The 109,651-nt window shown below is 39.9% G+C and overlaps 1 protein-coding gene across 6 annotated transcripts; it reads right to left on the bottom strand.

The window, feature by feature from the left end:
- Nucleotides 1–17,913: 17,913 nt before the first annotated feature.
- On the bottom strand, nt 17,914–104,315 carry CDK8 (cyclin dependent kinase 8). 6 transcript variants are annotated; one of them, XM_067290593.1, is made up of 13 exons: nt 104,156–104,315; nt 77,711–77,786; nt 65,494–65,604; nt 62,473–62,613; nt 44,348–44,405; nt 41,431–41,562; nt 38,864–39,007; nt 36,042–36,111; nt 34,890–34,962; nt 25,834–25,931; nt 24,356–24,434; nt 24,078–24,236; nt 17,914–19,201 (listed from the first exon to the last, which is right to left on the bottom strand). In XM_067290593.1, the coding sequence occupies exons 1-13, from the start codon at nt 104,281–104,283 to the stop codon at nt 19,076–19,078; spliced, it is 1,395 nt and encodes a 464-aa protein (XP_067146694.1). In that variant the 5' UTR covers nt 104,284–104,315; the 3' UTR covers nt 17,914–19,075. The 6 variants fall into 6 exon arrangements, 5 of the variants coding, with proteins under 5 accessions (XP_067146694.1, XP_067146701.1, XP_067146715.1 ...); XM_067290600.1 differs by having other exon boundaries at nt 24,078–24,233; XM_067290614.1 differs by having other exon boundaries at nt 104,206–104,288.
- Nucleotides 104,316–109,651: the final 5,336 nt, after the last annotated feature.

Raw genomic sequence — 109,651 nt, 5'->3', positions numbered from 1 at the left:
TGACTTTGTGGTCTTGAAGGGAAAGCAAGTCCTAGCGTTTCATTTTCTGATTTTTTTCCTCAGGGAGATGAAGCAGAAACTTCTCATGAACTGCAGGGAGTCCTGCAGGGAGATGACAAACATTTGGAGAGAAATCTGATGAACTGAACAGATTAATAATGCTGGCTGCAAGGGACATGACAGTGGTCTAGGTAAGCTTCTTCTGTTTGAAGCCTATTGAAGAATCCTGCCTAGAGACCTGTTTTTTTTTGACATAAAGCCAAAGAGTTTTTTTCTTGCCTTAAGAACTGATAGAGGTTCCCAGATCCTGCTGTGAAAGATTCTCCTTTAGAGGAGTTTCTTCTCTTGGAAGAAGGCCATGTCTAGCACAGTTCACAAGCATAAGCAGAATCCGGAACAACTGAACTATGTGAAGCAACATGTGTGCCTAAGTTTTTGGAAGTAGCCAGGAGAAGCAGGCCCATGATTTCTGCAGTGAGCAAGTCTTTCCTGAAGGAGAAGACTTCAGGCATTCAAGACTTATGCAGAGAGATGGATTAATCCTTCTTCTAAACAATTTGTTTTTGGATTACAGTTCTTATTGACTTTTCCTGCCTTAAGAGCCACGGGAAACTGCCAGATGCTCTTCTGCCACACCAGATGTCCCATCTGATGTCCTGTCTGGGGAGTGTTTGTTCCTGGACCTTCCTAGAGCTGCTCTGTTCCTTTTGCTTGCTCTCCCAGAAAGAAGGGAGAGGGCGCAATACCAGAGAACTGCAAATGGTGTGTAAGTAAGTCTCCCATGACTGACAAGTTAATGAATAGTGAGCTACTTACCTTTCCCAAGGGGTCAAAGTGGTGACAGCCAAAGAGCTTGAGGAATATTTATAACTGATGCATCTCTCAGGAAAGATTAGACTTGTCTCCATCTTGCCTCAGGGAAAGAAAGAGCTGAAGTCACGCAGCCCTTGCTGGTTAGTTCCCTCTGTCCTGCTGCCCCAGTCATCTTCTTGTTTACTGTTTTCCCTCATTGTTCTTTTTTAGGGTGTAACAGGTGAATTGCAAAGTGCTGTCAGTGGCGTCCTGGTGTCTCTGGCCCACTGTCACTTCATTACCTCATGAGTGAACTGCAGGGTCATCTGAAGCTCCTGGAAGAAATCTCTGAGTCTGTCTTCATTACCCTCAGCAAACTTGCTACCAGCTATGGTACAGCAGTCTCCACTTCTTGCAAACAAGTAGATCAACCCTGCTGGAGTACTACTCCACTCTTTTATTTCAGTCCTACGCAGAAGTGCTTCCCCACTCCCATCCCACTTTGTAAAGGCCAGCCAGCATGCTTTTACCCTGGCAGAAACCCCTTGCTTGCCCACTTGCTTTCTCTGGCAGCTCTTGATTCCCTCCTGCCCTTCTCAGACATCCCTGGAGGGCCTGGCAGCCCTGAACCACTTCCCAGCAGAGGTGCTACGTGGTTTACTCTGTAGCCTCTGTTAGCACATATCTTCCCTTCCTTCTGCCCTGTCCTTTCCTGGAGCATGCAGGTGTATCCCTTTTGTGGTCAGGACATGGGTTGCCATGCACACCACGCTGAGTCAAGTAGACAACAGCAAGATCAAAGAAGCTTTTGTGGCTCCAAGTGTAAGCCACTAGCACTAGGGCTCTGTCTCGGTGCAGGTGGAATAGGGGTTACTGAGCTGTATTTGACATTAAAGTCTATTCTTAGGGCTGTTACGGAAAGTTCTGAACTTGTACAAGCTCAGGTCCTTTACAGTTTCAAACAGTCTTGGCAAAAACAATGCCTGAAGCTCAGGAGATTGATGTGAACAGGAAGAAAAGGGATTTGATGTTATTCTGCTACTTAACCTCCTGAGAAAGATTTGGAGGGGAAAAAAAAAAAAGTGTGATGGGGAAGAGGAGGAGGTGAGAAATAGCTCAGCATTTCAATGAAAACTTTCCAAAACATCTCATGCCTTGTGCCTGAATCCAAATCTGTTCCAGAACTGAACACTGATGAATGAGACAGGCTTGAGTGATAATGCAAGATACCCTCACTGGTATGTATTTTTTGCATGATTTTTTTTTCCACTTCTTTTGATGTAGTTCTACAAACATGGTCAAAAGACATAATTATGTACTTCAGACACTGGAAAAAACGTTCCTTGCCAAAGGGAGAAGCTGAGTTTTGTGACAAAGTTTTTCATTCTTTCTTCTGTTGTGCTGTTAGAAACTGGCTTTACAGAGAATAGTATGTAAAATAATTTGATTGAAAGTGATTTGTAGCCCCTTTTGCATTAAAACATATTAGAATAGCTGAAATTCTCTTTCTGGTATATTAGCCTCTCTTAAACCTCATACCTATTGAAAACCTGCCTCCTGAGAGAAACACAACTTCAGGGAAGCATTAGATTTTATTTCAAGAGAGCCAAATCAGGACAGACAGACACTCATACACACAGCCATACAGAGTTCCTCTGATTCAGTAGCTGCTTGGCAGATCCCCTGTTTCCAGCTCCCTGGAGAGGCCTTTTCTCTGCCCTGGTCTGCCTGTGCTCTAGCAGCATTCTTAATAAGCGAGAAAGAAAGGAGCTGCACTAAGCAGACCCGAAGGCAAGGCAGGATTTCCCAGCTCCATACTTTTATCTAGTAGCTGTTGCTCTCCTATAGCTCCTTCTATTTTCTTGCAGAGCTACTTGTCCTCTCACCCGCAGAGAGGTCATTCGTGCTCTGACCATCCCAGGGCTTGTGCCTCTAGTCTGAAAATGAAATGATGCCATGTGAAGGGGAATAACAGGAATGCCTGAAAAAAATAAACATAAGATGTTTCTTATAATACAAAACATACTTGTAGATGTCAAAAAGTAACAGCCTGAAAAAATGCTCTCCACAGATGTGTTTCCAGTGGAAGCTTCGTCCACTCCAAGAACGTCACTATCCATGAGGACACATTCCCAAACTTTGTCCCCTTCCTGGTTTCCTGCTAGACCCCAAAGCCCTCTATGGCCCGTCTTTTCCACCTTAGCACTGACGCCCACTGGTCAGGACAGGGCTATAGGTTCCCCAGAAAATCCGCAGGGAATCATCTCCCTCTTATGGTGTGATTCTGTACTACACTTGCAGTGCTTATTTCCAAGCTCTCCATTTACTGCACAGGTACTTGGAAATGTCAAGCAGAGAGGTGATCTGGGAGCTCTTGTTAATGCATCAGGGAGTAAGCAAGGGGACAGGTAAAAAACATGTGAGCTAAACTGATGCAGGAATGAAGGGATATAAAACAGGCGTGGATACGTATGGGCTGGAAATCAGACAATGTAAAGTCACTAGCAGGAGAAAGCTCTGAACAATTTTCTCAAGGGAGTATTGAGGACAAGAAGCTGATGTCAAGGTTGTTCAGTTTATGAGTGAAATTAGAGGAGGCGGTTGCCCATGACGTTGAGGAATGGCATCAATCAGTCAGGCAAAGTATCCAGGCTCTCCCTGTTGTGATCACCAAAGTAGCTCTTGTAGCTCTCCACCTGATGTCCGCTCAGAGGGCAACAGGTTGTCAACCAAACTTGCCAAAATAATCCTTAGAGCTGTAGGAAGGCTAGGTCAGCATTGACCCGCTGAGGCGTGCTGGTGAGCCCATGGCCATGGTTGCCCAGCCACCTGGTTAGGAAGGTGCTGCAGCTCCCACTGGCCTGGGAAGGCAGCTTTCCTACTGCAGCACCCAAACCATTTGGGAGGCTTGTGTGCACCCATGGCCTGCCTGGCGCTACTTACCCAAAAGGCAGGGCTCTCCACATGCTTCCTCTGACACACTGCGCACACTGAGCCTCCACCATGGCAATCCCAGACCAGTCTTGTGTAGAGGGCCAAATCTGTTCATGGTTTTCTTTATCGATCTGATAAATGTGGAGCAATTTCTGTCATGTCAGTGTATCCATCTTAAAAATGGAATGCAAGAGCTTTCCTATGTGCCAGTGACTGCGTTGTTTGCAGAGCTCTGGGCAATTGGGAGAGGCCATGGTTCCTGATGAATATTCAGACTACAAAAGAGAACAGCCACCCTAGGTTAACAAGAATTCACAGTCAAAGTGGCCACATTGATTTAGGTGAAAAAGGGGATAACCTTTTCACTCTTCACAGTTCATGATTTTCATAAACCTCACAAGGGCTTGCCTAATCACTTTTAAGCTAGACTATTTGTATTCAGGTGAGAGTACCGTGCTCAAAACCAGTCTGGAGGCGTGCTCAGGAGCAGAGCCTCTTGCTCTGCAGTGCACATCTCCTGCCCGGCATGTGGCAGACCTACTCCCCCTGCCACAGAGCTGTTCTCCATTTCCCATCTCCCAGGTACCCTCTAGACCACATCGCCCTGCAGCTCAGCTAATAGGACAGCTAATTAAAATACATTATTAGCAGTCATGTGCTCTTTCTTTGCAATGGGTCCTGGGGGTGATCCGGGGATTGTTTCTGCTTCGGGCCAACACAGCTGGCTGCTTGCCAGGGTTTCCCAGACTGCCCTTTTGCCAATTCCTCCTCCAGTGAGCGAGGCAGCCGTGGCTGGCCCTTCCCTGCAGTACCTACCACGCATGTGGGCAGTGCTCCCTCACTTTGTGATTAGTCAGAGTGACGGGGAAAGCCAAATGCACTTGAAGCTGGGTTTGTATTTTGGCGGTGTTCATCCCTTTGTTAAATGCCCCCCCTGAATAGTGGCTGAATACCCTAATGGATGTTTGTTGGGTTAAATCATGCCTTCCATGTTTCACAGGCATGAACAGGGTGTTAAAAACTGCCTGGGGGTTTCTGCCTGCCAGTCCCCTTGTGGCCTGCAAGGGGATGGGCTTTGGTGGAGGAAGGGACAAAATATAAGAATTTTCAAGTTTGTTCAAATTTGTGGTGGAGACCTTTGGCCTCACAGCTAATGTGAAGGCTCCTGACACTGCACAGTGAATCGGCAATAAAATTTAGGCGTTTCAAAGGGTGTACCAATAAATGTGAGGTCCCCAGTTTACAAGTTTTCCCTGAATATTTCCCTTTTTAAAAAAGTTAAAACTGTAATTCTTATATAATGACATGACTTTGCAGGCTAAAACTTCAAGAAAAGCAGACTAGTCCTTAACTTCCCACTGACACAGGGAAAGGTTTGGAAATAAATCACTTCAAAATTGTTCAAATATCTACCCTCTAGTGCTTCCAAAAGAAACTGCACATGATTAGCCAGGTTTGTTATGGCTGGTGTGTGAGCCTCGTACCATCTGTACAGCTTTTTATGTGAAATCCCTCATCTCAGGCACAATTCAATCACCACAAAAACGAGGCAGAAAGTGGAAGATAGCTATAGTTAATTCCTGAATCCTCATTTGCAAGGAAGTCTCAGGGCTGCCTCTTCTGATCAATAAAACAGGAGTGTTCATTGCAACGTGTTTTCTGTAGAGCTAAGGCCCCCTTTCCACCTACTATTTGTGGTACACCCTGTGGGTGAAATTTAAACAGGATTTCTCACGTCACCTCTCACATAATTGGTTTAATAAAATGCATCTCTGATCACGTTCAAATTAAAGTACAAATGAAAAACAACGGAACATGAGAATGAATTTACTACTCTAGAGTGACAGTCCCTGAATAATGCTATCTACAGATATGAAGGTTGAAAATGGAGATATTATGGAATTGGATAGATAGTTGGGGTACAACTCATAGGCTGCACTTTTCAAGCAGAGGTAGACATAACCCATGTCTTACTGAAGTTTTAATTTAATACGGAAAATACAAAAAAAAAAGTTTAAGAGAAAAGCGAGAAGGATGCCTACAGCTAAAGAAGAGAGAGATGGAAAGGGAGAGAGAGCAAAAATGTTTGTAAAGAGATTTGTGAAAATCACCAAATATTTTGTTCAAGCTCAATATGCTGTTCAAACTCTCAGTCTAAAGATATCACTGCAGATGCCTTTCTGATTTGGAGAGAACATTTGGACCTTTAAGATATCTTGGTGTGAATGACTCCTTCAAAGTGGGCTTTTAACTGAACTGCAATGATCAGAAAGCTGCTTACAATAAATTGTGAATTGTCTATTGAAAAGTCTCTTTCCAGCTCAGGTTGCTTTGGCTAGTTAAAGAAGACACGTGGAATTGTTTCTGAACACTGACTGGATGACATTTAATTTTATATAAATTACAAATGTTACCACTGAAGGAACAGTTTGAAATTCATAGACTCATGAATTTGTAGGCCAGAGGGGGCTGTTATGATCAGGTAGTCTGACCTCCTGTATAACACAGACCATAAAATTGCAGCCAGTAATTCCTGCATCAAACCCAATAACCTGTGGTTGAGCAGGAGTGAATCTTTGATGAAGACACTCTGTCTTGATTAAAATCTTAATGTGATAGAGGACTCATATATCCTGGCTCAGATCTTCTAAAGGCTAATTATCCTCTCAAAATTCATACCGGCTTCTCACTTTGGATTTGCTCATCTCCACACTGTTCCGTAGTTTCATTGCTCGCAGAGCTCCCATGCAAAAAGCAAACCAAATAATTCATTGTAACTATTGGAGTGTGACTGACTTAGAGACCATTAACTGTTTGTTGAATGGATCCACAAATAACATGGAGCAAATGGCAAGCAGGAGCACGGAATCACCTGCAGGATTTGGAAACAAGGAAATACTTCTGATATTCATCAAATACAATTTGATACGAATGATTTGCTGAGCCCCTACTCCCCAAAAAAGGGAACACAGGGAAAAGAGAGAAAAAGAGGCTGAATGAGAAAGAGGATTGGCCCTGGGCTTATTAAGGAGAAAATTGGAGGCAGTGGGCGATGACTCACCAGGAAATGAGGACTAAAAAAGCGAAAAAAGTCACATTTTAGAACGTGTGAATGCTCTGGGAGCTCTGACAGTAGCTTCGGAAGAGGTGAAAATGAGAGATTTGAAGCTGAGCTGCAAGGTGGAGGTAAGCCCATTCTGGGATGCGGGGTGGGGTGAAGAGAGAAGAAGCAGCCTTTAGCTTCAGTGTTTTGAGCAGCCTGGTAAAGTAGGCAGTTCACAGCCATCAAGGCATCAGAGAGCAACAGCACTAAAATATGGAGTTGTGAGACTGGCTAGTTTCTTCACATTCACGCCAGCGTAACAGCACAAAATTTGACCTCCCATTCCCATGGCAACCCTAACCCGGCTGCACTGCACAGAGATAGATGAAGGCGTAAATTTAATAGCACAGCCAGTAATCTCAGACCTTCCACATGTGCGATGCAGCGGAGTTCTGGTTGCTGGGGAACCATAACTTTTTAATCACGCTGCATTAACGGTTTTATTACTCTGAATATTTATAAGGGTTAGTTTATTCAGATCTGTTGGGAGAGAAACCTGCCATTTTTACTGGGTCTTTCATGTTATCTCAGGCTTTTTCCTCACTTTGTGTTGCACCTCAGGAGCAGCAGTTATTATGGCTGGTCAAGGCTTAGCTTTCAGGGCATCTCGGTAGGCAGCATCCTATTTTGGGCAATTCAGGTAGCCCTCAACGGAAACCCACTGTAAAACACGCTCCTTAGCTTCAGCTCAGCACCCCAGTCCGTCCCCAGCAAGCACGCTCATCCCCCCACGCAACCCAACACAGCATCAGCTCAGCAGCTGGAGAAAAACCTGCTGGAGAAACTGCTCTCATGTGTTGATGCCAAATAGCAGTGCCAATGGCCGCAGTTATTGCCCAGCAGCAGCGAAGGAGCAGCACGCGTGCGGAGCCGTGTCGCTCAGCCAGCAGCGAGCTGGGGCTGAGCAAGGAACTGGGGTAAACAAGGTACAAAATACTTACAGCATCTGTAAGCAAAATGGCAAACGTAAACGCAAAGTAAACAGAAGAGTGCAAAGTATCCAAAGGAGGGATTTCACAGAAGTGGTAGACCGGTGCTTGATACAATACACAATGTGCCTGTGGGTTTTGAGTGAAAAGCCAGCTGTGACAAACATTATGAGAGTGTTTTACATAAATCGGAGCTACAAACATTTCAACAAGCAAAAAGAATGACAACCAAAGGAAAAATATGTTCAATAAGCTTTTTTCTGTGAAGGCTGAGGAACAAATGCAATGTAGATGAGAAGCTTTCCGCCTTCGGGGGCCTTTGTGCACTCTTAATATTCCACTCGCGGTCCTATACAGCCCTGCTCCGAAACCCACTTGGAGGTTTTTGGAAAAACATTGATGCTATTCTTTGTTTGAATCACCTGAGAAAAAAAATAGTTATCCAAACATTTGGAAGGTCACAAAAATGACCTAAAGAAACGCTTGGAAGGTTATCCTGAGCTCAGGGCTCACACAGACTAGTTCCTCTGGACTGAGCTGTGGTGCTTTAACATGCCCCTCCAAACTGCATTTTTTCCCCACCAACTTGAAAATGTTTGGGCTTTTGCTTAGCCGCTCAGCTCTTTCAGTTGGCTGCCCTGGGAGCTGGGGGGATGCCAGGGCCAGGCATTGACCTTTTACGTTCTGGAAAGGATTAAGCCGGGTAGCTGCTGCTGGGAGGCTGAGTACAGCCCGTACAGGCTGGATGATTTGGCTGACCTTGCTGAATCTTACAAACACAGGAGGTCATTGCCTAGAAACTTCCCTTCCAAAAGCAGTAAGGAAAACAAAAGCTGTCAGCTTTGTGCCCCATGCTTTGGAAAACCACTTCCAATACTCCAGGCATGACAAGAGTTTGATCCCAAACAAGCTAAGCATCTGAGTGGGCCTTAGCAGAGGCTTTTGGGGCCATCCCCGTTTTTGACAGTGGTGCACCAGAATAGAAATAAATCTAGTATTTTCCTCATTACAACTTCTATTACTGGCTGTCAGGTCTTTGAGAAGGCTGTGGGCACCCAAAAACACTGGATCCTTGTCATAGGCTGAGAACAGCCTACTTGTTTATTCAAGGGAAATAAACACTAGGGAGAAAAGTAAGAAACAGCCTGTGTTGGAAAGTATCAAATGGCGGAGAGCTGTGAAGGCTGAGTCATGGCAGACAGTTTCTGGGACCATTCTTCAAGGGCCATGGCCCAGGAAAAGGACTGTTGCAGGGGGTGCAAGAGACAACCCGCAAAGCCCAAGCGTGGCCCCTGACCTGCACATCTTGAGGAAACCACCAATTTAGTTATGGGGCTTTTCCACAGCTTTCAGCCCCTCACATGCAGGAGAGCCAGTCGGAGCATTTTCTCCTTGAAGCATGAGTTTAGCCAGGTCTCAGCACCAGGGGACAGAGTCTCATCACACTACACCTTGCCTGCTTGTCTTGGCTTCCAGCCAAGAAGCGCAGTCATAGCAGTTGTACGAAGCTTAGGTGAAGAATGTCTTTAAGGTGCACCTCAACCCACAAGTAACAGAGGGTTCCTCTCTTACTGTACATAACATTCAGAAATGTCCTTCTTCCCCAGTTGCCCTTTTGTGCTTGTGGAGGCTGTACTGAAATACAGCAGGCAATATTCATACAGGCTGCATCACCATGAGAAACGCCCTGATTTTTCGATCGCTTCCCCTCTTGCCCAGGTCTCTGGGTTGTGTTCCAGTGGCTCTAATGGGTGACGCTGGGCAGCACCTTTCCTTTCACAGCAGGCAAATGCATCTCAACAAAAGGTTCTGTCTGGGGATATCATCCAGACAGAGCCACCAATCATCTCCTATACACTGCCAAGCATCCCTCTCCCCATAGCAAGTGCCCCATGAGCTGATCTGCTGTGCCACTGGATGGTCAATGACTGGCTGGCGAAAGGGAGAGGCAGTGAGCGGAAATGAGCACAAAGTGTTTCTTTACATGTTGGTCTTCCAGTCTGCAGCCCTAAGGTGACCTTCACACAGGGAGCAAGGACAGCAGCCTTTGGTCTCATGAGACTCCTTGTCATATAAGAGTGGTTGCCCTTGGTCAGACCAAATGTCCGTCTAGCCACATGGCTTGTGTCTACAAGCAGCGGGTGTCATGGGAAGAGGCTAAGGGCAGGGTGAACCTGTTGCAACACCTCCCCAACATATTCTCCCAGTCTCCAAGGACATGAGGGACCTCCTGAGCCAGAGTTAGTTTGTAGTCAATAGTTAAATGATATTTCTTTTGTTAGTTTTTCCTGCCACATTTTGAAGCTGTTGTTAACTTTTATCATTCGCAACCTCCTGTGGCAGAGCTCTAATTGTGTAACTGCACACTGTGTGAAGACACCTCTCCATTTTGAACCTGCTGCCTCCTGCTTTCACTTGATGCCTCCTAGGCTTGGAAGAGACAGTGAACAGTCATGCCCTATTTGCTGTCCCAGTCCAACTCTATCACATCTTCCCTCAGCCAGCACTTTTCTGGGCTGAAGAAACCTGTCTAATTGCTCCTCGTATTGCAGCCACTCTATATTTTTGACTGTTCTTGTACCCATCCCCGTCCCTTTTCCTCCTTTTGAGGGAGAGGGGGAGGAGAAGTGCACAGAGCAGTCAAGTCAGGCACGCCATGAGTTTCTAGAGGGGTATGATGATACTCTCCGTCCTGTTCACTATTTCTTCCCTGGCCATTCCTAGCACCTGGCTTGCTTGTCATTGAGCTGATACTTTCACAGAGAAGTTAAAAAAACACAGTCTCAGTCCTAGGGGCGACAGTCAGGTCAGAACTCATCAGGATATATGTGCAGTTAGGATAGGCTTTTCCACCCATGTGAATTACTTTGTGTTTATCTACACTGTGTTTCAATCTCTAGTTTTATAGCCCAGTCACTCAGAGCCGCAAGGTTACCCTGCAGTTCCTTGTATTTAACCCCCAGCTTTACTGCCTGGAAAACCTACTAGCATGAGCAAATGTTTCCACCCCACTGATGCTCCTGTCCCGGGGTCACCAATAGCTACCCACGCAGTGTGTCGGGGAGTAGCGCTGTCCCAGGGAGGTGCCCTGCAGACAGCATTTCTCTCCTGAGCCCTTCTCCTCCATCAGCTGTGTCGCTGGTGGACCCCAAGCCCTGCACAACTGAAGAGCCAAGTACACCCACCAGCATGTGCATCTTCTCTGTGCTCAGCCCTGGCTCCTGCTGCCGGCAGCTGGCAAGCAAAACGACTGAGCCTAGAGATGCCAGGAGATGGATGTCAGCAGCTCGCTCCTGTGCCCTCCCTCCCCAAGGTGCTTCCCCGGGTACTGCACAGCGCAGTGCAAAATGCCAGCGCTGAGCAGACAAGCTGGGACCTCCTGGTGTTTGCCCAAAGCACTGAGCAGGGAAACTGAAAATGTGGTGAGGCAGGGACAGGCTAGGAAAGCTCCTGGAGTTGGCTAACAGATAGATTATTATGGACATATTTCATTTTAACACCTCTGAACTGCTGAATGCCCCTAGCATGAGTAAACTAATGTAGCACAATATCCTGACACGTATAGCCGAAGGTAGGACATTATGAGTTTAAGCTGAGGAAATTCCACAAAGCTCCCTAGCTTTGTAAGTTGGGTTGTCGTTATTTGCCTGCTGGCACAGAGGCTAACAACCAACACCTAACCTAGACAGCACCTCTGCTGCCCGCGGGGTGACCTGCAAGTGCCAAATTGCAGTGTACCAATTTAGAGCACCTACGAACCCGTACGCACTTGCTCTCCCCCCAGAACGCCTGTGAACACCAGGCCAGAGGGCAGCAGTGACCCTTATCCCGAAGTCCTTTGCACAGCAACTGTCAGTACTGCGACAGGAGGTTTGGTGCACTTTTCTTCTCAATAGAGCAAGTAACTTACAAGCACACACCGTATTTTTAGACCTAACTTTGAAGTGCTGCATATCTGCAATTGGGTGACTCAGCTGTCAGTGCTATTTACTTTAGTTTTACGTTCAAATTGGGCAATTACAGCCCCAAATTGCTATTTAGCTACCATAGTCCCTTGTCATGCTGTTGCACGATTTGCATGCAGCTTTGTCTGTAAATAAGCACTTTGCACAGCCAGGTACATGTCTAAAGATTTTCCAGAGCAGGTCCCGAATAAAGCCATGGGCTGTCACACTTTTTTTTCTTCTAGCTGCTTGTACACCAGTCTTCCCGTGCCCTTCATAATACATCCTTATTTTATGATTATACAGTATGCTTCCAGGAATGCTCCCCAAGAAGACAGCTTGCAAAAGTATTACTGCAGGATTTGGGTCATGACTGGAGCATAACATGGTATTTTCTTTGTAATGAAAGTCTCCCTCACAGTTTTTTTTTTCCTTTCAGAGGAAGAAATCTATGCGTCTCACAGAGTAATTTGTGCTGGTTTAATGAAGCTCAAGACATTTATCACAGGAAAGGGCTCTCTCTGAGCTCCCTATGTACTTGAAGTCCACTTATTTATAATATTCTTTCCTCCAGTTCTGGAATCCTTCACCTGCATGAACATCTCCTCTAGATCATTTTTATTGAATATAGTTAAGTGTAGCTCATGGGATTATTGAATTACAGGCATGAACTTACCAAAACGAGATAAATCACTAACATATTAGCCTCTCTCTATTAAACACATTTCACCCTGAGGCATTTTTCCATATAACAGATGCTATATATCAAGTGTTTGAATACTCGAAGTAGCTGATGCAGGCTTCTTCCAGAGTGAAAGCACGCAATGGGAGTGCAGCAGCCGCTTCTGAAGGAAGCTTTGCTGTCTAACATATTTATTAGAAATAACATCCCCTATGTGAGGCTTGAAAGGTAAGAGCCTTAGATGGATTTTAAAATACGTTTGTTCATATTGGATTGTCTTTTGTGTGGTGCAGTATGCAACAGCCAAGCGCGCTTCCCGCGGAGCTGCGGCACGGCGTGACACTAGGGGTCCTGCTCCCACGCGGAATGAGCGTGCCGGGTCCAGCTGCTCCGCAGCAACAAGCCCAGCTGGGGCAAGGGAAAACCAGCAGATATTTCTGTTTTGTTCCAGACTTGCTGGGAAATCCACATTCCTGAATGCTGCAGGTTAACTTTGTGTTGCATGGTCTATTTACAGCCGCAAAGGCTGGGGGATTGGAGGTGTGTGCTGTCTAGCTCTCATGATACTGTTGCACGCCTACAGTCGAGACGCTGCGGATGCGAAGCGAAGCGCAGAGCCACGGCTTTCCTCACTGTGCAGAGTAAAACCAGCACCCTGGGGCCAGGGAGCTGCCCCTGCAGCAGTCGGACCAAAGTCCCTGCTGAGAAGCAGCAGCATCTCCCGGGACCGGCACTGGTCCAAAATCCAGAAGCATTCGGTCGTGCCTGCTCAGGGTCCCTTTTCTGCCTCTCTCCTGCCCTATCGCAAGGGTAGGATCCTCTTGGGAACGGCTGCGGGGGGGACTTCATCCTCGCTCCTCCCCAAGGGTGGATCTGAAAGAAACTGCATCCCACCGAAGTCCAGTGCTTGTGGTACACAGGGATGATAAGAAGTTAAAAACAGAAATTAAAGGAAGAGGAGCAAAAAAGGATAAAGGTGTGGGGACTCGGGAGTTTAAGGAGCAATGGGAACACTTGAAAATTTTGTAAGGAGCAGGGTCAGGCTCTGAAGAGAGTGGAGAGTGGTGGTAAGGGGAGGCGAAGTGTGAAGGCCAGGACCAAGAGCCCAGGAAAGCAGCTGGTTTTCCATCATGGTGGGAAGTGGCTGCAGACACATGCTGGGGAGGAGGGCCACAAACAAAAGGGAAGGGAAGGGAACGGAGAAAAGGCAAGAGAAAACAAAATGCATGAAAGGAAAGGAGAAAGAGAAGAAATAGGGAAAATGAGAAGGAGGACACGTAAAGCAAGAAGGAAATGTTTACATAAGCCGGGTTTGGGCAGCGCTGGGGAGCTGCTGCCCATCAGGGACGCGCAGGAGCCAGGTGCCACGTCCTCGGCCCGCTGTCACTGCACGGCTTGGCCCCTGCCTTTTACCTTCCCTGGTTATGGCTGCACCTTTGGTATTTCCATAATCCACATCATAGCAACATATTTCCTTCTCTGCCTCATGGTTTTACGGTTTTGTGTTTTGTGTTTGTTTTTGTTTTCCCTATTGCAGCATCCTATCCGAGTTCAAACCCTGAGGGCTTTTGGTGCTGCTTTATGTGGGGGATCCTGGCTCCAAGCAGCAGCCGTTGGCTCGAAATTGCCGATGCTGGAAGTTTGCAGTAATCACCTGCCTGAGCTTCAGCCAGAGATCTGTGAGCTGCAGGCGTAAAAACTCTCCCTGTGACTTTGTCTGAAGCGCGAAGAATCCCTCCTGTAGGTGTTAGTGTTTTGCAGAGGAAGCTACACAAAACCACAGTCCCTTTTGTGCGGTTCTGTTCAAGTATAGCACTTGATGGGAACTATCAGCTTCCTTTGACATTGCTCCTGTAATTATAAAACAAGTGGTGATGCTTTCAGTTTGTTGTTCAGCCTGCTGAAAAAGAGCCAAAAGCTCTGTAGAAATCCTCTTTTCCTTATTGTTTTCTATTATTTTTAGAAAAGCTGAGGTTTAGATTATTTTAGATGAAAAGATGAAATATGAAGATGGAAAGAAAAAGCAACTTAAGGTATACTGCAGTCTGCACTGATGCCTTACCATGAGGATTAGCAGCCTCACAGGAAAATGCACGTTCGCTGGAGAAAAGTTGGATCACTGCTCTTTGTCCACAAGGTTTTGTTCAGAGTACTTCTTGGAAGCAAATTACAATTTTCTAAACAATAAACCTAATAAATATTATAAATCCTGCCATTGTTAAAGATGCGTGTTTAGAACCTCAAGGGGCTGATATGCAATAATCAATAGATCCCACAGGCTCCATCCCACCCTAGTTATCCCACTCCCTGGCAGCAAAACAGGCTAATCATGCCCTTAAAATCATCATCAACAGCCACCATACCCGAGAGGCAGAGATCACAGCTTGCCTTTCAGTGAAGCCAAGAGGGGCTGGGGGGATTGAACAGAAGCTGCTCATTGGTGAAAGAGTCATTTTAAAAAGAAATTGATGGACACCGGCAAACAGCACCAGCAATTTCTCCGCATAAAGCCTTCTTTTGCAACAGACTCCAAGCCCTCATGCTCACTAACTGCCACTTACGCTTGGAGCTGAATTGGCAAGAGACATAAAACAGGGTGAAAACGATAGGAACATTTTCCAAGATCTTTTCTGACAGCAGCAAAGGCTGTTTAATACACTGTGGCTCACTCCTGCACACCTCACTCACACTTCACTGTCTTTTTCTCTTTTCATTTAGCAGGGAAGAGTTTAGTTTACATTGCTTTGTGTAAAATAACATTAGGAAGTCAATGAGCAGCAGAAGCTCACAGCAACATGCTGCTCCACAGCGCAGAAAAAGCTTTGTGCAAAGCTACCAGGACAAGGGGGCCGAGGAACCACACGGGACTGGGCTGCTAAGGGTCCTCGGCAATGAAGTAACAAGGAACCTGCTCCTTCTTACCTTTTAAAGCAGCACGTCTAGAACAAGCGAAACACCGCGGACTGCAATATGGCTTTAATAGACAATAGCACTTACCTGCTACCTGCATTAAGCACCTCCCCTGGGAAGGCATGGAAACACAAGCCAAATCAAAACTGTGCATTACACACAGCAAGAGCAGTTGCTCCTGCCTCTCCTGCTCAGGCCGGCTGCTGCCAGGCGCGAAGAGTTTCCCTTGCACAGAGGAATTATCCCAGGCCATGAGCAGACTCTGCCCCACAGGAACTCCAGAAGGAAGAAAAAATAAACTGAGAAATAACAAAGCTGAATGCCAGCCTACTGCACAGCCCGGCATTATCTGGGCGCTACCCTAGGCAATTCAATGAGTTTATTGAGATCAGTATTCTTCTATTTGTATATACACACAGGAAAGAGTGAAGGACAGAATCAGCCCTTTATTTCCTTCCTCAGACTGCTCCTCCCACCACCGTTAATGCCAAAACCTTCTTTAAAAGGGGTCACTGCAAAAGCGGGTCCTTATCAGGCACGGTAACCTCAGACCTACCGTGAGCTCTGCTGTAAGGAAGAGCGAGGCTTGCCATGAAGGTCAGGGTGAAAGTGCACAAGTATATTACGACCCAGTTAAGTTTGTAGCCCATTTTCAGCATAAGCCTATGCTAGAAAAGTCGTTTGTACTTTAATCAGAGTAGCACAGACAAGCTGCAGGACTCCAGCTCTTTGAAATATGCTCAGATTGGTCCAGATAATTCAGTGAAAAACGAAAAGCTTTGAAGTTCTTGAATCTGGTAACAAATGCTCTGCTATGTGAGGACAGAGATGTGGCTCCCATGCAGTCTGTCACCTGCCAAGCCAAACCTCCCTCCAAGGGCTTTGCAAGTGTCCCGTGAAATGATCTCAAAGATTTTCTTCTTCCTCCCCCTCCCATAATGCTCTCATAAAAAGCCTCCCAAAGTAAAACAAGGACAGGATTAATTTATCTGTTTTGATTTTTGTTTTTTAACAGAAAATAGTTCAGGAAAACAATTTAGAGCCTTGCCCTCAGTATTCCTAAAATCAATATAAAGAAACTTATTTCATGCAAAAGATCATTTACAATAGTCATGACAAAATTACGTTTACCCACAGTAGAAATATACCCAGTCTTGCCACGTATCAGAGGTTACACCAACCACTTGAAAATCCTTTCTTCTGGCAAGCAGTTCTAGAGAAAGAAACTTCAAATTCATCCTCCAAAACAACCAGCTGACTCAGAAATCAGAACAACTCAAATATTAAGATTTGATTTCCCTGTAGGATCTCAGTTTGTTGAAGTAATCTGCAATATATCTACTAATAATAGAACAAAATGAATGAAATTACTGCAAATGGAGTAGCAGGAATTTAGAACTAAATGTAGAGTATAATTTAGTTTTATTATAATCAGTTCATAAGCTACATCTTCATCTCAAATACCTTATTAATAAGAAAATTAAATTCAAGTGCAAACTAATGACAAGGGTTTTTTTTGTCAGTTGGAAGCACTTCCCTTTGGAAAAATGAAATTAGTCTATTACTTTTTTTAACAAAGCACAGGAAACACTACAATATACTGGTATCAAATAGCATTTGCATTAATATGACTATTATTATGCACTAATATGAATATGCATTAATAAGACAGCAAAAATCTAAGCCAGTAGTACTCTAGCCAAAGTAAAAATTTTATAAAAGTTACTCTTATCATGATTTGAGCCTCTAGTAAGGATCTAGAGATACTAAGTGTGAGATAAGTTCAAAGCCTATATATAAATGAAGGAAATGAAGAAAAATAGGCTTTCTTTTGAAAAAGAAATGAAAAAAAAGCTTAAGTCACTCCTACTTATATGGCATTTACTTTTATTCCAAAAACTAGGGAAAGCCAGATTTTACCTATACTAAGTCCCTTACGAAGAGGGCAGGATAAACAGTATCACAAAAGACACACTCCTTTTCTGAGCTGCATAAACTTTACACTGTGATTCTTTCTTTAAGTCTCCTGAACACTTAAACCTCCACTCCATTCGGATAATTCCATCCATTCCTCAAACCTACCTTGGTTTGTATTTTGGGTTGGCCACGCATTTGTTTTTTCTTTTGCCCCCTATCAGCACCTCAGTGCATTTTAAAGGGATGATCATACTACTGGGTATTCGCGCTACATGAAATACTCGTAGAAAAAAGCCTGCATATATTGCAGAAAATATCGACGCCATAAATCCACTCTGTGGAGTCAGATCTCAAGATAAGAATGAGTTAGAGAAACCTTAGGAGAACTGTTTAAACAAGAATGAGAATGTCTCTAGATTATGTAGATGAAAACCACTTCTATCATCTATGAAACGTAGCTAGTAACAAACCCCAGTTTCAGTGCATCTCCAGCTGATGTACACAAAGGGGGAATGACATTTTACAAAGGCACTGTATTTTTTCTGCTCTTTCAAAAATGTCTCGCAGCAGTTAATGGAAGCCTGCCCGCTTGCAATAGAAACTCCTGTTAGATTTGGTTCCTGAGAACACAGCCCAGTACAGATGTGTGATGGGGAGGGGGGTTGTTGTCGTGGATAAAAAGGAATACAGGCAAAGCTCATATGCAGATTTATGAAAAATAAATTTATTACATAACACCTTGTTTTTAACAATGTTTAATTTTTTTATTCAGAATACTTGCGTCATTCATGTAAAATAGTTTGATACAGTACATTGTATGTAATAGTTTTTCCTCATAAATTCTAAGGCTCTCCTAACACCTTGATCCTTTGCTGTAAGAATGGCACCCCTAAACAACATGTGAACATTTTAAAAAAATAATTAACTGAACAAAATTTAAAATCCACTACACCAAGCCGGTTCTCAAAAATCATGACGAAATATCTGAATGGATGCCGCACCTTTTTAGGAAATATCATTCATGCTTTTTTAATCCCAAAGCATGCTCACAAATCATTAACACCAACAGGAAAAAATAAAACACTGTCTATGACAATCATTTTAGTTTGTTTGCTGAACCAAACATGTTTATATCAATGACAACATACTTATTTTACTATCAAATAGCAGCTTTAATACCAGTCAAGTCATAGATTTAAAAACAAAAACAAACTTATGTTGGAAATTAATCTTTGGGAGGTTTGTAATTGCTGGAAAAAATGCAAATGTTTTCATGTTCTTAAAAAAATCTCATTGTAGCAATTGTGTTGGTCATAAAACATTGAACTATGTGGAAAATGAACCAACCCACAAAAGTCACTAAAAATAAACGTGTATCAAAATTATTTCAATTGGAGTCATGGTTATTTTTCTTTTTTGCCATGTTAACACATACTGTATGCTTCAAGTACCAGTTCAAAGATGTTGTGTACTATTGGTCAGATAAAGTTGTTACATCAAGAGAATTCACCACATACGACAACAAAAATGCTTGCCCCTAGCACATTTCACAGCTTCAACTGCTACAGACTGTCACTGAAAAAAACCGCATCGGTCAGTTTGAACCATGTCAGGTAAACTATGGAAGTAGCATATCCACAACACAAACTGTGCTAGCACTTTCTTTTCAAGTCTAACCCAAAAACAGGTACAATTTGGGAGCCACTGCTCCATGCTGTGAGAAGTGGTGCAACTTGGCGATGAGACGTTTTGACGGTGGGGTTGTACAGTACATTCGTGTGGCCCAAGCCAGGTTCCAGGCAGGCAGCGGCACAGCCAGTCCCGCAGCATTAGCAACAGTGCATTGACATTATTCAAGTGCAGCTCAGTACCGGTGCGTCTGGTGCGAGTACTGTGGAGGCTGCTGGGAGGTAGTTGAATATCCCATGCTGCTCTGTGGCTGTGATGTGCTTGGTCCAGGGTTGGGATAGGCAGCATGGGGATTGGAACGCTGCAAAGGGGCAAAGCAGAGGAAAATTAATCCTTTGTAACAGGTATGAGTGCAAGACAATTTGGTTTACCTGTTTATTTCTTCAAGAGATACTAAAAGCCCTCAGTCTCAAACCAGCTGCACTTGAAGCGTTCTTTTAACTTAACTTACACACAGTAGATGCAGATGTGAACATCAGCAATACCAGATTAGAAAGATGGACAGTTACTGCTGTACCGCTGACCATCTGAACATGAGAAAAAACTTCTTCACTGTGAGGGTGCCAGAGCACTGGAACAGGTTGCCCAGAGAGGTTGTGGAGTCTCCTTCTCTGGAGATATTCAAAACCTGCCTGGATGCGATCCTGGGCAACATGCTCTAGGTGACCCTGCTTGAGCAGGGGGGTTGGACTAGATGATCTCCAGAGGTCCCTTCCAACCTCAACCATTCTGTGATTCTGATTCTGTGTACAGTTACCCATCCTCAGTTACTTCCTGTGAAACAGCAGCCATCACAACCAAAACTCCAGTCAACCCTCCAGAGAGCTATGGCACACCAGCATGTTAAAAAAGGCTACCACCAGTAATATTAGCGGTCTTCTCCACTCGGTTCCTTCCCCCTACCACGAAGGCGTGTTGGGGCTGGAGTTCAGAACTGGGAAACTTGCTACTGATAAGCCACTCTGAATTATGTGGGAGACTTTTGTATAAAAGGGATAAGCTTACCACCCTTTTGCAGTGTCTAGGAGGAAAGGCTGAGAGAGCTGTGACCATTTGGCTAAAGCGTCACTAACAGCAGCCTTACAAGTACTTGAAGGATAGTTAAAGATGACAGCCAAACTCCTGTCAGTGGCACCAAATATTTCACTCAGTTCACTAACAGGCTAGCAGTATAGCACTGCAAGGACTTGTCCAGAACCGCTCTGAAGTCTTCCTCTGTGGAGGTTTTCAAGACTCAGCTAAACAAAGCCATGGCTGACCTGATCTAGCGACAGCAACGGTCATGCTTCAACTGGGAGGTTGGACTAGATGGTCTCCAGAGGTCCCTTTCAACCAACATTTCTGTGATTATTTACAGAGTAGAGCATTCACCACTGCAAGAAGCTTTGAGCAAACCAGCAACAGCCTACTTCAGTTTTATCCTAAGAGTTAGTTGTTTACACAACATGTATTATAAAGAAAAAAGGACTGTATGTGGGGCTTTCAATATAAACATGTGACCATTTAATAATACTTAACATACTACATAATTTCCTTAAGTTACTGTGCTGTTTGACATCTGTTACATGTTAGTTTACACACACACAAATTTTGCAGCTTTTAGAGACTGCAGAGGTAACTTCTGAACTCTTGATAACACCAGACGCATTAGAATTGTTAGCAGAGGCAGCTCCTAGTACAGGTCTGGGAAATTTCTCTGCGGTGAATATTCTAGGACTATGGCTTAGCTAACAAGACCTGAATATGTGAAAATACAGTGAACCAATATCTGAGAAAAGTAAAATATTAAAATAGCTTTAAAGATTTTATAAATTAGAACATAAAATAATAAATAATAGCTCTCATTAATTTTTTTCTGCCATCCTGCATTTAGAACAGAAATTAGATTCAGGATGTTGAGACAATGGCAAACATGGCAAAAAAGAATTCAAATTCTACTTAGGAACATATGCTCTTAGGACTGAGCTAATTCTCTAGGGGTGTACAGGGTAAAGGGGGAAGAAAGGGCTAGACTAACATTTACTGCCAGCAGGAACAAATCAGCACTGCTGAACTTCACTGCTAACACAGAGACTGAACTTTCGTGACATTTGACTTCAGTCTTGAGAGATGGACTAAGTCACTCATCAACAGAATTGCCAGAGGGTCACCCTCGAATACCTCTCTGTATGAAAAATATAGGATGTGTTTAATGGAGCAAGTCCCTGGATGTTCTTTTTGCCCAACTGTGGCTCCTGTACACAGAAAAATAAAAAATATCGCAAGTTTAACCTTCTAAAAACTGACCATTCATGTTGGTTTTAAACTTTCTGCATCCTGACTTCTAAAATAGATTTTATTTTATAAGATAGGGCCAATTAAAAAACGCAATATTCTTTCATGCAACTAGTGCAACAAACGGCTTTTGTTTAAGAACAGATGTAAATATCCAGTCCTCTCTGAATACCAATAAGCACCCAGAGGGTTATCACAAGCAAAAGCGGGATTGCTCCAATTTGTTCAGTCACATTGGCTTTGGGAGTGTCATGTTGCAAATTGAAAGGAGAAATCAAGGAAGTCTACATACCATGTTATCTACTATTTTTATGCATGACAGAAAAGGACATAAGGTCAACTTGCTCTACAGAGAGTAATTTGACTTCTGAGTGGATGGAGAAACTGTCTTAGTAAGTCTTGCCCAGGAGACGGCAATCCTTCTTCACAAGCTTTACATGGTGAATTTGAGAGAACTAAGGAATGAACAAAGGGACAGGTGTTTGATTAAAACAGAGAACTGTATTGTAGTATTTGTTTGCCGTCTCCTCAAGTTGCAGGATCAGAAGCAGAAAATTTGAGGATTTTTTTTCAGGGAGACCTGAAACCACCCACAGGCAGCTTTTAACTGCTTTTGTTCCAGTGACAGCAAGTTCATGTCTCACCATATTTCTGAGATGCCTTAATCAGAGAAAATCTACTCCTCGCCTTCTTGCAAGGCTGGCAGGGGGAGGGAGGGGGAGGCGGGAAAAGCCACATTTTTTGAAAGCCAGGTGTTATTATGCCTTCTAGAGGGACAGCAAAAAGATTAGTCAGGAGCAGTCAAATCATTAGTAAGAACAGCAGAAGAAGCAGTTATCACTGCTCCAAGGCAAAACTATTTTGAAATTAAGGTTGTTGAAAAGGGCTGCCCCAGTAATAACCCTTGGATGGGTATCAAAAAGTACAAAAGGGAACAGCGCCTACCTCAGTTTCGGAGAGTTGAAAACAATCTAATCCCAACTCCCACCAAGGCAATTGGAGTTTTTGATTTCTCAACTAGCAGACCTCAGTTCTCACTCACAAAAGTGGCAGCCTAAGTTGGCTCACACTGCCAAGCTCTCATGTCATCTGCAGCAGCAAAATGAGGCGAAGGACAAGCAAATAGAGCAAGTAAATGGGGCTCCCTGACCCAACGCATGCACCCTCTGCATCCATTTCTCTTAGATATATGAATCAATGCGAGTGCTTTCTTAAAAAGACATACATAGAACAGAAGTAATAGAAAGGAAAGATCCAGCTCAAAGGCCTGGAAAAGGATTGACTTTTCAGCTTGTCAAATTAAAATCTCCTGTAAGAGAGTGTTCTGTGATGCATAATCTAACTGAAAGAAAGATTATATTTATATTTAGAGGCACCCCACACTGCTGTACCACAGTTAAGGCTGAAGGCAGTTTTAAGCTTTTCTATCTGGCTCTAAAAAACTACATCATACAAGGAGAAAAACTTGAAAACTGATACGGTATTGATGTCCTGGGATAGATTTAGCAAAAGCACTTGGGGATTATCTCACAGTAAAGCTCCTGAAAATGATCCTAGTTTACATTTTTAGGTTCTTGCAAGTTTTGCACAGTGCTGGAAGTATATATAGATTTACATAAGGATGAGGGTCATGCCCCCAGGCAGCCTTTGAGGACATCTGGTACACTCAAGAACAAACTCTGAAACCCAGGATTTCAAAAGCCTTTGGTGTTTATGGAGAAGCAGTACATCAAACTGTAAAAAGCAAGTTGACAGCAGCAGTTTTACTGCCAGACTTTTCTAACTCTCCTAAGTTTTGCCAATGAATACAAGCATAGCTAAGTTGCTTCCAGATTTTTTTTAAGAAAAGGAATGGGAGAGACTATCCCTTTTTTATCTTTGAATTAACTGAAAACACTGTGAGCAACTTCTCACTTTCCCCTCTTTCAGTTATCCCCAAGACCCTCTTCCAATTGGCCTTCTGCAATGTGCACTCCACGTGAACCAGTCTTTAACAGCCCCTGCATGCTAACATTTCCTCCAGCGTGCCTCCTCTTGAGGCATTTTATTTCCTAGACTTCCAAAATCTGCCACCTCTTTAGCTGCACATCATTTGGAAAGTCTTCCTTTTCTGTAATTTCTTAGCTTGCATTAGGTTCTGTCCTTAACTTTCTTCGCCCTCCATGACCTGAGCGTGATATCATTCAAAACCACAAATTCAAGTATCATTACATGGGAAGATGCTCAGACATACTGCTCTGATTTCTTAGTGTTTAATCATAAGCTCAAATGCAGGCAGGCTAGAACACAGCTTTCAAGCTTTCTCAAGTCTTTTTTGTTTTTTTTCCCCTCTGCTCCCCTCCTTCCACACTCATTGATTGCCACCACCTCACCTCTTTCTTCAGACCTGCAACACTGGGCTTACGCAGCCTGAAATTTCCATTGGTCTTCAAATACAGATAACATCACGCTAATTCTCTGCCATCCAAGATATTGCTTTCCAATCCATTTGCCCAACGAAAACTCTTGCCCAGATTCTTACTTCATAATTTGTTTATAGCAACATCCTTTGCCTCATGACACTGCAGGCTTGTTCAAGTAAGGAGTGGTATTTTAAAGTCACGAAGGGCTCTGCACAATAGGATCCTGGTCCACCATTAGCCTTCTCTAATATGAAGGTAATAAATTAGTAACTGTAATAATCCTAGATATTGATTTCCTTAAAACTAACTTAAAAAGCATCAGTATATGAATGGACAGGCAAACAGACAACAAAACTCATTTGATATGAAAGATGCCAAAAAATACCAGCTAATACAGTGACACTTACAGAATTACTTTTTTAGGTTAAAAAAGTACTGTTGCAAACATGAATCTCAAAAACACAATATATGGAGAGAGAGAAAAAAAAAAGAAACAAATACCTGATAGTCTGAGGTCATAATAAGTCCACCTGAGGTAGTGGTAGGAGGAACAACTCTCACTTTTTTCAGTGGGGGTCCCTGTGTGTGACTGTTGTCTTGGTTCCCTGGATGACCAGTTCCATTAGTATGGTTATTGCCCTGCTGCTGCTGCTGGTTCTTCTCAATTGTTTAAACACAAAGAAAAACTTCAACTCAAAAGCAGTACACGAAGTAACATGAAAACAGGAAATAGTGTGAAAGCCAGAGAAGCATGAGTGTACTGTTCTTCTAATACTTACTTTGTCTCCTTTATCATCTGGTTCTTCTTCTGTTAAAAATTCTCGTTTTGGGTAAGGGATTTGACAACCTGCAAAAACACTGCCCCCCCCAAAAGTCTATTTATCACCATATTAAAACAGAATGGTTAGCCCTGTAAGATTTGTACTTCACCCATTCTAGTTTCAAATTGCCTCAGCCATAGCCTAATACCTATAACTAATGGAGAAGTTTCCCCTATCATACTTTCATCATATTCTAAACTTCAGAAAACCCATTCATATTTATTTTAAATCTTCAGTCACCTCTGAAACTATCATCTAAATTCTTGTTTTTCACAGTTTCTGGTGACAAGACTAGTGGCTGGAAAAGCAGACCACCTGTTACAAATCTGCAAGAGCATAAAGAGCTGTCTTAACCCAGTTATAGTTTAATTCATAATCTCAGGTCTAGAAGTACACCCTGGAAACTCCATTGACTATTAATAAAACCATCTGAAACAAAACTTCAGAATACCTAGAAATTTCATCTGTCAATTATATCTCATGGACCACATGAATTGTCACTGCTGGTGCAAATTCAGATTTATCTGCCCTTAATCAGTAGAATATATTTATAATAAAGTCTCTGTATACCTGTTAGCAAATTATTCATTGTAAGCTCATATTAAAATGACAACTTAAATTTGAGAAAAAAAAGCCAAATGCTAACCTAAAAGCAGTTTCCACAAAAGAAAATCATTCACATGACAACATTAAACTACACAGGTCAGGAGCTGTTATAAATAATTTGGTAGCTTTTAGTGAAATAATGTCATTTTTTAATTAATTGCTATAAATATACATACCATATTTTATAAATTCCTCCCTAGATAATGGTAGAGAACGATACCCGGGAGGTGCTAATAGCTTTTCTAAAAAGGTATACAATCATGCTCTCTGGCTAGCCTTTTCATTTTTTTTTTCTCATTAAAAATGAAATCATTCAATTTCCCTAAATTTTCTTCCTTCTGTAAATCTCCCTGCGCAAACAAACAAAAAAAGCGTCTAAAGAAAATGGATTTAAGCTGTGAAGGATGAAAGCACGGAGACACAGAGCTGACTCCCCTCACCCACTGAATTTACATAAAGGCTAGGACAGAAAAATGTCAACTAATTAGCCCATGTCATCTGGCACTCCAGAGCAGGGCAGCGGACCTGTGGGCACTGCGCACGTGTCTGCAAATATCTGCAGCGTGCATAATCAACCTGCCAGGGAGTAACAAGATTAGTGCTGGGACTAATAGGATCAACGTTCCATAAAGCAAGAGATTAATAAGAATGCTACTTAATTTTAAAAACCTCAAATGGCATTTTAGCAGCTATCGCTTTCTTTGGTTGTTAGACAGTGAGTGTTTAGCTCAATATTCACCAGCAGATATTTATAGCAGGGAGCAGACAAAAAGCACACGTTTCTAAGACATCTTTGAGTGTATTGATAGGTTAATAAACCGACCACTTACTCAGAGGTGGGAAGCGGATCTTCTAAGAAATAGGGGTCCTGCATAGCCTGTTCTGAGGTAATTCTCTTTATTGGATCCATAGTAAGCAATTTCTGAAGCTACACAAAATTAAACATAAAAAGCTCTGTGTTATCAGAACTGCTTACAAAAACTTCATTGCAGTATTCCTGAAAGATTAAGTGTTAGGATTTGTCTGAATTCAAAATCCTTACCACAAACGGCAACAGCCACATTCTCTCCTGTTAAATACTCAACTTCCCATTGAACAACAACCTATTTTTACATATAAAGCCTAGAACACTCAGTTCTGATCACAAATGTTCCAACAAAAACATTCAAGGAGTCTCCACAACATACCATCAGTTTTCACTTCCCACAAGAAGATCTAACATGCACATATTCAGCCTGGTTCCTTCAACTACATTGCCCTTAATAGGTAGTATCATCATAGCCATATACATTCAAATTTAATAACTCTTAGCAATTAATAAACAAACGTGATTCCATATTCATTATTGCTCGTTATTTAGTACTCTCATATCAGTACAACTCCACTGTCATCCACAGTATTATAAAACCATAATATAAAGTCCCTCCTTAGAAATCTTCATGCCATAAAAGAAAGTGCAATCAACACACATTAGAAAAACCCAGCTGGACAGAAAAATACATGCTAGAATAGGTGACAAAGTTATCTGTTCTGAAGCACGTGGACTCTCAGACACATCTGTTTGTTGAATGCTGCTTCAAAGAGGAGTTGTGCAAAATCTTGAATTTTAGGTGGTTTTTTTGCACAGCATGATGCAAAAGCACTATAGAAGTGTAGCAATGATAATGCCTCCATAAGCTCGTCAAGTTTGAGCTCTGCTGCAGTTTCTCTATCAGTTCAAGACCTCAGCCTTGATCTCTGTAACAACTGCTGAATCACATCAACTGAATGGAAAAAAATTCTTTCTAAAATGCGTGCATTTGCTTAAAGACAATGAAGACCACAGCAGCACAGCACAGAATCACAGCACGTTTGAGGTTGGAAGGGACCTCTGGAGATCATCTAGTCCAACCCCCCTGCTCAAGCAGGGTCACCTAGAGCACATTGCACAGGATTGTGTCCAGGCAGGTTTTGAATATCTCCAGAGAAGGAGACTCCACAACCTCTCTGGGCAAACTGTTCCAGTGCTCTGGCACCCTCACAGTGAAGAAGTTTTTCCTCATGTTCAGATGGAATTGTCTGTGTCTCAGTTTGTGCCCGTTGCCTCACGTCCTGTCACTGGGCACCACTGAAAAGAGTCTGGTCCCATCCTCTCGACACCCTCCCTTCAGATACTTGTACATGTTGATAAGATCTCCTCTCAGCCTTCTCTTCTCCAGGCTAAACAGGCCCAGCTCTCTCAGTCTTTCCTCACAAGAGAGATGCTCCAGTCCCCTAATCATCTTTGTAGCCCTTCGCTGGACTTGCTCCAGTAGTGCCACATCCCTCTTGTACTGGGGAGCCCAGAACTGGACGCAGTACTCCAGATGGGGCCTCACCAGGGCTGAGTAGAGGGGGAGAATCACCTCCCTCGACCTGCTGGCAACACTCTTCCTGATGCACCCCAGGATACCGTTGGCCTTCTTGGCCACATATTGCTGCCTCATGGTCAACTTGGTGTCCACCAGCACTCCCAGGTCCTTCTCCGCAGAGCTGCTTTCCAGCAGGTCAGCCCCCAACCTGTACTGGTGCATGGGGGTTATTCCTCCCTAGGTGCAGGACCCTGCCCTCGCCTTTGTTGAACTTCATGAGGTTCCTCTCCGCCCACCTCTCCAGCCTGTCCAGGTCTCTCTGAACGGCAGCACAGCCCTCTGGGGTATTGGCCACTCCTCCCAGTTTGGTATCGTCAGCAAACTTGCTGAGGGTGCACTCTGTCCCTTCATCCAGGTCACTGATGAAGAAGTTGAACAAGACCGAACCCAGTCCTGACCCCTGGGGGACACCGCTAGCTACAGGCCGCCAACTAGACTCTGTGCCGCTGATCACAACCCTCTGAGCTCTGCCATTCAGCCAGTTCTCAGTCCACCTCACTGTCCACTCATCTAACCCACACTTCCTGAGCTTCCCTATGAGGATGTTATGGGAGACAGTGTCAAAAGCCTTGCTGAAGTCAAGGTAGACATCATCCACTGCTCTCCCCTCATCTACCCAGGCAGTCATTCCATCAGAGAAGGCTATCAGATTGGTTAAGCATGATTTCCCCTTGGTGAAGCCATGCTGACAACTCCTGATCACCTTCTTGTCCTCCACGTGCTTGGAGATGGCCTCCAGGATGAGCTGCTCCATCACCTTTCCAGGGATGCAGGTGAGGCTGACTGGCCTGTAGTTCCCTGGGTCCTCCTCCTTGCCCTTTTTGAAGACTGGGGTGACACTGGCTTTCTTCCAGTCCTCAGGCACCTCTCCTGTTCTCCATGACCTTTCAAAGATGATGGAGAGTGGCTTAGCAATAACGTCCGCCAGCTCCCTCAGCACTCGTGGGTGCATCCCATCAGGGCCCATGGATTTGTGGATGTCAGGTTTGCCTAGATGATCTTTGACCCGATCCTCCTCGACCAAGGGAAAGTCTTCCTTTCTCCAGACTTTCTCTCTTGCCTGCAGGGTCTGGGGTTCCTGAGGGCTGGCCTGAGCAGTAAAGACTGAAGCAAAGAAGGCATTCAGTAACTCTGTCTTCTCTGCATCCTTCGTCACCAGGGCACCCACCCCATTCAGCAACGGGCCCACATTTTCCTTAGTCTTCCTTTTGCTACTGATGTATTTGAAGAAGCCTTTCTTGTTGTCCTTGACATCCCTTGCTGGATTTAATTCCAAATGGGACTTAGCCTTCCATGAAGTATGAATATGCAGAAGACAATGCAAAATAAAATATTTTACAAAATACCTAGTTGAACTCAGTTCAACTAAAAACCCAGCAAAACCTTATCCTTTGAGAAAGCACCTCTTACCCTGGTGGGAAGTGTTAACTGAGGGCTAAGAAGCACACTTGGTATTTGTCCCATACCCGACTTTTTTAAAAAGCATACAAAATGCTTCAGTAATAAGCAGCAGAGAAAAAAATCTTAAGGTAATACATGTAGGTGAGAATTTAAAAAAGCACACTGACCTAGCCAAAGTGAAATGAAAAATTTATATGAAAAGAGTAACAAATATTGCTACTTAGAAGTATGCACTATGAGGAATGAGTAGGATACATAGCCAGAAACTCATCCTGAGCAACTTCAAGTAACACCAGCAGACACGAAGTCTAAATTCAGCACAACATGAAAGATTAAGAGGCAATTCTAAAAACAATTATAGTACTGTTTTTACTGTTCTACTCTCATTTTGCACATACACGAACATATCAGAGGGTGGCTGAGCTTTATACATTTGTCACTGTGACATCTCAACAGTGATTTTCAGTAAAAACACATTAGAAATGTCACGCTCTCTCCAAACCTGTCAATATTTTTTCTCTGTTTTAAGAATAGCAGACCGGAGTGATTTTTTTTATTTAACTTGAGCACTGAAATAGCAGTGATGCATTCTAAAAGCCAAGTGCCTCTTATTCAAAAGATCTGGTGCACATGCACATATTTCTCCCTGTCCACCAACAGTTACTTTGTGAAAAGCAACATATACGGGCAGAATTAGATGATCTTCAGATACTCTGCAGAACACAATGATAAACAGTGAATCTTCATGTTTTGCCACAGAATACAGCATCCAATGTAAAACTAAACCATGACATATTGTCCTTGACATTGCTCTTTAAAAGGAATGCTAGGCTTTCAGTTTACTGCCTTTAAAAAAAAAAAAAAAAAAAAAAAAAAAAGCATGGATCTAACAAGAAGGGTGAAAACTACATGTGAAAACAGCATTCATTTCACATTTAGTCTTCATACTTTTTAGGGGATGAAATTCACCTTTCTATAAAGATCTACGATGTCATGGTCTATGTATGAGCTGGTCATCTCCTTCCACTAGCTATTAGGTGAGCATACACAACAAAGGTGCACACCTCTATGCTGCACACAGCTGGAGTTAGAAAGTACACTTCCTCTCCTCAGCCTTAATTTTAATCACAGGGTTAAGAGCATAATAAATATGTATTAACACCATCAATCCAGCTTTGCTTTTGCATCATCAGCAAGGACTCACAATAAGAATTTTCAGCTCTCTGAGTCTGCATGTGTTTTTTGTAGAGTATCAGCTTGAATAGAACAATTCTTGGTCTCTCAAACCGTTCAAAAGTAATCCCAGGAGCCAAAAAAGGGGAAAGAAAAAGGGAAAAAGATTGCCAATGTGCTGAATAACATAACAAAAGCAAAAAATAATAGCAAAATTTTGGCAGCTCTTCTGGCAATTAGGTTATAAAGCCATCCATCACATATTGACAATACGTGAATAAACTTGGTCACAGTCAGCAAGAGAAAACAGAAATCACGAGAAAAGATTAATGACTGTGCAACCATCACCACATGGGAGGGATCAAAACTCATACTTTGCTCCCATGTTCAGGGCACCTAAGAGCATAGAAGTGAATCTTTTACCTATTACTACAAATATTTTCTAGTAGAAACTGGAAGACTAGAAGATCACCTGGCTAAATGCAGTGTATTTTATACAACTTTGTGATGGCATACTGTCAGCAATGGGACCATCACTCTGCACTTGATATGGACCGCTGTAACCATGTAGAAGATGAAGCATCACTCAATTAAAAAGGAGCAGCAGCTGGGTGCTCATTTTATAAGGCATAAACACATAAATAGAAAAAAAAAATCAGAAGAGGAGAAAGAGTAGAAAAAAATGTAAGCAGGAAAAGCAGGAAGGAACCAAAGTTGTCCCATGTAGCATAAGCTCTGCATGTGAAAAGGGATCATGTGCATGAATGTCAGTAAAGAAGGAAAAATTCTGGTTAAATCGAGTTGGGAAATCAAAACATTTCATCATCAGCAATCACAACAATCTAGAGATTTACCAGTCCTGAAATTATTAGTTTTGGGATACTTCATAATTGAAGATGGATGCAAGAAAAAAAGTGTTTTATTTGTTTCTATCTAGAGCCTTATGGGGCAGTGAGACAGCTTCCGAAAGAGTAAGATCTCGGAGCACCTCTAGAGGAACTGGTAGCAAGAGATGCACTGAACCACTTCAGGCTCTGATGGAGGGATTTAACTAATTCCTCTACAGTTCAGCTCAGCCTCAAACCATGAGGCTACAAACCTAAGACACCTTACAATTTTAACAGCTTTTGAACAGAGTCCTGAGAAGATACTTAGGAAAGACCAAGCTTTTGTAATGCAACCTGATTTTCAGCAGAATGGTTCTGACAGCAGTAGAAACCTAAGAGGATCTAACTAGAATTAACCACAAACTTGACAGAACATCTCTCCCACTCCCATAGCCATGAAAGAACACGACTATGTCCATGCTATTAAATACTCTATTTTTTAGCTTGAGTGCCAATGATAGATTTGCATCCACACTTTTGCATGAGACTAGCTCCCTCAATATTGGTGTTGTTGAGGGGAGGTGGGCAGAGGTCCAAAGCAGACTCAGTGGGTGAGCTAACTGTGGTGGGCGCAGTGTGTTCAATCAGGGGTGTACATCCAGCTCCCATCATGGTCCTCCTCTTTGGTACCAACAGACATGGCCAAGGACAGAAGGGTAGCAGGCAAGGCCTGTTTCAATACGCCACTGTACTTCCACGTGCCCAGTGTCTGCCTAAGAGGAGCAGGTAGAGGGAGAGAAAGAGAGAGAGAATGACACTGTTTTTTTCAGATAGGAGCCAACTTGAAATCTGTTTTAAAAGAGGATAGCAAGTTTCAGTCCAACAACTATCCAACCTGTATCAAAAGCTCAATTCTAAAACAAAGCGGACCGATAGGGCTACACACTACGAAACACTGGACCCCACAATATCCAGCTGTACGGCAGCCACAGGCAGCCCTGTCACGGAGAACATCCCAGCTTCCGGCACCAAGCAGAAAAGGAGCAAAGAGGGAGGCTGTCATGGGAGCAATTCCTGAAGAGTTCAATTTTCAGTTATGAACTAAGTATGCAATGCCACTGATGTTCTCACTTGCAAGGTTTCCAGTAGGATTTTAGCCCCTGTCCTATGGAAAAGGGCAGCATTCCTTGATTTTGCATTTTAATGTGACCACTGCTTTTTGGTATAAATCCAAGCATATTGAATAAAAATACTGAAGACCTTCAAACAGTCATCCTGCTTTGATACCACAGGGAAAAAAAACCCTGTAATAAGCGTTTTAACCTATTTTTATGTAATTATTTTGTGTCCAACTTTGCTGTTTTACTAAAAAGGATTTCTAAACTTGCAAGATTGGGAAACCAGATGAGAAATTGCAGATCAGTTTGGCCAGAGCACTCACAGCTCTTAAAAGACATTAGTTGAGAGACAGACTTTTTTTATGGTCTGCCAAGATGCATAGCAAACCCAGTAAATTTTACCTAAGCTTGATGGCAAGAGGTTCACAGCAGACTGGAGAGTGGCATAGCCACTTCAGGAAGGTTTAAAATTGAGATTTTTAAATTAAATATTAAGATAAACAGAGGTATTACAGTATTTCCTGTGATGTTTAAACTTTTTTAAAGCTGCCTCGACATTTTTAATATTACATTCTCAACGTATTACTGAATTTTGTACAGAAAATACCTAACTGTACTACAGAAGCTGTCAGAGGGAGAACAGATGTCGGGAGCTACGCAGAAGAATTAAAAACGAACTCTGTTGCTTCCAGCAAAGTATGAGAAATAGTTGAGGAACGGGTAGAGGGGGAAGGAACTTAGTGACTGGCAATGTTAGGCAGATTTTTGCATAGATCAGATTTTTATCTCAGATTGCCCAACTATGATATAAAAATCTACTGCAACTGATTTTAATAGGCAGAACTGACTTAGATTTTTCTCAGCTATCCATTACTAGTAATAGTTAGCCACTTCCGGATTTTAGTACAGCCATGTAAGGTTAATTTTGAGAGATTTGGACTCTAAATATGTCAGAAGTCAGATCTGGAAGTGACAGGCAGCACGTTTGTTCTCAAAGAAGAAGGTGGAATTAGAAAGGTAAGTACTTATGCTTACATAAATATAATTTCAGAGAACATCTGCCTAGAGTGGTAGATGAGAAAGATTTGCAAATTCGCTCTGTTAATTTGCTTCACTGAAAGTCCAAGGATGAGTTTTTATATCCAAATTCCATTCTATTTGAAATACCATATTCAATAGATACTCCATGTCCACTGCTTTTGCTTACTGAATTACTTAATAATAATTTCCACAAATGTTATGTATATTTTGATAGGAATATTAGATATTATCTACCTGCTATACCCAATATATCTTAAAAAGCACATATTCTCATATGAAAATATTATATGAACATCTTGGTAAATACTAAAAATGCATTTATGAAGCTCTGTTATAAATAGCTGCATGGTAAAAACTGGATTGTATATGGGCAAAATGGGATGGGCTCTGTTTTGCCTTTGTATAAAGGCTCTTCAGTTCTTTTCATACCACCATAAGCTGATTAGTATTACACATAAATATACTGGCTGCCCAGCAACATATAAAAGTGAGCTTCCAATTCTGCTAGGGTTAAAAACAACAACCAACAACAACAACCACCCACAACAGTTCAATTCCTCCTCTGTCTACCAGAGGGGACTTGTTTCCCTGTTTCTGTTAACATATCTTTGGTATTTACACCAAATTTTATTTTAACTCTAGAGAGCGGATACGCTTCACAGTAAATGATGCATAATCATACAACCTTCAGGTAACTACCTGCAATGATTACTTGATTTGCCTGATGTTTTTTTGTTTGTTTTAAATCTAAATCTTGAATATACATTTACTGGGTGCAATATAACTCACTATCTGCTTGGAAACCCCCATTCAGAAAATGCTCATGGTGTACGCCTCAACAAGAACGTTGCCTCAGCGCTTCTTTGACTGACTGACTCAAAATTTATACAAAGGAAAAAGGACTAAACAGAATAAAGTAGGTTGTTTAAGAACCTTTGGGTCCAATCATCACACTGGATATATGTGCAGCTTCAAATGACTTGAACAAAAGCTGCGTATCCTCAGACAACCAGGCCTCTTAAACATTTTGCTTTTTCTCCAACTCATTTCTCTCATCTCCAAGATCAAAAAAACCTCCTGTTGTTCCTCTCTCACTCCAGCTCCAAAAATGAATATATTTATATTATAATTCTTGCCTCAAAACATATCATCTGAGTTGGAAACAACAACAAAAGGGAAACGTCCATGCAGAGAGAATTAAATTCTTTTTTCTCTATGAAGTTTATTTAAAAAAACTCAAGTGTTTTTTAAACACAGGCCCAATTCAGTAATTCCTAAAACAACATAACACAGGTACTTCCAGGGCTGAGCAAGTGTGTAATTTTAAAGGGAGTCTTATTAAAAAAAAAAAAAAAAAAAAAAAGGTGGGTGGGTGTGGGTGGGTGTGTATATACATACATACATACATATTTATTTATTTATTTATGCTACAGAGACTAATTGTATAAACTAGGAAGTTTTCACAAGAATGCTACTAAGGAATACAGCAACCAGGGAGACATACTAAAATGTTCAAATCTCAAATCACATTTTTGCAAAGTGCACGAAGTAAGCTTAATAATGAATATATAAAAATTATGCATTCAGGAATATTTTAAAAATAAAAATAGGCTTTTAAAAGTATGCAGCAAAGCAGCAAAATGCCTAAGAGATGCAGCAACACCTCAAATACAACTATGAACTTACCATGGCTATTAAAAACTGAAAACTTCTCAAGTACTGCATTCCAGAACTAATCCAGTGAATGACTCATAGAATCATTTTACTGATATGAGAAAATGAAGTGCTTTGCAGTTTTCAGTTTGCAAAGTATCAGTTATTTTGGGAGTACTGAAAATAAAATTAGTCACCGACTATCTGGCACCAGCTCAACACTCAATTTGAACAATTATAACTTATATGAAGGTTTTTGGTTTTTATAAATGCAGGAACTTACCAAGTGGAATGCCTTACTATCTGGCTTAACTTTATGTTTTTCCATATATTTGATAAGGCTGCAGTTGGTATAGCTGGAGAAAGAAAAAAAAAAAAGTAAAATTTCTGATATTCAAATCAGTGATACTGGAAAGCTTACTTAGTACTCAAGACACATTAATAAGAATAGATTAGTCTTCACTGCTAATACATTAAAGCAGGGAAAAAACACATCTACCCACACCAGAAGATTGCTTAAAAATCATTCAAACAATACAGAAAGGCATCTGTTTTCCTCACATGCTTTTAATTGTAAAGACAGATTATGTCCACACAAGAAAGCACACTTTTAAGTCACATACAGACATCAAACTATCACTTGGATTTAAACTGCCTTTCAGCAATTGCATTACTGTATCAGTCTGGACAGTTTTAGTCTGCATATTTCTAACACCAGTGAACATGGAGAGAAATACTAAGTCAATCTTAACATTGCACATGTTTTTTCAGTAACAACCATGAATTCAATTTTTTGAATAGAAGCTCAGAAATAAGGTTTTTAAATGGTTTGTTGCAATAGCATAGCAGATGCAAGAAAAGTATATAATAGTACAACCAAAAACATCTCAATTTGATCAGCACGGAAACAACAAGGCAACAGTGGCAAGGTCTTATGCGCGGGCATTCCACTCTGGCAATGTGACAGCAAAACTTTAAGGTAGTCTTCTTCTTTAGTCTTCATATACTACCCTAGGCCCCAAGGCTGACAATTATACCCATAGTTTTTTGGAAACAGTATCAGGCTGCCAGGTCTTTTTTATGCAGCTATCACACAAGAATAATTTCCACTACTATAGACGTGGAAACAGCTGTGAAAAGCCATGCTTAGCAATCTTCAGAGCTATCCAGGGTCTTACTGACACCAGTGATTACACATGCCACCTTGCCATTTACAGTCAGCATCTGACTATTTTGCTGTGAGTCACACCAATGCAATAGGCCAAGTTCACCATTAAAAAACAAATTTCTTTTTCTTTCTTCCCAATCTAAGCCATAACCATTGCATAGTCATCGTGTAGCATCTACACAGAAAGCCTCAACTAGAATAAATTAAGAGTGGGAGGGAGAGGAAAAATACACTTGCTCAAGAAAGCTCAGATAAACACAGACTTACGTGTTTCTCCGGAAATCTTTCATTAAAGTTGAATGTTCAGGCATCTTTTTTATGTCCTCCCAGTCTTTATCTGCAAAAATCAACACTTGTTAGTACTTTTTGTTTTCTTTTCCCTGAGTAAAACACAAAAGCTTTCAAAGTATTTCTGTAACCTTGATTTTTTTCATTGCACTTCTCTAATGTTGCAGCTACTTTATCTTTGTATTCCTTGACTCACATTCCTCCATAACCTTTTCATAATAAATCTAATGAACACCTAAAAGGTATTCCAATTATGTGCTGATTAACTCAAGGACTTTTAAAAACAACTGCCAGCTACACTGAAGATTGCTTTATGCATAAGGACAACACAGAAGAAAAATACGACAGCCATTTTACTTGTGTCCTTCATGCATCCTAATTTACTTAGGAACAATAATGATTTCTGTATAGGAGTACACACAATTCTAGTAAAGACTGTAATTTTTAAGAGATTTTTATTTTGACAGCACTGTGTTTAATAACAGAAAAAAATCACAGAGCTACTGTGTAAATCTATTAGTTCTAACCTAAAAGAGATACCAAAACTACTCAGAAAGGGTTTGTCAGCAAAAGGTTTAGACTAAGTAACATTAACACACTCAAAAAATATTAACCCCCTATGTGGATGCCATAGGAGAGAAAAATGTCTATAATCCACTGTTGCATAATGATAGGCTGCAAACTGAGAACTAAGGCCACTCTACTTCTGTAACAAAAAAGGCAGTTAACATGACTGACTGACTTACACTAACTTCTGTATAATAAATTCTCATATAGAAGTACTCAATCAAAAGCCAAGAAGCCTTAGTTCTCTATCTGACAGCCAAATAAGACCATCTACACAAATTAAGACCATTTACTCATGAATGAACGTATCAAAGCAGAGACCAACCATGCTTTAACTCATCTGCAGAGGCAAGTTATGAAATAAAGCTCAGACATTTTCAGAACATTAGCTTCTCCTCAGTGACAAGTTCACATACAGGCAGGAGTATGCACACAAGTGCATGCTGTGAGTTACTTGATAAACCCAGGTTCAAATTAGCAGCGTATCTAATAGTAATTTACTGCGTGCTTATACCTCCAGAATGGATTAACTAATGCATGCCAAATTCATAATCTATGACTTTGCATGCAGCAGTTACATAGACATTTATTTCTGGCCCTGAAAGCCCCTACACCACGAACTGCTGAGTCCTGGCGCAGTGTACTGAGCAAGGGCTTTGGCTTCTTGCTCTGTTCTTGCACTCTTCGCTAGGCACCCACCATGGATCACTGTCCCAGGCAAGGTCCTGGGCTGCACGAACCCTCATTCTGAACCACTACAGCTGTTCTTAAGCTCTGACATTTCACCTTAACTTCCCTGCGCAGACAAACCCTGAAATGGATTTAAATGTAAAACAAGAAATTCACCACCACCACGCCCTGGCCCCAAACATATGCTGCTCTGCAACTCCCAAGGAGAGTCTGAGGACAAGTAGCTTGTCTCAAGTCAAATCTTTACTATGACTTACCACAATTACAGAACTCTGGAAGCTCAAAAATACTAAATAAACAACAAACCAGTGGAGATTCTTTTTGTTTTCCACTTGCTCCAATTTTTCCCCATCCCTCACAAGGACAGGTGAAACTGCTTCAATTATGGAAAATGTCAAATAAAGAGCAAAAAAGACTTTACTACAATTAAATGAAAAATGATACTTTTTGGTAAGAACCAAAGACCTTCAAATCAAATGCAGACCATTAGACAGGACTACTTAAACCTACCACAAAACAATCAGTGTATCATCTGTTTAAGCTGTACAAAAACAATATAAGCCTCAAATGATAATACATTTAAGAAAAGGGTAAAAATCCAGGCAAAGAGCAAAAAAGGAAAGTACTTGATACATGAAGGCAACTCTTCCAGAACTCTTATACAGCAATACAGACACACTGAAGTGTACACAGTATTAAAAAAAAAAAAAAGACATGGGGAAAAATGAGAACAAATTTAGGAACAAATTTCTAGAACCACACAGGTGGAGATACAGAGCATAAACTTTATGTGATGAGAAGCAGAAAGTCCATCAGAACAGTAAGGAAAAAGATTACCAATACTGAATGGACAACTGTAAGGAACACAAACAGTGAGCAGAAAGAGGAGTAAAAAGTGAAAATAAGTCCCCTCTTATTCTGACATCTGCAATCATATAAACACCAGAAGACGGACCATTAACTGAAAAGATGCAAGAGAGTCTGTAGAAAAACAAGATATGACTAACACTGAGGGGAAAATGTAACAAAAGATTTCCACATTGTAATTTGTTTTGGTTCTTGCCTAGCTCTTTCTTCTGGTTTAGAATGAAGACTTTTTCTCCCTATCATAAACTTTCTACCAGGAAAAAAAATGAAATATCCTTCCCTGCTTCCAAATGCTTTGTTTAATTTAGCAAAAATTAAACATCTGTAGAATATTAACCAAATGTACAGATTTTTGTTTGGTTTCATACAATCATCAGTTGTTTTCCAAATCTAAAATCAGTACTGAAGAAAACCAGAAATATTCCTTCTTTTCTCATCCACCATTAAGTGCAATCCTTTTACATTATAAAACATTGATACATGTATACACAAAGATAACCTTATCAATGCGAAGAAAAAATATTTAATATGACCATTACATTCTAGATTTTATAACCGATGAAATAAAGATCATGTTTGAACAGCTTTGCTGCTTTGATCAGCTGCCGCCTTCATACGCTAAGAAAACAATACAGGTATCTTTCTTTGAACAGCAGTGATAAAAACATAATATGTACCTGCAGGAAATCCCATTACATTGAATATTCTGTCCAGCTGGTCATGGTGATAAGGATTACTAGTTTTGATATCTTCTTGTCGACAATGGAATATCGGCTCTGATGTTAGCAGCTCTGCAAATATACACCCTATGGCCCAAATATCTTTAAAAAAGGAGAACAGAAATAAAAATCAAATGAATACTTCCAAAAGCATTTTGGTGAGATAGAGTGTTAGCTCTTAACTTATGACAGATGAGGTCCCTGCATTGAAAACTTCAGGTTTCTACTATAAAAGTGCAACACTATCAATTTTTCCCTTAAACTAGTTACATATATACAATTCAGTAACTATACAAGAGTTGAAAAAACAGTATACAGTTGTTGGTGGTTTTTTTAAGTATTACCATTTATTGCTGTAGAAAGTGATTTTAAGAAAAATACTAAACAAAATGCATGGGGAACTGTCCACGCCCACAAAATATAAATGAAGAGCCAACCAACATCCTATCCAGTTCACTTCCATGCTGCCTTCCTCCCCCCCAAACATTTTATATCCCCAGTCAGCCACTGGCTTTACAAAATATTAAATGACCAAAAAAAACCCAAAGCTGAAGAGCAATTATATTGGAATAAACAGAATTCTACCTACACAACTTTGCAGAAAGAGATTAATTATAAAATTGCAATTGCTCCATGCCTAAGTACCTCACCCCCTTTTTGATACTATTCATTTTAAAAAAGCTACCAATAGGCTTTTCTTTCTGGACAACCTCCTGCCCTCACACTTTTATTTTTAAAACAAAAAATCATTTCAATTTTAATTTTTGTGTCCCAATGTGCAAAAATCAGACAGCCTGCATTTTCCCACATTGTTTTCCCATTTTTTCTAGTATGTACATACATAATTTCTAACTTACTAATGTAGTGTGCACAATGCAATTTCTGACTTAACAATGTAAAGCTACACTGAACCTTGAATGAACAAGAAAAGGTCATGAACGAGGACAAAAGCAAGTGATGCAGACAGCATAACCCCATCATTCAGTGTTTGTATACAGTCAGGTTTTGTCTACGTTGAAAAAAATTATGTGCTAGAGGTCACGACTGTCCGTGCAGTTTCACACGCTGCAAGCAGAAGAAAATGCCAGTAAAGAGAAGGAACATGCAAATATAATAAAAAAGCAGTTTAAATGAACAGACAAAGAAATACATGTCATCATTAAAGAAAATAAAGTATTAATAGAAAAGTTGCTGAAAATACATCTAAGTGAAAAACATTGAAATTTCTGACAAAAACGTTGACACAAGTTTAAGAAAATAATGGTGAAGCCTGACAAAAGAATTTCAGGTCCCACAAATAATAATACATATGCCAACGTACAGCCTCCATGGTTGTGCAAAACGGGGAAAGCTGTTTCCCCAGAAATGGTTGCTCGCCTTTAACAGGTCTTTTAAACTAGCAAGCAAAGGTAGTCCAGAGGGGAAAACTTTCCAGTCCTTTTCCCTACAGTCTCTCTCACCTGCATAGAAAACCTGTTCATGTCCACTAAAGGTGGTCCCCACTGCAGCCTGTTCCTGGATTACTCTCCCTGTACCGCAGCCGTAGCCCACAACGGCTCCTGCCTTCAGAGATTTGTTACCACTAAACTGGCAAGAATAGAGTCAAGCAGAGCAGAGTCAACCGTGTCACGCTGGAGCTGTTAAAATCATACTGGTAGAGACAGTGGTAAGGAGGAGGCAGCATTAAGCAGAGCAGCTCATGCAATCTAACAGTGTCTGCACCCAGCAGGGCTTCATTTCTTCTCGATACGCCTGAGGCAGATCACGGCTTAGCCCGTTGCGTGACGCTGATCAGGCCTCAGCTCTTCCGAAAGCAATCCTGTTCCCACTTCTGCTTTGAGAAAGACATGGGGAAAGGCTAAAATAGAGGCTTGAATGGAGCAGAATTTATCACCAGTAACTTTTATCCTGGGACAGCTTCCATTGAAGACTCACACCCCAAACAGCAAACTTAAAATTAGTAATTTCTCACAGCAAATTCAGTAGTTTTTCTTGGCAGAACAGCCAAGTAAATAGCAAGTTAAAAAAAAAGTGGCGTCAGGATGTGTTAGTCTTCACTAATACAGTTTAGTTTCAGCGCAGCCAACACATTCTCCGTTCTGTATATTCCTAAATTTAAGATTTATTTCATGTACTTGTTAAACTAAATAAAAAACCCTGCAATAAAACTAATGCACTGTGCCTTATCATCACCATATGGGTTTCACCAGTAGTTCTAAGATGCATCAATATTTTGTATTAGCTCTAACAGCATTTACGAAAATCCTGTGTGAAAGTTATATAAAATTATAGTGCCTCACAGGGCATTTGGAGGCAAAAAAATGAAATACTTCACTCCTATATCTAGCCAGAGACAATAGTAAACTAAACAATTTGTCAAAGCTTAGTGTTCCCTCAAGAAATCAGTACCATACCTTTACCTCAGCTGCTGCCCTCTGTCCCAGGAACCACGTAACAAAGCTTCAGTAACCTGCACGCGTTCGGCATAAAGGACACAACGGTAACTTGTCCTCCATTCTACTCACCAATAGCTTTGGTATAATGCCTTGCTCCGAGAAGCAACTCTGGAGCGCGATACCAGAACGTTACAACTACTGGATCCAAGTCTGCTAAAGGCTTCAGAGGTGAATTAAATAATCGGGCAAAGCCCATGTCAGCTGCAAAATTCAAAGAGAGATGTTTTAAAATTTCAGGAAAACTACAATTATTTTTTAAATGAACTGATTGTGTTTACTTGTTAGTGCTACCATCACTGTGCTAAAAAATAAACACACACTGTAGCAGATAGAAACTCTGTGAACATATGTCATTTTCTTAAAGTTTTTGTAGAAGTTACTGGATGTCATTACATATAAAGTATATCATTATAAATCATTGCTAACAGGAGCCACTGAGAACAAGGAATTAACCATTGTTCTGAAAAAGCGCATCAACTCACTTCTCTCAGGACACTGGTAAATCCTGACTCATTTTACCTGATACTGTCCAGTAAAATATTCCATTATTACAGCATGGTCTTTCAAGAAGCAGCATTTTAAATGTGAGCAAAATTCAAGTTCTGCAAAGGTTAGAATGATTTATAATACATACATGCATGTGTCACAAAAGCTACCTCCTCGTGAAGCTAGCTGTAGCAAGATTTCCTTCACATACTTTAAAAAAAAAAGGGGGGGAGGGGCAACTAAACCTATAGTATCTCCCTCCCTTTTATTTTCTGTCTAAAAGTATAACCAGTACCAAATACCATTTAGTCTATGATTTTAAAATTCTGTTTTGGGGATTATATCATTAAAAAATGCTTTTTAGAATTGGTAATATACACCTTCCTAGAAAGCTGTCTGAACTACCAGTACAAATGATACAGGACCAAATGGGCCAAGGCTAAAATATACAGCTTCTCCCACCAAATCTGTGTCCCCACCCCCCACTCCCCAAAACCCCAAAGCCAGGGAATCTGTGGTGCAGGATAAATGAGTGCAGAGAGAGACTCAAAGGAAACGTGATCAGTAATCATTTTGAGAGAAAAAGAACTACATGTTATAGCTCACTGGTTAAGGGAAACTTGCAGCGTAAATGTGGGTCTCTAACTTGACTCCACAATCTTAATTTTCTTTTTCCATAAGCATTCCTATTTAAGATTGTTTTATTGCATTTAAAAAATGAAACATTTTACAGTTTTCTACATTAAAATATCAAGATTACTCAAGATATGATCAAGTCACTAATATCTATGAAAAGGAAAATTGTCTGAAGAAGTGAATTTATATCTCAAAATGGCACAAAAGGCCTAAAAAACTATTTTAAGTTAAATACCAGTTATGTATTTTTTAGAAAAATTAGTTACACTGGAAAAGTGGAAGCCCTTGGTATGGGTATAACTTCTGCAATCTTTTCCTGCTGTGATAATATCTTAAGAAAAAAAACAAAGCCTACATTTTGATAACACACTTAGAAATACAGGGTCTCCCTCCCGCCTGGGAACGGATGGCTCAGAGGACTGGTGGTACGATACAGAATCTTTCACCTGTCCATTAACAGAGTCTGGTTAAATTTAGCTGTGCTCTAAGTTACTCCCAAATTAATTCAGAACTATCAGTTAAGAAATAAACGGGTGGTCTATGTGCAATGACTAACAGAGAGTTGTCTACAGCAAACGTCACCACCACAGCTGACATTGAACGTGCCCAGAGGCTGACCTATGGTCTCAGTTTTGGAAGCAGCCACTACATTATGAGTAAGGTAATAGGAAGAAATTTTCACTTCTGCTGTCCTTGTACCTGTTTTGTACATAGAAGACCACAATCTCTGCTGTCAACCTTAAACCGCAGAAGGGTATTAAAAGCTTTCAGGGTAGGATCTGCAAAAGTGTTCAGCCCTGATCTATCTATTCCTTGAATTTCAGAAGGGGAGGGAAGAGCTAGAGCAGCACTGAACACTCCACAAAAATCTTACCCCTAATCAGTGTACTAGTGATTAACAGTATAGTTCAGATAAACAAAACAGTAAGAATACAGAGCAACAATGCAGAAGAATAATCTTATAAAAGAAAGCCAGAGGGAAGTGAAAAAGATGATCTTTAAAAAAAACAAAACAAAACAAAACAAACAAAACTTCCAAACTTGGCTGCATTACCATAACAAATATAAGTAGGATGTGCATTAGCAGGCTGCTGGCAAAGCACTGCCACATTAATGCACATCCTGGTATAGCTTATCGTTGTTAGACTACAGTTAATTTCTATTTATTTATTTACTTTAATTTAAAGCAATTGAAGTTCTTCAAATTATCCTCTTGCTGTAAGCAGTATCTCCCACCAGAAAATGTTAGAATAGTGGGGAAAGTGTTGGGTCCTTCCTACCTTTCCACCCCATTTTGAACATTTAGCATTAGTTCCTACTAAATATTTTGTCTGAATTAATGTGTTTTCTGGACTTTAGGATCCCTTGTGCTTATCTCCAAGGAACCTGTCTAGCTTTTCAAGAACATTTTGTAGGCTAAATGCCACCTTTGATTCCATTATAAAATTTAAGTTTTGCAGCAATGAATAGTTCCCTATTTAGTTTTTATAAGCAGCAGCAAGAAAATGTCATGACTTTATAGGGGTAAATGGAGGAAATATTAAAATCCCATTTCTTTCTCCTCCTTTTCCCCTAGCTAGCTCTCATCTTTTCCCCTACATCAAAATCCCCCACCCCTCCACACCCCCATTTAAACAAAATATAAAGACATTTTCCACTTTTCATAGATGAGGCTACAGCATATTATCATCAGAACTGGTGCATGGGTCTAATATCAAGAAGCCAGTCACTCAGAAAACAGCTTTTAGACAATGTGTCCAGGCACATACTAATATTACAGTAACTACTTTACGTGGTATAACTGCACCTTCAGAACATTCTAACTTAAATGCTACACTGGGACTTATCAAAGATATAAACATACCAATTTTTACTCTTCCTCGCTCAGGACCTTCACCCATAACTAAAATATTAGCAGGTTTCTGTGGAAAAAAAAATAAATATACAATACATATACCAAGATAAACCTAAACATTAGTCTCTGAAAAGTTAGTTAAGCTTTGTTTTGCCAATTTTAAATCAAGTTTGCTTCGATAAAAATGACAAGTTTCTATGCAACAGTAAAGCTGTGCAAGCACCCAGACACAGGCTTTCCCTTACTACATCCTCTTCAACGCTTCTTTCCAGCACTTCTACGTTTCAGCGCTATGTTCCCTGACCATCTGCTGCTATGGTGTCTGTCCTTAACCTGCAAGAGCAGGCAATCACGAGCCTTCAAGACTTCTACCCAGCTTGACCTAGGTCCGCTCAGCAGGAGGCAGACCTGTTGCTTCTCACCGCTCCTTCCCACCTCTCTTAAGCACACCGCAGAGCACGGGTACAGGAAGCCATCTCACAGCATGTTTTGCCCACAGTCATTAGGTATGTTTGTGGACACATTTTACATTAAGAAAATTCTTGAGATACAGATTAAATATTACCACATAGTTTTATATTGGAGAGAAACATCAACTAAGTTATTCCTCTTTGCAAGAGTATACCAATTCAGATAGCTGCAAAACTTGAAAGCATCACTTTAACATTCCTGTCTCTATGCTTTTCTCTCCATTATTTTGATGGCAAAACGCTGAGAAATCTTGTTCTGCCCTTTCTTGCTTTTACTAAGGAGGTGAGTTAAAGAACTGAGCTGGAGTTCAACCAGTTATAGACATAACCATGCAATTCTTCTGCAGTTCCCCCCTCCTACTTTCTCTGCCATTCTCTCCAATTCAGTTCTCTGCCTCTGCAGTCAGAGGAACAGATTCCTCAAACTGTAGCACCACACAGTGAATCAAACCTGCATTACTTATTTTGAGGAAAAGAGTCAGGAAATTCACAACCAAAGCTGAAAGTTTACTAGTTTTTTTTTTTTTTTTTGTAATGTAGTGATTTAAATATACATTCGTACTATAATTCTTGGACAAAATAGGGGCAACTTAATAACTGAATTACAGCTCTAGCTTCGTTCTCCCAGTTTAAACTGATCTGAAGAAAAAAGTACTCTAGCAACACAGCTTAAGCTATCTGGAAGTTAACATAACAAATCCCAAATCGCTAAAGTACAAAGAGTAATTTACCAAACATGTATTCTGGGAAATTTTGAAGTACTGAGACTGCTGGATCTACTAGGTTGTGGTAAAAACATATTTAGAAAGACTTAAGATCACAATTTGAGACTGATCTTGTAGTAATGCTCATAATATAAAACCAAGTGCAAAAAACAAATCCAGCAAAAAATTGTCTTGAGAAACTTAATTACTCCTGCTTTATGAAAGGCTCCAACATGGATTTCTGAAAGTGAACAATCCACGTACAAAACACGTAAAAGGAATCTGAGATGTTGCATCTTTTCTCTGAGAGCAAATTAAAGACAGAAGAAAATGTTATCGCTTGACTGTATTCAAGGAGGTAAGATATATATACCCCATTATCTTTCCAACAGCAAAAACAACTCAACAGATCAGACTTGCACTGTATAAGATCAGTGATAACGCACAAGAATCTGTGCTTTCCCCCTCCCCTTTATTTTCTTTTTAATAAAGGCATACACACCACGCAAGTATCACTTCAACTAGGAAAACTGCAAGATGTGGGCACACAGCTCACAAAGCATCGAATTTTGACCATTTTTAGAATAGTCCTAGAAATAAACAAGCAGCGTAAACCTCCAAATTCAGAGTTAATGTTGAATTTAAAGCCATTCAAGCTGCTAGGTATGAAAATGCATGATTTCACCACATAAACCGGTCTATTGCTACACTGCGATGCAAAGAGAAAATATGCATATAGTTTATGAAAGCTGGTTCAATACATCGGGGATGTTAATAAGCTACATGCTTAATTAATACTTTTTACACGAGGTAGTAGAGGTTAACAATATGATACACAGGCTCTAAAATTATTCAGATAAATCCTGTATTGATTTAAAGTACAATTTTATACTTGCATTTTCCCAGGTTGATAATGTTCATTATAGAAATGCTTATAACATCCTCATTATGCTTTTACCTTAAAATATTTTACTATTTGGATTTTGATAGGGACAAGGAGCCATATTCACACAAAGACCCCCATTATGCCAGATGATTAATCAGCACAGCACTGGATAACAATTCCTGCCCCAAAGATCTTCTAACTAAAGTATGAGATAGGCACAGATGAGAAGAGAAAGCACAAAGAGATGAGACAGCACTGCTTGGCACAATAGTTAGCAACAGCTTGATTCATACTCAATGAATCTGAATTCTCTCCAAATATACAGAAAAGTTTTTAAAATACAGACAACTTAGAATTCCTTGCAGAGGTCTTCTAAAGCCGTAAGATGCAAAAATACAACAGTCAGTCTTGAATAATCATTCATAGAAGTTCACCTCCTTCTAGATTCAAAGGCCCTTTACTGAAAAAGCACTGTTTAAAATAAAAGATTCTTCTACTGACAACATTTATGCATCACAGGAATCACATCCCTGTAAAGAGGTACAACATCACAACTGAAGGTTATATTAAAAAAATTAAATTCGAAAGTTCCCATTCCTAAAACCATGACATTGGTAGCCTGAAAGAACATAATTAATTGAAAGAATTTTCCAAAACTTGACCATTAATCAATATTTAATCCCTAAAGGGGAATATCTACCAGAAAACAGTGCTAATGACAGTATCGGTGTTTCTAAAACATTTTGAGGACTCACTAAGAAAACATTCAATGTCAATTCAGAAGTCAAAATTTGGGTCAGGAGTTTTTGTTGTATACCTTTGTCTCAGTCCACTATCTGGAGGAAAAAAAAGCAACCGTCAAAATTTGTCTCTTTGGGCAACTGGGTACATTTTAGAAATTTATGCATTTATTTGCAAAGAAGAATGAAAAAACATTAGAAAGGAGAAATCTGGACAAACCTCAGTTTAAACTGTGTCATCCAGAGAAAATGAAAGTGTAAAAAGTTCTTATTCAAACTACTTGGATTAAGCAGTGAAACAAAACTCTTTTAGTAATTTTTATACTGTATTCTGAAAATAAAGAGTATTTTGAAACAGCAATCACTTTAAAATAACTGCTAACGCACAACTTTTTAAAGCACTTATTTTTGTTCTAGTAGAGGCATATTTACTGTTGCCTTCAAGTAAAACAATTTGCTCATGCCAGACAAATGCAAATGAGAAAGCTGTTAAGATCTATAACCCAAACTGAATGTGAACAAGCAGAGCCACGCAGCAATGCACAGCTGAGTACTCCACAAAGACTAACAAAACACCTTTGTGATACCTGCATAGAATTAAAAAAAAAAGGGCAACAAAATTCAAAAACCCCACCTCAGCCTTACAGAAATAATTTCTTCTCATAGAGAATGGCCTTGTAACCAGGGCACAGCACTAAACCATATCTTGTCCTAAATCTGGCTTTGTAAGACTTCCTGTCTCATTTCTAGATAAATCCCAATCTGGTGCATCAAATCCCTACTACTAAAAAAAAGAAAACAAAGATGCTCACTGAATTTTTTTATATACTTTTATTTAAATCATTATTTGCAAAGTGCTTAGAAAGCCTAAGAAACAGGCTAATTTTAAACAGAGGCTAAAAGAAACAGAGGGTGCACCGACAGATTCACAGACCTATGAAGAACTTCAGGCAGTCGTTATCTTCCATCTGCCTGTCCTAACACCTGATCTGCCCCATCTGTGTCACTTGTGACAGATGTCTGTTTACCCTGATCCTAAAGCCTCTGACAATGGAGGCTGCACAATCTTTCCAGGCAACCCACCTTGTTTCACTCTTTCATTGCAGCGTCCTTCCTTAGCTTCTAATGCAATGAATGAAGTTACACCCGTGGCCTCTTCTCTTATACGTCAGCAGAGAGACCAGGCAACAAATTCCTTCATTGCAACAACTTCTTGCATCTTTCAAGATCTACATCTCTCTTCAGTCCTACTATCTAGATTAAAAGCACGCTTTTCTGGTCAGTGTTTCCTAGCAGCAAAAACGTGCAGCAAAGACCTACTAGCTTTGAACCAGCCTTGCAAAATTCACACCCTATCTCGAGCTGTAACTCAAAAAATTTCTGGGCTTCCTCAGGTACATTTGTTTGTAAACAACTCTGTTAATCTTCAAGTAACCATAATACTTACCAAAACATTTTCTGATTAAAGCCAAACGCAATACATCAATGTGGGATGCTCCCTACTGCACTCTTAGCAATCAGAATTGATTCTTTGAGTGTTTTGTGGATAAAGACAATAATTCAATCACACTTCTACTTTGCACAAAACTGACTACTGCAATGCTAAATAGCACTGTAGCACAATGAAAATGCCAGTACTATCATACTCAGTTGACAGCATCAGCAATTCTATGAAGTCAGTTTCTTTCCTTTAATTAAAATTAGAGGATGTATATTCGCAATTAAAATCATTAATTTTACTCAGATCTGTTAATTGATTTGAGGCTTTAAAATAAATTATCAGCAAAGACAACCTCAAACACTAGTATTCAAGTGAGAAAAATGGCTCCACAGAACTTGTCTCCCACACCCCAACATGCACTAAATCTAAATACGAAAAGTTTTCTTCATAAAAAAACATACAAATTCTGAAAAGCATTAAAATATTAAAGTTATATATTTTAATCTAATACTTACTGTTAATTATCTTCTTATAAGAACACCTCATATCAGAGCTGTAGTCACACCATTCTTTTTAAACAGATTCAAGTGTCCAAATAAAATTCTCATTAAAACCAGAGCTGTTAAAATTACCAGTAACAGCTAACAACAACAAAATCCAAATGATCAAAGCATGCATGCCTAAAAAAGTACTGAAAGCATTTGGACAAGACAGAAGATGTAGGGATGCCATATCTATGCTAGGGAAGCCTTTTGCTAGTTACCATTTCCATATCTTATCTTAGTTTCAGCCTGATGAAAGCTGTTGGCTTCACTATTATTTTTATGCTTTGAACGCACTCCAAGAATTTCTTTCAGTCACTCTCACTCATTTACTGACAACTTAGGGCAACGTAATACATTAAAACCCATGCATAGACTAATATGCAGGATTTTCAATCACTTTGATCTTAACTGAATTAAAGTTGAAAGAAAATACATAATTAAACCTTTCAGGCCCACCTTCCCACTCCCCAAAACTACATCAGGACCAGCTGGAAGGTGTGGCTTTCGCTAAAGTCTCCAAGAAAGGAAATGTGGATATCGTAAAGAAAAACATTTTTATATCAACTTTGCAGGAAAAAATCTACTAACATGTCATATACCATTAAAAATCATTCAAAATGTAATAACAAACAATAAATAATAAAAGTTTTGCACAAATATATTTCATGTGTGTTTTGCTACTCTAGCCATAGGTCAAGACAACTCTGGTTGCTGGGGTCACATTAGAAGCAGGATAAAATGCAAGAGGAAATTGTGCAGCATAACTGGTCTTAGATATTAAGTGATTCAGGATGTAATCCCATCTCCTTTTTCAATTTAGAATTCTGCTTCACAAATGATGGTTTTGAATGGGTAACAAAAATGCTGAGTACCAGTGTTTTAAATTTATTTTGTTGAAGCAGCTACCACAAGTTGATAGGCATTCAGCAGTACTGTAGTCTCCTACTTTCTCATGCCTTCATACAATGCAAAAAAATTGCTTTGTTTACTCTTTGTTTTACAAGCAAAGCATGTGGTAACCCATGCCATTTTCCTTAATAGCCCTATTTTTTTTTGCACTTAAATAGTACTCTCAACACCTTCGTATTGCTCTACTTGTACTGATAATACATAATTTCTCCTGTTCTGGATGAGAATAACTAAAAAAAGCTGCAAAGTCTATTCAAGTTATTACTGCATGCTTTTCAGCGTTTTGTCTATGTGTTGTTCTTGCTTTCTTGTTAAAGTACCTTTGTGCACAGAACAAATGTATAATATTTACAATAATATGCCAGAGATTAAGTTCTGTGTCACTCATGTGGAGAGTGAATTAGATGAAGCTGTGCATTTGTACAGTGCAAGCCTAATTTATAAGGTGAATTTTTCAGGGGCTACTGTGAAATTGCTCAGATTTAGGGATAATCAAAACTGTCTTCTTGTCATTTTGTCACATTTTGCTCTAGATTATGAGTATAAACCATTCAGACATTCCACTTTCTTCCTTCAGCAGGATGCAGACAAAACACTTATTATGGCTATTTCCTGTATTTTAAACAATTTATGTTTCTTGACAGCATTTTACCCAGTAATAACTTTCCCTCAACTTTTAACAGGTTATTTACTATTAAAAAAAAAAATTAAACTGGAAACCAAAGAAAGAAATCTTTAGGCAGAATTTTTCACTTTTGGCTCTCATGATTCCATTACAAATCAGGGAGGAAACGACTTTCAACTTCCCATTCTTATTGATCATCTAAGATGGCCAAAATCATACTCTAGGGTTTTTATTGACCAAGCTTGCTTCACCAAAGGTACATTAGTGATCAAAGAACTTTCTGGTCCATTTTTTTTCTATTCATATCTGTCTCATAACAGAGCCAAAAGCTGTTTTAACAGTCTGGCTATTAAGGCTTATTACCTTTATCATAGAAGAGCTGTTCAAAATGACATCTGAAGTTTCTGGAGTGTCCTTCCGCTGTAGAAGTCATACTTCTGTTTGTATTTACTTGATACCTGGATATGAAAGTTATTTCAGCCAGTTCACCTACCACTATTCTGCAACAAAGCAGTAAGATCACTCAGCTATCTTTCAAAAAGTGTGTATATACCTATACACGTATTACTCCCCTTGATATATTCTGGAAGTGCTTAATAAAAAAGTCCAAAGCTTTGTTGCTTTATTCTTAAATTTCTCCTTTTCCAGCACGATAATCTGGTATCTAGACATCCTGCAAAGCCATGACGTTAAAGAACAGCCCTAGTAATAAAAGAAAAGGTTAAAGCTACAGAAGAGAAAGAAACCCAGGATAGTTTGCACATCAGTTTATGGCTTTGCATCCCAAGAGATCCTTGAATAGATTGAAGGAAAACAAGTAAAGCTTTGGGAAAATTTTTACCTAATTTAGGCAGGATTTTTGCTATTAAACAGGTAAATAAGATTTATACTAATTTTAAAAATCCTCATATCCCTCAGTATATTACCTATATTGTACCTATATAATTCTCAATACATCATTTTACTTCAGTTACAAATTTACCTACATGCCCTGGAAGTAAGAAAGGTCAAAATATTTCTAAGCTTGAAAAAAGCAGTAGTAAAAGTATTTTATCGAATCCAAATTTGACAAAATAGCATCGTAAGGAATGAGCCCTCTTTACATGAAGAATGTGTCTGCACATGTGTCATCCTGCAGAGATGGGGAAAGTACAGAAATCCAAACAGAATAATAGAGTAACTATTCTTGTTAGAAGAGCTTCCTTGCAAAGTTCAAACATCTTCACCTATTGAGACTAGAAGACAGTAGAATATTTTCTGACAGCAATTGCTTTAAATGCTTCAGAAAAAAAGTAGTTGTGAAATATACAACTTCCAAATCTTTTTTTTTGTTGTTATGATGACAGCATAGAATTAAATACTCAGAAAAACGGACTACAGCTGGAGAGAAAAAAAAAAAAAAAAAAAGAGTATGGCCACCTGACTGTCTTTCTGTACATCCTCCTCTTCCAAAGTTGCTACATCCTTCTTCTGCCTCTCCTCCCCCATTTGTTGCAATGCATCACAGAATGAACTAAGTACAAGTTTTAATGCACATTCCTTTTGGAAACAACTTATTTTCTCCTCTGAGGTGTTTGTGAAAACAGTTTAAATGGACTCTGAGATGGCTGCAATAATTGCTAAATGCATTCATGACTGACCGGTTAAAAACACCAAGTTTCACATGTATGAAGTGATGGGATCCCTTACCTATCTGACAATTTTGGGTAGCTGATTAAAGACTTTCAGCACACCACATTTTTAAACACTTTATTAAGCAATTTTCACTTGTGAAAGAACCTTTAATATGAACTTCAAGCTTTTCAGATAGTTAAAAAATGAAGGCAACTTTCACAAGAAGCTCCTATATCTTCCCATGTAACAAACTTGCATAAACCTTTCCAAATTTCTTAATAGTCCAATTTTCCTCTCATGTTTAGAAATAACAAGAATCAATATATACTTACATGGAATGTAAATGGTATTGCTTTTGTAAGCAATCATGTGAACCAAGAAAAGTCTCCCAAGACACTTTTCCCCTATTCAAAAAAAATATTCTTCATCCTACATATTCTTAGAAACAATCATTACAAAAATCTTTGACATTTTCTGTTTAATCATGATAATACTTGGGAAACATCTATTGATTTTTCCAAACTTTTTGCATTAGTTGCATATTTTTGCTACAAAAACTTTTCAGCGTATCCTACTTTCTGGTTTGCTACAAATCCCACCCAAATACCAACCCTCCCCCCTCCTTAAATCAGTCACCTATAGGCCACTCCATCCTTTCATTCAGAGATCCTGCTGAATGGATACATTATGCATCATTTTAAATGGGCTGGTGGCCCTTCTGAGCATTCGGTATAGTTTACAGGAGTTCTTAAATAAATTTGAACAGATTTAATCTGATCAGCCCTCAATCTGTTGGGAAGGAGTAAAGGATACTTGTGAGTCTTCAGTACTTCTGACAAAGAGCAAAGATATGATATACTTGTTAAAAGCCTACACTGAAAGAAAATAAATTGAAAGGAGATTTTTGTTTCTTTCACACACTTGGTCTCACCTGTTCTCTAAATAATCATGAAATCTTTCAGTATGGAGCACCTTAACAAGAGAAGGCGCTCTACGATGAGGACAGCTCCTGAAGCCTGCATCCTAAGAGTCTCAGTCCTAGATTCACCTCCTCCACTTCCCACTGCACATATTCCAGCTCCCTCCTATGCCTCCATTTCCCTCATCCAAAATCCTCAAGCTCCCTTCCCACCTGCCATTCATTCTGATGACCAACAGAGCCAGTAGAGAGGGGTGTGTGCTATAAATGGCCAGTTAATCGCTATGTTCAGAGTGAAGAGGAGCCAAACTGGCACCCCGGTACAGTTCTCAATGCATTTCTCTCAGAATGCATCTTCTCCTCCATTTGATCTCTACTTTTCACAAAGCTTGTGTGAACTTGACATCTTTGATACTTTATCCTTTTACCAAATGTATTTGAAATTTGCTAACTGATGCAAAGGTTATATGGGGGAACTGGAAGAAAATAGCACACCCACGTAAGCTTTATTTCCTTAAGAAACCAGGCTAAAAGCACACAATATTGAGACACCAACATAAAGACTTTTCATTACTGAACACACAACACATTTTGTATTTTTTCAGTTATTTTTATAGAGACTATAGCAGCAACATTGTCATCTCTCCTATATAAAGCTCTAAAGTACCATCTTGTTTTAATTTTAGAATTCAGCATGCAATAAGCACACGAGTGTGCTTCTAGTAATGTTACTAAATGTATGTTCCACTGAACAAAGAAAATTCTTTAAAGCCAGTACAGTGACATTTACTCTGAAGACACTGAAGAGCCTTCTTCCATTTCCTATCTTGTAAGGTAAATATGAAGTCCATAAGTGTTTATAAAGATCAGTCCTGAAACATTCCCTCTAGCACTTGAAGGGCTACAAGGGAAGGAGAAGGGAGAACACAAAAGCAGTAGTCTTCACAACAGCATTTATAACCATACGAAGAAAACTACAAGTTACTTTTGGCCTCAGGTTTGCAGTTCCCCTTTGCAACAGTAAGATCATTCATTACCTGTTAAATCATCTGGGATCACAGGTTACAAACTATTTGGTCTACAACAACGTAGTCTCAGGAAAAAAATACTCTAGCAGCTTTGCTTCTTGTGTATGACAGGTCTGCAGCAGATACAAGTGAAAAGTATCTCACTAAATAAACACTAAAGATCAAAGGGTAAATGACAGCAGGCTTGCGAATCTTAGCCACACCATTAATGAGTGCATAGTTTCATTTACATTTTACTTCCCTAAATACTCACTTGTGTTGTGTCTATAAGGTATCTGATGGTTACATAGCATACATTCTCCCTAGTCTTCCTTTTGTTACGGATGTATTTAAAGCAGCCCTTCTTGCTGTCCTTGATGTTCCTTGCCAGATTCAATTCCAAATGGGCCTTGGTCCTTCTAGTTACATCTCTGCATACTCGGACAATATTCCTATAATGCCTGTCCCTGCTTCCATCTTCTGTGCACTTCCTTCTTCTGGTTGAGTTTTGCCAGGAGCTCCTTGCTCATCCATGCAGGTCTCCTGCCACTTTGCTCGACTTCTTGCTCATTGGGATGCACTGCTCTTGAGCCTGGAGGAAGTGATCCTTGAATATTAACCAGCTCTCCTGACTCCCCTTCCTTCTAGGGCACTATCCCATGGGATTCTTCCAAGAAGGTCCCTGAAGAGGCCAAAGTTTGCTCTCCTGAAGTCCAGTGTTGTGATCATACTTTTTGCCCTGCTTCTTCCCCACAGGATTCTGAACTCCACCATCTCACAGTCACTGAAGCCAAGGCTGCCCCCAAACTTCACATCTCCAGCCAGCCCTTCCTTGTTTTTTAGTACAAGGTCCAGCAGCACACCTCTCCTTGTTGATTCCTCTATCTCCTGTGCCAGGAAGTTATCATCAATGCTCTCCAGGAACCTCCTGGATTGCTTGTGCTTTGCTGTGTTGTTCCTCCAGCAGATATCAGCATGGTTAAAGTCCCCCGCCGAGAACCAGGGCCTGTGATTGTGAGGCTACTTCCAGTTGTCTGTAGAAAGCCTCATCTACTTCCCCTTCCTGATCAGATGGCCTATAGCAACACCTACAACAGTGTCACCCATATTAGTCTGCCCTTTAATCCTTACCCATAAGCTGTCATCCTGCTCATTATCCACCCCTAGGCAGAGCTCCATACACTCAAGTTGCTCTCTCACATAAAGGGCAACTCCCCCCCCTCACCTACCTGGCCTGACCACCTGGAGGTGGTCTATGAATTAAAAATCTATTTGTTATCTGTAAAGATGGCCAATTTGCAAAATCACCAAAAAGTCACGTAATGAAAACCCAAATACACCTGGAGAAGTAGACTGAATATTATATTTTTATCTTTTCAGTGCAACATACCTTTAGCACAATGGGAAAAAGTACTCCAGCTAAGAATAAAAGAGATGTGGGGCTAATCCAACAGAGGCATAAAAATATGAATCTCATAACATTTTCATCTGCTTAGAATTGGCAATTTTTTCAATTTTTCGAAACTCAAATATCTCTTTCTAGAGACACTGTGATTATAGCAGTGTTTCATCTCCAAAGTAGGTCCAAATACAAAGATGAATAGCCTCCTCAGAAACACAAGATGTTTTTCCAGCAGGCAGCTGGAAAAGTCATTTAATATTAACATATCCTGATGTTTATCATATTTACTTAGTATCCTAAAGGAAATGACAGTGGATTCCAGGCCAAAGGCATCAAAGTTTAAAATGAAAAGTGGAACTTTTCCCAAGTACTAATTCCTATTTTGTTTGCCGTACAATCTGATAATCCAGTAGTAACGTAGTTTTCATTTCATGACTATACAGCTTCTGAAAAGACTATGGGAAATACACTATCTTTTTTGTTCAGGGAAAAAAAAATGGCACCATGACTCCCCTCTCTTCATGCTTAAGTCAAGAGAAGCAGCAAAAATTGCCACCTCCTCTGCAAAGGTTTTGTATGTCACAGCTTTCTTCACATTGTTCCTTATTCCGTATGTGCTATTTGATCTTTCTGTTTCTTCTTACTCATACCTGCTCCCACTTTTTCTTTTCATAGTTTCTCTTTTAATGATTTATCATGTGATGAAGTTTAGATTTTGAAAAAGTAATAAATTAATTTTTCAAAACAGATTAAACAGTGAAGATGTAACATTTTCACAGAATCATAAAACAGTTGAGGTTGGAAGGCACCTCTGGAGAACATCTGCAAACTTTCTGAGGGTGCGCTCTGTCCCATCATCCAGGTCATTAATGAAGATGTTAAACAGTACTGGCCCCAGTATCGACCCTTGCGACATCATTAGGGACTGGCCTCCAGATGGATTTCGTGCAGCTGACAACCCTTTGAGCCCAACAGTTCAGCTACTTTTAAATTACCTCACTGTCCACTTATCTAGCCCACATTTCATCAGTTTGTCTAAGAGGATGTTATAGGAGATGGTGTTAAAAGTCCTGCTAAAGTCAAGATAAACAACATCCACTGCTCTGCCCTCATCCATCAAGCTAGTCATTTCACCACAGGTTATCAGGTTGGTCAGGCATGATTTCCCCTTCATAAAGCCCTGCTGACTACTACTATTCACCTTCTCATCCTTCATGTGTTTGAAAACGGCTTCCAGGAGGATATGATCCATCACCTTTCCAGGGATCGAGGTGAGACTGACTGGACAGCAGTTCTTTGGATCCTCCTTCTTGAAGACAGGAGTGACATTTGCTTTCTTCAGAAACCTCCCTTGATCACCATGACCTTTCAAAAACAATCAGGAGTGGCCTTGCAATGATTTCCTGATATGAAGCCAATGATTTTATATATCTTTATAGGCTTTTCTATGGTGAATTCAAGGATCTCTAAGCAGTATGCCTTCTGCTTTCCTGATTGGAAAGCTGGTAATATTGCAGCAATGCACTGTACATTTATAGCTTCAAATTTACAGTTGTACAAAGTTGATGGACATTACTGAACCAAGAATTTGATCTAGCTGGCCATTATTAATGACAATGCCCAAGAAGAAAAAAAGCCAAATGGATCTAATTGGCAGAGCTGGTCTTTAAAAAAGGGAAGAACTCTGAGGTATTGTTTTTTGTTTTTTTTTTTTAAAGGAAAGCCACTGACATGAGCATGGAATACTTATTTTTACAGTCAATTTTGATCATTCCCATACTTTCACTTGTGACTGGTTTTGAAGTATAATCTAAGACATGAAGAAAACATCCATAAAAGCAGGCAAGGAAGCAGTCATGATCCCTGTAAAGAGCAACATTAAGAAACACTAGATAATGCTATTTTAACTACAGAATACTTAGAATTATAATAAATTATGACTAATAGAAGAGCATAAGTTATTATAACCTAAGGAAGAAAAAAGTTCTGCTGGACACAATGTTCTTGGATGATCTCATGAAAGCACACGCTTATATAATGAGAAACACCTTGAAATAAAAAATCTTGCAAAATAAGCTAACAACCAAAGCAGTGATCGAGTTGGGGATTTTTTGTTTTGAAAACAAATCACCAATAAGTCATAACAAAATAGTTTAGGAAGTAATGCCTATTATCTAGTTATATATTTAAACAGGGTCAAAGACTACTCGCTTGTAAAAGCTTTTGACTTCTTTCTAATAATGGGCATAACTTCTATCAGGTTCTTTCCTAACAGTGACCATGATTTTGTAAAGCACTAGAGAATGACTAAAGGGCATTCCTGCATTTCTGAAGTAATCTTTGAATATTGATGAGGGAGACCTCCTTGGACCCAAGAGCTCTTCTGTGGAAAATGGAAACTTTGACCATGCTAATTTACATGTACTTAAGTATGTGCCATAGGCATAGTTAAGTCATTCACAGCTAGAGCCTGGAAAGCAACTAAGATGTCTGCAAAGAACCCCCAGCAGTGGCTTCTCCTCATTTCACATTGAAAGAACATCCTTAATGTTCCTGCTGATCCCAAATCTGGCAGTAGGTTTTCTTGGGAAGAGTCCAGGTCTCAGAAAACTAGGTTCCAACCGATGCACATAGTATATATGAAAAGCTTGTCCACCTGAAAGCTTATTTAAAACAGAGCACATCCCACAGCAGCATTTTTGGTGACCTGCACACTAGGAACACATTAAATAGGCTGCAGTATCTATGCTGTCACTAGTTACTATTGGTCACATACACAGCAACATAATCTCAGATTGACTAGGACATAAATATTATTAACAAACGCTGACTGAGAGACTGTCACTCTTTTGGCAAGAGGTAGGAGGAGAGGAATGGCAAGCAGAAGCCCAGCACTGCATTACCCACTTCTACAGTTGGCTTGCCAAGTGGTAGTTCATCGGTTCAGCACCCACTTACTCCATGTACACACGAAGGAATAGGCCAGGGAATCAAGTCTGAAGATTTAGGAACAAAAAATGTTTCATCATAGTTTTTACATAGAGCACACGTAGCTGAGATACTATAAGATTCTCCCCCCCCCCTTTTTTTTATTAAGGCATTTGTGTTGCAGCACCAGATGAGTGCTTTTAGCAGTGTCATTGCAGAACCAAGCTCACTAGCTTAAATGGTAACCTAATCAGACTGTTATCACACAAAACTGATAGTGGGGTGCTCATCCCCACGTTCCTGACTGTGTGGACAGGCCTAGCATGCACTAATATTAAACACAGATGTACTTTTAACAAGCATAGCACAAAAGTTGCTTAACCATGCAAAAGGACCTCTAATTTGAGTTACTTTAAGGAATCCTCCAAGCATGCTGCAAAGTCCATCTTCTCTTTTCTCATGCTGTTGAGGATGCAGACTGTTGAATACAGATCTATGGCCAGTCTTCTGTTTATGCTTATTTTTAATGTGGAATAAGCTTTCTGTGTACAGGAGGGACTCTGATAGTTAAATACCATAAAGTAGAACAAATACTAGGAAACAAAATCAGCAAAATGCAGCATGTTTCAAGCATGCTTGATAACCAAATTCAAAATATTATTAAAACTAAAATTGATGCACTTTGTGGTAATTATATGAAGTGTTCTTATTTCCTTCCTGCTACAGACAGAGCATGAATAAACAATCTGCTTTCAATTGCTCTCAGCCATGAAACTTGTTTATTTGTTGAGAAATTTTACTGGTGTGTTACAAAGACTTACGAAAAAGCTAACTATTTAAGACTATCTCTTTTCAAAGACAACAAATATAATCAGTCTCCCTTGCTCTGATAGAAAGGGGGAATTGGCTTTCATACAATTAGCGAAAAATAAAACACACTGAAGAGAGTTAACTGTTTAAATATAGTTAAGTTATTGCTAAGTACTGTATCCATTTCCTTTTTAAAAGATAAACCAGGACTACAAAAAACAGTAGATAAAGTTTATTAGTCATTATTGTCTTTCTAGTTTTTACTGTTTCCTACAGAATGTACTCACTTCATATAAATCTTACATGACTTAAAATTCCTGGATTCCTCCATTATGAAGACAAATTTCACAGTCCAAGTTCATGTGTTTCTAATAATCATTAAATTCTGCTGTCTGGATTGTGGATGCTAGGCAAGAATTGTGTTATGCTATCCAATATTTTGTTTTTGATTATAAAAATCAGAAAGATCTCCAAAAACTCCAAAACATTACCTAACTAGAACTAACATCATTAAGACAACTTAAAAAATACCAGAAACTCAAACTTAGATGAAGGCTAATTACATTTCCAAGACATGAGCTTTCTTGCCCTTTAAAAAAATGCTTACCCTATGAGACATATGTAGCTAAGAAAAAATTTCTTTGCCGAAGTACTATTTTCATTAGCTCCCTACGACATCCAAAAAATATCACTTTTATATAGCTGGTATATGAAACAAAAGTAAGCATGCTACTTAAGCAACTGTGTATGTGTGTGTGTGTGTATATGTACATGTGTGTGTGTGTACAAATACATACTGAAATGCATAAAACATTTAGAAACTAAACCAACACCTATCATAATTTTAAGGCACAGTAGGAAAAAACATAATAAATCTATCCAGTCAACCAAATGTTAACAATGGTGATTTAACACAAAACACATATTACTGGTGATTACTACTATAGATACCCTGGAAATAGAAACACAAGTCTAAGATCAAGAGTTACCTTCCCATTATCTTGCTTTCTATAGCAATATACATGCTATTGAAGTCTCAACTTGCAAGCTAACTTTGCACCAATATGTCCCTGTCTTGCTAAAACCAAACAGTGGGCAGAATCTATTTTGTTTCTCAGGCTATTCCCAGGTACTCTAATAACACAAAGAAAACATCTAACAGGCATACAACTCTCTCTTCTCCTGCACGAAATAGGCACCTTTTAAATTCAGTAAATTTTCCACTAGAGAAATAGCTCAAACTGAATTGTTTCAAAATGACAATCTAGGACCTGAAGGTTTCCATGAACAAGGCAGCACAGGCAGCCCCTGTACAAATGGTTTAATTTAAGTCCCTTTAATATACTTTCTCACCAACGTGGCTTGACAAGATCCCAGTGGGACGACATCTCAGATAGCTCTGCCTCTGGCTCAAGCTTTTGGCCTCTTCCTCATATTCTCAAAAGAGAGCCAACAGCAAGGGTGGTTTTTATGCTGGAAACCCCCCTGCTTGCTGGACTGAGACCACCAACTCATTTCACATAGGTCAGACAATGAGATGGTAACAACTTCTGTCAGTTGCCAACTTTAACGGTTTGAGCTACAGACCTAGATGTGAAAGGCTCTGTAATAAATTACCAATCTCCTGAGCCATCCAGTTAACAACATGCATTGCTTTTTTCACTCAATTATATTTATACTTTTAATGCTTAAGTTCATAAATTTTCTGAAACTGTAGAAAGCAAAATACCAGAAAAATTCAGATTCTTGATGACAGGTCATTTGTTTTCTGTATGCCTCCTAGAAATATGCTGAAGAATACTGTTGCAGGCCTAAAGTTAGACTAAGACACTATATTTTGATTTTAAAAAGTGTGTCTAAGCTGTGACATGCATACTTCATATTTCTACATTATGTTTTGCTCCACTATTTCACAAGTCATGACAAAGCCACCACAAACTTTTTGGCTTTTTCCTTCTGAGTGCTGAAGCTTTTGTTCAATTTGTAAAACCAGGAGCAAATAAGAAGCAATATCCATACAATTATTTTAATAAAACAATGTTTCCTTGTATTTCAGTTCTGAAAATGTTATTATTCACTGAAGATAAGCCTTTCTCAATTGGTTTAAACAGAGACTGGCACTCTAAAAACATTTATTAGGCATGAAAATAGAAGACAAATAACTAGTCATTCACTACCATTCAAGGAACAATATTAAAGCTACTTCAAAGACAAAAGTAATTCTGAAAGAGTAATAAGGAAGCCAGATTTAATGCACCAAGTATAGAACAGCACTGGTAATATTGACTTACGGGAGTGGAAGGTCAGACTAACAATACTCTCATACTAATGAAATTTCAGTATTTAGAAGCATCATAAATAGCATCTGTCTCAAAAGTAAATAATAAAACACTATTAAAGAATAAGAGCTATAGACAATTGAGTCATGAAAATCACCTGAATTCAAAAAGAAAGACTGAACAGTATCCTATGCAAAAAAACTATGGGCATATTTCAGAGATAAATACATAACAATTTGAGAGATTTACCAATTTAAAACATTTAATACAATTTGCTCGTAAAGAAATACTATCTCAGGCACTGAAGGTTTCGCTTACACTGTAGTTAGGATAAACATAAGTTTATTTGCAGAAGTCTTCGAAAGTTGGCATGGTTATATTTCTGATAGATTATAAATATTATGAGAAGATAATGGCCTTCAAGAGTTACCTTCTTAAATGAAACTGATAAGTTTAGGGAATATTTTCTTTTATTTCAGCAGTTGCTTGTGACCAATCATTCTCTTTCCCACCTACACACATGCAATATTTAGTAATTTCTGAGGCCTGCAGTCATGCTACCAGAGGCATATTCTGTACCTCAATATGCCTCTTATTTAAATAATCACTTTTAAAAATAGTGTATCTAGAAAAATCAAAAAAGGAGAACAGCCATCTGATATACTTCACTCTCATAAACAGATGATAGCAGACTTAAAATTTGCTCCGATCTATTAATCAAGGCTGACTGCACTATAAAAATATATATTTATTAGTACATGCCCTTGGGTTTTTGTTTCACAAAGATTAGCATAAAAAAAAAAAATCCTTGCCCTCAGTCTTTCCAGTGCTAAAACCCATTGCAGATCGACTTACCAAATCCCTGTGTAACACCCAGTTAGCATGCAGGTAGTGAATACCATCTAGGATCTGATATAACAGCGACTTCACCATTCCCCGAGGTAACTGAACTGGTTTCTTGTTTGCTTTAGAAGCCCTGTGAAACTTGATTATATGCTGTAAAGGAGAAAAAGAAATCAAAATAAAAAAATGTAATGTTTGGTCTATAGCATTACACAAAAAGATTGCCAGTGACTCCTTACATGGAGTTCTTAGCAGTTTTTTCAACCTTTCATTCATTTTCAAAATTAGAAACATGCAGCTGAAGTACTAGAACATTAATAGTATATTAGGTAAAATGTTCACTGTCCCAGGAATTCTCTCAAAAATTAAATCAAAAGACAGGCTGATATTTTGTATGTCTCAACACAAAATTAAAAGTAAATTACCTAACTCCCACATCATTTTACTTTTAGCAAAGATCTCAGTAAAGATCTGTTGTCATGATACTGTAATATTCAGTGTCTAATGCCAGAAAGAGAAATTCTTGCATCAAACTACTGGGACTTTAGAACTTTCAAATTAAACAGGAAATAAATCTGGGCTGCAGCAACAGGCAACAACAAGGAATCCAAAAGAATTATATGTTGTCTTAAAACTTGAATCCTAGCTGCCACTAACTTCAACAGCATCAGGTGTGTCACAGTGACAGTAACTGTTTTCATGTTTCATGTAGAATAAACTTTTCAGGCATTCACTCTTCTTTTTCATACTCACTTGCACTTATGTGATCATCAAAATAGCCCTGATCTTGTCCAACCAAAACCCAGCACCAAACTTCTAGTACATGTTCCTCCTACCTCTACTCAGCTTCCTACATTCCTGAGTTTTCATATCCCAGGTGCCAATTAGGTACCTGACTACTCTGTAGTCTACTAAAGAGTACTACTACTTTAGGAAATTGCCTTTTCCTCTCCTGTTGAGCCCAACTCCATACAGCCTGCCCTTCTTTGCTTGAGGTGTTGAGCCTGGCTGTGAGAAGGAAGCACATCCCTGCTCTGCCAAAGGTAAAAATGCAGCTGCAAGGAGGAGAGAAATGTTGATGAAAAAAGGTGACAGCTCCTACCCACTCAGCCAGACACCACATGCACAAGCATTCCCCAGCCTGAACCACAAGTTTTGTCCCCCTTCACCTCCTCCTTCCACTGACTTCAAAGCAAACATTATTCTTCAGGTAGCAGCCAGAAAGAAGAGAGTCTTCAGAAGTAGGAAAAAGGAAAGCAGTACAGATAGAAAGATAGGTGGCTTTCCTGGACCTTTGTTTTCCTGCTCTAATATATTCTGTACCCTTTGCCCAGCCTAGTTTGAGAACCACTGCACTAGGTATGCCCACCACTGCAGGACTCCATCTGTAGCGGGATCTCTTAGGCACTGACATTGTACAAATAATCACTTGAGCTAGGTTACTTTCATCCAGATATAGTTAGCAACCAGGAACAGGTACAGCTGAGGGATACTGAAGTTTATACAGGTATGTGCATACAAACATAAAGATCGAAACTGAGTGTCATTCATAAGTTACTGATATATAAGCCAGTGTTTCATTAACAGAAGTGCTTCTGCAGTAACTTTGGATAAGTATGAAGTACTGTATAAAGTCATAAATGCAAACAAGGAAGGGTTGCTACTAGTCACAATCCTTCAGGCAAATACAAAACCTTACAGCATAGTTTGAAATGAAAACAACTACTCAGATGTTCTTAAACTTTGCTAGCTTGGCACGTCATAAATATGGGGGAAGCAATGAAAAGATGAATGTGTTTGTTTTCTCTCCACGTAAAGAACTTTATTTTCCTCAAGTTATTTCTTTTTAAATCAACCTTAAGAGTATCTTAAATTTCAGCTGTTTGATACCAAAATAAAATTTGAATGAAGAAGTTAATGAAGTCTCAGTACCATCTTTCAGAAGTTCCAAAACCTTGAAGAAAATATCTTCAATTCAGCTTAGCTGAAGGAAAATTTTCCTTACGCACTAGTTCTAGTGTGGCAAATACTACCGAATTATCCCCAACTGCAAATGACATGACTTTCAAAATGAATTAGTCTTAATATGGCTTATACTTCTTACCTCTCTGTCTAAAATACAGATGTAGGAAAAAAACAAGTCATGAAACATGCTGTTCAAGTCTTACATGAACATGTACATCAAAAATTTAATCTCATTCCAAATTGACACTTGTTGTACCCTTTGATTTGCATCTTAATATCTTCTAAAATTAATATTACAATGCTTTTTTCCATTTGAAAGCAATGCTCAAAATCTACATCAAATTTAATTCAGAGGAACATATACTTGCTTTACTGAACTCAAGCTTGGATGGAATTTTGGATTTTTAATGCTTTTTTTTTTTAAAAAAGAGTTTCAGATGGATGTTAAGATTACAAATATTGAATTAATAGAGGAAAAGGGTTCATCTCTTAAAACAATTTTACTTAGTTTGCAATGCATTTAAATTTAAAACTGTATTTTATAATAAGGAATAAATGGATTTCTTCCCCAATAAATGAAATTTCAAATGAACTGAGTAAAAAGCTCTCCCCACTGCAATATATGAATGACTTTCAATTATATACAGTGGCATTATTCTCACTTCATTTATTTATGGATGACATGAAATGAAACTAAAACTCCAAACTGTCCTACTTGGCCAAAAGCTTTGTCATTTTTTAAAGGAAATTCACCTGCAAAATCAATAACATTTTCCTGCATTCCTTATTTTAGCTGTAGTGAAGGGTTATATTTACATTTATTTAAATGTATCTTTAACTACTGAAAGCTGAATGCAGATCTTTATCTTCAGAAACAGGTCAGAGATCAACATGTAGCTTGCTTACCCAACACCTTCCATTGTGCTTTCCCTTTAATACCAAAAATGTGTTCAAACACACACTCATGGTAAGAAGCTATATTGTTTTTAATTGATGCACCTTCCTTGCCCTTGTCCCTTTCCTCCAACTGAAACGCAACGCCTGTTACCTACAAACAATTTGCCTTACCCAGAGATCATGCTCAGCGTAGTCAAAGAGAAGCCACACCTTCCTGTCAGCGTGAGAAAGAAACACCTTTTGCAGAGAAATGACATTTGGATGCTTGAGCTCCCGCAGCAACTGCAAAATAAAGAAAGTCCATCAGAATTATATTTGTGCATCCAGAGCTGTGAAAGGACTGGAGAGAGAAATTTTAAGTCTTTGCTACAGATTATACAAACAAAACTTGAAATCTGCAATTCAAAGAAAATAGCACATACTTTTTTCTTTTTTAATGAAAGAACTAGTCATTAGTTTGAAGCTAATGCTGAAAGTAGGTCATAACTCCCTTAGGGCATTCATTTCCTTTTAATTTCCTAAAAGTTAAAGTCTAAGTAAACCTCACTATTACACAGGGTCAAGAAGACTTCATAAAAAGCCAACTGTTGGCATCTGCCTTTTCCCAGAGGATCTGATCTCTGATAAAGCCATTTGGGGTAGCCAATTTTCTCCTGACTCCTAATTATCTGAAAACCCTCCATTTTGGTCGCAGTCATTCAAGGCTGAATGGGACTGACTCATTCAGAATCAGTCAATGCAGTCAGCTAAACGAAGATGTGGTTTATAAGATGCAGTCAACTGATCTTAAAAGGTCAACATTACCAAAAGAAGGTCCCAGTTCCCCCCACAATATATCCTGCACCAGTTATGGCACTTGCATCTATGAAACAGCTCAGCAGAAAATTAACTCAGACACAGACAGATACACATATATATAAAGGAGACAGGTTTTGGCTGAGTTGCTGATCTGAACTGACTCATGGCACTAACCAGACCCAGTACTAGAAGGGGACAGAATGTAATTAGGAACAAGAACTTCTTTCAGCAGAAATTGAGCCATTAAATCAGCTCAGCTGCTTTGGAAACTGTAGCTTTAGTCACCACCAAAAGGAAAACGTAACAGAGACATACCACAAGAACCGAATGCAGACAGAAAGAGTTCGAGTTCTACACAGAGTTCATAGAATCACTAAAAAAGAAACAAAACACTTGAAAAGAGTATGCTTAGGTACTTTTGAAGTGTGGATACCTAAGACTAGAAGAATTCTTTGCCAGCTCAGGGATAGCAATAAGAGTGATGGCTAGTCTTCTAAAAATGGGTAAGGACAATTTGAACTAGTATTTGAATATAAAAGTGAAAATCAACATATTTTATTTTTGAGACTGAATCTTATTTCTAATAAGATACAATTTTTCCACTATAGAATAGCGGGAACAAGATAATTAGTTCCTTTTCACTGATACCTTAGTCACATACAGTAACATTTTAGCTGCTACTGAGATAGTAAAGTGACAGTGGCTATTTGAATGTTTTTGCTTCCCTCTTTTCTATTTATTTTGAGAGCCCTTCCAATTCCCCAATCACTGACCAACATCTTAAGTGTGGCATTTCTTGAGCAAGTAAGAGGACCTAGTCCCACAGACCTTTTATCTCAAGTATAAGATGAAACAGAAAGACAGAGGACTGAGAAGACAATGAAGCATTATGAGTAAGTATAGAAAGGCATAGTTTCAGTTCCGGCATGTTAAACTTTCTAACCTTAAGATTTCTAAGAGCATCACTGTACATAGACGAATTTTAAGGAGGGATCTGAAAGAACAAGTGTGGAATTCTGTAAATGCCTGTAATTCCTACAAAACATAAGGATCAATATGGGGAAAACCAAGAATGCTTATCTGCAATTTTAATCGGTTAAAGTTGGAGGACATCAAAGACCAAAGGTAGAAGTCAACCTCTTAATGAATGAGGTTATGGTTTGAGGGTTTGACGATACACTGTGTCAGTCTTTACAGAAAGAATTTTTTGCTCTAATAAACTCACAGTGCAGGCTCAAATTTATGCAGAGCATTCTGAAGAATTAACTGTACCAGCAGACTGCATGATAGTTCAGAGCAACTGTGTGTCAGTACCAAAATTTTATTAGATTTCCTATGGTCTGATTACAGGTCTGTATGGGCATTCCAACTCCTTTATATCCAGACACAACAGACCATCCTTGGGTGAAAGAGGTAGATAAAATGCACAAGGCTCCAGAAAATAATGCAACCACCCCCTTCACTCCTTCCTGCCTCATTTTAGTCTTTTTTCCCATATTGCAGCTATCACCCACCTTCAAAACCTAACCACCTCACACTGAGGACATTGGTAACACAAGCAACAAATGCATATGCTGTCTGAGGGACAGCAAGAGCTCAGGCAGATGATAACACATCATGTGGGTTGTGGACAACACTTCCAGCAACCTCACCCTCCAGAAACCTCTCCAGCCATGTGCTACATGCCTTTCCTACCAGACTTGCCTTGTGTCCAGCAGCTGACAGAATTCACTGAAGAAAAAGTAGAGTGCAAGAAATGCAGTATGATGATCAGTAAGATGTCTGCTAGTGATAAAGGCCACTTCTTGGCCTAGCAACTTTGATATCTAATCCACTTCTCTCCACCCTAGTTCAGTATTGCAGAACACAGAAATATCAAATAAAAACTATCCATTTGGCTCCCAGTAAATCACTGTCTTTTTCATTTGCACATCACATGATGATTCAAGATCACTTCTGCAGCTAGAAAAGTTTTCCTTAAATTAGCTGGCCTGGAAGCCCATTATAGGAAATGAGACCCACTTCACCTTCAAAGAAATATGAATCAGTAACTGATGAAGATGCTGATACATCTGGTTTGACTTGAACATCATAATCCCACATTGCCCCGTCTGGTTCTCACCTTGCTTTCACAAATATTCTACAAGCCGAAGCAGGCAAACAGCACCCCTACGTGCAAGTCTCAAACCAACATGAGGGTTCCTCCATCTCCCTCATCAAACGAGGAAATACTCATTCCACAACCATGGGGCAGGTGAGGGGCAATAAATGAAAGTGTTCCAAAGGCATGTGGCCTCATGAATGAGGACAAACAGGGGCAGGACAGCACATTATCAAATATTAATAACAGCATTATGGCAACCTGGCAAATTACCACACGACTATGACAAGTCTTTCCTTGCTCAGGGATGCTCACATTATTTACCTCTCACATCAAATATGAGCTGAACTCATCACAAGTCTCCATGCACATGACCTCCTTCAACTAGTGATGTTCACACATTTCCACTAGAGCTCTCTACCACTACAGACACTTCTCACAAGCCAAGACATTATGCTGAATGAGTGCATTCAATACGCTGCATTCTCAGCATACCTGAGAATTTCTAGCATTACTGCAAATGTCAGTCCATCTCCACTCTTGATGCTTGCTATTATATGCTGTCCACAAGGAATGTAACTTGCTTAGTATTGCAGTACCACCACATTTACTCCTATAATCAGGTACATATGATCTTGGCCAGGCAACCTGTCCCAGGAGACGTATTAAGAAGCAATTTCTCTAATGTCCCTTCTCAAGATGTTAGCCATTTTCAGACAAGGCCGCTCCTGGCTCCCACTGCCTTTCTAGGAGAGCTCCCAAGAGATTTCCCCCAATGCAGACAATGATCAGAGAGCTGGCTAGACACAATACAGTGTGTAATATCAAGGAAAACGTTCACTTGAGCAAAAATCACTACTGTCATCTTGCCAATTTGATGGTATAAATTCAAAATCTAATTATCTTCTCATGCCTTGAAAGGGCTCACATCAGTTTCACCAAGTGATCCAGCCATGAGCAGACCATAATCAGTCTTTACTGCTAAGGCCAGCCCTGGAGGCAAGAGAGAAAGTCTGGAGAAAGGAAGGCTTTCCCTTGGTCGAGGAGGATCGGGTCAAAGATCACTTAAGCAAACTTGACACCCACAAATCCATGGGCCCTGATGCGATGCACCCACGAGTGCTGAGGGAGCTGGTGGATGTCATTGCTAAGCCACTCTCCATCATCTTTGAAAGGTCATGGAGAACAGGAGAGGTGCCTGAGGACTGGAAGAAAGCCAGTGTCACCCCAGTCTTCAAAAAGGGCAAGGAGGAGGGCGGCCCAGGGAACTACAGGCCAGTCAGCCTCACCTGCATCCCTGGAAAGGTGATGGAGCAGCTCATCCTGGAGGCCATCTCCAAGCATGTGGAGGACAAGAAGGTGATCAGGAGTGGTCAGCATGGCTTCACCAAGGGGAAATCATGCTTAACCAATCTGATAGCCTTCTCTGATGGAACGACTGGCTGGGTAGATGAGGGGAGAGCAGTGGATGATGTCTACCTTGACTTCAGCAAGGCTTTTGACACTGTCTCCCATAACATCCTCATAGGGAAGCTCAGGAAGTGTGGGTTAGATGAGTGGACAGTGAGGTGGACTGAGAACTGGCTGAATGGCAGAGCTCAGAGGGTTGTGATCAGCGGCGCAGAGTCTAGTTGGCGGCCTGTAGCTAGCGGTGTCCCCCAGGGGTCAGGACTGGGTTCGGTCTTGTTCAACTTCTTCATCAGTGACCTGGATGAAGGGACAGAGTGCACCCTCAGCAAGTTTGCCGACGATACAAAACTGGGAGGAGTGGCCAATACCCCAGAGGGCTGTGCTGCCGTTCAGAGAGACCTGGACAGGCTGGAGAGGTGGGCGGAGAGGAACCTCATGAAGTTCAACAAAGGCAAGTGCAGGGTCCTGCACCTGGGGAGGAATAACCCCAGGCACCAGGACAGGTTGGGGGTTGACCTGCTGGAGAGCAGCTCTGCTGAGAAGGACCTGGGAGTGCTGGTGGACACCAAGTTAAGTATGAGGCAGCAATGTGCCCTTGTGGCCAAGAAGGCCAATGGTATCCTGGGGTGCATCAGGAAGAGTGTTGCCAGCAGGTCGAGGGAGGTGATCCTCCCCCTCTACTCAGCCCTGGTGAGGCCACATCTGGAGTACTGCGTCCAGTTCTGGGCTCCCCAGTACAAGAGGGATGTGGCACTACTGGAGCAAGTCCAGCGAAGGGCTACAAAGATGATTAGGGGACTGGAGCATCTCTCTTATGAGGAGATGCTGAGAGAGCTGGACCTGTTTAGCCTGGAGAAGAGAAGGCTGAGAGGAGATCTTATCAACATGTACAAGTATCTGAAGGGAGGGTGTCGAGAGGATGGGACCAGACTCTTTTCAGTGGTGCCCAGTGACAGGACGTGAGGCAACGGGCACAAACTGAGACACAGACAATTCCATCTGAACATGAGGAAAAACTTCTTCACTGTGAGGGTGCCAGAGCACTGGAACAGTTTGCTCAGAGAGGTTGTGGAGTCTCCTTCTCTGGAGATATTCAAAACCTGCCTGGACACAATCCTGTGCAATGTGCTCTAGGTGACCCTGCTTGAGTGGGGGTGTTGGACTAGATGATCTCCAGAGGTCCCTTCCAACCTCAGCGATTCTGTGATTCTGTGATATAATAATAGTCAAGTCACAGCCTGAGAGTGAATAGGCAAAAAGGGACTCGGAACGGAAAGCAGACTGTGACAGTTGATGGTGAAAGAAAGGTCATTTTCAGAGCAGAAGAACACAAAGACTTAGTTATCATGTAACAAATTACAAAATACCAGTGGAACAACTGCTAAAATAGGTAAGCTGAGTTTAAGCATTAGTAAGGCACTACCCAAATACTCTGCACAGTTCTAGCTAATTCAAGGAAGATTAATTCTAGCTACAATAGGGCAAAGAGAGCCCAAGCTTGCAATGAGGGGAATGGAGAGTCTATCGCATAAAGCGAAACTAAAAAGCCCAGCGAAGATCTTTATAACCTGCCAAAACAAAGAAGGGGGAAAAAACCCACCTCTTTTTAAAACAAAAGGTTAAAAAAAAAAAAAGAGGGAGAAGAGAAGAGAAGAGCTATTTTAACTAACTGACAATATTACCACAAATACAAATGGGTATGAACTACTCATGATTAATTTTGGCTTAAAGGCCGGATAATGCTTAAGGTCATTATTAGAGTAAGATTCAGGAACTGCCTTCCAGGAGAATTTTTCTTTATATGATTAATTTGCAGTTTGCTACATTTTTGAAGATACTTTTTGCTTGCTTGCAAGAGCGGGAGCCAAATTTAATGACCCAAGGGGTACCATCCATTTCTATATTCCCATAATAAATTTCTTTAAAAAAAAAAAAAGTCTTAAATTTCCTATCTTGTAGTTGAGTAAAACTACGATTTGTTCTCCAAGTACTTTAAAGTTTCTATATTAACTAAAAACAACAAATATTTATTACACAAGTTCTTGAATCCCAGGTTGGCTTAGCTGCCATCCATTAGACTCAAGATCTCTTTCTGAATTTGCTTTAATGTTTTTACAGTTTTATATTCTCACAGGTCAGATACTCCACAGTATTAAAAAACAAGATACCTGCTGAAAATACATGCTGTTCTTCTTCCAAAAGTGTTCATAAGTGAAAGCATACAAACACAATGTAACAGAAAATGTTATAATAGTCCTCACTATGAATTTATTATGAAGCTGACAATACAATTTTGAAGCCCATTTCCTCAGACATACAACCTTTGTGAAATAGTAGCTTTACTGTTTTTTTTCCTTATGTATTTTAATTTAAAGTCTAAGATGTTGCAAAAAAGAAGCCTGAAAACAATGCCAAGAAAGAAAAAAAAAAAAGCACCTTTCTGGTTTTAACTTCTGTGGTTTCCAAAAGAAGCCAGTCTTACATGATCGCACATACAAGTTAATATTTATTGGCACTTCTTACACCCATACAAACAAATTCACAGTATTAAAGGTCTCTGAGATGTTAAGGTACTGTATGTTCTCTGAAATTAAGCAAGTGGATGTAAAATCCACATAAGAGGCGCTGGATGCTATGCTTTACAAATTCTACTGTTCACACAAAATATTATGACTTCTTGAGGTTTCAGTTTCTAAGATTTGATTGGTATCTTTATCCCACTTTCACAAAACTAGAAACAATACTATCCTCCTTTTGTACATAACCTTTCAAGAATACTGTGTGTAGCCCTGGGATGTCGCTTTAGAAAGTAATCATCACAGTCAGAAATTAAATTATATATACCATACTACTTTCAAGCTAAAGCATTTGAGAATCATTAGATTGGACAAAGGAGGTCAAATCAAGCATTTGTCTTCCTCAGTATCCTGCCTCTTCTCACAATATGAAGGGCTGCCAAGAAACACATTACTTGCCTTCTGAAAAGAGGACTGTACTCCTCTCAATGACTTCTGGATTCAGTCTTGTGGAAAAGTAACAGTGTTTTCACTGTTAATGTGGAAGGGCCATGACTCACAACCTGAGGAACCTGCACCCAAATATTGTGCCTTATGGCATATTACAAGATCACAGCAACTTGGGTCCCTGCTCAGAATATGATCCACTCAGAGCAGTTCTGTGCCACATGTTGTCCGCCCCAATCATCAGCACTCCTGACAACCTGTGTCTGGTATGTGATCTCCTCCATCAAGCATGCAGGGACAACTCATCACCTGCTCCTTCCCCAGGGGAAGGTGTTCCAGAGAATGGACCACAGCTTTTCAGGGGCATCCTGAGGTCATTCACTTTCAGCTTCTGCTTCATGGGGTCCCTCCAGTTGCTGTGTACTGCTCCAGAATTCTTGGTCAAGCTCAAACTGGCTCTGGAAGAGCCCTTCCTTTAAGTCCTTCTTCTGTCTTTCCTTTGGCAGGGAGGAAGAGAAGCCCGATAAGCATGCAAGAACACCAATATTCCTTGTCACCCAGGACATGGAAAGCCCAGGCATGTGAGGAGAACTTGCCAATTTGCCTGTGCAGCAGCCCTCTCCACTCACATCGACTCCGTCAGTAGCCTAATGGCAGGCAGGCTTCCTTCTCACCCACCCAGTGGGCACAGGCCTGCTGCCCTATCTCTGCCACCTTCCAGCCCAGCAGCTGGAAGGCAGGCACCTGAGCAGTTGCAGAGGCAAGCAGGACTGCTGCAGAGTCCTTCCTTTCAGATACAGGCAGCAGTCATCAACCAGCTGGTTCTGCAATGCTCTCACACTGCCTCAGTAGCCTGTGCCTGCTCCCTGCAAATCTGGCTGACCTCCAGGAGAAAGGATGGCTGTACTGGGCTCTGAGCCTCCTGTCTGGGAGACAGCAATCAACCCTCTTTTGTTTATGCTCAGAAGTGCAAACATAGGGTGCAAGTTCGCATTATACCAAAACCATCTCTACAGGTTTCCTACCATCTCCCATGAGTCACATTAAGCAGCCATGTGGCCAAAGGATGATTCAATTCAGCTTGCTTACACAATGGAAAACTAACAAAACTGTTAATCATCCACTGAATAAAGATGAACCTACTCATTCTACAGCCACACTGTCACTAGATCCAACACAGATTATCACCTTTTGTGATGACAGCCTGCATTTGTTATAATATGAAACCACAAAATCCTAAGAACACCCAAATGGCTCTAAGGCAGACCTAATGAGTGGAAAAGAACAGAGAAGCAACTGTTCAGACACCCTGCTAGTTACTGTGCTGCAATTTTCTGTCCCTGCTCTGATGCTGACTCAAGGCTGTACTAACTTGCAATGGCTGGCTACCATACCCTAAGGACAACACACACACAGGGGACACCCGAAGTACAGAGTCATCCACTTCAGCTCTGCTTTGTCCTGCTCAGCACTTCCACCACTGAGACCGTCTGCCTCCATATCTAACAATTCCTCTTCAGAGCCATGTGGCAGACAAAGTGGCACCATCATATAAAAATACTCTATGATGTTATCACAGGCAAACGAGCTTTTCCAGGCATATTTCTGGCAATGTGACCTGAACTGGTGGACAAAAAAGCAAAACTACACAGAAGTCCAGAAGAAGGTAAAAAACCATCTCACTAACCAAAGAAAACACAGGAGACTGAAATACTTATAAATGTTTAACAATCACCAACAAGTGAACTAAAGAATCAAATGCATGCACTGCAAAAATTGAATGGAAACTGCTAATCAACAAGGAATAAAAAGCAACTATCAGAGCTCTAAAATACACCGCACTGTGAGAGGTCATGTGCTTGGACAGTGCCTAAGGCATTGTAAAAGCCTTAGTAATGATCCTGTATCCCAATGTCGCATACAAAAAATGTCAAAACATAATTCAATTATTTTAAAATCCAAGACTCCTGCACAAGAAATTGCCCAAACCAAAACAGTGAAACTCTAATCCATTTGAAGACTGGTCACCTACTCCAGCTTCTTACAGCCTTTGAAGAAATGACACTTGTCATACTATTCCAGGTGGATACACTTTAAGGACTTTCTTGTGATTAAATCACAAGTCTCAGAATTGAGTTTGGGCTTATGTGTTATATATAATTTTTATACAAATCTTTCTCCTGTTCTATTCCTCTGTTCTCCCATCTAAAACAAGTCATCCCTTGATACTATGACTGTTCAGTTCTTAATGCCTCCTTGAATCCTCAAAGGTAAAAGTGCAGATCACAAAAAAGGATATTAGAAAGCCCAGACAGTATGCATTCCTGTAGAGGACAAGAGATGAGCAATGAGTTAATAGTTAAAGTTCTGTAAGAGGCAGGATTCACAAATGCTTACTGTGGTGAAAAATCTAACACTGCAATTACCTTTATATTAAAGACAGTTATTCAATTAGCATCATTAGAGCAATATCTGTTAATTATACTAATTAATCAATATACATAAATGTATTGAAAAAAACTCTTATTTTAATAGAGTAATAGATTAGGTTCTTGAACACTGGGTCTAAGCCTCAAGCTGCAGGAAGTAATGAATGCTAAAAGTCTTTCATATATATATACATTAGTTTGAACTCATCATGTAATTGACGCAGCTGTTTCAACTCAGGTCTGTCTTAGTTCACAGCTCTTTCCTATAATTGAGATAATTCAATTAGTATTTTATTTTTCTGAAGATTTGCAACTGTTTTTCAGCTCAGACATCTGCATCAAATAGATATCCTAGAAGAGTAGGCTATGGACATTTTTAAACAAAAATCAGTCAATAGTTCAAAACAGTAGTCAGTCTTCATAAGCAAGACAAAAGCCATTGTAGAGTTGTCAAAACAACAGACAGCTTCACTCAGATATTTACATCAAACTGTATTCTTCCCAAATATTCACGGGGTAAAATAGACGCACTTTAGCTCTCAAGAGAAACTGCAACGGCTATATCTCACATGCATACAAGTCATCCTACTTCCTCTGAAAACCTCCATGCTCATGAAATGCATTCAGTCAGAGATAACCTAGAAGACTTACTGTTATGAAGTCTGGCATTCAGCCCTGAAATTTTAACTGTGACAACAAATAGTTTTATTAATTAGATGTACAGATGACATTTTATAGTCAACACTGCTGATCAACTTACTGGCATTTTCATATATATCTTACACACACTCACATTATCAATATAAATAATATAGCTATTATCCTCAATTTGACCCTTCTCCCTATGAGATTCCTTTCTTTATGATATTAAATCAAAAGCATTTCTTTCATTTATGTGAATTAATGGAATTAAAAATCTAAGAACAATGTATTTTTTGGAAAAATTCTCCTGTTATCTCCAAAAGGCAACATCAGAAGAACATTAAGGAAAAAGATTCAAACACTAAAAGTCCATGCTGAATTATTAATTCAGCTGCAGGAAAATTCAGCCACATCAGCCTGGAAGAAAATCAACAACAAATAGCTCAAAACTCTTTCTAACTCTATGCCTGCTTTTGGGCTCCACTCCACACTTCGCTCTTGATGCCTGCTTTCTCAGTTCCTTTGGTGCTTTCAGCGCACTCCCCTCTTTCCTCCGCTAACTAACACTCTTCCACGCGGATTCTGCGTTGTGCTGCTCTGTCTTCTTCAACGGGTGGACACTGCAGCTGCAATAGCTCAGAGAAAGAGGAAAACCTCTCTGCTTGTTGCTACTCTTTTATCACTGCAGGGGACCCGGCTGCCCAAGAAGAACAATTACACAACAGTCCTCAAGCCATGCAATGAAGCCAAATCTTTCCTGACTGTCAGCCAAGTTAGCAATTAATTTTCTTTTCATAGATACAAATTGTTTAAGGATCATACCAAGGGCAGAAAAAGACACTTCCCTAATACCTCAGACAAGCTGCTCCTGCCAAACTCAAGCAGAACAGGCTCTTTAAAACTCTCCAGGGAAATGACTGCAAAAATAGGGACAAACCATTTTCTCAAATCCCTCTGAAATGGTAGTTGATACTTTCCAAAAACATTCAGCCTGAAGGAGTCACAGTATTTGCAAAATTTCAGCCCAAATGGTTGATATTTTCAAAGTTTAAGGCCCTCTGTTCTTAGCTCCTTCAGTTCAGAGTGTGGATGTCTAATAGGAGAGGGAGGCTTGATTTTCACAAATTGACAAGGATAGCTTGTCTTAAAGAATATTCTTTGCACTTCATTTTTTTTCCACCTCATTCATTTCAAGGACTAGCTTGTTTGAAGTTAAGAAGCCAATGGGAAGTTGACAAAGCAGGAAATTCTGTTATCTACTTCAATCAATAAAAATGAAATAGGGGGAGATCTAATAGTTTTAAACTCTTGAGAAGAATAGACTAAAAATACTCAGTTCACTTCCCCATACACAGGTTATATGCATTTCCTTTCAGTAATCAATTTCAGATGAAATATCTCAAGAAAAATAAACCCAAGCACCAGAACAATACAGGCACATACAACAGTTTTAACTAGTAAAATACTAGTTTTGCCCATTTAGTTCCGTTTTTTTGCAAGCTTGTCACAAACCACAACTAGTAGAATATGCATCATTCACTACTTTTTAACAATATGGAATATATAAATAGACCCCTGGCTAACCTACGAAATTTTTTGAACAATATTTATGGGTATATTACAGCTTCCCAGGCAATAACAATGCTAGTTGAGTTCAAAGTCTCCATTTAAATAGAAGCTAGCATGTTTTAATCATTATGAGCCAATAAAAATTAATGTCTTTAGGAAAATAACTGAAGTACTATAGCAAAAGTCAGATCAAATAAGTTTATTTAAACCACTGACTCTAACCGTGTGTTTAAACTATTGCAGTTAATCTACCCTGAGGCAGGCAGTAAATTGTAACTTGAAAACACTATCATTTTAGACAGCAAATTAAGCAGCTGCAAAATCTTCCATGACATTTGTATTTATTTTATACTTCCATATTAAAAATAGAGAGCCTATAAGTAGAAAAACACGATTCAGCAAACAAAAACAGCATGCACTCAAATCAATACTTTTAATAAATCTGTTTGCTAGTAAAAAGAACTAATGTTACTTACTGCTATTTCTCTGCATGCAGACATAGAAATTCCAGTACCTTCTATTTGCTTTAAAGCATAATCTTTATCATCTTTCCTGTGAAAGAAGAAAAGAAGTTTTTAAAAAAAAAAAGTACCATGAATTCAGAGTGAGCTCTTTACCACCATTCAAAGAACAGTTCCTAATTAATTCAGATTCTGCACCCTATTTGCCTTTGATTCGCTACTAATTTAATGCCTGGATACCTAAGAAACAGAGCTAAACCATTACCTAACCACACTACCTTGATAAAACTAAAATACAAATAAGCTGTCATTACATAAAAAGGAATTTTTAAGTTCTTTAAAATGTAATGGTTGGCATTTCTTTCCATTCCTTTCTTCCCTTATTAAGAAGAAACAAAACAAACATTTAGAACACAGTAGAAATCAGTTTCTCTAAGCCTGGGATTTCAACAACTTTTCAAATAATCAAGCTACAGGTACTCTCCCATAAACATATAACTCTGGGATACAGCAACACTTCATCATATTTTAACAAATTCTTGAATAGCCCAACAGCAGGATCTTTTTAATACCCAATCTTTTCTTTCTTCTAGGCCACAAAAAGCGTCCTAAAATTATGCTCCTACCAAACTAATAAAAGTACTAAGCTAATAAAAAAACCCCACAAGGCAAGCCTGCAATCTGAAGAATCCAGAGAAATGTTTGTTCCGCTTCAATAATATAAAACACTTGAAAGCAAAAACCTCCTGTACTTTAACCTGCATGTACCTTATATTAATTTATTTAAAACGCAAGCCTGTTAGTAATTCCAGCTACCAGAAGCAAAATCAAGAAGAGAGAGACTGACGCAAAACAAAGGCATTGAACTCTTCCATCCTCAGCTTGCAAAAGCTCAAACTTTTAAGAGACAGAATACTTGTCCTTCCCTTCTGTGGGTGGCATCCGCAGCACTCCTAAAGGACATGGCGCTTCATAATACTGACTTCAGTATTCGGTGCTTTCTTATAGCCCCAAATCTCTGGGTTACATAAGAATCCTTATCAATTTTTAATTAACTCAGCTTCCAGGTTTCACAGCTGTGAAGAAAAGACCTGAAAAAATGTGACTCAAACATCCTAAAGATAAACAAACCAAAACTATACTTAAGCATTTAAAACACATGTAATTGTTTACTCCAGCCCTCACTAAAGATTTCTGAAGGCTTTTAATAGCAGTATTGCAACCTGAAATGCACACTTTCCCCTGTTTATCTCTACATATTTAATCCCCCAAATTATCAGGTCCTGTCTAACAGATTTCGCATGGGGTTCAAAGACAACCCACTGTTGGCAGTAACTGTTCAAAACAGGGAAGGGAGAAGAAGTAGGAAATTAATGGACAAAAAGTGAACACAGCTAATGAGAAGGAAGACTGGAAGGAGACGGTGAGTGGGCGAAAGCAGATTTCACTAAGAGGGCAATCGCATGGAATCAGCAGGATAAGAGAGGGAAAAAAGAGAACTACAAGATCTGACACAAACAGGAGAAAAAAAAGTAGAGTACAATCCTTTGAAGGCCTCAAAAAGTTTCCACATAATAATAATAATCTAAAACTAAGACTTTCTGGTCTGGAAGAAAAAGAGAGGCAACTCCAACCAAAAGCTTATACACAGCAAAAAGAAGGTGTGAACAGGTAGCAACAACTCCCTATTTCCCACATTGGAGGGAAACTACGCGCATCAAGCCTAAAAACAAGCACTGTGTCATCAAGTCCATCAACTGTGGAACTAAGAATGACAATATGATAGGCATCAAAAGTATAAATGGACTTGAAATGGAATTAGACAAATTTATGGTGGATAAGGGATTTGCAGACCACTCCATGAGCAACTACTGCACATAAACTCAACCCACTCTCCAACACAGGACTGTTTCCCACATGGCTGATAGACAGCAAAACAATTATTAGCTGGTAAAAGTTCCCAGTACCTTTTCGTATCCCTTTTTGTATCTCCCTGGCCATTTCTGGGAGGCAAACATAAAGCAAAATGGATCAGACTAAAGGTTATTGTCATTGTCCTATTTGCTTATCTGCTTTGCGTTCAAGGTGTTTGGAGAGATCCACGGTACGTGAGGAGTGCTACCACACAAGTGCTACTACTGCAAGCATCATCAGAGACAGAATACAGAGCAAAACAGATCAGGCTAAGGGTTATTCTTACTGCCCTGTTTGCTTAGCTACTCAGATTTTAAGGTATTTGAAGGAGAGCTCCATGTAATGAGAAGTGCTAGCATACAACTAGTACTGTTACAAGCATTACTGGTAGTAATGTCTACAATTAAGGCTGCCAACATTTACAGTGGTAAAGCCTCATTGTTAATTGTTCAAATTCTTTGCCTAATTAAAAGTCTGGATTGATATTTTCCATACCAGATGGCAGATTTTCTCTGGAAATTTTTAGGAAAGAAAAATAGTTCAGTCGTTTCCTTGAATGATATAGGAAGAAAACACTTTCATTTACACATTAACTCTTTTACAACTATTAAAGGGGGAATCTTACATTTTTATGCTGAAATTTGTCAGGGGAGTTAAGAATGTCCCATTTGTTCCCCTCACAGAAACATGCGTCTATTTGGTGAAATAAAAAGTTGCTGAAGATTAATATTCTCACATTAAAAGGAGGTTAGTTAAAGAAGTGAGATCCAGAGGTTCTGTCCCCTGGTTTGCTCTGCCCTTAAAGCAAGCATGCCCTAACCCATGGCCACGGGGAATTAAGCACACAACTCACTGGCTTTCCCTAACTGCCCAGAGTCTGCGTGGTGGAACCGACAGCGAGCAGCCTCTGCCCTGTCCTCAATCTTTTCCAAGCATTTTAGAGGAAATACAACAATACGGATTAAAAGATAGAAACAACAACAAAAAAACAGTTTAGGTGTAAGGCACATTTTAAGCACTGCATTGAGCTCTCCTCCAGAACCTGGAAAAATAACTAAGGATTTCTTAAATTCTCTGAATTATCAACATCTAGCTGAGATACAAACTAATAAACTAATAGACTCATTCTTAATCCTCTCTAACATCTGTTTCACCCTGAGGCTAGTAACCTACCATGGTTACCAATTACACCATTAGTACCAGTTACTCCATTAACGAAAGCAGTAACATTCAAACTTTACTGCTGACCCCGAGTCAGAGTTTCTTCATAAAACTTAGTACAATTCCTTGGGAGCCCAGGCCGGGGGGAAAACACACACTACAAAATCACTTCCGGTGGACTTTAGTAAAAAGAACAAATAAATATACCTGCAAAACCACCATACAAGAGCATAACTATCCAGTTTTGTTCTTACAATTTGAATAAACAAAAAAGAAAAATGCCAGATTTCAGAGACTTAGGCTATTAATTATTATAAACCTGTTCCCAAATATTAACTGTTTTTAAACTTCTAATGGATTTGGAAGTACAACAGCACCAGATGAAACATTTACTCTATCTGAAGAAATCAAAAGGAGTAAACAGATGCCTGCTGAATGTGAAACATTTTGCAAAGCTTTAATATTAAAATGCCTGGTATTTTCACTGTTTATTTAAAAGGATACTTTGAGCATACATATGTTCAGCAATCCTACATATTTAGAAAAAGAAGGCTTATCAGCTAAAAGACAGCAGGGGAAAAAAAAGTTCTACTCTTAGCTGTTATTCCATCTCTCTCTCTCTTTTTTTTTTTTTTTTTTTTTTTTTTTTTTACATTTTGTGGAACTGTATGGGCACCAAATCACAATATAGCCTTTATTCAAATTGCTAAATCATTTTAAAATTGGAATAAGTAATAAAAATAGCAGAAGAGACACAAAGTGCTGAAACCTTAAAATACTCATTATTCCAAACCTAAATTACAGTTAAAAAAAAAATCTCAAATGTAAAATTAACTGGTCACAATTTAAGAACAGGTTTGTCTTTAAAAACAAGGAAACATATGTAATTGGATTGCAGTTATATCTCTGACAGAAACAGGTTCCACTATCTTAAAACTACCACAGGGAATCGTATATGCAGCATCTCTTCTCTAGAAAACTCCAAAGAAGCTTTTAATCGTTTATGGTTCTTATTCTTCTAAAGAATAAGAAGATTCTGAAAAAAAGATAAGCATACTAATAAAATTCAACTTTTAAAAAATTCTACCTTTAAGAATTCCATCAATATCAATAGCATTAAAATTAACACATCCCGAGTAAGCCCAATCGTTATAGTAGTGCTAGAGTGATTAAGCCTCAACAGCACTAACTTAAAATTCTCTAAATGCATTAGATACAGAATCTTTGATTTTACTAGCAGTAAATGAATTTGTGCTATAGAACATCTTAGCTGTGAATAACTCGCCTAGATGAATGCTGAGTAACACCCATCCCTAAATTGTACAGGCAGCAGGACATCCCCATTAACAACAGCAAATTTTAAAACTTGACAGAGGTTTTCACATATGCTAGGCAATATATATGAATATATATGCTAAGGCAAAAAATACTAAGTGTTCCACTACATACCAAAGAACTCAATTTCAAACAAGGCAATAGGGGAATTGGAGGCTTGATTAGAATTTATTTACTTTATGAGCATCAGAATAGTGTTCAGCACTAAAGATTAAATTAAAATTACACGTGAAGACAGAGATAACACAGAGTTAAATGGCAGCATTCAAGGTAGTTTCCTTCTTCCTTTCCCCCCAAGTGGAATACTGAAACTGAACAGTGCAAATGTATGGCTTTACCGCACACGGAGATTTGGGATCAAAAGAATAACCTAGCAAGAATACCGAGCTATAGATTAGACCATGAAAGCAAACCACTTAAGACTGAAAACTGTAACATTCAAGACACTTATTTGGCATTTTCACTTTGTGGCATTGTCCTCTTCCACCCTTTTTTAAGTCAGATTTTGAAATAAATGGAAAATCAGCCTACTATGTATATGACATCCAATTAAGTCTACAGGGAGAAAGAGTAAACCAGCTCTCTGGAAGAATATGATACACAGAAAATATTTGAAACTGAAAGGTTTTATACATTTAAAGTAAATGCCAAGATACCCTGCTGTATATGCAAATATTTAAATACACACCAAAACAAAACATGGCTTTCTAGGAAGCACAGAAAGACAACTGCAGATCAGTACCTATTTAAATGATTACTTGGAAGAAAGAATAGAATTTCCTCTTTTGCCCCCTTCCAACAACTCATTTATGGTACCAGACAGTCTTGCCAGAATAAGTAGTATAGCAGGAGTTCTGGGGTTTTTTTGCATTTTATACCTAAGATTTTAACTGTGAACCCAGAAGATGGGTGTGGTGGAGAATCTAGTGTCACAGGACACAACAGAGGCTGAGGTACTCAAAGTCTTCTTGGCCTTGGTCTTTACTATCAGTCTGCTCGCAGGAGTCCTAAGTTCCTAAGGCTAGTGGCAGAGTCCCAGGGATTGAAGCAATAACCACAGTAGGGGAAAAACAAGTTTTCCTGAAGTAGGGATGACTTCAGCAGGTGGGCTGCATGAGAGACTGCAGGCAAATGCCATTGCAGAGCCACTCTACCATCTGTGAAAGGTCATGGCAACCATGGGAGGTTCAGATGACTGGAAACAGGGCAAATGTGAGGTCCTTCTTCAAAAAGGACTAGAAGAAGGATCCATAGGACTATATGCCAGTCAGCCTAACCTCAGTCCTCAAAGAAGTTATGCAGCAAGTCCTCCCAGAAGCCACTTCCAGGCACATGAAGAAAGTGAAATGACTGGGAACTGCTAGCAAGGATTTTTCAAGGGCAAGTGTGCCTGACCAACCTGATTGCCATCTACAACGAGACAACTAACTCTGTGTACAACAGAAGAACAGTGGATGTAATATACCAGCAAAGCTGTTGACATGATCTCTCACAGTATCCTCAAATTGGAGAGATATTTTGGACAGGTGAACCATAAAGCAGGTGAAAAATCAGTTGGACTACCAGGCTCTACTTGTTACAATCAATGGTACAAATCCAACTCTCCGCCAGTTACTAATGCATCCCTCAGGATAGATACTGGGGTTGATACAAAATCTTTATTAACAACCTGGACAGTGGGATGGAAGGCAACCTCAGCAAGTTCACAGATGATACCAAATTGGAGAGAGCAACTGATATATTGAGGAACTGAGCTGCCATTCAGAGGGACTTCAACAGACTAGAAAAATGGGCTGACAAGAACCTCAGGAAGCTCAAAGACAAGTGCCCAGTGCCTCTGGGTTGGAGTAACCCCATACAACCAGACACATTGTCAGCTGGGTAGAAAGCAGTTTTACACAAGACTCAGTGTCCCAGAAAAACAATAGCCCACTAGAAAAATGTAAAAAAAAATCCAAATGCTTCCAAAGATAAAGAATAAAAGGAAGCCTTAAAAGCTAATTATTCTCACTTGCATTTTGAATAGACATCTTTGCCTATTTAAAACACATTCCAGATATATGAGGTTCGTTCTAGTTTTTCTTTCTATAATTTTACTGTTAATTTTCTGACAGTCACTTTCCCCCTTAAAGGGAATGAACTATAAATACTAATCCAATCTGAAAAAGGCCTGAATGAAAAAATAAAACTTAAAACAAAAGTTATCGCAAAAAATTATTCACTGCAGCATCTATAAAATACAAACTTCCACCCAGCAAATTAAGGGGTTGATCAGCACTATAATCAAATCTACCACACTGAAGAACCAATGTTGTCTTTCTTGGAAACCTTAACAAAAAAAAAAAATCTCAAACCAGAACCAATGGAAACATGGATGAGAGAAGTGCAAACTCGCACGAAAGTCCACCAACACACATTCATGCTGCAGACGGGGAAAGGAAGCCTGTAGTACAGACAATGAACCTTTATTCTTTAGAACCCCATAAAGGGCTATGAGTGGTAAAATACAACTTATTTTAAGCTCTAATTCTGTAACACTTGCTTCCCCTTTTATCAAAAATACAAAAACAAAAAAACCCCTCAAATCAGAAGCCTTTTGTCACTCAGGCATATAAGCAAAACCTGAAATATAACAAAAAGCTAAAAATGCATGTAAACTCAATTGAGGCTCAGCTAAAAAGCTATTTAAGCTATTTAAGGTCAAGTAGCAAAAGCCAAAAATCACACAGAAAACAGAAGTACCATTACCTTGGCCTACTTTGTCTCTAACCGTTGGTCTGCACTGTGCTTCTAGAGCCAGATGAAAGGCTTAGGAATTCTGGTAACTTAAAATTCCTGGACTAGGTCACAAAAAACTGTGCCCTTCAGTCACAACAAATAGATTACATTCTCTTTTCTTTATGGAAAAGCAACAGTTACTTAGATTATTTCAGCAGCTAGAGTCTGTTGCACACCTGAAGCATTCAAATCCGATAAAGCAGACTATGTGGGAAATACAATTTAGACTTTTTGTGAGAACACAACTTTGGATTTCCTCTCTTACTTGCAATAGTAATCTGCATTCAATATTTAGAATATGTTGTAGTATTTGCAGTAGTTGCAAAGGCAACTGTCTCTTAAAAGGAGAGGAAGTCATTCTATTTCTTCTTGTAGAATTAAAGCAATGCACAGATGTTGCTACTTGTAAATACGTATTAAAAACAAAATTACAATTTTGATTATAAAGATTACAATTTTGAAAAAATAATTCGTCTTTAGAATTACATCCTAATTTAATAGTATAAACATTGGCATCTGAACCTTCAGAGTCTAGTTTAGCCTGTAGATCATTTGTATGGATGCACCCAGCTCAAGAATAAATTCACTCTACCCACTGGAATTCAATGGCTTTGATTTAGATTTCCCATCATAAACTTACACACGTGCCTTGAGCTTACGCCCAGAGAACAACAGAGACATAACAAAACCGTGTTATCCCTAAAGGAAGTTGACTTATGCCCCCCAAAGATCACTGCATACTGGCAAGATCAGTGCCTTCTAGAAAAGCTGACTTACATCAAGCAAGATGTACAGCCTCGATAACTACAACACATATCAAAGTACCAAGCTCACTCATGTTTATAGCTACAGTGCAGCTGGCTGAAACTGAAAAAGCAGTTAATATATCTGTCCAGCTTTGTACCTGCTCATGTGCCAAACAAGTGTCTACTTTGGAATGGTGGCAGATGTAACAGTTCTGTAAGGATAGAGGATCTGTGTTATTATCAAATAACACAGATGCTAGACACCAGCAAAAATATATTGTATGAAAAAAAAATGGTACCAAGTGCTAACTTGAAAAATTACATTATAGGCCCCTGACTTCCCAGAGAGTGCATTTTAAGTCAACCACTTTTGTTAAAAAATAATAATAATAATAATACACAGAATAAGCTCAATCACTGACCTTTTTGGTCAGTGCAGAGAAAAGTAGTATTTTAAACTTTTTCAGTAGCCTAGTGGAAGAGCAAAATGCTGTAAATCTTCCTCTAAAAAAATCTCAGCTAAAGCAGTGCTGCAAAAATAACACCACCTCATCTGCCTGTAATTACATTTTTACAAAACATGCTAGGTTTCGTACATCTAAATGTTTGCAACTATGTTGATAAAAGCAAGTGAACAAACTGAAGTTTTTCACAACAGCTTGGTCTGAGTCAATGGCTTGCTGCTGAAAGGTTCCCACCTTCGCCCCCACACAAGCACTCCCATCCTTTGCACTAGAGCCCAGCGAGTTTTGCACTCATTTTCAGATGAAGCTGATTCTGCTTACTCAGAAAGTGGAAAACTATTTTTAATTTTTGCTGGGTATGTTTTCTGCCACGTTACTGAGTTGAAATGGCCTGCTGACAGATGAGCGCCAGAGCTGTCTGAAAGAAGGGGCAGAAGGAGCAGAGACACAGCTGGTTTTGTCCACACTGAGGATGAAGTTACAGTATCTTCTAACTAGTATTTCCTTTCCAAGTCAGCCTGAGCCATTATATTCAGCTTTGTTAAAAAGTTGCAGTTTATTTCTGCACTGGGCATAGTATTTAATTCAGTCAAATGCTCAATATCACAGAAGAAGCAAACTTCTTCAAAATATAGGAACAGTATAAACTAGGATTATGCCATTCACTTCTAACTGTTTGAGGGTTACTGTAAGGCTATTTTCCTATTACTGATGCCCCATGCATAACATATATCATTCCAAAATGAGAATATTCTAAAAATGCTTATTTTTCCAAAGGTCAGTGTTTTTTCCTGGTTTTGAAAGCAAACAAAAAACACATTTCAGTTATAATAGCTAAAACAAATTGGATGAAACAAGACCAGAATTTAAGCACTAGCTCAAATTCCTGGTTCTTCATTTGACTGAGCTCCAAATTTAAAAACATTTTGAGAAATGGAGCAGTCCTATAACATGCATTAAACTTAGAAGTTAGTGCTAACCTATTTTCTGTATTATAAACTTTCTGCTAAACAGCCAAAGCATGACTATTTTAAAAAGTTCAGATTTGTTCAAGCCTGGAGCAGTTAAATACCCTAAATATCTTTACAACCAGATTAAGGTTTATCCCATCACAGATTCTTGTTCTCTTCACAGAAGAAGTCTGTCAAAAATCAGATAAAAAACAGATTCCATCATGAAAGCCTCTTATGTATTAATAAAGGAGAAAGGATAATGAATAATGCCAACCAGGCAGAAAAGCTGGGGAGTCCAAGCTAATTTGTAAAGGACTGCAGCTCAAAAAGAGAGTAGCTCCTCACCACAACTTTTTTTTTTTTTTTTTTTTTTTTTAAGGAGTACAAGCAGCTTACACTGACACCACAACTCCTCCAAAAAGCTTCCGACTGCAGACTTTCTGGCAGCAGGTAAAGAGAATAGAGAACAGTTGGTACAAGTTAATCTGCAGGCAAGGATAAATACACTTTTTAGAATAGCATGATTTCATACTTACTTGTGCTTGCCACTAAAAGCAGTAGTTCATACTCATTCTGTTGTGGCTGCCAGCATCAGCACAAGCTACATGGTTTCACGACCTTGTAACACTGCTCATTCCAAAGGGGAAATTTTAGAGTGTTTCCCTATTCCCTCCTTTTCTACAGCAGTAAGTGTTGTCTAGTTTCCTCTCCCTGCCAACTTCTAGGGTGGGATATGCAAGAAAAATCTGAACCAAAAAAGCACAAAAGCATGTTAAAATTGTAGTGCACAACAGCCAAGAACAATGCAGAACTGGCTTGGCAGCCTGTAAGCCGTGCAGCACAAGTGCCACACCAGACCCACACCCAAGCAGGAGCAGAGCGGTGCCAGCGCAGCTTTCTGAATAATCCACACTGCTGCTGGACAGAGGGAGCAGAGCAGCACAGTCCACTGCCAACACTGCTAATCACCCTGGGATGCAGCTGCTGCTCCAGGCGTGCAAGAGAGCAGAACCACCCCTGAAGAGCCCTTATCTTCTACAGCATCCGCACTTCCAGGGGCACCGCTTCCTTTTCCCGTGCGCTGCTCACGTTCAGTGGCTCAGCTCATACTGGTATATATAACTAGTATCAGGGAGACTGGCCACATCTGGCCTGCTGTCGCAGAGATAATATGACAGACTAAAAGAGAATAAAACTAGTCTAAGGGGCAAAGAAAAAAAGAGGATGCAACTGTAACACACACTTTTTTTTTCCTGAAGTTGCTTTTTCTGTTTCTAAACAGTGGAAGAATAACTATAGTGAACAATATAGTGAAAATACAGGACTGCAAATTTTAATTTCAGCTTAAGATAGTAATTCTGGATAGCAGATGAAGCTGAGAGGTCCTACAAGGAAAGCACCACTATATGCTTGCCCTAGTTGTACGTTATGATCAAAAGATCTGCTAGGGTTAACTGCCAAAGACAGCTAGATGGACTTCTCATATGATGCAGTGCAACCGCTCTTATTAATCAATACGTAACTTAATTTTATAAAGACATGCCTTAAGTTACATGGATTATATTTACTCAAAGTTTCAATCCATGTGCTGTCTATCGCAGTATGTTTTGATGAGATTTAGAAGGCATTTGCACAGTCATATCAATAAATTTAAATTCTAAAATTCAGTCAGAGAAGTTATTGACAGAGTCTTCATATTTAGTGTTAATTGCCCTCTTCTCTCCTTTTCATCCAGAGGTGTAACAAAAACATATTGTTATCTTAATGGGAGGCAGTGATTATCTTTAAATTTGTCAAGCATTTCTAATTCAATTGAAATACAAAGAATGACTAAAGGAAAAGTTAGATTTAAATTTTAAAATACCCAGTTGAACAGAAAAATTAAAGATATATTTCAAAGGGACTGTTTTAACAAATTTTCAGGATTTTTTTTTTCTTTCTTTTTTTCCTCATGCATTAAAATGTATTCAAACAGCATATTCAAAGGTACCAAAAAATAAAGCCAATTTGGGCTCTTTTTTCTTTCTGCTATTAACCCTCTCCCCCCTCCCCGCAAAATACATTTCATCCTAAAAGAAAAGTAATGAATGCTCCAGTGTCACTAAGTTTTGCTAACACTTTAGTATGCAATTTTTGGATACAGCATGCTTTAAGAAACAGACAAAAAGCCCTTTCCAACAGGCTAGAAGAGTATGAGGAACATAGATATGGCTTTTTATTTTTACATGACATTTTGCAAATTTTTATTACCCCAAAATACTTATATTACAAGTAAACCTTGCAGGGGAACTTCCTCTGCCAGAACTGAATTAACTAACTAGAGGTCTAACTCATGCATTCGAGCTCTCTCCATCTCCAGAATACTTACAGAACACGGTAAGACTGATATGCTACAGCAGTATCATTATTCTTATCAAATAGCAAGGCTTATAGTAGGAATATTTTCTACTTCAAAACAAATTCTCCAGTAATCAGATCTTTTCTTGGGTAGAGAAAAGGTTAATTTCCACAGCTGGAGGAAAATCCATCAACACCAAGCCAACATACAATAAAAGCCAACGTACAACAGCACTTCTGAGGCAGCTAATACTTATGTGGTGAATTGCAATTACTTGTTCACTTTATTCCCTTTTTCTTTGATTAAAAAAAAATTAACACTTTTTGTCACAACATGTAGTTTGGCAAGAAGTTCAAGGTAAAAGAGTAAGTGCAGCGATGCACTTCACAGAGGCTGTGGTTTTTCTGATTTAAGAGCTTGCTACTGTCAAAAGAAGAGTCTTTTCTTGCCCTCTCTCCCTTCCTGCTGCTAGCCAGGAAATCCTTATGCCAGCTCTGATCTGTGCCACTCTTCCATGAGCTAACTCACCTCCTGCATCCAGCAGGAAAATGTTCACTTCTTTTTTTGCTGGGTTAATGAACTCTGTTAGTTCACAGTGGGGTTGATGAGTATCCAAACCAGCACAATGTGTGGTAAGAGCAAAGACAAGCAGCATGGGGGCAGGGGAGATGCAGCAACAGAGGAGAAAAGCAAGATTCCCCCCTCCACTCGTTCCTAGTGGTAGTGAAACCACAGCCGGCACGCTTAGCCATAACCCCCACAAGAAAGCACTTAGCCACATAATTATCTTCAACACAGAAGAAAGGGCAGCAGAGGGGCAAAAAAGGGATCTTAAGATACCTTATACCTAGTTATTCAGTATGTGGTTGGCATCCTTTGGATTCAATTAAGTATTTTCCCCTCTCTTCTCCCACAAAATTAAAACTCTAATGTGACAGCTAAGTCAACAAACTAAGTTTTAAAACTGCAAAATTATGAAGTTTGTTTCTATGAGAAACACTGCAGCACTTTATAAAATACTAAGCTGATACACAAGCAGCAATACCTCACTCCCGACGGAAAGTTCTGTGTTGCTTTATTAAGGCACGCAGCAGTTTTCACATTATTTTCATATAAATACACAAGGTGCTTACACAATTTTTTTAATGGAAAATATTGCTGTATTTCTTTTGCAATTTTGCTCTTCTCCCAGACTGCTCTTAAATCACCTCAGTATTTATATCACTTCAGAAACTAGAAGTTACATAAAAACAGCACAACATTACAAAGCACCTGTTCTGAAAAGCAAACAACAAATAGGACTAACACACTAGTCCAAACTTCAGAAAATCAAAATTTCATTGGTCACTTGTATTTTCACTACAAGTTTCTTCAGTAATTTCCAAGACCTATGAAAGTATTTGGTTTACACAGAGGAAAGTTCATCTATTTGCTGCTTTCAAAGGCTTCTCATCACAAAAGTTTTCTTTTAAATCGTAAATTTGCATAATAGCAATTGAAAACATGTTTAGTATTTTTCTAAAACAAACTGAATCCAATTCTTTGGCAGGATCCTCTCCCTCATTTAATTTAGAGCATTTGGAACATGTATAGCTGCATTCCTAGAAACACACAGATCTGATAATACTACAGTCCTTCTTGGAATTATATATTTACAGAGTAATTTTCCTCTGACTTATCCTTTCTTCTCCTTTCCCCTCTACACATAATATGCATCACCAAAAACATTTTCATTAACAGAGGAATGTATGCACCAGAACAGATTGTCTAGCCCGTTATCCAATCCCTTTGAGACATGCCAGTTACTTTCAGAGTTAAAAATAAAGTAAGCACATACTGATGATCCTCAGAATATTTTCCTTGCCATTAGCAATTTGCAGCTACAGGTTCACAGACAGTATTTTTGTATTTAATAGCCCCCAATGGATTTATCTTTTATAGATTTATCCAGTCACTTCTGAACCCACATAGACTTTTAACATCCAAAACAGAGCACTGCAAGTTTCAGAGCTTAGTTACACATTGTATGTAGAAGTATATGTAGAAGTATCTTTCTTGTATTCTGATCTGTCACCCTCCAGTTTTGTTCAATGCACCTTATTCGTGGATAAGAAGGGACACTAAGCAGTTGTTTCCTGTATTCTCCATGATACACAAGCTTTTAGAGAGTCTCCCTGACCCTGTCTTTTACAGATGCAGAAGAGTTCTTGTCTACTGCAACCACAAGAGTTTCACACAGACACTGCTCCTCATGGGTATCTTGTTGCTCTTCTTTAGCTCTGCTAATCCTTCCTGTAATAAGGGGATTCAAACTGTCTATGATATTGAAAATAGAATTACCAGTAACAATGACATTATATTTTGTTCTCCACTTCATTCCTAGCAAGTCCAAGAGTTCTCTCTACTTTTTAACAATTACTTGTGCTGGGCTGGCACTTTCACAAAACTACCACTGTAAATCCCAGGATCTTTCTCTTAAATAGTAGTAAACTCTGAGACCACTGTTGTGTGAGTAAAGAAAGGATCATTTTCACCATACGTGTCACTTTGCACCAATGAGTCTATACATTATTTGCCCTCAGTATCATAAAGTCCTTCCCCCAAGTCTTCACAATCAGTCCTTGCCTTTACTATCCCAAATAACTGGCCATCATCAGCAAAGCAGTTTCTTGACTATTTAAGACAAATGATTTCCAAACAATGTATGACTTCCGAGCAGCACAGTTTCCTGAGAGATAATACTAAAGACATGAATTAATGGAGGGAAATCATTAGTTTCTCTAACCAGAGAGGGACCTTTCCTCACAACAGTTAAGTCTTTGGTAAGAGACCTTATCAAATGTCTTTTGGAAATCCAGATAAGATTACATCAACTAAACTGCCTTAGCCTATATATTAACTCTTTTGAAGGATTTACATAGCTTTATGAGGTATAACTTCCTCTTATAAGAGCTGTTGTCTCTTCACCTCAATATCCTCCATGTGCCCACTAGCTCTGTTCCTCACCCAGCTAAAAGTCAGTAGGTCCAACTCTTTCAACAATTCCTTTTAAAAAACTGATGTCACAAGTGCCCCTTTCCAGTCTATTACTCAGGCAATTTTAAGCACTGGGTTATATTTTCTAGTTAGTAACTAATTTCATTCTTGAACTCCTTCAGATGTATGAACATGTCTCATCATGACAATTTATTGCTCTTCAGTTTGCTAAACATCCCCTTCTCCAAACACTGCAATTTGAGGCAGATCCTCTGATGCATTCCTTATAAAGACAGTTTCCAATTTTAAGTTCTTTCATAGTGCATAGACAAAAACAAAGCAATTGTTTCCCTGCTGCTATTTCATCTTCTCTAAACACTCCTTTCACAGCTCAGTTGTCCCCTGGTCCTATAGATAGTACTGTGCCAAGGACGTATCACTAAAAAAAAAAAAAAAAAAAAAAGGAATTAGTTTCCATGCCCTTTTCAGGTAGCTCCTCAAGGTTTGGGGGATTTTGGGAAGGTGGGGGAACCAGGGAGCTATCATGCTGCAAATTTACACTTAGCCTACCACAGCTTACATTCTTTTCTATATTCATCATTCATAGAAGATTTAACTTTTCGAAGAATATATTCTTACTCCCGTGGGCCCTGCCTTGTTCTACTATTTAGTCACTTTTTTTTTTTTTTTTTTTTTAACTGATGGCTTTATAGGGTGTCTCAATGAGTGATACACATTCACTGACAGCAAAGTGAAGCTTCAAAATGGTTCTGAGGCAGCTCACATACATTTTACCTTTCTGGCTATCTTTTAGCTTTAAGAAGTCATCCCTCCCTGCCCCCCCTCCTTTTTTTTTTTAACTGAAGTTAAGTAGTATTTTGGCGGATTTCTTACCCTTGTTCAAATTCAGTATCCCTCCAGGAGCAAAGTACAAGTCATGTTTGTCATGGACAGTCCTCTGGAGTAATAGTTTGAATCAGCTCCTTTATACTACTTCAGGCCAAGTGAAGAGTTCATTCTCCCACTATGAGCTACCTGACTAGCTATTTCATTAAGCAGCTACTCACCATGCAGAAATTTTGTCTTGGTGTGTCTCTCTTACAGAGCATTTACCTAAGCTAAATGAGGGTAAAAAGCCATTCATTATTGAATTTCCTGCTTTTGCAGCCTCTCTGATCTCACACAGCATAGGTAAGCCACAGTCAGGCAGATGAAAACACAGTCCTAATGCTAATTTTTTTTCCCTACATATGCGCAGAATTCTACCCATATAACTTCAGGAACACAAAGTGTTGCAAGAGGTATTGTGGTGTGCTTTTTGTTTGTTTTGTTTTTTTTAATGAGCCTTTGGTATCTGACACTCATCTGGCAGACTCATATATGCTTCCAGTCAGGCTTTTATAAAACTGAGTTAACATAAAATTGAAAGGTACAGTTCACACATTTACTTGTGAGAAGTTGTTTTGCTCAATCCTGCATGAACAGGACTGATGTTCACTCAAAAAAAAAAAGTTTGAACATTAAACAGTTTAAGTTTAGGTAAGATTCGAGTTACACTCAGGGACAAATTTGCAGTCTCACTGGCTTAAAGTCTGCACAGGCAGAATTAGCTATAGTTGCAACTTTTGTCATGTACCATAGCTTGCATAGTAGTTCCATGAGTAAAATAGTTCACAAAACTTGAATTTTCCAAGGCTCTTCGCTTCATTGTGGGATTACCCAGTGTCAAAATACAAGCTCTAATTGAAAGTAAACCTGAAGCTAGGGCTCCTTCTTATAGGATAAGGTAATGTCTCTCCCAGAAAACACATCTTGGCCAGAAACACAAGGTAGAATCAAGGGTTTTACTGCACTTCAGACTCTTTTGTATTCCAAGTTCTTAGATACACATATTATTCAAACAGACCATAATGAATTGAGCCTTTTTTTGTGAAACTCTCAAGTGTCCTTTATTTAAATGCCAACATCTTGTATGCAAGGTGTTACAAGTACACAGAATGGCATGTTCTCAGAAAAACAGGCAGATTGCTTCAGTGACCTTTAGCTGTGTTCTTCCATGTTCTCAGAACATGTGCTTTTTTTTCCAAGACCAATTTTAATTTTGGATATTAAGACTGTCATCTGCAGCTGAGAAAAGTCACTGTGTTCTCTTAATACATTATTTAAAGGACAACAGGTTTGACAGCTTTAATCCTGGTTTATAATTCTTTTCCTTGAAATTCTGCAGCTAATTGCACAACATGTGTTGCCGTACTACCACGTAGGACTCAAGGCGGTTACAAGACAGCCCTTAAGCATATGAAGTTTAGGATGTCTAAGTCAATCTCTCACCAGCATATGCAAAACACGTATGCAAGAGGGCAGAGCACATCAATAGAACTCTCGATAAAACAAAATATTAAATTGTCTATCCAGTACCTTTCCTATATAAGCTACTACAGAGTTCAAATGTGCTTCTATATAATATTCAATACATTTATGGAAATGGGCATTTCTTAATTAAGAAGCCTGTAATACACAGAGGTTAACGACTGGTTCATAAGTGGCCTTGTACCTAACAAAAAAATTGTAGCTACAAATAAAGCTATTCTGTAATCCCAAATGTGCCATTATGGGGGCCTGACAAGGTCTCTGAAGCCATTTGTTGAGCCTCTGAGGAGACAAGAGAGAGCAGCAGGCTAGCTAAGCAGAGCACAAAACCCTCCTGGATGGTTATTGGCCTGCAAGTAGCTGTAACGCACAGCGCTACTTGCCAAGCTCTCAGAGAAAAGATGGGGGGGAAGGGGTAAGGGGGAAGAATATGATGAGTTAGAGCATCAGTGGCATGAAGCCTGAAACCAAAGCCTTATGGTCCCTATCCATTCGCACAGGACGGACTTCTCCACTCTAAAGCAGCTTTGAGTATGGAGTGGAAGGAGACCAGGACAGGAAACCTTATAGAAGCAAAGTAAATAATGTAGATTGGTGCTCCTGACTCATTTTCATTATATTATTTGAATGCATTGCAATCTCAAAGGGCTTTTTCAAGACCTGAGCTTAAACTGCAGAGGAGGGTGAACCAATTACCACCAGCTACATAAAGTCAGTCAATGCAGAGTTTTAAATATTTTATAATGTTACAAAAGAAACTGCTCACTTTGTTAATACTTCAAACTAGCATAAAAAGAGCCAATTAAATATTGAATAAACATAATCTTTATAGGATTATTCCATTTTGAAATGAGGATAAGTTTGATATACAAGGATCCTTAGCAAGTCTTCTTTGGCAGATTTCAAATGTTTAAGATCTGTCAGTTCCTCCTCCTCCCCTCAACACATGCTCAAGAAGCACAACACTTCAAATAATTGAGCTGCTGATCAAACTTGTAAGCTTCTCCAGGGCAGCAAACTGGCAGAAGAGACCCAGACTAGAAATGTTGAGCAATAGGGGTTTTTTTAATTTGTATTTAATTATTTGCCTTGTCCTATCAGAGAGGGAGAGAGAAGGAACAAATGAGCTGCATGTATACTTTCAGTTAGAATTTGCATTTAGACACTGGATAATCCCACAATGAAGCAAAGAGCCTTAGGGAAAAAAAAAAAAAAAAGTTTCATCAATTCTGTTACTCCCGGAACTACTGCACAAACTTTGGTATATAAAAAAATTGCAACTGGAGCTTGTTCTGCCTGTTTGGACTTTAAGACAGCAAGGCTGCAAATCCACATACAGTCTTGCAGTATCTGCAGAACTCCTCTGGTCTCTTAACCCAAGGATCCTGCACAGACACAGAAGAATTTAACGGTTTCAGAAACAGAATGGCTTTCCGTATGTGTAGCTGTAAGTTCATCTCCTCTTAGTTTTTTTCTTGCGTTTAAGACGTTGTTAATGTTTCTGCAGAAATAGTTGAAGGCAGTACTTTCTACAAAACAGTTATCCCAGGCATCAACAGACACCACAAAGAATATGGTTTAAATCAGCAAAAGGTTAAGTAATACATGTGTATATGCATCCACTATAGGTCATTCTTTAAGAACTGGCACCAGCCAGCAAAGCTCCTGCAGGACCAGGAAAGGCGCTGGAGCCTCACTGTACACCCCCTTACACAGTAAGGGAGAGTTGGGGTTTTTGTTTTTGTTTGTTTGTTTTAACTTTACCAGACATCAGGAAATGCTTTCTCAAAATCTGCTTCCTACCTATTTAGCAGAGAACTGACACAGTACTGCAAGTTACTTGCACTATATACTTACCAGTTATTTGCTTGCCTGCCTCAGCTCTGTTCTGCTCATTCCAAATACTTTGCTTGGAATGTACAAAACTACAGAAATCAGATTAAATCTTTAATGCCACTATTCCATTCCTGTTCTCAGGCATATGAAGTTTCTTGCAGACCAGGCCTAGAGTTTTTCCAAAATTTCTATTAGGAGTCTCAAAGCCCAGCAGCTGGCACCACAGAGCTGCTGCCCAGAAGATTACTCCTCCTGTGGTCCAGGAGACCTTCAGGAACCCGTTTCCTGACTCACCTCTCCCACCCTGCGTGTTCCCTGAAAAAAACTCCTGATGCAGTTCTATGCAGATTAATGATTTCAGCCCCTCGAAACGTTTTCAACCCCACCATTTTTCTTAAGAGTATTTCTGAATGTGAACAAGAATCCACTGCCATAGCTCACACCCACAGCAGCTGCAAAAAAGGGGGCTTTCCTGCACAGCTATTATGCCAGAGCACCGAGTACCTCAACTCCTCAGATCCTTTCAGGGATCTCCCATCTTTTTTTTCACCTTCTCCTAGAAGGACAGACCAGCAGAAGAACAGTTGAGCTCCAGGTTCATCTGTTCCTTAACAAGGCACAGCCCATGGCCTCCACCACTTTTTTCAGTGCACCCCAAAACTGCACATACTCTGTACTGCTGTCCTAGAAGCAGAAAGTGATTTGCAGTAAACTGCTTCTAACACACCACTAGACATCTTGATATTCACGGACAGCGCAGGTTTGTCTTCTACCTGCGATGCTCATTACCAGTGCCTCATCACCCGAGTCATCTCTTTCAGGCACAGTCGAGGACTCTGCATGCTGCATTCTTCTTTCCCTGCTGGCCCACAAATGCAGCTTCCATGTCTGGAGGGGGCAAGGAAATGGAGCAGTCTCTTATGCCCTAACATTCCCTCTGATTTTTTCAGAAGTTTGTGAACATAAAAAAAGCATAAAGTCCACAGGAATTACTCTCCAATGAACCGTTGTTTCGCGTTTTTCAGTCATCCAACTTAATGCAGTAGTGCATCAAAAAAAGCTCTTCCTGACTGAAGATTAGGTGCATGAGAACCCATTTTTAGTCCAAGAGATGACAGTTAAGTCAAAACAAAAAACAAGTACCAACTCTTCAGTACGGCTTGCTTTCATTCTTGATATTTTACACTCATTCATATTTACCAGTCATTTGCATTTTCTTTGTTTCATTTTCAGTTACTCACAAACTAGTTTAATAGTATGGGTGCAAAAACTAGGACAGCATTAAGATTTACACTGGGAATGGGGAGTTCTATGCATGTAGGAGTCAAGATGGAAAAGACTATTTGGAAAGCTTAAATTGTCTGTTTGTAGGTAACATCACTTGTTCCAAAGAAAATTCTAATCATTTTTTTCACTTTCCAAATGGAAGCCACTATAACACTATACAGTTACTTTTGTCCTTCGACCCAGCTTCAATCAGCATACTGTATATGAGCTCCTCTGCATCAAATAACTGTCGTACTTTCACAGCTACATATGCTTCCAAGGCAGCCATGGAACAAAGCTACAGATGTCCACCTATCAGTAGTATTATACAGACTCCTGTAGGAAAATTAAGAGCATCACACTGAGATGAAAGGTTTGTTCCCAGAAAGGTAAAAGACACAGGCTACATGGAAAAATAGAACAAAATGCTTGCCTCTTCTATAAGACAAAAAACTATCACACAAAGCAAATGGTAGGGAATGAAGAGCCACAGCACTCATTTTGTTATATAAAGTCTATAAAACTTGGAGCCACCTGACAGGGTGAGAAGGGAAGGAAGCAGAACGGGAAATAATTATATAAGAGTGTTCTCCTGTAAAAAATGAAAGAGCACAAGACTTCATGCAATACAGTATGCATGCCTCATTATGTAGATATAGTTTAACTGGGGATTTTCTAACTATGGTAATGGACCCAGAAGAGACTCTGGGCATACATTTTAGCAAGATAATATGCACATATTACATATGCACTAAGTCTGTGGCATTTAGAAATTCCATGCTATCGTTCACAGGAGTTAGAAGTCAAACGCTTGCCTTTGCAACACTCATGGCATACATATAATCTGCACCACACCCACTGCTTCAGTCCAAGGGAGTTACAGGCAACATACAGGAATATTCAGCTGAAATAGAAAAAAATTCTCATATCCATTAAACTGATAGAAGACAAGAGACATTGTGTAGTTTATACTGCAGGCTAACAGTATTAACATCATGATACAATTCCTGCAAAGTATCACTGCAGAATTCATCAAGAAGCTCTATGTGCAGACCCATTATTTCACTTCTTGCCAAGTTTCTCACTGGACTGATTACCTCTATCTGTGGCACTCCCATACTCACAAACTTACCTCTCCGCAAAATCAGCTTGCTACAGACATTGGCAAAATAAGTCAACTATCTGCAATCTGAAGCAACTCAATCAATATATATCTATAAATATAGACAAACTGCAACATATCCGAACTAATCTGGTATCAACCTTATGGACCTTATGAAGGTTCAAGTGTTTCTGAAGACAAAAATCCTAAAGTAAGCAAAGGTGGGCTCTTCTGCACGCACTATAGGTCTTGGTCTGATCTCTTAACAAAGCAGTCTAACTTCTGGAGCGTAAGAGCATTCAACTTGTTACAGTAGTTGGTCGGAAGTGGCTGTTCTTGACACAATCACAGACATCTAGGCACTAAGCTTTTAACCATTATCTTTTCCCTTGACAAAAGCTTGCACAGTTTATCTACATGCTGCATTAAATTATTTCTTTACTGCTCATCCACAAAAACGTAATCTCCCCTTGTTCAAATACTATGAAACAAAATTAGTATCAGCATCTTTTACATTCCCCAAATCATTCATTATTTTACATAATGTAAATACGTTCTATCTTCTCTTCTTTCCAAGGGAAATATTCTCAATCTCTTCAGTTATACAAGAGTTTGAGACACTCATCATCATTCTTCCAATATCCTTTTAAAGGTAAATAGAAACTACTACATACCATATTAGACATGAAGCAAACCAGTAATTTACTGGATTACACTACTTTTTCATCATTCTGTTTCTTATACAATTTATACAGACCATCAAGAAAAAAAAGGGGGATACAGATTTGACTGTTTGAAGGGTGCGAGGAAAAGTTCACTATCTAAATATATTCTTATTATAGTTTTAATTAGAGTGCCAGTACACCCACATGAAAGAATCTGCCCCTCCACCTACAGCAATACATCCAACACAGAACAACAATAGCTGAAATTAAAAAATAAAAGTCTCCAACTGGACTTCTTTGAGACCTATGTCACTTGTGTTTTCCGAGAATGACTAGGAAAACATTAGGTTGCTTGATGTGGTGAGACTATGGGTGGGGAACCAATAGAAGTCTCTTTCCCAGAGAATATGGAAAGCTTCCAATAAAACACGATGTCACTGCAATTTGAGATCTTCAATTACATCATATTTTGCTGCTGTAATTCAAAAGTCAGATACTGCCTAAAAGTGACATTCAGTAGTTTCTTATTCTCATCCAAACCACAATCTATAAAAAAAAAAAGTGTATTTGGAAACACTCCAAATTGCCACTGAAACAGGCATCCTTGCTAGACAGAATAGGCTGCTTTCACATATTTCAGATTCTAGTTGTATCAAAAACAGAAAGGAGAATTTAAAAAAAAGTGCAAGATCAAGCCCACTAAAACTAGTAACCGCTTGGGTATTAGCATACTAGAACCACACTTTGCCAGCCCAGAAACCACTGCCTGACAGATCTATCAGTGTTCAGTGTGCTCTACCACCAGAGAAGGCCACACTTACAAGCCCCCTAGTGTCCTACCACTTCAGTGCACCAAAGCAAATACCTGCAAGTCAGTTCCTAATGAACTTTGAAGAGGGGTCTGATGCAATCAGTTTGGTAAGCCCTCAAGTCCATATGGTAGTGCAACACACTAAAGAATGGCTGGCATATCTTCTAATTTTGGCAACATTTAAATAGCTAGTTTTAACACCTGGCTTGAGCAAGATTTCTAGTGAGCACTAAAATGGCACGCAAAATAGCTTTTAAGTGGGGAAATAATTGAATCTTTCTGGACAAAAGAAAGCAAGCTCTCCTCCTACCATTAAAGTGACAGGTTTTTTTTATTTGAAGTCTTACTTGCACCTTGGGGTGCCACCATTCCAATCCCAATGTCTGCCATTAGAAATGAATTCGCTTCTCACGTATTTTTCTGCTCTAATAACTACTGTCAACTCACATCTGGCTTGCTATAATTACTACTAGTTTGTTAGAATTACTACAGGTATAACAGTGACAAAAAGACAGCACCATTCAATGGAAAACTAGGAAGATTCTTTTTGACCATAAAGACTATAAACTTAAAAAATAAAAGAAATTAAAATAAAAACTTGAGTGCTGAATACAGGCTTTCTACAGTCAACGCACCATGTGGAGCTCAGCCATAACAACTGACATTGTTATTCAGCTGATCTGATGTTCAGCAGGGTCAGGTTTTGGCAGTGAATATGTAAGAAACTGCATCTGATGACTCCGTAAGCGACACTCTCAACACACTAAGTCCAGACCCAAGGTCTCACTTTGTGGTGAAGGGCACCACATGACTGGATTGGCTTTTTCCATTGGAGTGGGTGATAAAATCCAGGCTGTGCCCTTGTCAGGTCACTAAAGAGCATATCGCCTCTTTCTCTCTTTAGAAGGATTCTCACTACACCAAGATTACAGTAAGACTGTCTCTCAAAATATCCCCTTGTACTTGCAGCTAGATCCATTGTCTTCAACTATCCCCCTATAGTTAGGACATGCAGCTGCTATCTAGTTTTGAACTGTCACATTTCACCTCAGAGGCAACTGTAAAAGCAATCAGAAAAAAAGTGAGGTGAAGTCTGTCGTCATACTAGAGACACTAACTCCTGTTAAACTAGATTTTCATCACCAAGAGCTTCTGAACATATATTTGCACACATTGACTTATTAATATTATTTCTCCTCAGTGTTTGTTCTATTCAATTGGACATCTGTATGTAAAAAGTATTGTCATTAAAAAAAGAGCTTCAATATTTTTAATAAAATGTTTGCAGTCCTGTAACACACATTCTTCAAAGTCCTCTGAAAACTGTGATGAGTATTAATAGGCTTAAAGGGGGGAGTTGTTATTTAAAATAATAATTAAAAGCATATAATGAAGTTTAAAGCACATGTATATGTTTAAGGAAAAAAAGTAAGAAAATTAACTTAAAGAGAGCAAAATGGTAACTTCATTATGTAAAGAAAGTTTGAGCTGCATAAGTACTACAAGTGACTTGCTCAAGAAAAAGGTTACTTATCCACCAATATTTAGCACTGGGAGATACTGAAATAGTGTTGTTTGGCATATAAGAATATGCCAAAGTTGAGCTCTGTCTTTCACACGCTTATCACTATAAGATGTATAATGTCCATTCACCTATCATCATAGTTTCAGAAAATGAGTAATTGAATGTTTGCTTTCACAATTTGATTCCTTTTGATAAAGGACTCTAAACAGAACCTTTAACTTCAATCCAAATTCCATCCATATAGTTTAAGATCACATATGTACAAGTACACATATTTTAAGTATTTGAGCGACAGACAAAGGGCAATTATACAGCATATTTAATAGACAAAGTTTTCAGAATCTGGAAGGGAAATAAGAGACCCTAGGGAAATGGAAGGGGAAGGAGCCACTAAGTGAACAATATGGCAAAAAAATTAGACAATATATTTTACTCATCAGTTTTCTGGCAAAGTCTAATATCATACCTTGATCCCCCCCCCCCCCCAAAAAAAAGATAGGGCTTTAAATCATACATTCTCAAAAACTGAGAGAAAATTCTACTTTAAAGACCACTTTTGGTCTTTAGCTATCCATTTTTAAAACATAGTTGTATTTTGCTGAAATTACTCAAAATAACACTACCACCAGTAACTCTAGACACTGTCCCAGATATCATCAAGCAGACTGATAATTTAACTAAAAATGTTTGAATAATGCTTCACCAGTATCAAATTCTGAATTCCCCATATATTTCTGCAGTTCAGTATGCTAAATTGCTGCAAAGAAAAGGTTGATATAAACACTGGAGACTTAGTTAATAGCTTTCAGTACTTCACCTGTTTTCATATTACAGGTCCCCTTATCTTTACTGAAACTAGGTCTGGCTGAGGCGACAGCTTCTCAAACTCAAAATTCTTAATCTCAAAAAACAATCATTCAGACAGCATAAAAATTATTCTTGTGAACACTACAGGTTTGAAGGCTCCAACTTAAAATTTGGAAAAAAAAAGTTAGCTGACTCATACCAGCAAACAAGATTCACACAAAAATAGCTGTGCTAGGATTAATATGAGCATGTTTAAGACACATTAGACAAAATAAGGTGTAACTAGTCCCATTGCAAAAGCATTCTGTAGATAAGTCAAACACTTTTAGAACTATAACTTATGTAAAAAGAACCAGATCATATTTCAATCGTAAAGTGACCAAAGCCTTTAAAAAAGTGCTTTATTTATCAAATGTAAAAAGAATACCCAGAGTTTTAAAATACACATTATATCAATGGGAACACACAGAGCACTACTGTGATGAGACTGTAGCAAAAATAATGGGTGTAACTTAAAATTTAGGACCTACTACAAGAACAACCTCTGCCTCCCCCATTTCTTCTGCTCCCTACTTCCTATTGTTCTGTTGTTGAAAAAGTGGTGCCATGTCATGGACCAGCGAATCCAGTTCACTATATTTGATCTTTCAAATATTTATGCCAAGAAATTCATTTGCTCAAGTCTGTACAAAGAACTGGTCACCAGTATAGATCTTTCAGAGCATTTTAAAGCCCTGAAAGGACCAGCAGACTTCAGATCCAGGAGCAGCCAGCAAGAATACCCAAAATGGTGACTACAAGTAATAAATCAGACAAAAAAAAGCACTATGAAAGAAAAAAACCACTGTTCTATAGAGCAGATGGCCAGGCTGAAATTTTAGGTGGCTACTCATATATTCCCAGTGAAAATTCGTTAAGTTAAGCATTTTCCTTAACTACGGGTTTTTTTTTTTCCTTCCAAAAGCTACTAGTATGAAAAAGACTCTAGCATTACACTGAAGGGATGGGAACGGCCAGATTAAAACACGCTGCCGCTGACACATGAGACAGCAAGCACAGGAGAGACAAGCAGCGGGTATCAACAGCGCAGCAGCCACCGCGCCAGCGAGAGCAGACAAGGCCGGGAAAGCGGAAAGGCGGCATTAATGGAGGGGGAAGCGCTGCGCGGGCAGGGCGCGCTGGGCGCCCGCGCACCGGCAAGCCGGCACCGGGCGACCAGGGCCAGCGCAGCAGGGCCCGGGGCGGCGGCTCCGGGCGGGCACACGGGCAGCGGCGGCGGCCCAGGAAATGCCGGGAGCGGCGGGAGCGGCCGCGGAAGGGCGGGGGGGGCGGAGGAGGCGCGGGGAGGGCGGGGGGGGCGAGGGGCAGCGGCGGCGGCCGCCGGGCGGGCGGGCAGCCCCGCTCCTCACTCACCCGTCCTTCCGTTTGGCTTTGTAGACGTGCCCGTAGGTGCCCCTGCCCACCTTGCAGCCCTCGTACTCGAAGAGGTCCTCCACCCGCTCGCGCTCCCCGGTCAGCTTCACCTTGAAGTCATAGTCCATCTTCGGCGCCCGCCGCGCCGAGCCGAGCCGCCCCGCGCCGCCCCCCGACCGCCGCGCTCCCCGCCGCGCCCCGCCCCGCCGCGCCCCGGCAGCAGCAGCAGCAGCAGGCCGCCGAGCCGCCCCGCGGACCATCCAGGGGCAGGCGGGCGGGCGGCGGGGCTGCTCCCTCCCCTCCCGAGCCCCGTCCTCCGCCGCCCCTCCCCGCCTCGGCCGGGCAGCGGCACAACAGCCGGTCTCCCGGGCGGAATACGGCGGCCGCGCCTGACCGCACTGCCGCAAAGAAGCGTCGCAAAGCCCAGGCGCCTCCCCGGCACCGGGCGCGGCGGGCAGCGCACCACGTGGAACGCGGCCGGCCGCGACCTCCGCTGGAGCCCCGCCCCCCACCGCCCGACCCAGCATGCTCCGCGGCAAGGGGCGGCCGGATGCCTGCGTTGCAGCACGCTGGAAGATGTAGTACAGAGGGGCGGAGGCGGAGGGGGGCGCTCCCCGCACTGCATGCCGGGAGCTGTAGTCTTGGCCGAGCGGGGCGTGCTGGGGAATGTAGTCTTCAGCCGGTGAGGCGGCGCGCTGCCTCCTGGGAGCTGTAGTCCCGGGGTGCAGGCCGCGGCGGAGCGGGAGAGGAGCCACGGGGCACCGGTTCCCTGGGCTGCGCCCCGGGGAGCCCGGCGGGGGAGAGGCCACGGGCGCGGTTACTGCCGCGGGGTCTCCACGCGCAGGCACAGCACTCTGGGCGTTGAGTTTGCTGTCACTGTAGGCATCGGTAGGCTGCCATCATTACATCATCACCAGACACTGCAGGTTGTCATCGTTACGCGGGCCGGTTATGGTGATACTACAGTGCCCAGCTTACTCCAGACTGATGATGTCAGACACCGTTGGTCCTTTTCTACCATAACTGCCAAATCGTATGTTAACATTGTTTTAACTAAGAAGAGTGCACGAATTTGGGTGCAGGTGCAGCCAGATGTTCCAGTGATGGCAAACCCTCCCCAGGTGACTGCAGAGGCGCACCAGGATCAGGCTCTCTGGTATTTAGTGCAAAATCAGTATGTTTAGCAAAGCCCTTGCGTGCTGCCAGCAAGTGCTCGCTTTCTGATTCCTCTGCTTTATTGACAGAGCTGCAGTTACTAACCCAACACAAGGCCAGTGAGACATTTTTTAGAATAGGGACTGTGTAACTAAACTAAAACTGCAGGAATCTGTTTAAATACAGCCCAACTTTTGGCATTTTTAGTAAACACACATATATGCAGCACATTGCATCTCAAGAATGCAATGCTGGTTAGTGGGCACTCAAATCCCTAACTCAACAAGAGACAAAATATTGTACAGTTTGGGGGATTCTAAAAGAAGAAATGACATTTTCTGGTACATTCTGAATTTCTTCCATTTTAATTTACACATTAAGCTTGATTCCTGAAAATTGGGAATACAGACGTATCAGCCCTACTGAGCTGATGTTACTCAAATAATTACTGATGTAGGACGCCCACAGTTTGACCTTCAGTATGTTGCTATGTAGTTGTTAGGGACATAACTTATGTTAGATAAAGCACAGTTATGCAGATGTTATGAAAAAACCCCCATGTAATTAGTAGAAATCCCAGAACAAAATATATACAAGAACATTTGCCTGGCAACTCACTACACCAATCAACAAGAAACAGTTTGGAGTGGTCTGGCAACCAGCAAAGATCAAACAGTCTGGAAGATGCTCTCCACCTCATAAAAGTCATCACCCTCAGTCTGAAGCATAGCAGCGTGCCTCTACCTTCGGGGAGGCCTGACTGTGCAGGGCCTCCCGGGACACCTGGGACCACGCTCGCATGGCTGGAGCCACCACTGTAAGCGCCCTGCTCCTCCCAACAACTCTCACTCCTGTCAGCAAGGAGAAAGTAAAGATAACCCCTTTTCTGTAACTTGTAATGTTCTTTGCATTATTCATCACTCTTTCACATAGGCAATAAATATCCAAACTCCTTCACACCGATCCAATTATTGCACGGTAATTAATGCACACACTGAGTCTGTCCTGAACTAAACCATGACAGGGTGTGGAGGAGAATCAATGCCTGCTTAGAAAGAAAAGATGGCATGAATACAAACGAGGATATAGGATCCAGACTTGTTTTCTGAGGACCTGTGATATGTTTTACATGTTTACACTACACCATTTGGAAAGAATTCCATACTCTGCCAAACAAACTCAGAAGTCAAAACCATAATAGAAATAACTTTTTTCTCTTTTAGGTTTTGATCCTTTTGTAAGAATGTTTAGAAGCCTGCCTTTCTGCAAATGTTTCTTTCATTAGCCTTTCATAACATTTGGTTTATATGCCATCCAGAACTAGTGTAACTACAATTTTCTGCTTCTTCACTCTGTTTTTACTTCAGATGCTTTTATTGTGGGTAACATCCAATTTTACCAATTCTTCACTCTGTTTTTACTTCAGATGCTTTTATTGTGGGTAACATCCAATTTTACTAATCCAAATGGATGGGTACCAAGTCATAAGAGATTTGGAACAGAAAGAACATCTCAATCTTTTTAATGGTAAGAAACTGACATTTCAGGACCAACTTTCAATTTTATTTCATGGAAAAAGCACATACTTCTCTGTGATTTATTTTAAAAACCTGTCAAAGTACAACAGCATAATATCAAGAAAAATTTTCATTTTTTGCTCCATTCTTAAAAAGAAAGAGATGACCAGGCCATGATCTGCTATTCTTGACTCTCAGGTCCCCACAATGGCTCTTTAAGTTGGCAAGAAGTGCTTTTCATGATAGAATTTATTTTCTCATACTACCTGTTTTGTCGTCTCTCCTTTTCTGCTGTCTCAGAAATCAGTTTAAAAAGCTGTAAATGTATGCTGAACATGCTCTACTGAATTCAGTTCTTCAGAGCTTTCCACTTTCTCCTTTTTCCTCTAACATTCATGTTGTCCTTTACAAGATCCTCCTATTCCAACTTTGTGTTGTATCTACTATTTCCTGTACGCAAACACTTTTGACATTTTTTGTTTGAAACCACTACAGCTGAAGAAAATCAGTTCTCCATAGAAAGTAACTGTTAACGTGCTAGCATTGATAAAGCATAGTGGGTTGGAGATGGTTATCAAAGTGAGCAGTGTCTGTCCAGAGAGGAAAGCAGTCAAGAAGGTTCACTTCATTAAATGCCTCTGAATGTAGGGAATTGTATTTCACAGTGAAAAACCTGAATTGTTTGGGAACTGGCTGGACTGTAGTAATAAGCAGATGTTGACTGTTGAGGTAAGGCAGCAGATAAAGAGGGGTCTGTACCCGAGCTGGAGCAGCAGTGCTGCAAATTCTGAAAGCAAAGCTGGTTTTGTTGTGAGCGTGTTGGCATGCTAACGTCCACAGCATAGCTGCTAGAATCAGAATTTCTGAAGCAAAGCTTATAGCTGGGGAATGTACGAAAAGCTTCTTAATCTACTACTACTACAAAAAGATACTTAATTCACAGTCTTTGTAAATAGAGGGAAAAAATATAACAGCATATCTTTAACCTTTTAGCTTTCTCAGCTTGTATTTTTAAATGGATACCTACAACAATCACATGTCCCCATGCCATTAGAATGTCCCTAGAATGTCACCTCCATTCCATTTACTAATTTGCCATATCTAAACATGCAGACTGTGCTTTTCAGAGATCAGCTACTCTTCCTTTAAGAGTAGCTACCTGCTAAAAGTTTCACACTGAAGCCAAAGAGATTCTTTAGCAGTCTAAGTCGTTCCCAGCTTGGTACTGAATGAGAAAGGGGCAATCCTGCTAAAGGCTTCCACTTCTGCTTAGATCAGTGAGAGCTGAAGGCAACAGAATATTGTTGGGGGCGGGGGAGAGTATTCTATTCTGTTTGTAAAGAAAAACAAACCATGATACACAGATTGATCATTTTCTAGAAACCTTGCAGTTCTTAATGTGCAGATGAGTTAGCTGAATACTGGCTGCATTTAAGAATGCAGTTTATTTAAAGCTGAAGCGTTGATTCTACAAATAGTTTTGTACGTAAAGTTAAGTACTTTTTATTTTACACTTAACTGCACTTTTCTATAAAGTTGATTGGCCTACTGATGTGCTTGATTTAACAAGGTGTCCTGGCTTCTGGCACAAGTGGCAGTCACTAAAAAACATGCTTCAGTTCTTTGGATCCAGGTCCTGTATAGGATGGAGTCATGCAGCCACAACATCTGTTTGCCAGACACAGGACCATCCTCAGTAAATATGAGTCTGTTTCATGCTCCTGAAGAAGCCAGGGAGTCAGTTCTAAAGAGTCTCTACAGACCTTGAAAATTCTTCCTATGAAAAAGAACTTTTTTTACTGAAAAGAGCCCTATCTGAGGGGAAGTAAATACTAATATTGAATATTATTTTACATTATTTCAGTAGACACAGAAACATTCAGGTTCAAAGGGACCTCCAGAGATGATCTAGTTTAATTTCCTGCTCAAAGCAGGGTTGCCATTCAGTTCAGGTTGCTCAGGGCTTTTTCCGGTTGGGTCTTGAAAACCTCTGAGGAGGGAGATTCCACAATCTCTCTCAATGACCCTCCTGACCAGGGGACCTTATCACTGTCCTCAGGGTGAAAACTTTTGTCCGTATATCTACTGTGAACCTCCCCTCTTTCAGGTTATGACCACTGTCTCTCCTCCCACTGTGCACCTCAGTAGAGAGTCTGGCACTGTCTTCTCGTTAGGACCCCCTCCCTTTCCTTTCCCCTGCCTTTCCTCCCAGGGCAAGTGCTCGAGCCTCTGACCATCTTGGTGGCCTGCACTGAATTTGCTCCAGTTTATCAATATCCTTCTTGTACTGGGGAGCCTCAAACTGGAAACTGTATTCTAAATGCAGGTAAACAAGTGCCCAGTAAAGGGAAATAATCACTTGCCTTCATCTGTTGTCTATGTTCCTGTTGACACAGCCCAGAATGCCATTAGTCTTCATCACTGCCAGGGTGCACTCTTGGCTCATTTTTAGCCCGCTCCACTGCCCACAGGGATCCCCAGATCTTTTTCAGCAGAGACACTACCAACCAGTAAGTCCCCATTCAGTATTGTCCCAGAGGGTTAGTCAGTCCCAGATGAAGGACTTGGCGTTTGTCCTTGTTGAATTTCTTGAGGTTCCTGATGGCCCATTCCTCCAGCCTGTCCAGGCCCCTCTCAGTGGCAGCCCTGCCCTCACGCATATCAATTTGATCACACCACGCCAGTGTCATCTGCACATACTAAGACCAGATTTTAAAAATTGATTAAAACAATAGGTTCTGCCTTACTTACATAATATCAAGTGATAAAATATAATAGAATAAACTTACTTTCTAAACAACTTAAATGACTGTACAATGAAATT

This window comes from Apteryx mantelli, chromosome 1, assembly GCF_036417845.1.
Source record: "Apteryx mantelli isolate bAptMan1 chromosome 1, bAptMan1.hap1, whole genome shotgun sequence".
NCBI classification, from domain to species: Eukaryota; Metazoa; Chordata; class Aves; order Apterygiformes; family Apterygidae; genus Apteryx; species Apteryx mantelli.
The sequence above is the reverse complement of the archived record's forward strand: the minus strand, read 5'-3'. Positions and strand labels throughout refer to the sequence as shown.

Bases quoted from the DNA above. Each gene is read 5' to 3' on its own strand.
- CDK8 (XM_067290593.1), bottom strand. From the start codon at position 104,283: ATGGACTATGACTTCAAGGTGAAGCTGACCGGGGAGCGCGAGCGGGTG. The intron at 36,112-38,863 runs GTACATATTATG...TGATTTTTGCAG, and splicing joins TGTAATGGGATTTCCTGCAG to ATAAAGACTGGGAGGACATA. The intron at 25,932-34,889 runs GTAAGTTCCTGC...AATTTTGTGTAG, and splicing joins ATAGTAAGGCATTCCACTTG to CTTCAGAAATTGCTTACTAT.